Source organism: Eriocheir sinensis, unplaced genomic scaffold (genome assembly GCF_024679095.1).
Source record: "Eriocheir sinensis breed Jianghai 21 unplaced genomic scaffold, ASM2467909v1 Scaffold29, whole genome shotgun sequence".
In the NCBI taxonomy this organism is placed as follows: Eukaryota; Metazoa; Arthropoda; class Malacostraca; order Decapoda; family Varunidae; genus Eriocheir; species Eriocheir sinensis.
The window spans coordinates 1205568-1349746 of NW_026111598.1; the positions used below are offsets into that span (position 1 = coordinate 1205568).

A 144179-nucleotide genomic window follows, 5' to 3' on the forward strand; every position below is an offset into this window, starting at 1 on the left:
TAACGCAGCCTCTTGTGAATCGGCTGCTTTCTTGAAACATGAGTCAGTGATCAACCTCTGCCACACAATAGTCTTGAAAACATTTCCCCCTATGTTTATAAAAGGTCCTGGCTACTGGACCTGTTCACTTGCCTCCCCATCACTCTGACACTCACATGCCCTATACCATCCTGTAAACAGACATACTGTCAGCCTGACGGATAATGGGATATTGATGCTTCGGCAAGGTTCTCTTCGCAGTGCTGAGTCCATCCCCCTACAGGAGCTAACAGCTGGCTTGCAGCCCCTAAATTATGTGGTCGAGCCGGATCAGCCTTTTCAACCCGCAATCCATTGGTGGATTGTCTTCGCCATTGTCGTGATCCTGGTTCTTCTGCTGGTGACGTCTGCCGTGGGGTATTCCTATGTCCTACGCTACGCACGACGCCGCCTAATTCCAGACTCGAACCAACTGCAGACATTGCAAGGCGTATCTTCTCCACCAACACCTGTGAGATCTCAGGGGCGAGATCTTCCGGAAGGGAAGTATGTCAGGACCCAGAAGACGAGGAAACAGGAGTGAGATATACAACTGTGTAAACATCTGACAGGACAAACACTAACAAAAAGGGTGACATATATATAAGTGTAAAACATCTCAAGTACAAAAGAGGGGAAACAACGAGGGTAAAGGAAAACAGATACCCAGAGAGGAAAGGCAGGTATACAACTGTGTAAACATGTGACAGGACAAACACTAACAAAAAGGGTGACATATATATATAAGTGTAAACATCTCAAGTACCAAAGAGGGGAAACAACGAGGGTAAAGGAAAACAGATACCCAGACTCAGATACAGAAAACAGATGCCCAGTGGGCGTGGTCAGAAAGTGTGAACAACCATTGAAAAAGACTCTGACCCGTGACGTCAGTCGTGGCGACATGTTATGAGCCAATAATTTAACAGAAAAATCACTGAGGGAGTGTCTTAAGACTGACTCACGAATAGCAGGAGAAGTAAAACAATACAACATAATGAGCGAGCAGATGGGTGTGACAGGAAGTATTGGCCATTGGTGATGTAGAAAATTAAGGGCGTGTCAAGGATGTAAGTCCGCCTAAAGCAAAGAAAAATGTGGCCTAGAAATCAGTGGTATGAGTAGACCGAGCTTGGTTCTCGCCTCAAGCAGACCTGCTACTCACTCAGCCGAGGATGGCTGTTGTGATCTTAATCGTGAGTAGAAATTCGAGAATCTAAGGGAAACCGACTGTATTGTCCTGGAGATTATAATGTAGGAGATGTGAAGTAGGATTGTGAGTGGGACAGGATTGTGATTATTTGTTTGCGATGTAAAACAAAGTTAAACCACTGGGTGTGGTATTTGGTGCTTCCGTGACTTGTAGTAGATTATACTATAGGAATGTGTAGTAGGATTTTGTGAAGAGAGTACATAATGATTGTGATGTAAGCAGAGAGATACAAACCACTGCTTGTGGAACGACGAATGTTATTATTATTGGCAACAACTGAGCACATATTGTAGTATTATGTTTAAGACATGTCGTTTGTCATATGTTGCATCCATTGCTGAATATGCCAGTGTTATGATCGTCTGAGCAAAGAATATTGCGTAAGGCAATTACTTTCATTTAATTTTAAATAAATGTATATTTTCTTTTTCCCTTGTTTATCCCCGAACACCAGTCTCCAATAACAACTTAAGCCGGATCACGCTACCAGGGATACGAGACGGTGAGATCATTTATGGAGTAATTAATGAGTGATAAAAGAGTTGATTTAATACAAGAAAAGAAGGGTCTAACGGCGGAATTTTCAGTGAAGCTCTTCCCTCTTCGTCGAAGCGTCGCTTAGAGAGTGTGTTTCCGTGAAGAGATATTTTCAAACCCTAGTTTCTCTTCCCCCTTCGAAACAATCTTTCCGTGTAGTGTTGGTACTACTGCAAATCAAACAAACGTTGAAAACCGAAACATTAATGCATTTTAGGTACATTTCTATAATGGAAAATATTGTGTGGCAAGTACTTATGTAAGCAGTGCTTGATACAGTGACATACACTATATATAGCAGAAAATTTACATTGATGGGTTTAATTGGTTGGTATCTGTGGCTATGTTTGCTTCGCTCTGATATCGTCCCGTTACCTGTGGGCGGAGCTTAGGAGACCTCGTTAGAATAAACTGCTTTTATTTTCTTTATTTTCCTCCTGTTCCATGAGATCTCTTTCTCCCTTCGTTATTTCTCCCTTATAAATATTTTTAACTAGCTTTAGAGCTCCTATCAGTGGGTGGAAAATGGTATCATCTATATTGCTGAGCTTTGCTAAGCTCCACTCACAGATGACGTCACGAGTTTGGAGATTGGCTGTGGGAAGCCCAGCACGGAGTACCACATAGCACCACATATTCATACAGACTTGTGAAACATTCGCCCGGAGGCCGAAGCCTACCTGTCAGTCCGTCACTTTTAAATTTGTCCCAGCACTCTTCATGCTTATGGTTTGAAGTGCACGCCCTACAAACGCTTAAAAAGGAGAACTGTTGTGAATAGTTGAGTCTGAAGGGCGGGGCATGCTGGCTTGGAGGTGCGTTCCAGTGTTGGCTTAAATTATCATGGGAACCGTGAAGTCTTGAATAAACAGAAAAAATAATGTTTCTCGCATTGTATGACTTTTTATATAAGGCCTAGAAAATTTTAATTGTTCTTATACCCAATTAATAATACAGCAACATGGAAAAATGTTGTAATAAAACATTAAATGTGCGAAGATATTGGCGAAGAAATGGCCCTCACCTCCTCTTCGTCAAGAGAGGAAATTAGTTCGTTTCCTTCCCTCTCGCCGCTTCGCGCGCTGCATCAAAGACACTCCTCGTCACTGAGCATACCGTTTGGTCCACGAAGCCTGGTTTCCTCGCGGGAAGGGGGAAGAGATTCACTGAGAATACGGCCGTAAAACCTCCCCCTCCTCCTCTTCCTCTTCTTCCTCATTTGAGCGTCTGCAAACTCTTTTTAAATTCCATTTCTCTCTCTCTCTCTCTCTCTCTCTCTCTCTCTCTCTCTCTATCTCTCTCTCTCTCTCTCTCTCTCTCTCTCTCTCTCTCTCTCTCTCTCTCTCTCTCTCTCTCTCTCTCTCTCTCTCTCTCTCTCTCACACCAAAGATGTTCACCAGAGAGAGAGAGAGAGAGAGAGAGAGAGAGAGAGAGAGAGAGAGAGAGAGAGAGAGAGAGAGAGAGAGAGAGCAATAACCTGTCGTAATGAGATAGCGAAGTTAGAATTTGTGCCATTTCTTTAAAATCACTTCCAACAATGTCAAACACCACCATTGATTGTTTTTATTCTTGTCTTCTTTCTTTTCACCATCTCTAATTTTCTCTTCTTCATCTTTTTGTTCTAATTTTTGTTGATATTGTTTTTGTTGTGTTCTCTTACTCGCTCTTTCCTCCTGCTCCTCCTCCTCCTCTTCCTTTCTCAGCTCTACAGCACGACTGTTGTTGGGGTCTAAATCTACGTATGTACTTCTTTCTGCGGGAACTCACCCTGGACGATTCTGGGCATATTCCTCCTACTCATCCCCCCTCTGACTCCTTTATGCCTGTTATTAAGATTCTTCCAAATGATGTTTTCTTTGCCCTTTCTGGCCTCAACTCTCAGAATGCTTGTGGACCTGATGGAGTGCCTCATAATGTCCTTAAAAACTGTGCTTCCGTGCTGACACCCTGCCCGGTCAAACTCTTTCGTCTCTGCCTATCAACATCTGTCTTTCCTTCCTGCTGGAAGTATGCCTTTGTACAGCCTGTGCCTAAGAAGGGTGACCGTTCCAATCCTTCAAACTACCGCCCTATAGCTTTACTTTCCTGTCTATCTAAAACTTTTGAATCAATCCTTAACCGGAAGACTCAAACGCACCTTTCCACTTCTAACCTTCTATCTGATCGCCAGTATGGATTCCGCAAGGGGCGTTCTACTGGCGTTCTTCTTGCTCTCTTAACTGACTCTTGGTCATCCTCTCTTAGCCGTTTCGGTGAAACTTTTTCTGTTGCGCTAGACATATCGAAAGCCTTCGATAGAGTCTGGCACCAGTCTTTGCTTTCTAAACTGCCCTCTTTCGGATTCCATCCCTCTCTCTGTTCCTTTATCTCCAGTTTCCTTTCCGGGCGTTCTATCTCTGCGGTGGTAGACGGTCGCTGCTCTTCCCTTAAACCTATCAACAGTGGTGTTCCACAGGGCTCTGTCCTATCACCCACTCTCTTCCTGTTATTCATCAATGATCTTCTTTCCATAACAAACTGTCCGGTCCACTCGTACGCCGACGACTCCACTCTGCATTATTCAACTTCTTTCAATAGAAGACCCTCTCAACAGGAAGTACACGACTCCAGACTGGAGGCTGCAGAACGCTTAACCTCAGACTTTGCTATCATTTCCGATTGGGGCAGAAGGAACCTTGTGTCCTTCAATGCCTCAAAAACTCAATTTCTCCACCTATCAACTCGACACAATCTTCCAAACACCTATCCCCTATTCTTCGACAACACTCAGCTGTCACCTTCCTCAACACTAAACATCTTCGGTCTATCCTTAACTCAAAATCTCAACTGGAAACTTCATATCTCCCCTCTCGCTAAATCAGCTTCCTCGAGGTTGGGTGTCCTGTATCGTCTCCGCCAGTTCTTTTTCCCTGCGCAGTTGCTATCCATATACAGGGGCCTTTTCCGCCTTCGTATGGAGTATGCATCTCACGTGTGGGGGGCTCCACTCACACAGCTCTTCTGGACAGAGTGCATGGAGTCTAAGGCTCTTCGTCTCTTCAGCTCTCCTCCTCCTACTGATAGTCTTCTACCTCTTAAATTCCGCCGCGATGTTGTCTCTCTTTCTATCTTTTATCGATATTTCCACGCTGACTGCTCTTCTGAACTTGCTAACTGCATGCCTCCTCCCCTCCCGCGGCCCCGCTGCACTCGACTTTCTACTCATGCTCATCCCTATACTGTCCAAACCCCTTATGCAAGAGTTAACCAGCATCTTCACTCTTTCATCCCTCACGCTGGTAAACTCTGGAACAATCTTCCTTCATCTGTATTTCCTGCCTACGACTTGAACTGTTTCAAGAGGAGGTATCAGGACACCTCTCCTCCTGTATTTGATCTTCCTTTCAGCCACCTCTTTTGTTTCTTTTAGGAGCAGCGAGTAGCGGGCTTTTTTTTTTAATTGTTTTATTTTTGTGTGTGCCCTCGAGCTGCCCCCTTTGTTTTAAAAAAAAAATAAATAAATAAAAAAAAAAAAAAAAAATATATATATATATATATATATATATATATATATATATATATATATATATATATATATATATATATATATATATATATTATATATATACACACACACACTCACACACACATATATATATATATATATATATATATATATATATATATATATATATATATATATATATATATATATATATATATATATATATAGATAGATAGATAGATAGATAGATAGATAGATAGATAGATAGATAGATAGATAGATAGATAGATAGATAGATAGATAGATAGATAGATATAGATAGATATAGATATATATATATAGATAGATAGATAGATAGATAGATAGATATAGATATACCTGGGTAGGGGGGTTCAAAATTATATTCCGCCCCGGATACCAAATACTCTAGGAACACCTCTGGGAACACCACTGTTAATAGGTTTAGGGGAAGAACAGTGACCGTCTACCACAGCAGAAATAGAACGGTCAGACAGGAAACTGGAGATAAAGGTACAGAGAGAAGGATAGAAACCGCATGAGGGTAGTTTGGAAAGCAAAGATTTGTGCCAGACCTATCAAAAGCTTTTGATATGTCCAGCGCAATAGCAAAGATTTCACCGAAACGGGTAAGAGAGGATGACCAAGAGTCAGTTAGGAAGGTAAAGAGATCATCAGTAGAACGCCCCTTGCGGAACCCATACTGGCGATCAGATAGAAGGTCAGAAGTTGAAAGGTGCTTTTGAATCTTCCGGTTAAGGATTGATTCAAAAGCTTTAGATAGACAAGAAAGTAAATCTATGGGGCGGTAGTTTGAGTTATTGGAACGGTCACCCTTCTTAGGCACAGGCTGTACCAAGGCATACTCCCAGGAAAGGTAGATATTGACAGGCAGAGGCGAAAGAGTTTGACCAGGCAGGGTGTCAGCACGGAAGCACAGTATCTATCCAATTCTGACCTTCTCTCTGATCGCCAGGATGGGTTCCGCAAGGGGCTGTCTGACTGACTCTTGATCATTCTCTCTAAGCCGTTTCGGTGAAACTTTTGCTGTTGCCTTAGACATCTCTTAGATATCTATCCAAGTCTGACCTTCTCCCTGATCGCCAGTATGGGTTCCGCAAGGGCCTTCCTGACTGACGCTTGGTCATTCTCACTAAGCCGTTTCGGTGAAACTTTTGCTGTTGTCTTAGACATCTCGAAAGTTTTTGACAGAGTATGGCACAAATCTTTGTTTTCTAAACTACCCTCCTACGGATTCCTTCCAGCCGATCTATCGCTGCTGTGGCAGACGGTTACTGTTCTATCCGTAAACCTATCAACAGTTGTGTCCCGCAGGGCTCTGTCCTGTCTCCCTCCCTCTTTCAGTTGTTCATTAACGATCTTCTTTTCAACACAAACTGTCCTATTCATTCGTACGCCAATGAGCCCACTCTGCACTACTCAACACCTTTTGACAAAATACCCTCCCAACGGGAAGTATGGGAGTTTCGGCTGGAGGCTGCAGAACGTTTAATCTCAGACCCTGCTATCCTTTCTGAATGGGGAAGGACGAACCTTGTGTCCTTCAATGCCTGAAAACTCAGTTTCTTCACCTATCAACTCGATACAAGCTTCCAAACACCTATCCCTATTTTTTGACAACACTCAGCTGCCACCGACTTCTATACTTAACATCTTCGGTCTGTCCTTAACTCAAAATCTTAATTGGAAACTTCATAATATTATCTCATCTCTTGCTAAATCAGCTTCCTCGATGTCAGGTCCCTGCACCCTCTCCGCCAGTTCTTTTCCCCCTCACAAATGTTGTCAATATACAAGGGCCTTGTCCGCCCTCGCATGTAGTATGCATTTCATATGTTAGGGGCTCGACACACATCTCTATTTGACAGAGTCAAGTCTAAGGCTGTTTATCTCATCAAATCCCGTCCTCTTGCGAGCAGTCTTTTGCCTCTTAACTTTCGCGACAATGTTGCATCATCTAGGAAATTAGGAGAAAAACATTGCCAAAACAGCTTGGGTGCCGTGGCTTCACGCACGAGGAACTGTTTTGTGGCTAATTCACGCCGAGTTGGTAAAGAGCAAGAGGACCTTGCCAAGGAGAGTCTAGTCCGCTGTGCGTTTAGTATAGCCAGACGACACGTTCAAAGAAATATGGACTTATTGCGTCCACCCCCAAAGACATTAGAGTTTCCTCAGACACAGCCTCCTAGTCTCCGAAAACTCTCCTAATGTACACCTGAAACGTATTAGAGGTAGATGGATAGAGAAAGAGAGATAGCGAAAATGAGAACATAAGAACATAAGGAGTCTGTAAGGCCGATGGCCTTATTAAAGGCAGCTCCTGTTAACCTAACCACACACAACCTCACCATCCATGAACATAATTATCTGGCCTTTGCTTGCAGGTATGCTGCCCACACCCTTCCCTGTGAACCCAGTGCTGGCTTGGTGTTTAATGTGCCATGTAACTGTTATCCTCACACGCTTTTCTCGCCTCCACCACCGTGTTCCCGACGAGCCGCTTAGTGGAACCTTTGTGTGCTGACCACCGCCTGCTGGGGGCCTTGCGTGCTGACTTCCCGCCACTGGGAGCCGGTCTTGAAGGCGAGCGTGTGGCGGGCGTGGTCCAGCACGGCGCCGTACTTGCACAGGAGGGAGACGCCCATGACGAAGTCATAGTCGTTGGAGGCCACCTCCTCCAGCGGCGCGGCGTTCACGCGGCAGCCGTCGCCCAAGTCCAGCACGACGCGCTTGGGCAGCCTGCGGCCTTTCCTGCTGGCGAGGAGTAGCTTGCGGCGCCTTTCAGACACGTGGAAGCCTTGGGCGCCGGTGTCCAGCAGCACCGTCATGGGCCTAGCCCACGCCGCGCCGCCCTCCCGCCGCACCCAGAGGACGTCAGGCTCCACGGAGCGCTCCGTTTTCCTCGGCCTCCGCCGCAGCTGCTGCGGGCGGCAGACGAAGAGGTCGCTGCCGTCAGGCCGAAACACCTGCACCATGCGGCCGCGCCGCAGGTGGTGGGCGTCCAGCACGACCTCGTCTGCGTCGTACATGTCCTCCAGCCACGCCGGGAACACAGTGGCGGGGACGACCATCTCCACGCCACCCCCCAGACTAATGGGGACGGCCTTCAGCTCTATGACGTCCAACACCCGCGAGCCGATCCAGAGAAGGATCTCCTGCTTGGCGGTGGGCTCCGTGCCGGTGATCAGCCCCAGCCTCTTGGCCATGGTGTGGAAGAGGAAGGTGACCTGGGCCCCGGAGTCCAGCTGGACGAGGCACGCGTGGCCGTTCACCGAGCCCAGCACACGGTTGTGGTCATCCACGTGAAGACACGGGTGGCTGCCGAGCCGCCGTCTCTTCCTGGCGGGAACCGACGGCGGCTCCAGCACCAGCCCCACCGCCTCGCCCTTGCCGGGGCTGCGCGGCCGCTTGTTCGAAACCCGATGCACTGGCGGGGGAGTCATCTCAGTGTGTTGTGAAGAAGAGTGAATATGTAAAAAGAAAAGATGATGTTGTTGAAGAAGAACAGGAGGAAAGAGAAGGAGAAGGAGGAGGAGGAGGAAACGATGAAGAAGAGAGGATAAGTAGAAGAAAATGATGATGTTGATGAAAGAGAGCAAGAAGAAAGAGAAAAAGAAGAAGAAAAAGGAGGAGGAGGAGGAGGAAAAGATGAAGAATAAGTAGTTATATACTATGCATACTACAATGATGTATAACAATGAGTTCCTTTAGGGGATATGCATAAACTAGTACGATAATAATTAGAAATCAAGTGATACTTCAACAATATATAGCCAGTGCCGGTACCTCAGGTGATGATGTTATGTGCTGTTCAACCTGTCTGAGTCTACTTGATGATTCATGTATGATGTACCGGGTGTGATAGGAATTGTAACAACTGGTTTTGCTCTACATCAATGTATCTCGGCCTACCAGACCAGCTTGTAGCCAGTATTAAGCAATATGGTGGTGACGCTATTGCTTATATTTGTACTGAATGCCGTTCCTCCAGTCGTAGTAGTGGTACTAGTAGCCGAGATTACTCTGCCTTCAAACAACTGCCACAAACAGTGCAATGTCCTTGGTGGCCGATCGTGTTAAGGCGTCACATTCCCCTACGATGGTGGCGGGCTGTACCCGCCCCCTGCCCGGCCTTGGGATGTAGTTTCTATTGACTTGCTACAGCTTCCCGCCAGCCACCAGGGCTCTAGGTACCTCTTAGTTTGTGTAGATCACTTGTCTCGGTACGTTGTTTTAACCCCAGTGCAAGATAAATCTGCTAAGTCCATTGCTCATGCCCTGATTACTCATCTCATTTGTCCGTATTCCACACCTAGAGTGTTGTTAAATGATAATGGAACCGAGTTTCGAAATCAACTTTTAGCAGAAATATGCAAACAGTTTGCCATTACACAATCTTTTACAGTCAGTTATCACCCAGCCAGCAACGGCCTTGTTGAGCGCGCGAATAGGAAGATTTTAGATGTCTTGCGCCCGGTCGTTAGCGGACTTCAGCATACATAGGAGGACTGGCTAGCATATGTTGCAGCAAGCATAAACAGCAGTGTTTGTGAGTCAACGGGACGATCTCCCCACTACATAATTTTTGGGGTTGAGAAGAGACTCCCGTATGACCTGCTTGGTAGTTCTCATTCACCTGTATATAATGTAGATGATTATTCTAAGGTTCAACTCAAGGTTTTCACAGATATTCATAGAGAAGTCAGAAAGAGACTACAGGCTACATCTGAGGCTATGTGCTTGCAGCAACACAAGCGTGCCGCCCCTGTTTCCTTGAAAGTGGGTGACTTTGTTATGATTCGAGTCCCAGATACATTCAAAGTTGTACAGTAAATTCGTGGGCCCACGCCAGATAGTTAGGCAACTAGGTGGTCACAAATTTGAGCTTTATGATCTCAATTTTAATTCATATGAAATTGTGCATAGTGATCGCCTCAAAAAGACAGACGCCCAGCCTGAGGTCATCGATTCGACTTTAGTTGAACCAGCGAGAACCGCCTGTTTGCCTCAGCCGGACGATGCTTTGTCTATCTTTCCAACACACGACTATAACCTGCGTCCTCGCAATTACTAATTTATTTGGTTCCTGAGCTTTTGCCTGCATCTTTTTCATGCGAGAGGGGAGTGCTTGAGTAATACTTTTCACTCTTACTCACTATTTGCTGAGTTGATGTAGGGCAGTCAGTCTCCTTAGTTGTTGGGACCGTAATAGTCGAGGGTGTAGACTACCATAGGGATAGGTACTTTTAACCTTGAACCTCATGTGCTTCTGCTTGAAACAGACATTTTTCTCTGCAAAGACAGACTTAACCACACTTGGGCAGATGCTGTCCCTAACTTTTATTGTACCCAGCATGTGAATACCTTTCAGCTTTGGAAGTACGCAGACAAGTCTTACTCACTTACCTTTTCCTTGACATACCACTGTTAAAAATTACGGGAATTATTTTTGACATCACTGATGTCAGTCATCCACGTTCGTTCCGGTCGGAGGATAGGAGGAAATTTGTCTTTTGAATTTGATGTTTATTAATGCTGGAATTACTTTAACTATTTATGCTGAATTTATATATTTCAGTGAGATTTGTTACAACGGTGATTTCACCACTTGGTGACAGGATTTTCTTTTATAGTGCTGTAGACCTGAAAAACGGAGTATCAGGAGTTAGTGGTGCTAACCCAGTCAGATGCTTCTAAAGCTCTAGAGAGTTGTCTCTATCATCGCTTCGTCCCTAAATCATTTTTCCACAGGAGGTTCTCCGGATTTCACTACTTCTTTTTCACACTACCAGTGTTTGTGACAGTGGTCTGTCCTGAAGATTCAACTTATAGAGAGGTTGCAGGTCACCTGGCGGTACGGGTGTCTTGCTCCCTACGTTCTGTCAATTTGACGACCTTTCCGGAGAAGCTCCATCATGGATTTGCGGCCACAAATGCCATCCCAATCTATCCTATTAACAGTTTAGTGAATCTCACCTTTTCTAGGATGAAGTATGTGACAAATAGCCTTTCCGAGCTAACCTTTTCAAATTTCTCGGAATTGGAGTCAGCTGTCCATGACTCTCTACCGGTTTACCTTGCCCCATATGTACATTACCCATCACTGATCTTGCCGGTGGTTCTTTTTTATCATCATTTTCATCCCCCTGTTCTGCCTTGTTAAGCGGGCTCTGACTTTGTACAACCATCTTCAGGCAAGAGTTGCCCCACCGCGCTGAGTTCGTACGCATTGTGACTCGAAGATTCAGTTTGTATCAAATCTTCTTCAAGGATTTTTTTTTTCCTTTTCTTATTACTATTCCAAATAGCTCCGTTACCATGTATCCTAATGACAATTTGGTCAATTTATTTTTCTAGGATGTATCTTGTAAATAACTATTCGAGCTATTATTTTGTTTTCTGGGACTAGTGCTGAGCTTCCTATTTACCTCGCCCTGTATGTACTTGCCCATTTATTGTTACTTCCATGAATATTTTTATTGTCATTGGCATTTCCCGATGTTGTATCGTTAGGCGGGCTGTGACTTGTATATATTTTTTTTTTACATGCAACCATAATAGGCCCTCGTTTAACTAGTACACATTGTGCGACTGTAACATGGGTAGGTACACTGATTTTAAGGGTCGGGTGAGCCGCGAGGTCGCGACTTTTTCCGTGACCGAGCGATGTAATGTGTATATTATAACATAATGTGAATGTGTGAATGTATGTCGTATCGCCATGGCCCAGTGGCGCCAGGACGTTACACACAGACGCTACGTTGTGCTTAGGAGGTGCTCCTTGCCGTGGGAACGGTGCTGATTCAGCAAGCATGCTATCCGCTGGCCCCTCCTGTACCAAGAGAAGCCGGCAGGTCAGGGCGGGCGACGGACGAGAGCACAGGACTTCTCGGAATGTGCGTACGACTTACGACTCGTCCACAAAATACTGTAACTATTCTGTGAATATATTTAAAAAGCAATACAACCATTTAATCAACCAGAGAGAGAGAGAGTAAATTAAGTGAACTCAAAGTGAACTTAACGGCTCCGCTCGGCCAACACATAACCCACATCACTTAACTAAAAGGCTATTGTGTTGTCTCACGACTTCTATCAACTGGAGAAAGCAGGCAACGGTACACCGGACCTGACGTGAGATAACAGTTCGCGCCTTAATCAAAAACACACAAAAAAACAGCTAACAAAAAGGCTAACAAGCAGGGCCGGATTTAGGGCAGGGCCCATAGGCCCGCAGCCCAGCTAGGGCCCCGCGCATTTAGGGGCCCCGCGCCAGCTCCAGTACATTAATATAAGCACTTTTCTGTTTAATTCAAGGATACCACTGCCATCCTTTCGTGTCATATCAATATAATCCCTGACTTGAGTCACGTAAAACATTTGAGCTTATTAGCAAGTACGACTCTTTTTCTCGCGGCACATTTACAGGAACATGCCAACCAGGGAAGTGGTAATGTAAACTACCTCTCCTCAACACTATGTAACGAGCTGATCGATGTGTTGGGGGAAAATGTTATGTCTACCATAGCAGCAGAAGTTAAAAAATGCCAAATATTGCCCCATATCTGCGGCTTCCCCTCCAGACGTGTCTCACATGGACCAGCAACGCCTAACCATTCGGTACATGTTGCCAGAGGGGCCAGCAGAGCGTTTTTTGACGTTTGTACCCTTACTGAATTATACAAGAAATGAAATTGCAGAAGTAATAGTGATTTTTTTGCAGAAACCCAATATTCCCATCTGTGAGTGTCGCGGCATGATAACGCGAGCAACATGTTGCAAAATATAATGGCACCCAGGTGCACATAAAACGTCATTGTGGATTTATTTCAAGGAGCGTAAGCAACAGAAGCGCCGAAGTTTCCCTCAAACTATATTTAGCATTAGTTGACCTCATCTTGACTATGCGCTTCAGTTCTGGTCACCTTACTATAGAATGGATGTCAAAATGCTAGAATCGGTGCAGAGGAGGATGACTAAGATGATTCAGGGGTTGAGAAACTTGCCATACGAGGAAAGACTCAAACAGTTAAGCTTGCATTCACTAGAAAGGCGAAGGGTGCGTGGAGACATGATCGAAGTTTATAAACTGATGAAGGGCTTTAATAAAGGAAATATTCATAAGGTTTTGTTGGTAAGAGAACCGGGTAGGACACGAAGTAATGGGTTTAAACTGGATAAATACAGATTTAACAGGGACATAGGCAAAAATTGGTTTACAAACAGGGTGGTGGATGAGTGGAATAGGCTTAGCAGTCATGTGGTGAGTGACAAGGTGATAAATTCATGGACAGCGATACTAGGTGGGGTTAGATACACAGGAGCTTAGGGTCAAAGGAACTGCCTTGTATAGGCCTACCGGCCTCTTGCAGATTCCAACGTTCTTATGTTCTTATGTTCTTATGTCCATTGCTAGATTTTCTAGTACAACTATGTTTTGCTCGTAGCCATTGGCTATGGCCTCTACAACACCTGCACGGGCCGACCATCGTGTGTCTGGCAAGCACTTGATAACTGGTGAGCCTTGCAGCGCATCTCCATGTTTGCGCCAACGATGTGTTGACTTGACCAGATAAACATACAGACGTTGAAACTTAGCATCATACATAGTCACTGCAACATTCAGCAGCACACATCGCAACAAGATTCAGCGAATGAGCCATGCAAGGAACAAACTCTGCAAATTAAGAAGAACATAAGAACATAGGGAAACTGCAAGAGGCCGGGTGGCCTACACAGGGCAGCTCCAGAATCCCCCCCACTTTTTTTTTTTTTTTTTTTTTTTTACAACAAAGGAGGCAGCTCAAGGGCACACAAAAAAAGAAAACAATAATAAAAGAAAAGCCCGCTACTCGCTGCTCCTAAAAAAAAAAAAAAAAGAGGTGTCCAAAAGCAAGGTCAAATACGGGAGGAGAGATGTCCTGATACCCTCCTCTTGAAAGAGTTCAAGTCGTAGGCAGGAGGAAATATAGATGAAGGAAGATTGTTCCAGAGTTTACCAGCGTGAGGGATGAAAGAGTGAAGATGCTGGTTAACTCTTGCATAAGGGGTTTGGACAGTATAGGGATGAGCATGAGTAGAAAGTCGAGTGCAGCGGGGCCGCGGGAAGGGGGGAGGTATGCAGTTAGCAAGTTCAGAAGAGCAGTCAGCGTAGAAATATCGATAGAAGATAGAAAGAGAGGCAACAATGCGGCGGAATTTAAGAGGTAGAAGACTATCAGTATGAGGAGGAGTGCTGATGAGACGAAGAGCCTTAGCCTCCACTCTGTCCAGAAGAGCTGTGTGAGAGGAGCCCCCCCACACATGAGATGCATACTCCATACGAGGGCGGACAAGGCCCCTGTATATGGACAGCAACTGTGCGGGGGAGAAGAACTGGCGGAGACGGTACAGAACCCCCAGCCTCGAGGAAGCTGATTTAGTAAGAGATGAGATATGAAGTTTCCAGTGGAGATTTTGAGTTAAGGATAGACCGAGGATGTTTAGTGTTGAGGAAAGTGATAGCTGGGTGTTGTCAAAGAATAGGAGATAGTTGTTTGGAAGATTGTGTCGAGTGGATAGGTGGAGAAACTGTGTTTTTGAGGCGTTGAAGGCAGTGGCGGCTCGTCAATAGGGACTGTGAGACTGCAGCCACCCCAGTGGATTTCTTGGATTCACGAAAATAATGTTAATTTATTTATGTTTGACTATCATTCACATGAAACACCCAATCTCATATATTTATATGAAAAAAATACTGCAAAACAATGAAGAAGTACGTAAATTATTTACGATTTAATGATAAGCGCGGAGGCAGCAGGAGAGAGATACAGATATAGAGAGAGAAAGGGGGGGAGGCTTCCCGCGCGGTATGGAGAGTCACCCGAGAGTGTGGACTGCCTCCCACGCAGTCTTGTCTCAGCTGTTGTTGTGGGGAGGTATGTGTTCTTGCGTCACTCTTATTTTCGATCGTGTTTTTCAATTTGCCAGGGATGATTTTAAAATATTATTGATAGTGATGGCTTGTGCTCAATTTCAATTATCGTTGATGGTATAAAATCACAGAAACATCGTATAAAATAGTATTTTTCGGTATTTTTTTTTACTCGTACACCAGTCTCGAGATGGCTTTACTTACCCTTCTCATCTGATAGAGCTTTTCATGCCAGGTCTAAATGAAAAAGTTATTGATCTGTTTGCACAAAACAGGAACAGGAGAATGGACTTCCTTTTCAAATAGCCTAAGCCTGCACTGAGGAAGTCAAGCATTTACTGGTAAGATAAGGCCTAAGAAATTAAATAATTATCTATATATCTATATAATCTATGTCAATGGTATGTTAAACAATAACAATAAAAACATTTAAGATTTCATTTATGTCTGAATGTGAGACAGCCCCCCCATCAATAACAGTCACGAGCCGCCACTGGTTGAAGGACACCAGGTTCTTCTTGTCCCAATCGGAAATAATAGTAAGGTCTGAGGCTAAGCGTTCTGCAGCCTCCAGCCTTGAGTCGTTAAGTTCCTGAAGGGTGGGTCGTCTATTAAAAGAAGTTCAGTAATGCAGAGTGGAATCATCGGCGTAGGAATGGATAGGACAGTTCGTTTTGGAAAGAAGATCATCAATGAACAACAGAAAAAGAGTGGGAGATAGGACAGAACCCTGTGGGACACCACTGTCAATAGATTTAGGGGAAGAACAGTGACCGTCTATCACGGCAGAAATAGAACGGTCAGAAAGGAAGCTGGAGATAAAGGTACAGAGAGAAGGATAGAAACCGTAGGAGGGTAGTTTGGAAAGCAAAGATTTGTGCCACACCCTATCAAAAGCTTTTGATATGTCCAGCGCAATAGCAAAAGTTTCACCGAAACGGCTAAGAGAGGATGACCAAGAGTCAGTTAAGAAGGCTAGGAGATCACCAGTAGAACGCCCCTTGCGGAACCCATACTGGCGATCAGATAGAAGGTCAGAAGTGGAAAGGTGCTTTTGAATCTTCCGGTTAAGGATTGATTCAAAAGCTTTAGATAGACAAGAAAGTAAAGCTATAGGACGGTAGTTTGAGGGATTGGAGCGGTCACCCTTCTTAGGTACAGGCTGTATGAAGGCATACTTCCAGCAAGAAGGTCATGTCAAAGTTGTAGCCCCATAGCATTTATTAAGACCCTGACTTTGGTCCTGATCTGAACATGGATGGTGACTCAATGGACAAGACAAACAACACATTCCGACAAAATTTGGCTAATGTTAACGGTTTGTGTGTAAAATGGTCAAAGTTCAGAAATATGGTTCAAATAGCGTCTTTTATGGCAATTAGACAACTATGACCTCATGACCTTGTCCACCACTGCAGGCCTGGCAGACTTCAATTTTCATGCATGGGCAGACACAAGGACCATTGCTATGTGGGTTAGAATTTGTTACCTTTCCAGCTCGGTTGACCCCCCTGGCTCCCGGTCTAAAAAGTAAGATTAGCTGGGTTAGGCTGGGTAGTAAAGATGACAAACCTAGTATCTACGTACCTTAACCCCCACAAGCCCCAAAACCTGATGGCGTTCAGAGAGGGAAGGTGGATGAGATGTGGACATAAGGTATATGTATCTTTACCTAAATGAATAATACAGGACACTGTATGCAACACATGAGACACACAACACAGCCCACGAGACACCATGTTAGGAAGCAGAGACCAGCACATCAAACCTGCTGTGCTGTGCACTTATATATTACAGGCTAAGCTGAATTTGAAGGCACCAGTCTGGCACAGCGCGACACCGTTTATTCGTCTTCTTGGTTGCTTTATGGGGCTAGTTAGGCTGTGGGGCCACAGCCTCTACAGACCCGTCAGTGGTAGTTGGTATCAGGTGTTTTTTTTTTTTGTTTTTTTTTACAACAAAAGAGGTAGCTCAAGGGCACACAAAAAAAGAAAACAATAATGAAAAAAAAGCCCGCTACTCGCTGCTCCTAAAAAAGAAACAAAAGAGGTGGCCGAAAGGAAGATCAAATACGGGAGGAGAGGTGTCCTGATACCCTCCTATTGAAAGAGTTCAAGTCGTAGGCAGGAGGAAATACAGATGAAGGAAGATTGTTCCAGAGTTTACCAGCGTGAGGGATGAAAGAGTGAAGATGCTGGTTAACTCTTGCATAAGGGGTTTGGACAGTATAGGGAAGAGCATGAGTAGAAAGTCGAGTGCAGCGGGGCCGCGGGAGCGGGGGAGGCATGCAGTTAGCAAGTTCAGAAGAGCAGTCAGCGTGGAAATATCGAAAGAAGATAGAAAGAGAGGCAACATTGCGGCGGAATTTAAGAGGTAGAAGACTATCAGTATGAGGAGGAGAGCTGATGAGACGAAGAGCCTTAGCCTCCACTCTGCCCAGAAGAGCTGTGTGAGTGGAGCTCCCCCACACATGAGATGCATACTCCATACGAGGGCGGACAAGGCCCCTGTATATGGACAGCAACTGTGCAGGGGAGAAGAACTGGCGGAGACGGTACAGAACGCCCAGCCTCGAGGAAGCTGATTTAGTAAGAGATGAGATGTGAAGTTTCCAGTGGAGATTTTGAGTTAAGGATAGACCGAGGATGTTTAGTGTTGAGGAAGGTGATAGCTGGGTGTTGTCAAAGAATATAGTTCTTTGGAAGATTGTGTCGAGTGGATAGGTGGAGAAACTGTGTTTTTGAGGCGTTGAAGGACACCAGGTTCTTCTTGCCCCAATCGGAAATAATAGTAAGGTCTGAGGCTAAGCGTTCTGCAGCCTCCAGCCTTGAGTCGGTAAGTTCCTATTAAAAGAAGTTGAGTAATGCAGAGTGGAATCATCGGCGTAGGAATGGATAGGACAGTTCGTTTTGGAAAGAAGATCATCAATGAACAACAGAAAAAGAGTGGGAGATAGGACAGAACCCTGTGGGACACCACTGTTAATAGATTTAGGGGAAGAACAGTGACCGTCTACCACGGCAGAAATAGAAGGGTCAGAAAGGAAACTGGAGATAAAGGTACAGAGAGAAGGATAGAAACCGTAGGAGGGTAGTTTGGAAAGCAAAGATTTGTGCCAGACCCTATCAAAAGCTTTTGATATGTCCAGCGCAAGAGCAAAAGTTTCACCGAAACGGCTAAGAGAGGATGACCAAGAGTCAGTTAAGAAGGCTAGGAGATCACTAGTAGAACGCCCCTTGCGGAACCCATACTGGCGATCAGATAGAAGGTCAGAAGTGGAAAGGTGCTTTTGAATCTTCCGGTTAAGGATTGATTCAAAAGCTTTAGATAGACAAGAAAGTAAAGCTATAGGACGGTAGTTTGAGGGATTGGAACGGTCACCCTTCTTAGGTACAGGCTGTATGAAGGCATACTTCCAGCAAGAAGGAAAGGTAGATGTTGACAGGCAGAGGCGAAAGAGTTTGACCAGGCAGGGTGACAGCACGGAGGCACAGTTTTTAAGGACAATAGGAGGCACTCCATCAGGTCCATAAGCCTTCTGAGGATTGAGGCCAGAGAGGGCATAGAAAACATCATTTTGAAGAATCTTTATAACAGGCATAAAGGAGTCAGAGGGGGGATGAGTAGGAGGAATATGCCCAGAATCGTCCAGAGTGAAGTTTTTAGAAAAAGTTTGAGAGAAGAGATCAGCCTTAGAGATAGATGAGACGGCAGTGTTGCCGTCAGGACTGAAGAGTGGAGGGAAAGATGAAGAAGTGAAGTTGGAGGAGACGTTTTTGGCTAGATGCCAGAAGTCACGGGAAGAGTTAGAGAAAGCAAGGTTTTGGCATTTTCTATTAATGAAAGAATTTTTGGTTAGTCGGAGAATAGATTTGGCACGATTTCGGGCAGAAATGTAAAGTTCATAATTAGCATTAGTTTGAAGGCTCTGGTATCTTTTGTGAGCTGCCTCTCTATCATTGACAGCACGAGAACAAGCATGATTAAACCAAGGCTTTTTAGCATGACGAGTAGAGAAAGAACGAGGAATGTATGCCTCCATTCCAGAGACAATCACCTCTGTGATGCGCTGAGCACACACAGAGGGGTCTCTATCCTGGAAGCAATAATCATTCCACGGGAAATCGGAAAAGTACATCCTCAGGTCGTCCCACCGAGCTGAAGCAAAATGCCAGAAGCATCGCCTCTTCGGTGGGTCCAGAGGGTGTACAGGAGCGATAGGACAGGATGCAGAAATAAGATTGTGATCGGAGGAGCCCAACGGAGAGAACAGTTTGACAGAATAAGCAGAAGGGTTTGAGGTAAGGAAGAGGTCTAGAATGTTGGGCCGGTCTCCAAGACAGTCGGGAATACGTGTAGGGTGCTGGACCAACTGCTCTAGGTCGTTGAGGATAGCAAAGTTGTAGGCTTGTTCACCAGGATGGTCAGTGAAAGAGGATGAAAGCCAAAGCTGGTGGTGAACATTGAAATCTCCTAGGATGGAGATTTCAGCGAAGGGAGAGTGGGTCAAGATGTGCTCCAATTTAGAATTCAAATGGTCAAAGAATTTTACATAGTTGGTAGAGTTAGGTGAGAGATAAACAGCACAGATGTATTTAGTAATAGAATGACAATGAAGTCTTAGCCAGATGGTAGAAAATTCAGAAGAGTCAAGGTTGTGGGCACGAGAGCAAGTGATGTCGTTGCGCACGTAGGCGCAACATCCAGCTTTGGATTGAAATTTAGGATAGAGATAGTAGGAGTGAACAGAGTAGAGATTGCGGTCAGTAGCCTCAGAAACCTGTGTTTCGGTAAGGAAGAGAAGGTGAGGTTTAGAGGAGGAGAGATGATGTTCCACAAAATGAAAATTAGAGCGAAGACCGCGAATGTTGCAGAAATTGAGAAGAAAGAGGTTCGAGGATTTATCAAGACACCTCTCGGGTCGGCAGCCAGAAGGGGAGTCCTCCCTGGGGGAATTTGTGGTCCTCCCCCCAGGCGGGGACTCCGAGGCTTGATGTAGGTGCGCCATTTTAAAATTTGAATTTTGGGAAAAGGTGTATATGTTGTGTGAATGTAGTGTGGTGTGGATAAAGAGAGGATCTGTCTTTAGAGAGCATGCTGAACTACTCTCCGGTGTTGGTGAGACAATAGGGAAACGGTTAGTGAGGACATGGGAAGGGTCTTTGTAGGGCTTCAGCTCCCTTCTCACCTCCCATATATACCTCACCGGGAGTGGCTTGCGCCCGTTCGGTAGCTGTCTTCCTACCTACTCCATGTCTACTCCATGTGTCTATCGTGTTGGTGCTCTCCACATGACTTCTACGTCTGTTCCACTCATCCACCACTGTTGGTAAACCAGTTCTTGCCTATGTCTTTGTTGAACCTGAAGTTATCCAACTTAAACCCATTGCTACGTGTCCTACCCGGTGTGGTGTCATCTGCCATCCACGTATCCTAAGGCATTCCATCCAATCTGCGCATGCGCGGGATTTGTTTACAAACAAAGGGTGGATGAGCTGCGACACGGTACCGTGACTTTATCGATTGCCTATCGCGACATCTCCCACTTGAGTTTTTATTTTTTTAATTTATTAAAAGTAAATGTTGACGTATGTTTTGAATTTGAAAATTGTTTGAAATATAAAGTTTCTTCTGCACCCTTTGTATGTCAGTAAATGAGTTAAATGAGGTATGTCGGTAAATGTGATAAATGAGATGACCTGCTCCCCTTGTATGTCGGTAAATGTGATAAATGAGATAACCTACACCCCTTGTATGTCGGTAAATGTGATAAATGAGATAACCTACACCCCTTGTATGTCGGTAAATGTGATAAATGAGATAACCTACACCCCTTGTATGTCGGTAAATGTGATAAATGAGATAACCTACACGCTACACCCCTTGTATGTCGGTAAATGTGATAAATGAGATAACCTACACCCCTTGTATGTCGGTAAATGTGATAAATGAGATAACCTACACCATTTTATGTCGGTAAATGTGATAAATGAGATAACCTACACGCTACACCCCTTGTATGTCGGTAAATGTGATAAATGAGATAACCTACACCCCTTGTATGTCGGTATATGTGATAAATGAGATAACCTACACCCCTTGTATGTCTGTAAATGTGATAAATGAGATAACCTACACCCCTTGTATGTCGGTAAATGTGATAAATGAGATAACCTACACCCCTTGTATGTCTGTAAATGTGATAAATGAGATAACCTACACCCCTTGTATGTCGGTAAATGTGATAAATGAGATAACCTACACCCCTTGTATGTCGGTAAATGTGATAAATGAGATAACCTGCACCCTTTCTATATGTCGGTATATGTGATAAATGAGATAACCTGCATCCTTTGTATGTCTGTAAATATAATAAATGAGATAACCTACACCCCTTGTATGTCGGTAAATGTGATAAATGAGATAACCTGCTCCCCTTGTATGTCGGTAAATGTGATAAATGAGATAACCTACACCCCTTGTATGTCGGTAAATGTGATAAATGAGATAACCTGCACCCCTTGTATGTCGGTAAATGTGATAAATGAGATAACCTACACCCCTTGTATGTCGGTATATGTGATAAATGAGATAACCTGAACCCCTTGTATGTCGGTAAATGTGATAAATGAGATAACCTGCACCCCTTGTACGTCGGTAAATGTGATAAATGAGATAACCTACACCCCTTGTATGTCGGTAAATGTGATAAATGAGATAACCTACACCCCTTGTACGTCGGTAAATGTGATAAATGAGATAACCTACACCCCTTGTATGTCGGTAAATGTGATAAATGAGATAACCTGCACCCCTTGTACGTTGGTAAATGTGATAAATGAGGTAACCTGAACCCCTTGTATGTCGGTAAATGTGATCAATGAGGTAACCTACACCCCTTGTATGTCGGTAAATGTGATCAATAAGATAACCTACACCCCTTGTATGTCGGTAAATGTGATCAATAAGATAACCTACACCCCTTGTATGTCGGTAAATGTGATCAATAAGATAACCTACACCCCTTATAAGTCGGTAAATGTGATAACTGAGATAACCTGCACCCCTTGTATCTCGGTAAATGTGATTAATGAGATGCCCTCCACCCATTGAATGTCGGTAAATGTGATAAATGAGGTACCCTACACCTCTTGTATGTCGGTAAATGTGATAAATGTGGTAACTTTTTTTTTGTTTACATCTCAGCCTATAGCGCCGGAAGACTTTCTTCAGGGGCCTGGTGGTCGGCTCAAGCCCGTCATGGCGCAGGCAATTTTTATAGTGGTGCTAGTTATGCTTGGCTCATGCTGCCCCCTGGAACTCATTTTTGATTCGCTTGTACGGTTTCTTCTAGAGAGCGGGATGATAGGTGGTCTTCTGGACCAAGGTAAAAGGAATACTATAAGGGAGACGACTGATTGTATTCGATTTTTTTAGTCTGAACGTTTTCGACAGTTTAACATGTTTAAGAATGAATATTTTCGACAATGATTTGGCAACGTAGACTGATTATTTTCGATGGTTCTGCAATATATTTTTCAATCATGATTATTTTCGACACATTAAAAACATTGGTTGGAATGTTTTCGAAACTAAATAAACTTCACTATGAATGTTTCCGACACTAAAAAAATGTTGAACTGAATGTTTTCGACATAAATAAATTTTTGAACTGAATGTTTTCGACACTAAGATATGGTAAATTCTGAATGTTTTCGACACTGGAAAAAATGAACTGTCACATCACGTCACGTTTAGACTTAAACAAAAGACTAGAAAAACTAGAAAAAAGCTATCACACGTCACACTTAAAAAGACTAGAAAAAAATCCTGTGCTTCATGGTAAACTCGGCTCTACAGATTGAGCAAGTGGATCCAATCCTTTCTACACAGTAGTCACAGTAGTAGCTATGACCGCAAGGAATCAGAATGAATCTGACATCTTTCACCTGGAAACACACCTTGCAATTCATCGGATTGTCTGCTACTTCCTCTTCCTCTTCCTCTTCTTCCTGAGGTTCAATGTCAATGTTTTCTTCATCAAGTTCGAGATCAAAATCCACATGTCTCTTCTTGAAACTAGTCACAGTATGTGACATGGCACTCAGGAATTGCATTGGTGTGTAGGTCTCATCTCCAAGCTTTCCAAAGTAGAGACGTCTTTTTTCCATGTTTCTTTTTGACACAATTTTCCTTGGCCTGTTAAGTGTTGTCAGGCCATTGTTCGTGCGAGTGATATCTAATTCTGCCCTCTTGCTGGTCTTATTCATCTGCACACAAAAGTGCCAGAAAGATGGGTGATTCACCTTGCATTCACGATTTAATCTTGAGTGTAATGACTCGCAATCGTTGTTTGTGGAGCGATCAAGGCCAAAAACTGTGAGGTTTGAAGGGCCAACCTGTAGCAGCCAAAAATTCTGCCAGTATTTCAGAAGCTGTTTCACCATAGTCTTCTCCTCTGCAGCCTCAACAAGGCCAAGTGCTTGTTGCTTGAGTTGCTGGAATGCAGGCTCAATCTGATCCTCTGGAAGGAAAGGAATCGACATGAGCATCCGTCCCCAGCGCTTGAAGTCCTTGTTGGATGCATAGACATTTGTCAGTCCCACTTTTTGTATATTTGCATATATACTCTTGGCATAGTGAAACTGACAACCTGACAGCTTCATGTCAGGGAAAGCTTCGAGGAATGCTTTTCGACTTGCTTTCTCGAAATCAGACATGCCGGCAACAGGCTTGAAAGCTGGCGCAATCGTCTTCAGTTTTGCAAGCACACCCTTGTACAGCTCAAAGCTTTTGCTCGTCATAAGGACGTGGAGAATGGGCAGTACATTGCCTTTGAAAACACCATGGACAATAAAGTACTGCTTGTAGGGCCTCGGTGTTGCAAAAAAGGTGGCGTCGAAAGCAATTTCTTTGACTTCAGACAGATGTTCCTTCATTCCGTCAGAAAGAAACATCACTGCCTTGTCTTCACCAACCTCAACACTGGCTGCAAAGTTCTGACCATATGTACTGTTTTGGCGAAGGCTTTCAACCACCTCCTCGTGGCAAGAGGGAATGTTCGGCTGCTGTGCTCGCCTATTTTTATACAAAGATGATTCAATCTGCTTGAATGTTACTCTCCCACCTACAGAGCTGTTGGATGCTGCTGCATCATCAAAGGCACGTCGTAGAGACCGAGTGTCCTGCAGGTTGCACACCTCGTTCCGCAGGTCCCTGAGGAAGCTGAACTTGTCATACTCATAAGCCTCGAGATCATGATTGTGTGCAGCTCCCTTGAGAGCATGATCTTCATCCAACACTATCTTCGCAGTACCTTTGCAGTGGCGAGAATGTTTGAGTGCACAGGTTAGGTAAATGTATTTGCCATTCTGTGACTTCTTGTTTTTGCTGTAGATGAAGGCATCAAACAAGATCATCTTAGTTCTTCCTTTCTTGTACGTCCCCTCTGTGTAGTTGCTCATCGTGGTCGCGGAGGTCGGAAGGTCACTCAACACGTAGTCTGTAGTGTAACAAGAAAGACTACAATATAATATAATATGTAACAATAATATGAAAGATTGATCTAACTATGTGACGTGGTAATGCGTCTGTCCCTCCCCTTTTAACGAAACAAAAATCAAGTCACCTTCTCTCTCTTCTTCCTCTCTAACACTGCCATCCAATCCATACCAAGCTTAACCAATAGACAAATAGAAATAATGAAATGAGTGAACCGTTTCGAAACACTTGAACACCTCCTTACTACTACTACTACTACTACTACTACTACTACTACTACATATTTCTGCTACTACTACTACTACTACTACTACTACTACTACTACTACTACTACTACTACTACTACATACTTCTGCTACTACTACTACTACTACTACTACTACTGAGACGACTGATTGTATTCGATTTTTTTAGTCTGAACGTTTTCGACATGAAATGAGTGAACCGTTTCGAAACACTTGAACACCTCCATACTACTACTACTACTACTACTACTACTACTACTACTACTACTACTACTACTACATATTTCTGCTACTACTACTACTACTACTACTACTACTACTACTACTACTACTACATACTTCTGCTACTACTACTGCTACTACTACTACTGAGACGACTGATTGTATTAGATTTTTTTAGTCTGAACGTTTTCGACATGAAATGAGTGAACCGTTTCGAAACACTTGAACACCTCCATACTACTACTACTACTACTACTACTACTACTACTACTACTACATATTTCTGCTTTAGCTAGGTAATTGTTGTGTCGAAAATAATCCAAAACGAACACTAAATGTGTAAGAGTAGTGTCGAAAATAATCCAAATAAGTTAAATTTATGTGTCGAAAACAGTCCAAAAAAACATAAAATGGGTTGTCGAAAATAATACTTCTTGGCAAGAATCGAAAACATTCAGTGTAAATTACTTTTGTAGAAAATCGAAAACATTCAGACTAAAAAAATCGAAAATAATCAGCGACCCCGTATGGATTGGATGGCAGTGTTAGAGAGGAAGAAGAGAGAGAAGGTGACTTGATTTTTGTTTCGTTAAAAGGGGAGGGACAGACGCATTACCACGTCACATAGTTAGATCAATCTTTCATATTATTGTTACATATTATATTATATTGTAGTCTTTCTTGTTACACTACAGACTACGTGCTGAGTGACCTTCCGACCTCCGCGACCACGATGAGCAACTACACAGAGGGGACGTACAAGAAAGGAAGAACTAAGATGATCTTGTTTGATGCCTTCATCTACAGCAAAAACAAGAAGTCACAGAATGGCAAATACATTTACCTAACCTGTGCACTCAAACATTCTCGCCACTGCAAAGGTACTGCGAAGATAGTGTTGGATGAAGATCATGCTCTCAAGGGAGCTGCACACAATCATGATCTCGAGGCTTATGAGTATGACAAGTTCAGCTTCCTCAGGGACCTGCGGAACGAGGTGTGCAACCTGCAGGACACTCGGTCTCTACGACGTGCCTTTGATGATGCAGCAGCATCCAACAGCTCTGTAGGTGGGAGAGTAACATTCAAGCAGATTGAATCATCTTTGTATAAAAATAGGCGAGCACAGCAGCCGAACATTCCCTCTTGCCACGAGGAGGTGGTTGAAAGCCTTCGCCAAAACAGTACATATGGTCAGAACTTTGCAGCCAGTGTTGAGGTTGGTGAAGACAAGGCAGTGATGTTTCTTTCTGACGGAATGAAGGAACATCTGTCTGAAGTCAAAGAAATTGCTTTCGACGCCAACTTTTTTGCAACACCGAGGCCCTACAAGCAGTATTTTATTTTCCATGGTGTTTTCAAAGGCAATGTACTGCCCATTCTCCACGTCCTTATGACGAGCAAAAGCTTTGAGCTGTACAAGGGTGTGCTTGCAAAACTGAAGACGATTGCGCCAGCTTTCAAGCCTGTTGCCGGCATGTCTGATTTCGAGAAAGCAAGTCGAAAAGCATTCCTCGAAGCTTTCCCTGACATGAAGCTGTCAGGTTGTCAGTTTCATTATGCCAAGAGTATATATGCAAATATACAAAAAGTGGGACTGACAAATGTCTATGCATCCAACAAGGACTTCAAGCGCTGGGGACGGATGCTCATGTCGATTCCTTTCCTTCCAGAGGATCAGATTGAGCCTGCATTCCAGCAACTCAAGCAACAAGCACTTGGCCTTGTTGAGGCTGCAGAGGAGAAGACTATGGTGAAACAGCTTCTGAAATACTGGCAGAATTTTTGGCTGCTACAGGTTGGCCCTTCAAACCTCACAGTTTTTGGCCTTGATCGCTCCACAAACAACGATTGCGAGTCATTACACTCAAGATTAAATCGTGAATGCAAGGTGAATCACCCATCTTTCTGGCACTTTTGTGTGCAGATGAATAAGACCAGCAAGAGGGCAGAATTAGATATCACTCGCACGAACAATGGCCTGACAACACTTAACAGGCCAAGGAAAATTGTGTCAAAAAGAAACATGGAAAAAAGACGTCTCTACTTTGGAAAGCTTGGAGATGAGACCTACACACCAATGCAATTCCTGAGTGCCATGTCACATACTGTGACTAGTTTCAAGAAGAGACATGTGGATTTTGATCTCGAACTTGATGAAGAAAACATTGACATTGAACCTCAGGAAGAAGAGGAAGAGGAAGAGGAAGTAGCAGACAATCCGATGAATTGCAAGGTGTGTTTCCAGGTGAAAGATGTCAGATTCATTCTGATTCCTTGCGGTCATAGCTACTACTGTGACTACTGTGTAGAAAGGATTGGATCCACTTGCTCAATCTGTAGAGCAGAGTTTACCATGAAGCACAGGATTTTTTTCTAGTCTTTTTAAGTGTGACGTGTGATAGCTTTTTTCTAGTTTTTCTAGTCTTTTGTTTAAGTCTAAACGTGACGTGATGTGACAGCTCATTTTTTCCAGTGTCGAAAACATTCAGAATTTACCATTTCTTAGTGTTCAATATTTTTTTAGTGTCGGAAACATTCATAGTGAAGTTTATTTAGTTTCGAAAACATTCCAACCAATGTTTTTAATGTGTCGAAAATAATCATGATTGAAAAATATATTGCAGAACCATCGAAAATAATCAGTCTACGTTGCCAAATCATTGTCGAAAAATATTCATTCTTAAACATGTTAAACTGTCGAAAACGTTCAGACTAAAAAAATCGAATACAATCAGTCGTCTCATCCATACCAAGCTTAACCAATAGACAAATAGAAATAATGAAATGAGTGAACCGTTTCGAAACACTTGAACACCTCCTTACTACTACTACTACTATGTACTACTACTACTACTACTACTACTACATATTTCTGCTACTACTACTACTACTACTACTACTACTACTACTACTACTACTACTACATACTTCTGCTACTACTACTACTACTACTACTACTGAGACGACTGATTGTATTCGATTTTTTTAGTCTGAACGTTTTCGACATGAAATGAGTGAACCGTTTCGAAACACTTGAACACCTCCATACTACTACTACTACTACTACTACTACTACTACTACTACTACTACTACATATTTCTGCTACTACTACTACTACTACTACTACTACTACTACTACTACTACATACTTCTGCTACTACTACTACTACTACTACTACTACTGAGACGACTGATTGTATTAGATTTTTTTAGTCTGAACGTTTTCGACATGAAATGAGTGAACCGTTTCGAAACACTTGAACACCTCCATACTACTACTACTACTACTTCTACTACTACTACTACTACTACTACTACTACTACATATTTCTGCTACTACTACTACTACTACTACTACTACTACTACTACTACATACTTCTGCTACTACTACTGCTACTACTACTACTACTGAGACGACTGATTGTATTAGATTTTTTTAGTCTGAACGTTTTCGACATGAAATGAGTGAACCGTTTCGAAACACTTGAACACCTCCATACTACTACTACTACTACTACTACTACTACTACTACATATTTCTGCTTTAGCTAGGTAATTGTTGTGTCGAAAATAATCCAAAACGAACACTAAATGTGTAAGAGTAGTGTCGAAAATAATCCAAATAAGTTAAATTTATGTGTCGAAAACAGTCCAAAAAAACATAAAATGGGTTGTCGAAAATAATACTTCTTGGCAAGAATCGAAAACATTCAGTGTAAATTACTTTTGTAGAAAATCGAAAACATTCAGACTAAAAAAATCGAAAATAATCAGCGACCCCACTATAAGGTAGTTTAGCGGGGGGGTGAGGGGGAGCCAGAAAACCTCTCCACCGCGCAAGTAGATGATGACGTCACCGAAAATATCGAGAGCAGGGTTCTGCGGGTCGAGAACTGTCAGTCACTCAAACACTAGTGCAGGGGTTCCCAAACTTTTTGTTCCTCAGTACCCTTAGACTCTTTTTATAGGTTCCCATGTACCCCTAACACTAAAAATTAAGCTTGATAGTAAAAAAGGACATTTAAATATTTTGATATTTTAAGTTATTTAGAGTCTTCATGTTTAGATTACATAGGCATCTTAAATGATGAAAACAGAAATAAAGCAATTACTAAGGTAACTGATATTTTGATCCAGCACATCCAATACATACCTTTTTATTATTATTATCCAAAACATTAATGAACAAAACTCGGTCTTACAACAAGGATATGGAGAGTTAGTAACGAGAAACGTTTTCACACTTTCACTAGCTGCGAGTGTAAACAGGACTGAGTCTGAGTCACTCAGTGAGGCGTGAGCCGCCAGGCACTGACTCAGGCCGCGCCGGGTAAATTATGTGGGTCCCGGACCGCAGTCCATTGCTGAGCCGCGTGCACTATGACTCATGAGCGCGGACGAATTAAAAATAACTGCCGCCCTGTGTTTCTTATTTTATAATAATGAAATGTACTGCTCTTTAGCGCTGTCTTATATACTAATCAACACAAAGAAAATGAGAAAAGTGCAATCTGAGTGCAGATTACAACACCATGTATTGTGCAAGTAATTGTTTCCTTCAGACCAAATGTACCCCCTGAAACGTGCAAATGTACCCCTGGGGGTACATGTACCCCAGTATAGGTGAGCGAAGCTCCGTTTTCTGATTAAAGGGGTAGCTAAGGCAGACAAATAACAAAGATGCCAACAGTTTGTATAGTGCAGAAGTGCAATGCCGCAAGACTGAAAGGTGATAAAAATATTCATTTCTTTTCACTACCCAAAGAAAAAGATCTTAGAAAGAAATGGATTGAATTATGTGGCACACACAATAATCGGTCATCTGGATACGTATGCAGCCGTCATTTTGAAAGTAATGCATTTGAAAGAAACTTGAAATATGAGTTGTTTTGTTTGCCAGTGCCCCCAAGTCAAATTAAGTTCAAGAAAGGAGCAGTGCCTACACTTGGACTACCCACATTAACAAGTAAGTTGGTTCCTTTACTGTGTAACAAGTAAACTAGCATGAAGGTGGGGTGCTGTTTTGTAGGGTTCAGGCGTAATTGGTGCTATTTTTTGTTAATGTGTAGAATGCCATCATGAACTGATTTAATTAAAGAGTTAGTTATAAAGGTAACGAGGTAGTCCGTTGTTTATATAATACATATGTTCGGGCTCTATATTTAGATTATTGTATACATGCTTGGTCACCACATTATAGTCAGGATGTAAATATGTTAGAAGCAATTCAGAGGAGAGCAACTAGGATGATCCAAGCATTGAGACATCCAGAGTAGGATAGGTTAAAAGAGTTAAATAGATTTTCATTTGAGAGATGTCAAAGAGGTGATATGATATATATATATATATATATATATATATATATATATATATATATATATATATATATATATATATATATATATAGATAGATAGATATAGATAGATAGATAGATAGATAGATAGATAGATACAAAACGTGTTTAAATAGTGACTATTTACATGTAAGTAGCTTCTTTACACTAGAACAGGAAAACAGGACTTGGAACCATGATAGCAACGTTAGGAAATAAGTAAAGTTAGGTCATGTCAACTTGAATTAGATTAGGTTAGATTAGGTTCCATACATAACACATTAGAAAGAAAAATCCATTTCACAAATTCACTATGCCTTTCATAAAGTTAACAAATACACACACAAATGCACACCCACACAACTGACACATATACACATCCACACACATATATTATTTATTGATTAAATGTATGCAGAAATATTTTCCCATTATTTAATAATATAAATATTTGCAAGCATGTGATATCAAACGCACATGTGTGTTTTTCTATATATATATATATATATATATATATATATATATATATATATATATATATATATATATATATATATATATATATATATATATATATATATATATATATATATATGTGTGTGTGTGTGTGTGTGTGTGTGTGTGTGTGTGTGTGTAGCAAAAATAATATAGTTGTCTCTTTGATAATATATATTACTGCTGTTGAGACACACACTCCACAGGAAGAACCAGAGCATCACATCCAAGATGCTTTGACTGCACACACTGCTGGAGCTTCAAGTCAACTTATGAGTAAGTAGTAAGCCCTCTATAATATGGCCTTGATTTCTGGCTTCCCTTCCTATATGGAGGGAGATAGCCTTGGTGTGTGTGTGTTTGTGTATGTGTGTGTGTGTGTGTGTGTGTGTGTGTGTGTGTGTGTGTGTGTGTGTGTGTGTGTGTGTGTATCTTCATTTATATGTTTCTGTGTTTAATAATATATTTATTTAATTCTGGCTAAATTATTTTTCATAATTCAATAATGTGATATCAAATGTTCATATCTGTCTTTCTAAAAGATAATACACATGGCTAATGTATCCCATATATCACAGCATGTGAGACAGTCATTGAGGTTCACCCTCAGCCACACCCTCCACAGGAAGAACTCCTACTAGAGCATCACATCCAAGATGCTTTGACTGCACACACCGCTGGACCTTCAAGTCAACCTAAGAGTAAGTAGCCCTTACATTGCTTGTGTGAAGAAATCTTCCTCAAGTTAAATAATAATGTAATAATACACTGGAAGACATGAGTGTTTGAGTGGGTGTGAGATGTTATGGTGGAGGACGTGTGGAAACAGAGTAGCATGTGTGAAAAAAGAAATGGTGAGCAATAGTTGATTCTGTGCATGTATTAAAAAAAAGTCAAAACATGTAATAGTAAATACAGAAGTCTACTTTTTTATATAAAATATAAATTAAGTATGAATATAGATTTTAACTATTTGCAATGAATCAATACTTAGATTCAAAACATTTGAAATATTTCTTATTATTCTTATAAAATTAATTTGCATTATTTGGTAATGTGATCAGTATTATTATTATTATTTTCTTTGCAGTTGTACATTTTACTCTATAGTACCGGGAAAATAGACATGCTCTGATTACTCTTATTATACATGAATAATAATTATTTAAATGCAGTTATGACTCATTCCCTATATATATATATATATATATATATATATATATATATATATATATATATATATATATATATATATATATATATATATATATATATATATATATAGATAGATAGATAGATAGATAGATAGATAGATATAGATATAGATATAGATAGATAGATAGATAGATAGATAGATATTGAAATCTTAGTAAAATGTTTTTATATTTCTTAATCAAAATATTTGTGAAACTACTTATGTAGGTATCACATCATATATGCATGCATTTTACCAGTAAATATAATACAATCAACTATTGTATCTTGAACATTACAGCTCCACCTGAAGAAGTTGGTGAAGTGTATCCAAGGCCACTCCTCCCACAGGAAGAACACCACTATCAAGAAACATGTACATCACCTGAACCCAAAAATAAGAAGATGCTGCAGTTCATTAAACGCATGTCATTCTACAACAAAGATCTTCACAAAAGACTGACAAAAGTTACCAAAGAGAGAAATTATTATCGTGAAGAAATCAAGAAGTATCAGGAAATTATTAATAAATTACGGAATGAATTGGATAATGTCAGAGTTGAATGCCAGGAAAATGTTTCAAAAGCATTATCTAAAACATTTACAAAAAATCAAACAAAGTATTTTGTATCACATAAGCACATACTCAAGTGGGAGGAGGAAGACATTAGCAAAGCACTTACTTTACGATCCTTAAGCCCTAAGGCATACCGTTTCCTTAGGAAACACTGGAACTTTCCACTGCCATCTCCTGCCACTATCAGTAAATGGGTATCAAAAGTTGTTGTGGAACCCGGAATTTTGTGTAATGTCATCCAACTTTTAGCTCACTATGCTCCAACAATGTGTGAATATGAGCGAATATGTGTTTTATCTTTTGATGAGTCTGCAGTTGCTCAAGCTTGGTCATATGACTAAAAATGACAATATATATGAACCAAAACGGAGTGTGCAGTGTGCAATGCTTAGAGGGTTATTGAAGCCTTGGAAACAGCTGGTGTTTTACGATTTTGATTGTGATATGACAAAGAACATTTTAGATAACATTATTCATGAAGTTGAAACTGCAGGATTCATCGTTGCAGCAATTGTCAGTGACCTGGGGCCAAAGAATTTAGCTTTGTGGAAGCAGTTGAACATTAATGTAAATAACAGTTCTTTCCCAAACCCATTTGAATGTAAACGCCCAGTGTTCGTATTTGCTGACGTTCCCCACCTTATCAAACTTATCAGAAATAATCTATTAGACCATGGATTCACTCTGGATGGACAGTTAGAGCCAACGGTGACAAATAGCAGTATTAGAGAGTTAATAATAAGAAGTACACATGACCTAAAAACAATTCATCGTTTGTCATACAAACATATTGATGTACAGGGACCTAAAAGAATGAACGTTCGTTTAGCTGCCCAATTACTATCACAAAGTACAGCAAAATCTATTGAGTACTTTGGAAGGAAAGGTCTTCTAAAGAGCAAGGACTGGGAGGATACAAGTAATTTCATAAGTTTAGTTGATGCATGGTTTGATGTGTTTAATGCCAAAACACCTCATGGAGATAAAGGGTCTAGGGCTAGTTTTGGCATGCATTTGGAAAGTCAAACACACGTTCTAAACAAAATGTTACAAACTATCAGGAATATGAAAGTTGGTGGTAAAGACAGCATGTATCCATTTCAGAAAGGAGTAATTGTATCCTCTCAGTCTTTGTTGGGACTATGAATTCCTAAGGAATAAGTTTGGAGTCACCTATATTATAACATACAGATTAAATCAGGACTGCCTAGAACACATGTTTGGTTACTTGAGACAAATGGGAGCTTGTTATCAACACCCCTCTCCACTTCAGTTGGCATACAGAATAAGATCGTTTCTTCTTGGCAGAAACTGTGAACTGGTAGGGAGCAACTACAATATCACAAAAGTAACTCAAGATAATTCTCTATCTGAGGGGCCACTTCCTGTGACAGAACATTGTGACTCTGATAGTGACACACCTGATATTGACACTCTTGAGTCAGAATTGATGCTTTCAGCAATGCTTTTCTCCTCTGACTCACAATATGCTATCGAAAGCAAGGATGAAAGTAATGAGTTACATAATTTAGAAAAAGAGGAATTAGAGGAAAGTATGGAAACAGAGGGTTTAAGGTACGTAGGGGGTTTTATTGCCCAGAAATTTCCTAAATATTCATATCTTGGCACTAATGTAAACCCTGATGATAAGACATGGATTGGGAAAGTCTGTAGAAGAAAAGGAAAGTTGATGACACCATCAAATGATTTGTTTGAACAACTAAGATTAATGGAAAAATTATTTGAAATCTACCATGGCAAGAAATCACTAAAATCAGGGAGGAAAGCCATCAAAAGTTAACTACACTAATATGCAAACGTGTAAATTTGCCTGAAGATGTTGTACACTACTTTGTTAGGTGCAGAGTTTATTTTAGAATAAGAATTCTTAACAGAGAAATTGAAAGATTTAAGAAAATGAAATATAAACTCTCAAAACACATCAGATAATGAAAGAGCGCTTAAATACATACATACATACATACATACATACATACATACATACATACATATATATATATATATATATATATATATATATATATATATATATATATATATATATATATATATATATATATATATATATATATATATATATATTTATTTATTTATTTATTTATTTATTTATTTATTTATTTATTTCATGTGTTTGAGGTGAGGATAGTAATGAAGATATTTCATATGAATAATATTTAGAACGGTTAGGTGCCTCTTATTTTCCCCGTTGTTGATTATATGTCAATAAAATATACAGGTATAATATTTTGTGAGTGTGAGGGTGAAAGATTTTTAGCATACTTCACTATATTTGTATTAAGTGGCTTTAATACAAGTAATCATTTTGCCGTCCTCAATTTCTTATAATCCTCATTCTACATTTAAACCTAACAATGAAAAAATAGCTCTACAAATAATTCTCTCTCTCTTCTCGTTATCTATTTAATAAGACCGGATCACTTAATCTAGGCAGTTATGCATCTTTATCTGTCTATCAGTCCATGGTCATAGTGAGCTGTATAAAGAATAACACTGATATAGGTTATGTAACTAGAACAACACTTAGATAGGACAGTATTCTGCCATAATATTTGGATTCACACATACTGTGATTTCCACCCAACATATATATTCTTACTTAAGTACACATCTCCCAATGAAAAAATAAATATATGATAATATATGGATCCATATAGAAATCTTGATCACCACAAAAATAACTTTATTAGCAACATTTCCTGAAATTTTCATTCAATTGCAAATAAACAAACTAAAGAATCCGGTTAAAACATAACTTAGCTTGGTGGATATAAAGGTCTACATATAAAATCCACTTTTGAGGATATATGGACACCCACGCAAATCCAAAATGTAATATAATAGAAACCATATAATGCTTTTATGTGTCATTACCAATGTGTTTATATTCAGCTAGTTGATGTCTATCAACAGTATAATTTTTCCTCATCTACCTGATCAACATAAAAATTGACATGTCATACCATCTAATAAGTCGTCACAATAATATAATCCACCTAATGTGAAAGCATGGAAAACATTTTTATAACTTTTCTGGCGGTCATGTCTCAGATACTGATAATTTGAGGATAAGACAGTGATACTGAGTAATTTCAGTATTATGTGAACATCATAATGTAATTTTAAAGTTTACCATACATACAGATGGTTTTCTTTAAAGTTTACGTTCTCTTCCACCGCGCACTCTCTCTCTCTCTCTCTCTCTCTCTCTCTGGATTTCCTATGACGTCACGGTGGAGGTGCGCGGAGGGGGTGTGCCTAAACTACCTTATAGTATTCCTTTTACCTTGTTCTGGACAGCCTGTGGATAGTCTTAAGCCACTCGGCGGTGACTAAAAAATCCCAGGTAGTAGCACGGGGATTCGAATCGACAAGATGAAAAATGTTTGTCAAAATTCTAAATCAACTTCAAACAAAAGTTAAAATAGCGAACATAATATCATACTTTCAGAAATTAAATAAAAAGAGTAGACTTAAATAAATGCCTAAAATAAGAAGTTAAGATAACATTTTTTCTTTACCATGTCCTGTATACCAAAAGAAAGAGGAAAAATAAAGATATTTATAAGCAAATAATTAAGTTATTACTTATTTGAAACTATTACTTACAGAACGCCTAAAATAGGTGGTTTTTGTAATTATTATTTAAAAAATAATAGTAATTATTATAAGTTTTAACGATCGGATGAACACCAGCACTTAAGAAATGATCGGATGATCGGAATCGGATCAGCTGCCCCAACTGATCGGATGATCGGAGATCGGAACAGCAAAAAAGTGATCGGTGCCCACCACTGCTATCCAGATACAGGGGCCTTGTCCGCCCTCGTATGGAGTATGCATCTCACGTGTGGGGGCTCCACCACACAGCTCTTCTGGACAGAGTGGAGTCTAAGACTCTTCGTCTCATCAGCTCTCCTCCTACTACTGATAGTCTTCTACCTCTTAAATTCCGTCGCGATGTTGCCTCTTTTTTATCTTCTATTGATATTTCCACGCTGACTGCTCTTTTGAACTTGCTAACTGCATGCCTCCCCCCCTCCCGCGGCCCCGCTGCACACGACTTTCTACTCATGCTCATCCCTATACTGTCCAAACCCCTTATGCAAGAGTTAACCAGCATCTTCACTCTTTCATCCCTCACGCTGGTAAACTCTGGAACAATCTTCCTTCATCTGTATTTCCTCCTGCCTCCGACTTGAACTCTTTCAAGAGAAGGGTATTAGGGCACCTCTCCTGAAATTGACCTCTCTTTCGGCCACCTCTTTTGATTCTTTTTTTAGGAGCAGCAAGTAGCGGGCTTTTTTTAATTATTGTTTCCTTTTTTGTGCCCTTGAGCTGTCTCCTTTGTTGTTAAAAAAAATGATGAATTAAGTGATGAGAATTTGGCAATGTTGACTAGAAAATAGGTGAATATGAATAAAAGAAAAAGAATGTGATGAGTTAATGGAATACAACAGTAGTGAAATAAATTTGAATAGAAATAACATAAAATTAAAGTACTTCATGATAAACACTTAAAACGTCAGGTTATTATCCTTGCTAGTTATTTAAAAAGCTAACTACTGTCGGTATGGTGCTGTTCTTGCCCCGGTCAGTTCAGGCTCTGATGGGGACCAGTTTCTTGGGGCGGCGTACTGCTCGACGGGGCCTCGGGGCTTCGGGAGGGAGCAGGTGTCTGTGGTGTGGGTTGTGAAGCAGCTTGGTGCCGAACCTGTGAAGCTGAAGGGTCAGGAGGTTCAGAATGGAGAGAATGTTCAGTTGGGTGATGGCTTCATTGTAAATTGTGTAGTTCGACCCCATGATGCGTATAATTGCCCTCTTCTGTACTTTTTCCAGTTTCTTTGTGTGTGTGTTGTTGAGGGATGACGACCAGAGTGGAGAGGCGTAGCACAGCCTTGGCAGGATGAATGTGGTGTAGACATGTGTCAGGTCGGAGGTAGGGACGCCAAATTTCTTGAGAGTGCGGAGCATGTGCAGTCTGTATGAGGTGACTGAGATCGTAGTGTTGGTGTGAGGGTCCCAGCTGAGCTTGTCGTCGAGGAGGATGCCAGGTAGTTTAGTGGTGTGCACAGTTTCCAGGATGTGATCACCGAGCTTGAGTGTTGGGGGTGGAGTAGGTGTAATGGCCAGGTCGAAGTGCATGACTATTGTTTTCTTCCTGTTAATGGTGACGGACTAGTCTTGGGCCCAGGCCTGCAGGGTGTTGAGATCATTTTGAAGGGAGGTGTAGTATGGTGAAGTGTTGTTAATTGCTGCAGCTATTGTGGAATCGTGTGTGTGTGTGTGTGTGTGTGTGTGTGTGTGTGTGTGTAGGACAATAATAACAGTAATGTGAAAGGAATAGATAAATATATAAATCGATGCAGAGATAGGAAAAAAGATAGATGCATAGATAGATATAGACATATAGATCGATAGATTGGCTATGAATAAGTGGATAGGTGAGTTGGAATGTTTTTTATATAGATGGATAAATAAACGACTTACAGACACACAAATACAGACAGAAAGACAGATAGATTGACTAACAAAGACACAGACAGACAGACTGACAGACAGACACAGATGCTGAGTCAGAGAAAACAACATTTGAAATAATCTTAATCGAATTCGTAATCGTATAATGGGACGGATGGAGGGAGGAAGGAGAAGCCCGCAGTGGTCCGGTATTGGCGGAGATTTTTAACGAAAGTTTGTGTAAATTTTCTTTTTTATGGAAGCTTGCATTAAGTCGTTCGTGAAGCGAGGTAGATTGAACAAAATAACATGTTTTCTACTCTGACGGAACGAGTAAGACGAGAGTTAGGAAACCAAAGTTGTGTTTTTAGTATCTACTCGGTGCAACAAGTTAAGGCAAACGCTCAAGGTGCAAACTATTATAAAAATATGAAGTACCACGATTTGTGTAATACTTCAACGCAACAAAATTAATGAAAAGTGCAGGAAGTTTTTAGCTCATCCCGCCATAATAAGAAAAAATGAAAATGACAAGGGCTTTTTTATCACCCGCGCAGGAAAATTATTGAATATTTAAAAAAAAAAGTCACGGTTTATTTCTGCCTCGGGGGAACCAATCAAAACAAGAAACAGAAATGTCAGTTTTTGTAGCGCCAGGATGTAAAATGAAACAGTGAGTCGTGAAAACATAAATACAAACCGATTCAAGGCAAAGGAAGAAAAGATGTGGACCTCAGGTGTTGGGAGGCACAAGTAGTAACATCACTCCAGCGGGCGAAGAAAAGATGTGGACCTCAGGTGTTGGGAGGCACAAGTAGTAACATCACTCCAGCGGGCGAAGAAAAGATGTGGACCTCAGGTGTTGGGAGGCACAAGTAGTAACATCACTCCAGCGGGCGAAGAAAAGATGTGGACCTCAGGCGTTGGGAGGCACAAGTAGTAACATCACTCCAGCGGGCGAAGAAAAGATGTGGACCTCAGGTGTTGGGAGGCTCAAGTAGTAACATCACTCCAGCGGGCGAGAGTAACTCAGATCGAGTCTTTACTCCTTATGTCTCCTCATACAAAAGATGGGTGATGGAGACATGGTTCGGTTCAAGGCCTGGGTATCAGGTGATGGAATGCTCAAGTGGCAACATCACCTGACCAGCCTGGAGAAAATATCATTAAACCCTTACTTTCTATCCCTCTTACTCAGAAAAAAAAGGTTATAGAGATTTGGTGCGATTCAAGCCAGATATATAAAAAAAAACGTACATTTCAAGTGATGGAAAACTCAGGAAACATCAGTGAATCAGCCAAGGGTAACTATGATTGAACCTTTACGCTTTCCTTCCTCTTCGTCAAAAAAGTAAGGGAGAGACTTGGTTCGACTCTATCCAGGTATATAAAGGTCATGGTTCTCAGGTGATGGAAGACTCAGGAAACATCACTGAACCGGCTTACTGCGGCTAGGATTGAACCTCTACTTTCAGCTTCCTTCTTAATGGAAAAATATATGAATTGTAGAGTTACGGCTCGATTCAAGCCAAAGATATATAGAGCTTCGTTCTCAGGCGATGGGAGGCTCAAGTTACATCACAACTGGTGAAGAGGATCTAACCTTAAACTCGACATTAATATCATATGAATACAATGCAGCTCACTTCTCTCGATCTTGCTTTCGCCCTCAGGCATTAGGGAAACAAGACCAGAGAACGCCTCCACATTGAACCGAAAGAGAAATTATGAAGATAAGTAGTCGATTGGTTACAAATTATGAAAAAAACGGAAGCAAGGAAACGAAACAAAAAACACAATGAAAAATCGGAAAAGGGTTGGAAAGAATATGACAACAGATGAACGACATACAGGAAAAGGAGAGAAAAGGGGAATTCAAAACAGGAAGATGATGTAAAAATCGTCATTTCCGCGAGGCCTCAATACACGGACGAGCAGCAGGACAGTTCCGCCTCGCGCCGCCCCTCGGAGCAGCGGTGTGGCTAATGCAAGAAGCAGTTTCGCGCGCTGGGCCCCCGAGACCACGCCGGAGGGATGGGACGGAGTACAGAAGCAGGGCGTGGTCAGGGAGGGAGCCCGGGAGGAACGGTTAACAGAGTAAGCTGAAAGGTTACACGCTGAGACCAGCAGAGTGTCTCACAGGTGTCAAGGCTCCGGGGGGATTAAGGTCGATGGCTACTAAAGGCTCGCGGTCACCGTCAGTATTTTATCGATTTGGTGGAAAAAATTGGCGGGGCGCTGGTAATCACTAGGCTCCTAATAGTACTGTTTTGGGGAATTTATAAGGTCTGCTACGCTGTGTTACTCGAATAAATGAAGGTTTGGTTAATACTAGATGTTAAGAGTCCAATCGCTTGTTGTTTTATCGTAGGTGAAAGGAAGTGCTAATCGCTAAAATCTATCAATCCTACTTTTCGGAGTTTAGGTTTGCTACGTTCTGTAAGCGCTTTGGTCGACTAGGCGATAGTTTGATTTATTATGGAAGTTAATTAAGAGTTCAATAGTCTTTTATCGGCGGTAACAAGAGAAGCCGCTAGTAAATCTAGTAATATTGCTACTTATCGGAATCTAGGCTGCTTTTTGCACTTTACAAGCACTTAGTCGAATAGGCGATGATTTAGTTCAGCCCACAAGTTAGGAGTCTCATAGTTTTCAGGCCAATGCGAGTAAGCCGCACAAACATACCTAATCATTGAGGCTGCGAGGCTAGGCGTTGAGGCCACTCTGTCCCCGGAGTGGCTTGGGTCCCGGAGGACTGGTCAGGGGTGCTGACGAGCGATGGCTGGCAGAGGTGGACACAGACTTTAGTTCATCAGGTCAAAGGTCACTTACTCAGTCAAACATAGCGGGTAAGGATTAAGGATGCTAAAACAATTATGGCAGAGTGAGTAGCGAGTCGCCGCGCGGATCGGAGGTGCTGCGCCTTGCTCGCGAAAACGCTGAATCGACATGGCTGGCCGAGCCAAGAACTCGGTGGAGTTCTGTTACGTTTGTGCGGATCCCACAGGCGATAAGTGGATAGGGTGCTGTCTGTGCCCTAAGTGGTGTCATGTGAAGTGTGCTCATCTGTCTGGAATTAAATCGGAAAATATATATAAAGTAAATTGGATTTGCAACCCATGCCTTCATAAAGCATCTCTGGCTACCAAAATTGTGGAAAAAATGGAAAAACTCAAGCTGGAATTATCTAAGGAAATATCAGAAGTGAAACAAGAAGTTGAGTCACGAGCGGTCAGCGTGAAGGAGGAGCTGGGGGAGGTGGCGCAGGATGTGGCGGACGTCTTGCAGCGGGCTGAACATGTGGAGTCAGCAGATGCAACTTGGGCTGAGGTCACCAAACGTAAGAGGAAAGTTAAGAAGAATTTACTTGTTGTCAAGGCCTCGGAACAAGATAAAAAGGCTACAGAGTTGAAAAGTAAAGTTTCTGAAGCATTACTTGGCATTCAGATTACTGATTCAAGATTCACTATTGGAAGTAATATTATAATGAACTTTGATGATGAGGATATGAGGAATGAGGCAGCCCCAAAAATTGCAATCTGTGGAGAAAGTCAGGACTAAAAGTGTGGGAAAACTGAGGCCAAAGATCGTAATGTGCACAAGGAGGAGACTGGGGATAAGATAATTGAGACACTGCTTAAAAGAAATGAGTTCCTACACTCGATTCCACAAGTTGAGGAGAAAATTGAGAAAATTTTTAGTAAGCCTGCTGCCGGTGGCGCAGCACATTATATCCTGAAATGTGACCCAATGGTTAGAGAGCTAATCTACAAGCACCATGATGGAATAAAACTTGAATGGGGGGTGTATACTGTGGGAGACAGATACCATGCAATAATATGTTATCATTGTCAGAGATATGGTCATATTGAGTCCAAATGCACTGCCAAGGCCAATGGTGAGAACCCAGTATGTTATAAATGTGCAGGAGAGCATAAAGCCAAAGACTGCCCCGGGACTGAGAGCATTTGTATAAATTGTGTGAGGTACAAGAAGTCTGAAGTTAATCACTCGGCGAATAACCAGTGTTGTGTAGTTTTTCAGACTGATATTGAGAGAATTCGTAACATAACCGATCATGGCTACTAATTCCTCAGATACAAAGATAAAATGTTGTCTGGTAAACGTTCAGTCTGTGGGAAATAAAACTCTAGATATCCGTGATCTCATCAAAGAAAAGGATCTTGACATTTTAGCGGTAACTGAGACATGGCTAAATGACTACGACGTCGCCAAGATTCGTGAGATGACGCCAGTAACTCGTACCTCTCTACGTGTTCCGAGGGAGACAGAAGGGGTGGTGGTGTTGGGATCTTTCTTTCGAATTCTTTTAAGAAGATTCGGAGAAAAGCATCAGAAAGGTGGGATACCTTTGAATTAGTGCAAGTCATCTGTGAAACTGATAGAAGGAAATGCACCTTTATTGTGGTGTATCGACCTCCGGATACAAGAGCAGAGGTCTTTATTGATGAATTCGTACACTTTGGAGTCTGTGGATATGGTGAGTGCAAATGTGTTCATCTGTGGTGACTTTAACCTATGGATTGATGATCCTGAAAATTCTTCTGCCATGGCCTTCATTGAGATGATGGACAGTTTCAACCTGATTAATAAAGTGAACGAGATGACTTCTTTAGGGGGTCATGTGCTAGACTTGGTTTTCAGCGATATAGACGGTGATCTAGTGCAAGGGGTGTGTGTTGATGAAATATGTTGTATGTCCCCGGTGCATAAATTGGTAACCTTTGAAATTTCATACGTGAGGGAAGCAGTGCAGAGAAAAAAGATTACGTTCAGATTGCGAAAGAATTTTCAACCAGAAATACTGATTAACTCTGTAATACAGGAAATTACTATTAATTGTCGTGAAATCTGTGAACATGGCTCGGTGTTACGTGGAAACTGTGCTACCTGCCTGGTTAAGCTATATAATGGTTTAGCTAAAGATGAGTATAACAGCCTCTGTCCTCTGAGTGAAAAGGAGATAGTGTTGAGAGATCATGCACCTTGGTTTAATGCGGAAATACTGTGGGCAAAAAGAGAGAAGAAGAAAAAGAAAGACTGTGGCGTAGGCAAAAAACAGATGAGGCAAGAAGAGCATACCAGGAGGCGAGAAACCAAGAAAACCGGCTTGTGATAAAACGGAAAAGAGAATACTATCGGAATAAGGTTGTGGAGGCAGGGCCTGACATCAATAACTTATATAAGGTGCTTGACAGTTTAACTGGAAACAGAAAGGTTAACAAGCTTCCGGATGGTTTCTCGGATGAAGTGCTGGCAAATAAGTTTTTTAGTCTTTTTTGACCAGAAAATTGAGAGTTATCATGAACTTTAGAGGCGACCGCGGTTACCATGGATCCGCTGTGGAAACTCCAGTCCCTGAAATAAAGTTAACAAGCTTTCAACAAGTGGATGTGGCTGTGGTGAAAACTATCATACACAGGTGAACCTGACGTACTGTGATGACGATCCCTTGCCGATAAGTGACATCATTAAGAGTGAAAACTTTAGTGATTTCTTAAATATTATGACTGTGATGGTTAACACTAGTATCGAAAGCAAGACTTTCTCTGAGAGTGAGAAAGCGGCGATCGTGAAACCTATCGTTAAAGGTAAACTGGACCCACAGTGTTTAAGTTCCTTTAGACCAGTATCCAACTTGACGTTTCTATCTAAGATACTTGAAAATGTGATCTTAAATCAGCTAATGGAGCATTTGCTAGTGGTGCAGGCTTTACCGGATAATGAATCTGCCTACAAGAGGCTTTACTCAACTGAAACTACTCTCTGTTCGGTGGTAAACAATTTGCTTGTGCTTATGGATGAAGGGAAGTGTGGTGTTCTGATTTTGTTAGACTTGAGTGCTGCGTTTGACACGGTGGAGCACAGTCTATTGCTTCAGGATTGCAAGAATATTGGAATTGAGGGTGGCGCGCTGGATTATCTGAGGAGTTACCTTGAGAACAGAGCTGACTGTGTGCAAATAGGTAAATCGTTCTCCACTCATAAACTTTTGCAAAGAGGAGTCTCCCAGGGAAGTGTACTGGGTCCAATTTTATTCTGTGTTTATACTATCGGTCTTTCACATTTGCTAAGAAGGCATGAAGTTGACTTTAAACTGTATGCTGATGATACACAGTTCTATTTGTCGCTGAGTGATGTGGAAAACACTGAAGATAAGCTGAGCAGAATTATGGATGATGTCGGGAAATGGATGAATTCTAAGCAACTGAAGCTGAATGAGGATAAAACTGAATGTTTGATTGTGGGGAAGAACAAGGATGTCAGGAGGCTAGATGTTTCCACTCTTCGGATAAAAGATGACACTAGGACTGTAAAAAAGTCAGTCAAAGATTTAGGTGTGATACTTGACTGCACTCTATCATTCAAAGAACAGATCAGTCAGGTGGTGAGAACGGCAGGCTACCATCTCAGAAATATTGCATTTGTCAAGAAATACCTGGATGATAAGACCATGAAGATGCTTATATATAATCATGTAAATAGAAAGCTGGATTATTGTAACTCCCTTTATTATGGCCTTCCTAAATATCTGCTGAAGAAACTACAACTGGTTATGAACAGAGCTGCATTTGATTTAATTTCAGGATATAAGCTACGTACGGGGAAATTAACCTTCCTCCTCTTCATCGTGGGGCAAGAACGAGGAGGGATTGGGAGGAAAAGAAAGGGGAGGAGGGAGGGAAAGTTGGGGAGGGAGGGAAAGCTGGAAAGCAAGATTCTTTCATGTTTTTTCATCTTTTCTTCTCTTCGTCGTATTTTTCTGTTCTTTTCCCTGATTTTCTTTCCTCCTGACTTTGGTAGAGTTAGCCACAGCCTGAAACACAAGAAAACACACCAAACAGATATGCCAGGAAAAAAACAATTATACACATGCTCCCTTGCAGAGGTGCCAAGTCTTCATCCTCACCACCATCTATCATCCATTTTCTGGCCCATAACTATTACAACGAACCATTAGTAATTATCAAATTAAACGAGAAATACAAGTGAATTTCATGAATGTGGTTGAGAGGGTAGTTTTTGGGTGTACTCTTGGCATATGACGGTGAAAATGTGGCCGCCTTGCATCGCCTCCTCCTCCTCCTCCTTCCTCCCGGTCAGCTGATCCGAGGTGGACGGCGTTCCGCGTGTCGGCCAATTTCCTTGTAATCCAGGACGACACAGACGGCCATGGATGGAAGCAAGGTAGGTAGTCGTGTTATCAGGCATTAGGCCGGGCGAGGAGAGTTAATCAAGGCGAGACAAGTGATAAATAGCAGAAAACATGGACAGGGTGGCGGCGGGCAGGGCGCGTGATGGTGCCAAGAATAATTATTTTATCATTATTATTATTTCCTAATCTACAGTGCCAGGGAGGGAAGCAAAGGAGGTGACGTCTTGTTCAGGGTTTAGGAATCGTCTGGACGGTGAAATAAGGCGTTAAACATGGAAAAATATGAAAAAATATAATTTGTGATGGATGGAGCTGGCTGTGTCGGCTACTAGTGTCTTGATTGCTCTCTTGAAGGTTACCTATGTTAATGAAGGCGTGGAGGAGGTGATAGTTGTGGAAAATAAGGTTGACAGCCTCGGGTGGCGGTGTCGTGACAAGCCTGCCAGAGAGGCGACCCAAGGGTGTATGTGAGTGTGTGTCCTGAGGTGAGGAGGCAGGCGTTCAGGGGAGGACACTCTGGCAGGGGTCAAGACAGGGGCTGTGGGCAGAGGGATGGCAGCAGTGACGTGTGTGTGTGTGTGTGTGTGTGTGTGTGTCCTGAGGTGAGGAGGCAGGCGTTCAGGGGAGGACACTCTGGCAGGGGCTGTGGGCAGAGGGATGGCAGCGGTGACGTGTGTGTGTGTGTGTGTGTGTTGAGCCAAGCATGCAGGGGCAGGGGCAGAGTCAGGGATGATACCACAGGGGCAGGAGCAGGGACAGGGGTGTGTGTGTGTGGAGAGCGGGACACATACTGGGGTGTTGGCTCTCTGGGTGTTATTCTATACTTTTCCTCCCTGGTGTGCCCCGTGCCAGGGAGGAGTTTTGTGTGTATTCCCCTGTGTTATATTGACCCTAAGGAGAGGCAAGGGTGTAAACCTCCCTGTAGGTGAGGCCCCATTAGATTCAGTTATTTATTTATTTAATTTTTATGTTGTGGTCTCTTGCGGTGGTAGGCTTTCTTGGGGGTGCCTGCATGGTGGTCATCCCAAGCCTGTCAAGATGCAGCAGGCAAGTGTTAGAGGTGACTGTGGCCGTTTCAAGACACACCAAACCCTCAGAAAAAAATGGTCTGGTTCAGCAGCGAGGTGAACCTGTGTTAACTCACGTGGTTTACTGCACCCAACAAGGATATGTTAGAAAAGATAGGGACACTCGGGTTGCAGAGGTTTTGACACTTTCCGGTTCGACACCTGTGGGTGTTCGCACCTCCGTGATTTCGCGTGCTAGTTGTTTCGCCACTTGAAAGGAGAGGTTCTGCTACTCACCAAGAAAACCTATTAAAATTCTAAAAATGTTAACAATATTAACTCAACTTAATGTAACCTAATGCACACTACAGTAACCTTACCTAACATTACTGCCACAAGACACTGAGGCTGAAGGAACAATATTAACTCAACTAACCTAACGCACACCACAGTAACCTTACCTAACATTACTGCCATAAGACACTGAGGCTGAAGGAACAATATTAACTCAACTAACCTAACGCACACCACAGTAACCTTACCTAACATTACTGCCACAAGACACTGAGGCTGAAGGAACAATATTAACTCAACTAACCTAACGCACACCACAGTAACCTTACCTAACATTACTGCCACAAGACACTGAGGCTGAAGGAACAATATTAACTCAACTAACCTAACGCACACCACAGTAACCTTACCTAACATTACTGCCACAAGACACTGAGGCTGAAGGAACAATATTAACTCAACTAACCTAACGCACACTACAGTAACCTTACCTAACATTACTGCCACAAGACACTGAGGCTGAAGGAACAATATTAACTCAACTAACCTAACGCACACTACAGTAACCTTGCCTAACATTACTGCCACAAGACACTGAGGCTGAAGGAACAATATTAACTCAACTAACCTAACACACACTACAGTAACCTTGCCTAACATTACTGCCACAAGACACTAAGGCTGTGTGTGACAGCTAGCTTAATGGTGTGTTGAGATGGTAGCATATAGTAAGGCGTGTTCTTTGGGGCGCCAACAGCGTGTCCGGTTACTGGTTTGGATGTCAGGGCCTCAATGGCTCACGGCTGACACGGCCAGGACTCCTTCAAAGCTCCAGGAAACTAATAGCAAAGAGTGGACTGATCCAAACAACTGAAAAAATAGCCACAAATGTGTGTGTGTGGGAACCTGGGGAGTCGCTGGTCAGAGAGTTGTAATATATGGCTAGGCAAAAGTATATATGGCTGAGTTAGTTAAAATATATGGGTTAGTTTAAATATATATGGCTGGGTTAGTTTAAATAAATATATGGCTGTTAGTTAAAATATATGGCTGTGTTAGTTTAAATATAAATATATGGCTGGGTTTAAAATATATATATGGGTTAGTTTAAAATATATGGCTGGGTTAGTTAAAATATATGGCTGTGTTAGTTTAAATATATGGCTGGGTTAGTTTAAATATATGGCTGGGTTAGTTTAAATATATGGCTGGGTTAGTTAAAATATATGGCTGGGTTAGTTTAAATATATGGCTGGGTTAGTTAAAATATATGGCTGGGTTAGTTTAAATATATGGCTGGGTTAGTTAAAATATATGGCTGGGTTAGTTTAAATATATGGCTGGGTTAGTTAAAATATACGTATATGACTAGGGTTGAAAATATATGGCTGTGTTAGTTTAAATATATGGCTGTGTTAGTTTAAATATATGGCTGGGTTAGTTTAAATATATGGCTGTGTTAGTTTAAATATATGGCTGGGTTAGTTTAAATATATGGCTGGGTTAGTTTAAATATATGGCTGTGTTAGTTTAAATATATGGCTGGGTTAGTTTAAATATATGGCTGTGTTAGTTTAAATATATGGCTGGGTTAGTTTAAATATATGGCTGGGTTAGTTTAAATATATGGCTGTGTTAGTTTAAATATATGGCTTGAGTTAGTTAAGAAACCTTATAATACTTAGCAAACCCAACACTAGGGTAAGGTGATGTACTCTCCGGTGCTAAATCTCCCACAGATATACTAATTGGACTTTGCCACACAGATGCTGGACTTTGTGGACCCTGGCGGCCATGGGGAGGTGTCCATGGGCGCTGGGCAAGGCCGAGGGCGAGGAGTACAGCACACTGGATGAGGGGGACCATGGTAAGGGGTGGAGTGCTTGCTTCAATTATTTTCCTTAGGCCAAAAGTTCAGGGTACCAAAAAGGATAATATTAGTCAAAATTTGTCCTAAAAAAAGAAATAATTGCTGGAGTGCTATGCTTTTTCTGACGAACATGAATTAGCACACACACACACACACACACACACACACACACACACACACACATGCAGACTCACCATTCTGATAGCCCAGTGGGAAAAGCTCTGCTGCGTGGATCTTAACCCGGTGGTAGCAGCGGGGATCATGTTTGTTAATGGTCCCTCCAGGCGAGAAAAATGAGAAAAAAATCATCACTCACACAAACCATTTCATAATATATATCAACGCATTTGTGATCAGTTTATGCATCATCTAATTTTGGGGGTTTATATTATGGCAAAAATTTGGCCCGTTGCTGCTACACACGGTAAAGCCACACATTTGGCCCGTCGCTGCTACCGGGCTAAGAAACTACCCTTGGAAATAATCACAACTCCTATGAAAGCCTTGTCATTGTGTGTGTGTGTGTGTGTGTCTGGACGTCAAAATGTTTAAGAATCTGGCCCTCCTTCACCATTACTTATACCCTAATAATTCTCACCATCAGTCAGTTACCACCCCCTTTACCCCTTCCAGGATGGTGCAGGGCTCTCAGGAGATGGACAAGCAGGAACAGGGGACCAGAACTCACAGGTGTTCTTCATTGAGTGTGTGAGTGCCGCTGTCGTCACCATGAACACCTGCTCGGAGGCACCAAGTGAGTAGATGACGCTACCCAGAGTGACTGAAACAGGGAGGGCTTTGGGGAGTGAAACAGGGCTTGGGGTATCTGAGGTACAGTGAAACAGGGCTTAGAGAGGAGCTGGGGGAGTGAAACAGGGCTTGGGGAAGTTATATCTAGGCTTGGGGGTGTCTGAGGTTGAGTGAAACAGGGCTTACATAAGTTCCTAAGTGTGTGTGTGTACTGCCCCTCACACAAGGCATAAAGGTGTATATATATATCCCTACATTTGATATACTCATTTATTAGTTTGCAAGGGATTTGAATTTTTATGTTAAATTTTACTCCCAACAAATTATTTTTATCACAGGGACAAAGGTCTGTACTAAATGTCTGGGCACCTCAGTTCACCTATTTGAAAAGCCTCTCATAGTACTTGTTGGGGTGTCCATGGGGTGTTTTGGGATGCTGGTAATAGTTTTAACACGCCCTCTGCACCTTGAATGGGAAAATCACCCATGAAAGCCCTGTTAATCTTCACTGTGGCCTTGGGAAACAGTCATAGTAGAAGCTGAAACTCTCTCGTATAAGTTGCTGGCTTTCCACGGAGTGTTTTGTGATGCTGGAGATAGTTTGACCTGACTCCTGCACCTTGAAAGGGAAAATCACCCATGAAATCCTGGATAATTTTCTCTGTGGCCTTGGGAAACAGTTGTAATGGGATATCATTATGTATAACAATATTGACCTAAGAACATTTAATTCTTTATTTTTCCAAGGCATGAGTGACCCCCAAACCCTCCCTTCCACAGGACCCGTCAAGCCAGTCCGCCCTGCAAGACTGCCTGGTCAAGATGGGGTCCAGCCTTGCACAGAACTGCTTGGCTGGCTGGCCAGTGCCACAAGTTGGTGGTGACAAAGTAAAGCCCTCCATGACTGCTACAGCCTGATGGATGGATCTCATGGTAGGGTATGATGGGCTGAGAGAGAAGGATGATGATGTAGCAAGGTAAGGTTCAGTTTATTTTGCCCTGCTGCCAACGGGTGAACTTTTGATATGCAGTTTGGAATGTCTGTCAACTTAAGGTGTCTGGTGCAGTTTAGGGAAGGGTTAACTTTCTTTTTTTCAGCCTATGTTAAGAGCAGGGAAAGTGTAGAGTGACAGGACTTAGAGGAAGAGAAGGAAAAGGAATGTCAGTTAGAGAAGGGAGGGAAGGAGAATATGGATAAGGATGGAGTGAGAGAGAAAGGAAGGAAAGAAATATAAAGAAAAAACTGGAAATGAAAGGAAAATAAAGAGGAAGGAGAATATGCGAATACCAAGATGGAGACAGAGAGAGAAAGGAAAGAAGGAAGGAAAGAGATATATATAAAGAAAAGATTAGGAACAAGAGTAAAATAAATAAAGGATGAGGAGGAGGAGGTAGAATATACAAATAAAGATGGAGACAGAGAGAGAGAAAGGAAGAATATTCAAATAAAGATTGAGAGGAAGAGAATGGTCATCTGTTTTGTCCCCTGCTAGTTGAGCACTCCTGGTCGCATGTTCCTGAAGTCTCTGCGGGCATGTGGTCCCTGAGTGAAGACGCTCGGCTGTAACTTGGCAGCTAACCACGGGCTGTTCTGGAAAATACTCTCATTGTGATTCCCCCCTCCCAAAATTACCTTAAGTAACTCCAACCAAACCTTACCTAACTTTCCCTAACCTAACCTCACCTATCCTGCCCTGCTCAAGAGTACAGACTTGGGGAATATGCCTCCTGGTAACCCCTGTCATGGCCTGCAGGTGTGTGGTGACCCAGGCTGTGGAGGGTGGCTGCCACACTCACTGCTCCAGCCACTCACAGCTGTACCTCAGGAGCCAGACACCATCTGCTTCACTCCTGCCCAGACTTTGCCACTCACACCCAACAGCTGCTTCATCTTAAGGTAGGACTGCTTGATTATTATTATTGTTATTATTATTATTATCATTATTATTATTATTATCATTATTATTGTTAACCAAGAAACAGGCCCTGCTGGAAAGAGCCCTGCTGGAAAGAGTCAAAGGCTATAAACCAGAGGGTGAGTGACATTGTTATGAATTTTATATAGAAAGAAAGGAAGGAAAGAGAGGAGATGGAAAGGAAGAAAGGGAGGAAAGGAAAGTAGAAATTGATGAATGAAAGGAGGGAAAGAGAGAAGGAAGGAAGACAGGAAGGGAAAGAAAGAAGTGAAGGGGAGGAGGAAAGGATAGAAGGAAAGAAAAAAGGAAGAGGAGGGAAGGAAAGAAGGAAGGAAGGGGGTGAGGTAAGGATACTACTACTACCACTACTACTACCATAGCTGGGCATTATCGCGATACTTTATCGCTGATAACAAAATCGGGTTATCGGCCATCCGCTACTTATTTAAATATATATCGGTATCTTTTTTAGTTTTGTAAGCAAACTAGCGATAATCGCTACCATTTTCCGCCTCTCAGAAGAAAAAAACATTGTCTCCTCCCTACACGTGGCCCGGGCGCCCGGTGTTATATGAAAAAACTTCGGGGTGTGAAATATCTTCGGTTAAGAGATTTCATACTTAGATCATCAACACTAAAACACTAGCTTATTTTTTTATTACCCAAAAATCAATATGTTAAGGAGATAAATAATTTAACTTTGCCCAAAAAATTATTATTCACTGCCTCAAATTTGATATTACATATTCGTTTATGAGCATGCCATGGTGTTGAAGGCACCCGGTGTTGTGTTATTTGGTGTCCCATCTTCAACAGCTGGAGCTTTTGTTTACAAACACTGCTCTCTTGTGAACTGCACATGTTCAGACCAGTAAGCGTAGCCCTGTACAGTCTCACAAAGCTTTCTAACACATTAAGAGTTGCTGGAAGGCTGAATCATACAGTAGGGTAAGGTGGGGCAAGTTGCCCCCCTTAAGGGAGATTGACTGTTGTAGCCACATTTTTTGCAATAGAATTTTGAAAAAAAGTTTTGTTGAAAGCTTAGGCTAAGGCCTATCTATGGAATATATTATGTCCATTTATTATGATTTTGACTTTATTATATTGACAAAAAATAATAAAAGGGGCTCCTTACCCCGCATGTGGGGTGGAATGCCCACTGGGTAGGCCTTTTACCCCCATAGCTGGGCACGATAACAGAAAACCTTATTCCCGATAACCGATAACTGATAATGGAAAACCTTATCGGTGATAACTGATATTCGTTAACTGGAAACACAAATATAGGCGATAACTGACAACCGATACCCGATATAAATCCACAATTCCGATACTAGCTAGTGATAAGTACGATAGGCGAAAACGATATTATATTGATATTTCAAATAAAAAAACATAAATGAATTCAAATTTTCATTATCTTTTTTAGAAAACTTACAAAACCTGAAAACCACACGTTGACACGTACATATGGACGGTAACACTAGAAACGCCTGAACCGGTGTTGTGTTATTTGGCGTCCCCACCGTCAACAGCTGGCGCTTTTGTTTACAAACACTGGTCTCTCGTGAACTGCGCATGCTCAGACCAGCAAGCGTAGACCTGTACAGTCTCACAAAGCTTTTTAACCGTAATTAAGAGTTGCTGGAAGGCTGAATCAGACATACAGTACCACTGCCACCATCCTTGCTGTTTCTAGAACGACACTCTGTACGACTTGTATTTATACGTACAGAGTGTCGTTCTAGAAACAGCGAGGATGGTGGTACTGTATGTATGATTCAGTCTTCCAGCAACTCTTAATGTGTTAAAAAGCTTTGTGAGACTGTGCAGGGCTATGCTTACTGGTCTGAACATGTGCAGTTCACGAGAGACCAGTGTTTGTAAACAAAAGTGCCAGCTTTTGACGGTGGGACACCAAATAACACAACACCGGGAGCCTTCAATACCATGGCATGCTCACAAACGAATATGGAGTATCAAATTTAAGGCAGTGAATAATAATTTTGGGGGCAAAGTTAAATGATTTTTCTCTTTGATATATTGATTTATGAGTCTAACATAAAAATAAAAAAACCTGTTTTAATGTTGATGCTGTAAGTATGAAATCTCTTCACTGAAGATATTTCATACCCCGATGTTTTTTCATACAACACCGGGCGCCCGGGCCATGCATGCGCAGTAGGAAGGAGACAATGTTTTTTTTTTTTTTTTCTGAGGCGGAAAAAAGTAGCGATTATTGCAAGTTTGGTTACACAAGTAACGAAGATACCGATATATATTTAAATAAGTAGCAGATGGCCGATAACCCGATTTTGTTATCAGCGATAAAGTATCGCGATAAGTTATCGCAATAACGCCCAGCTATGTTTACCCCACTCTGGCTTACAATAATAAAACTCACAGAAACATAAGGAAAATATTTTTTCACATTATAAAAATATTTTTGAAAACTATAGCCTATAAATCTCTCGATGTGAAATATAGGAACACAGTCATATTTGTGTCTCCTAATGAATAGAATGTAAAACTAAACAATTAATTAACTTTCTGAAAGGTATCCCCTTCTTTTAGACTAGTAATATTAGACTAGCTTCCCTTTCTTCTGAATTTTTGTAACAGAAGGAGCATCTACTTTCATGAAAAATATATGGAACTAAATATTAAATTAATTTGATAAAATATGTCCTCTCTGTTGAATATTGATATCTGAAACAGTTAAAAACACCAACTTCCTTATAGTCTCAAACTCAAAAGTGTTCACTTATGGATGCCTTTCAAAAACTTAAACATGCAGAATGCACAACTGGAGTAGGCCTAGATCTGCATGTATGTCAAAACTGCCAGTCTGATTAGGCATTACAGTATTACTATTTTTTTTATTTATAGCAATACTGTAATGCCTAATCAGACTCGCAGTTTTGACTTACATACAGATCTAGGCCTACTCCAGTTGTGCAATCTGCATGTCACCAATTTCTACAACCCCGACATTGGAGCCATTTTTCTGAAGGTCTTCCCTCCCAAAATTACCTTAAGTAACTCCAACCAAACCTTACCTAACTTTCCCTAACCTAACCTCACCTATCCTGCCCTGCTCAAGAGTACAGACTTGGGGAATATGCCTCCTGGTAACCCCTGTCATGGCCTGCAGGTGTGTGGTGACCCAGGCTGTGGAGGGTGGCTGCCACACTCACTGCTCCAGCCACTCACAGCTGTACCTCAGGAGCCAGACACCATCTGCTTCACTCCTGCCCAGACTTTGCCACTCACACCCAACAGCTGCTTCATCTTAAGGTAGGACTGCTTGATTATTATTGTTATTATTATTATTATTATTATTATTATTATTATTATTATTATTATTATTATTATTATTATTATTAAGCCAAGAAACAGGCCCTGCTGGAAAGAGTCAAAGGCTATAAACCAGAGGGTGAGTGACATTGTTATGAATATTAAGAACATTTTCTTCAGTAATCTTTGACAGAGCTGCAGTGTTATGATAAATGAAATTATGAAACTTAGGTTGCAAAGCAGCCTGAATCTACGACCTGTTGTTCGTTGTTTTGAGGTCTACCAAAACTTGTGTACTCTCAATTTTAGGCACTTGATACACTAAAGCAATTAATAAATCACGAACACAGACTTTACTTGTTCATTATGTATTTATACCTTGGAGGAAGATTTATACCACTTGGCATTCCAAACCAAAACAAACCTTCTTTTGACCTGTATCGCTTTTCATCGGCTCATCAATGCCATCACTTCTTCTGGTACTAACTCTCCTCTCTGCCCCTCGTAGTTGCTACATTCTACAATTAGGTGTTCCACTGTTTCTTTCTCCCCAGTGTCCTAGACAGCTACAGCCCTTTGTGTTGCTAAGTCTCATACCTGTCAAGCTACTGTGGTGTCTTGCCATAAGATTTTGCGTTTGAGACCATAAGTTTGTGTTGAAAAAACATAAGACTTGACAGGTATGGAACTTCTGACGTACTCAAGCAGGGTGCACGAGGTACCTCCTTCCCCCCCCCCCCCCCCCACACACACACACACACACACACACACTAACCATAACAGTAGCTGTTACTCAGCACACTCGCATGAATTTAAATATGGCACGTATGATATATTTAAAATTGTTTAAAACAAACGTGTTAAAAAAAACATCGCCAGCGGAGAAAAAACTTAAGATTTTCAACTTACATTGTAAGACTTGAAAATCACTGAAATTACGTACGACTTATGCAACAAATGTAAGACTTGACAGGTATGAAGTCTTGGTGAGAGTGAGTTCGGCCCCTCAGCGGCTCCTTTCGGTACCGTGCAGGTTTCGGCCTTTTGAATATCTCATTACCACGAGTTCTACTGACTAGATTCTGTTCGGTTCTCTCCAGATTGAACATAAGTAAGTCTTCGTGGAATCCATTGGAAAAATGGTTCAAGCTATACATGCGGCAGGAGATTAGACAAAAATGCGAGAATGGTGTAAGCTTGGGTGCGAGTATTTAGCTTGTGATAACTGAATGGTAGAGTGTTTCTCACCACTTAACCTGAAAAATGTTAGCATAAACACTTGGGATCAATGTCTTGTAGACTATAGGCACAGTGCATCATGACTTATCACGTGAGAGATTTTAAAGTGTGCGAGTCTTCATAGCATCAACAGGCCTTGACTGTTTTAGTTAAAGTAGCGAGCGATCACTGACAATTTTGGGGGGACAGAACTCCTCTAATTGTCGCTGACTGTATGGCTTGTCCCATTGCCTCATGCAGTGTGTGTGTGTGTATTCACCTAGTTGTGACATACAGGAAAAGAGCTACGCTCGCGCTGTCCCGTCTCCATATCCTCTCTTATCCAACTTTTTCTTAAAGTCATGAATGTTTCTTGCACAAACCACCTCCTCCTCCAGTCAATTCCACAACTCAATGCTTCTGTTTGGGAAGCTAAACTTTTTCACATCTCGCCTACATGTGGTCGCCCTCAACTTCTTTCCATGTCCTCTCATTTCCTCTCGCTCCACACACACTCCAGATTCTCCACCCTGCTCGCCACCCTGTACACCGCTACCCCGCTATCAGGTCTTCTCTTTCTCTTCTCTCCAGGGTTGTGAGCCCCATGCTATTGAGTCTCTCCTCGTAAGTCCGATCCCTAAGTTCCGGTACCATCTTAGTTGCCATTCTACAAGAATCTACAAGCCGCTCCCCCGCTTCAAGCCAGCACTGCTACGAACACTGCAAGCCACTCCACGATACGGCGGAAGTATTCACACCAGCAAGGAGGAGGCACGCCCCGCTGACCTTGGGACACCCCGCATGCCCCTCGCTCCGCAGCTGGCGGCACCACCGCCGCTGCCGGGAGCATCGGCCCAAACCTCTTCAGGCAAACAGTCAGCAAGGGTACCCGCGGCCATCTCCCGGTGGCTTCAAGCTGTTCCCACTACCGTTTCTTGCTCGGCGTCTTCTCAAGAGGTTACACACCCTAGTCGTCTGATCTGCCACAGCCGCCCATCTCTTACTATCACAAGGACGACGCGGCCATCATACGTCTGGCGGCAGTGTACCGGCTCCCGCATCCGCGGCCGCTCAAATTGCTGGGTCAGCAGTTTTTCAACCTCCATGGCGAGTCCTCCGATGTCAGCCCATCCCTCACCTCTCACCGCCGCTGTGGCCGCGGCCGAGGTTTCCTGACGCGCCTGCAACGACTGCACGTAACCCAGGGCATCACAAGCCGTCGCCCTCTCCACTACATCAGCTGACTAATCTTGGTATTTGTGGATATTCCCTTCTTGTCCAAATATGCCGACTCGGCTTATTTTCATTATTGTCCGTGCAGGGGCACGATTTTTTTTATTTCTGTGTTCCTAACGCTGTTAATCAGTCATAATTGTGGGAGTAACGTTCATTCGCATACGATATTGATTCTTTCTTATTGTTTGCTAGCGAGTCTATTGAGTATAGTGTGATTTCCCTGATCAAAGTTAATCTTCATCAGTGTGCCCTGCCTCCGTTTTCTTTTCACCGCTCGAGAGAAAACGTGAGCATCAATGGTATACTCACTTAACATACCACTTGTTTATATAGTTATTCTTTCTATATATACCCATATCATTAGGGCATTCCATTATAACCTTAACTTCTATTACGTCTAAACAGGCACCTTGCTAGCCATTCTTTCTTGCCTTTTTGGGTTTTCAACGCAAACTATTCATTCATACACGTTCCGTTTATTGGTTCGTATTTACAGCTATCAACATATGCTCCTCTTTTGTAAATGATTTACACCTTTAACCAGTTGGCTCGTCCTTCAAGTGAAGAGGGACTGGAACACGATACCACAACCGGTGAATTTACTAAGGTAATCTTATGTTCAGGCACTCATTATTTATCAATTACAGGCCGCAGAATTCGTTCACCCCCGGGTTCGTCTGCATACTTACAACCCACTCAAGGTTCAAGGACACCCTCACCAGCATCCCCTCGCACCAGCCGCAGTATTACAGGCTCAAAGTAAGGTCTCTCTCACCTGTAGTTTTTGCAAACAATCAGGACATTCTGAACATTCTTGTTTCATGAAACGTAGGAATCAACACATTCAAGACGGGGCTCAGATAGGAGGTCAGGAGGTTACAGGGGCGGGCATCATTCATCACACAGGAACCCTAGGCCAAACCATCAGCGGAAGGCTGCCTTTTGCCATATCCACGGGAATTGTTTTCATGATTCAGACAGTTGTTCTGCAATACAAAAGGCCAAGGAGGAACAGAAGTACAAGTCCTCAGCGGACAGTAAACCACACTCCTCAGAATAAAAAGACATGACTTCGTGACAGCCCCGAGGCGTACATCCAATTCCTTAAGGAAAATACTAATTGGGAGCAACTTGACTCCGTCATTGCCGCCTTGGGACGGACAAGCATAATTGCCCTCCCTTGCAAGGTGGGCAACACTTCACTCACCTTAGTGGTTGACACAGGTGCCACAGTCAATGTCATATCCGACTCCGCTTACAGGTCACTGACACGACAAGCGAGTGGGGAAAATTGGCCGCTCCAAGAGAACGACCTGAATGTGGTAGGCGTGACGGGCACCACTTTGGGAATCCTTGGGCGAGTACCACTAACAGTCAGCTTACATGAAAAAGTATGTCCCTTTCGAGATTTCTTTTATGTCTCTAGCAGGTTTGCTTTACCTGTAGATGGGATCTTAGGATTGAACGCCATGAAAGACCTGCACATCGCCATAAACCCTGTAAGCAACGCGATCGTGTATCAAGGCCGACGCATACAGGGATGGTCAATCCATCGCCTCTGTCAACTGTAATCTCACCCTCAGAGGTGGAAATTGACCAACCCACCACAGACTCAGGGGCTGCCACCGCCCAAGTGTCCCCTCTTACGGTCAAACCACACGAAACCATTGCAGACTTGTGGCGGACAGTAACGGCAGTCGTAGAAGGTCCTCATATAGTTCCGGATCGTGCTGCAAAACTTGTTAAAATCCGTTTGCCTAACGCCCCTCCGGTGGGCAGTGATGTGTATCGACGGAGTTCTCACGTACACCGCGTGACGGTGGAGGTAACTCTTGCAACAGTCAAGGAGGGAGGTTTTGCAGAGGCATTGGTAATAAACACGTCTGGATCCCCTGTATCCTTAAAACACGGTGTTCGATTATGCCAGTGTCTAGTGTATGGGAGAAATGTCACCCCAGAACCAGCTGAATACCCTTCAGCCCAAGTTTCAGGCATATCCTCGGCGTGTCAGGCTTCTCCCGAACAAGACACAGCTAATTTAGAGGCATTCTTAAAAGTTGCACACTATTCCAAAATTAAGCCAACCTTAGTCCAGCTTCTGGAGCATTATCGGGGGGCGCTTGCTATACCAGGCGAGCCGCTTGGAGTTACGCAGTGTGCTGAACACCACATTAAGTTAAAACCCAATACAAATCCTGTATATATCAATGCGTACAAGCTCCCCCACAGTCAGAGGGAGGTGGTGCAACAACTTATCTCTGAAATGTTAGAACAAGGTGTCATCAAAGAATCGAATTCCCCGTGGAATTCGCCCTTGTTCTTGGTTCCAAAGAAAGACGGCTCTTATCGTCCTGTGATTGATTTCCGGCGTGTGAACACCGCGACCGTGGATGATCATTTTCCGCTTCCCGTTCTTAGAGATCTTCTGATGTGTCTCGGTAGAGGAAATAAAGTCTTTACGAGTCTTGATCTGGTCAGTGGCTACTGGCAACTGCCCATGGCCCCCGAGTCACGTGAAATAACGGCTTTCAGCACGCCTCATGGCCACTATGAGTGGACAAGGATGCCGTTCGGGCTCAAAGGAGCTCCCTTGACCTTCCAAAGGACAATGAACAGTATTTTTGGTGACTTGCTGGGCAACTCTGTCTATGTGTATTTAGACGACATCATCATAGCAAGTAAAGACGTGCATGCACACATGGAAACACTAAAAGCAGTCCTACACAGACTTCAAGAGGTTGGATTAAAGCTCAAAATCACCAAATGTGAATTTTTAAAGCCTCGGATCAAGTTCTTGGGGCATGTCGTGGACGAATTCGGCATCCACACAGTGGACGACAAAATAAAGGCTATTGCCGAGTTCCCTCAACCAACGTCTGCGGACAAGGTACGGTCTTTCTTGGGTGTCGCAGGTTATTACAGGCCTTTCATTAAGGACTTCGCAGCTCGCGCGAGTCCCCTAACCCATCTTTTAAAGAAAGACGTACCATTTCAGTGGCTCCCAGCTCAACAAACGAGTTTTGAGGATTTAAAGAAAGCGCTTACCCAGGCTCCGGTCCTTGTCTTTCCGGATTTCAAGGACCCCTTTCAGCTTTGTACCGACGCTTCGGCTAGTGGACTAGGAGCCGCGCTGATGCAAACAGATAAGTCCGGCAAAAAGCATGTGATAGCGTTCGCCAGTCGAGTACTTACAGCTCCGGAAAAGAACTATTCTGTTACCCACCTAGAGGCTCTTGCCATTGTGTGGGCTCTGAAGCATTCTCGAGACATGGTGATGGGGTACATAACTGTGGTGTATACGGACCACGCGGCCATAACTGATCTTTTCAAGGGAAAAAACCTACACGGTCGTCTGGCAAGATGGTTCTTAACGATCCAAGCATACAATCCGGAGATAAAATACATCACCGGGAAAACAAATGTGGTCGCAGATGCCTTATCTCGGAATGTTCCGATAGGCGCGATTACCACCCCAGAGGTCATCCACAACTTCACTTCACCTGAGCTACACACTGCTCAGCGTGACCACCCTGTGGAAGAGGTTAATTTATGCCCTCGAGTCGGGAGACGAATCAAACCTTCCTGAATTGCCAGTTCCCTTTTCACAATTCTTCCTATCAGAGGACAACCTCCTTTGTAGGTCATGGCCAACCAAACCGGTACCTATAGACCAACTGGTCATCCCAGACATATACGTCCCCGTGACGCTTAAGCTGGTCCATAACACACCCATTGCGGGTCACCCAGGAAGAGACAAGACGCTATCTGTCACCAGACGAAAATTCTACTGGCCCACATTACGGGTTGATGTAGAAAAACATGTCGCACATTGCGTCGTTTGTGCTAAGCACAAGGGGTCCGTCAAAGGGCCAGCACCTATGTTGCAATACCCAGTACCAGAGGCGCCATGGGATGTTGTTAATATAGACTTACTACAGCTCCCCCAGAGCCAACATGGCTCGCGCTACTTATTGGTGTGCGTCGACCAGTTCTCTAGGTTTCTAGTTCTAGCGCCTCTCAAGGACAAGACAGCCACATGCGTGGCCCATGCCCTCGTGACTCACGTGTTGTGTCCACATTCGTCTCCTCGAATTCTTCTGAGTGACAATGGCACCGAGTTTAGGAACTCAGTATTGAGCGAAATATGCGCTCAGTTTAACATCACGCAATCCTTCATCACAGCTTACCACCCAGCTGCTAATGGGTTGGCGGAGAGGGCTAATAGGAAAATCTTACAGGTCCTCAGGCCTATCGTGAACGATCTCCACGATAATTGGGAGGATTGGCTATCGCATATAGCCGCTTCCATAAATACGTCGATAAACGACTCTACGGGTAAGTCTCCTACTACATCTTGTATGGGGTGGAGAAACGTCTTCCGTACGACTTCCTAACAACCCCACAGCAACCTCTCTACAACATTGATAGGTACGCACAACAGCAGATGCATATGTTTTCCAAGATACACTCAGAAGTTAGGTGTACGTTAAAAGCTACGAAGGTTGAAATGATGTCAAAACAACACAAACAGGGCGTCCCGGTGAATTTCAAAGAGGGTGACACAGTCATGATTAAGCAAGCGGAAAGGAGTTCGAAACTGGGGGCTAAATATTATGGTCCTTACCGAGTTGTTCGGAATGTCAGGGGAAATCGGTTCGAGGTTCTCGAGTCGAATAGTGGAGTCAGTCTAGAAGTTCACAGTGATCGTCTGAAAGTAATTCCCTCACCTTTGGACCTTGATATTGGTACTTCCCCCTCAGAGTCAAATGTTCAACAAGATAATCCCAACACCCATAGCTATGACTTGAGCCCACGGGTTTAAATACTTCATTCCCACCACTTTCAGATCATGATGTTGCGTTTTCTGACCATCTTGTTGTCCCTCGGCTCCCTGCTTGCAACAACACCCATCCACCTGAAGCCTGGTGCCCTCACGGCACACATGGGAGAGGTCTTCCTCATAGAAGATGTGCTCCTCGTAAAATATCCATATACTTCCTTGACCACCACCACGGACACAATCAGGATAGTCTCAGAAAAACTACTCGGCATGGCAGACGCTATCCGGGCTACCAAGACTAGGGAATCAAAGGCTCCTTCTAGTACCAACTCTCTGACTCTTTTTCAACTACTGGAGGATCGGATCCTGTTCTTACGGGGAAAAGTTGATGAGGTAAACATGGATTATAGTTTTCACTCAGTTCACTCTCGGGTAAAGAGGGGATTGCTCAACATCGTTGGGTCCGCCTCAAAGTTCCTTTTCGGTACGGCTACCGACGAGGACGTTCGCGATTTGCGGGACCACTACGCTCATGTACTTTCCTTTGCTGCTCGAAATCGCAGGGTGATCAACGCCAATTGTAGAAAACTTGCGCAATTGCATACTAACATTGCGGTACTGCTAGAGCAGACAAATAAGATGGTAGAGGTTATCAACATAGTTGTCAAACAGATCGACCAGGTGAATCAGTTTCTCCTCCTAGATCAGGCCTTGCATGTATTGGAAAACGTCATTAACTCCGTCGCAACGGCAAATCAGCAGGTTATTAGCAACGTGGTTGACGCAGCGCACGGTAGAGTCACACCTGCCTTGTTCCCTCTACACGATTTGAGAACGACTGTCCAGATCGGGTATCAAAATTATAGCCTGACGCCTTTATTCACCCCGGACATGAGTCAATATTTTTACCCCTTGATTGAGTCCAGCCTCACCCCTGATGCCATAATCATTCATGTTCCGTTTCAGACGGCGGACGTGTTTGAGGCACACGAAATTGTCCCGTTCCCTTTTTCGGCAAAGGACAGTGTGTTGGCCCTGGACACGTCCCCGTCTCTTGTTCTAATCGCGAAGGATTTCGCTCTGTATTCAACGGGTAGCTACTCACTCTTGCAGTATTGCAAGGAGACGGTCTTCGGGCGATTCTATTGTTCTGCGTCTCTCTTTGCCTTCCTTCCAGTTCGGGGTGGGGTATGCGAGATCGCCCTCACCCGCGTGAACGCGTCTGACGCTCTTTCCCTGTGCCCTTACAAGCTGCTAACACCAACGCCTGTTTTCCATAAGAACTTTCAGGGTCTGCATTATTTTTATTTCCCTCAGTCATTCTATGTATCGGTCATCTGCCCGGAGGGTACCACTTAACAACGGGTTACTGGTCACTATGCCATAGCGGAAGCATGCTATATCCGCTCCACTAACATAACAACGTACCCGTCCCGGATTCGTCTGGTTTTCACGGCCAATATTTCCCATCGAGTGTTTCCTCTACGGTCTCTCGATGACATTCATTTTTCCAGCATCTCTTATGTGACTAATTCCCTTAATTCATTGTCTTTCGCGAACAAAACAGAGTTTGCGGAAACCCTGGAGGAAACGCTGCCTGAATACTTGCATCTCCCCTACCTGTACCCTGGATTTTTTGTACCAATGTTTCTGATGTTCGTCAGTCTCGTCGTCATGTGCTACCTTATTAGGAGGAACTCTGTCCTGCACGATTATTTGGTTGTGCCGACACGGCGACTGGATGCAGGGAGGCCACTGGCAAGGTAGTTTTCCTTTTCTCAGACAAGTCAGGGGACAGAAACCTGGCTGCTCCTATACTTAACATTGTACTGTGTTTCACTACTGTATTTTTTTTTTAGGAGCTAGATCAACGTTTCATTGTCTGTAACTATGCCAATTGATAGTTTCTTATACATGTGTCCTTATATTTATCTTTTGAGAGGTTTCTTATGTTTCATGTCACACACGTTGTGGTTTCCCTCTCCCTATTTATATTATAATTCCACATCTGTTCTTACATAGCCAGTGTTTTAATATAATTGTATCATAGGCAGTCTGCTTGACAAACTCCCTCTATGTATGTTCATGGTACCTAGACTGCTATTTCGATTTTTATATATCGCGAGGTCGCGATCACTGGTAGGTGACCGAGCAGTGTTATAGTAGGATATCAATGTATTATTATTATTTAATATCACCACGAATTAGGCATACAATTGTCAATGGAAAAACCCCACGACAGATAGATCACGCCACCTTATAGGAATGTCGTCCGTCAGTGTTTACCGTCTCAGTTTTGTATACTTCGCACTCCGATGGTGCGTGGAGGTCACCTTGACATACGTGACCAATTGTAACAATTATTTTCCAACCTGTAACTCGCGTCTCCTTCACGAGAGTCCGACTGACACACAACGACAGTCGCTCTCGCTCCGTCGCTTCTTGTACATAAAGGCTACGAATATAATTCGCCTTAAGGAAGCTGAAGTCTTAATCAACACCCTTTAAACGCCCCCCGACAAGCCCGTTACAGGTTGGTGACACAAGATCTCCCTCTCCTGAATCCAAACTGGCAATCCGAGATAATTCTCTCCCTTTCTAAAAAATCCAACCACCTGTTTTTAAGTAGCCACATATCTTTGCAGCCACACTAGTGAGTGATACCGCTCTGTAACTTAGTGGGTCCTCTCTCTTTCCTCCTTTATAATTTGGTACTATGTTTGCTCTCCTCCAATCTTGTGTGTGTGTGTGTGTGTGTGTGTGTATATATATATATATATATATATATATATATATATATATATATATATATATATATATATATATATATATATATATATATATATATATATATATATATATATATATATATATATATATATATATATATATATATATATATATATATATATATATATATATATATATATATATATATATATATATATATATATATATATATATATATATATATATATATATATATATATATATATATATACATATATATATATATATATATATATATATATATATATTAAAACAAAAAAAGAACATGCTTTTTTTAATTTTTATTTTATTTATTTTTTACCGTGTTTGTTTTACACCCTGTCTCCCCGTGTATATTTATGAACCATGATTTGCAGGATCAGCGATGTGGGCATGCTGTACCACCACCACCACCACCACCACCACCAGGGGAGCCACTCACTGTCACAAGAAGGAGGGAAGCAGGTATGTATGTATGTATTATTATTATTATTATTATTATTATTATTATTATTATTATTATTATTATTATTATTATTATTATTATTATATTATTATTGTTGGGCTGTTAAAGCCCAACCAACAGGTCCTGTTGGCAGTAAGGGCAGGCACCAGTACTGGTATTGGCAGTACTGTGTGACACCATCAGGGCACCAGTCTGCTCATCAGTCTGGTGCTGCCACAGTGTTGTAGAGTCGGTACTTTTAGGACCTGTCCTGTACTGGTACCTGCCCAGCCCAGCCCCACCCCCAGCTGGACCTGTGTGTTCAACCCTTTTGATGCTAAATCCTTGCAGCGAGGACCAGCGTAACTTGCCGGTGGTGCTAAACCCTCGCTGTGATCACCAGTCGCACTCAAATTTCAAGGATATGAGAGTGTTCCAACACTATTTCTCACCCCACAGCACTGCCAATTGAGTGGGTTTTCCACTAAATTTGGTGGAAAATCATATCAGCCTAGAGCGGAAAAGCGCAGAAAATCTACGGACGAGTAACTGGTGGATGTTGTTGTCCAATATTGCAGCATTTTTGCATAGCTTCACCTCACTGATTTTTTGACCATATAGTTGTAAATTTTGCATTTGGCAGTACTGCCCTGCCAGCACCCCATCAAGAGAGCTACTCAGTAATTGCCTTATGGTTGACCGACACGCACGCATAAATGTACGTCTTCACAGGCAACACCCCCTGAACGTGCCTGTACGTTCGCAGGAGAGGCTTACATAACCGAATGTTATAGATCTTGGCCTCTTCTTTCCAAAGGTGTTTTTGTTTTTTAGCTGTGGTGAATTGTTTTTGAGATACAGCGGTTGAAAGAGCGAGCACTAGCGTCACTTGCTGAACGTGCCTGTACATTTGCAGGAGAGGCTTACATAACTGAATCTTATAGATCTTGGCCTCCTCTTTCCAATGTTTTTTTTTGTTTTTTAGCTGTGATGAATAGTTTTTGAGATGCTGAGGTCAAAAGAGACCCCCCTCCCTCAGTTGGGCTGCCCGAGTGCGCCTGGGGGATAGTCTCGCTGCGAGGGATTAGCAATGAAAGGGTTAACAGCTGCTGGCAGGTATGATTCAGTGTTCAGAACACTGATCTCTGAATCTAAGGATTGGTTAAGTCTGTGCAAAGCCAGCTTTGGTTCCCTGGGCCCATGTAAGGTTTGGGACATCAGTGAGTGGCAGGCAGTGATGAAACTGCTGCCTTACAAATTTATTGAATATTTTAATGCCCTCACTACCATGTGTTTATGCCAAAACAACACTGGCTGCCTGTTTTGCCTGCCCAAAACAAAGGAAATGTCAGCACCTGCCTGTAACATGCTCTAAGTACTGATGGCTGTAATATTTTGAAAGTGTTACTTGATTGTGTTGGAAATGCTGCAAACCACAGTAATAATGATGTCTGCAACATTTATTTCAGTCATCCCTTAATGGCTGACACAACAAAATCAGACATAGCATTGTTGTCTTGCAAGTTTAGAAACAAAACAATTGCTCTATTGGATGGTGACCAAAGAAAACTGTCACACCTGGTGACTTGTAAACTGTAACATTTGTTCTTCCTCAAGTCAGCCCAGTAATACTTAACACATGCCAGTGTGTACAGCATGATACTACAGCCAAGGAATTATTGTTTTGTGCCAAGTATGGAAACAGATAGTGTTTACTTTCACTTAATGGGATAACAAACCATTAGTTAGGGCACTCAGTACACTTGTAATGGAGTGTGTTAGCACCGACACACTCGGCCAGTGATGAGTCGTGAATGTTTCCCTCAACAGCTGAGGCCCCGGCCTTCAGGACTCCTGCCCGGCCCACTACAGAGAAAGACACCAACAGGTCACTGCTTTGTACACTCTCCACAGTTTTATCTCCTCATCTATATAGAAAGAAGCATTCACTAGTAAATGATGCCCATGGAAGGGAAACTTAAGGACCTGAACTTGAAGATGAAGGAAATGTCTGAGGCTTCATGGTGAGGACTGTTTCAGGGACGAGCTGTTTGTAAGGAATTTTTGTAACTTACAGTACAGTATGTGTGGCCAGTGAGTCATGCTGCCCATCATTCTTCCTGGCATTTCTTGCATGCACACACATCATCCTTTCCTTGGAAATGGCCAAACTGTTCCCATGAAGCTTTGGTGTTGATGAAAAAATTCTCAGGGTCAGCCTTTGTGCATCTTTGGGGAAATGCACCAATATGCCAATCCACAGCTATAAACATTAGCAGGCCTGTGACCATGCCTCCATGCTCCTGTGGTCAGCGGGCCTGGCTTTTACTCCTTGCGCTCAGATTTGAATCCCGGCCCGGGCAGTCAGCGTGAATGTCACCCAGGTGTTCATCTTCCCTTTGGGGCTGGTGGATAACTGTGTGCCTGGTTAACCCTTAAAGCGGTGGCTTGTTTTGCCCTGCAGGCTGTCCTCCCACTCGGGAATATTCGGCAAAACATGCCTCTTCAACCTTTCATATCTTCACTTCTACTTACCTCACGTGACTGAATGAAGTACCATTGTAAAGTACTTACCCTTAACTGTCCTTCGACGTTAAGTTGAAGACTATATAACCATTGCTGGAGCGAGTACGGAATATTGAAGTAGGATCACTGAAAGAACGTTACGTATTATAGACAGTTTTCCATCCCTAGTGGACTTCCCTTCTATGATTTAGTAATAAAGAGCATAACTTTTCTACAGTTTATGTAAAACACACCCAAACAAGCTTAACTTCCAGGCCTTCCCTTGGTGGGTGCTGTGGCCCCCATCTTGTGGATGAAATTCCCTGTAAGGTGAGAAGAGGTGGGTGTACATCTTGTCAAAGCTAACACAAGGCAGCATGGCTGGGTAGTGTTGGAAAGAAAACACATGCTTACTTCACCACAAACAAAGGAAATCTGACGGCGCACCAAGTCAAAAAATGCTTGTTGAATGTTGTCCACACCGCGCCTTGAGCCCAGGCACCAGCTGTGACCCACTGTTGTCCACACCCGCGCTGTTAGGGTTAAACTCAATGTCAGCAGGACTTTGCATTTCAACATCATTATTGAATATTAACCCATAAAGGCCGACGATAACTCACGCGTCTACCCCCCAAGCCGCAGCAATCGTCTTAAAATCAACTCCTGCAGAATGACCTGGAAGCAATTTTAGCTGTAGTATTCATTTAAATACATCAGCATGTGAAATATTTTTTGTTTGCTGCAGCCTGGACCACGGAAGGGAATCGCTTGTTTTGAAATGTATTGTTTGCGTGCAGCACTGGACCACGGAAGGGAAGCTTGTTTTGAAATGTATTGTTTGCTGCAGCACTGGACCACGGAAGGGAAGCTTGTTTTGAAATGTATTGTTTGCTGCAGCACTGGACCACGGAAGGAAGCTTGTTTTGAAATGTATTGTTTGCTGCAGCACTGGACCACGGAAGGGAAGCTTGTTTTGAAATGTATTGTTTGCTGCAGCACTGGACCACGGAAGGGAAGCTTGTTTTGAAATGTATTGTTTGCTGCAGCACTGGACCACGGAAGGGGAAGCTTGTTTTGAAATGTATTGTTTGCTGCAGCACTGGACCACGGAAGGGAAGCTTGTTTTGAAATGTATTGTTTGCTGCAGCACTGGACCACGGAAGGGAAGCTTGTTTTGAAATGTATTGTTTGCTGCAGCACTGGACCACGGAAGGGAAGCTTGTTTTGAAATGTATTGTTTGCTGCAGCACTGGACCACGGAAGGGGAAGCTTGTTTTGAAATGTATTGTTTGCTGCAGCACTGGACCACGGAAGGGAAGCTTGTTTTGAAATGTATTGTTTGCTGCAGCACTGGACCACGGAAGGGAAGCTTGTTTTGAAATGTATTGTTTGCTGCAGCACTGGACCACGGAAGGGAAGCTTGTTTTGAAATGTATTGTTTGCTGCAGCACTGGACCACGGAAGGGAAGCTTGTTTTGAAATGTATTGTTTGCTGCAGCACTGGACCACGGAAGGGAAGCTTGTTTTGAAATGTATTGTTTGCTGCAGCACTGGACCACGGAAGGGAAGCTTGTTTTGAAATGTATTGTTTGCTGCAGCACTGGACCACGGAAGGGAAGCTTGTTTTGAAATGTATTGTTTGCTGCAGCACTGGACCACGGAAGGGAAGCTTGTTTTGAAATGTATTGTTTGCTGCAGCACTGGACCACGGAAGGGAAGCTTGTTTTGAAATGTATTGTTTGCTGCAGCACTGGACCACGGAAGGGAAGCTTGTTTTGAAATGTATTGTTTGCTGCAGCACTGGACCACGGAAGGGAAGCTTGTTTTGAAATGTATTGTTTGCTGCAGCACTGGACCACGGAAGGGAAGCTTGTTTTGAAATGTATTGTTTGCTGCAGCACTGGACCACGGAAGGGAAGGTTGTTTTGAAATGTATTGTTTGCTGCAGCACTGGACCACGGAAGGGAAGCTTGTTTTGAAATGTATTGTTTGCTGCAGCACTGGACCACGGAAGGGAAGCTTGTTTTGAAATGTATTGTTTGCTGCAGCACTGGACCACGGAAGGGAAGCTTGTTTTGAAATGTATTGTTTGCTGCAGCACTGGACCACGGAAGGGAAGCTTGTTTTGAAATGTATTGTTTGCTGCAGCACTGGACCACGGAAGGGAAGCTTGTTTTGAAATGTATTGTTTGCTGCAGCACTGGACCACGGAAGGGAAGCTTGTTTTGAAATGTATTGTTTGCTGCAGCACTGGACCACGGAAGGGAAGCTTGTTTTGAAATGTATTGTTTGCTGCAGCACTGGACCACGGAAGGGAAGCTTGTTTTGAAATGTATTGTTTGCTGCAGCACTGGACCACGGAAGGGGAAGCTTGTTTTGAAATGTATTGTTTGCTGCAGCACTGGACCACGGAAGGGGAAGCTTGTTTTGAAATGTATTGTTTGCTGCAGCACTGGACCACGGAAGGGGAAGCTTGTTTTGAAATGTATTGTTTGCTGCAGCACTGGACCACGGAAGGGAAGCTTGTTTTGAAATGTATTGTTTGCTGCAGCACTGGACCACGGAAGGGGAAGCTTGTTTTGAAATGTATTGTTTGCTGCAGCACTGGACCACGGAAGGGAAGCTTTGTTTGACATGTATTGTTTGCTGCAGCACTGGACCACGGAAGGGAAGCTTGTTTTGAAATGTATTGTTTGCTGCAGCACTGGACCACGGAAGGGAAGCTTGTTTTGAAATGTATTGTTTGCTGCAGCACTGGACCACGGAAGGGAAGGTTGTTTTGAAATGTATTGTTTGCTGCAGCACTGGACCACGGAAGGGAAGCTTGTTTTGAAATGTATTGTTTGCTGCAGCACTGGACCACGGAAGGGAAGCTTGTTTTGAAATGTATTGTTTGCTGCAGCACTGGACCACGGAAGGGAAGCTTGTTTTGAAATGTATTGTTTGCTGCAGCACTGGACCACGGAAGGGGAAGCTTGTTTTGAAATGTATTGTTTGCTGCAGCACTGGACCACGGAAGGGAAGCTTGTTTTGAAATGTATTGTTTGCTGCAGCACTGGACCACGGAAGGGAAGCTTGTTTTGAAATGTATTGTTTGCTGCAGCACTGGACCACGGAAGGGGAAGCTTGTTTTGAAATGTATTGTTTGCTGCAGCACTGGACCACGGAAGGGAGCTTGTTTTGAAATGTATTGTTTGCTGCAGCACTGGACCACGGAAGGGAAGGTTGTTTTGAAATGTATTGTTTGCTGCAGCACTGGACCACGGAATGGAATGTTGTTTTGAAATGTATTGTTTGCTGCAGCACTGGACCACGGAAGGGAAGGTTGTTTTGAAATGTATTGTTTGCTGCAGCACTGGACCACGGAAGGGAAGCTTGTTTTGAAATGTATTGTTTGCTGCAGCACTGGACCACGGAAGGGAAGCTTGTTTTGAAATGTATTGTTTGCTGCAGCACTGGACCACGGAAGGGAAGGTTGTTTTGAAATGTATTGTTTGCTGCAGCACTGGACCACGGAAGGGAAGCTTGTTTTGAAATGTATTGTTTGCTGCAGCACTGGACCACGGAAGGGAAGCTTGTTTTGAAATGTATTGTTTGCTGCAGCACTGGACCACGGAAGGGAAGCTTGTTTTGAAATGTATTGTTTGCTGCAGCACTGGACCACGGAAGGGAAGCTTGTTTTGAAATGTATTGTTTGCTGCAGCACTTGACCACGGAAGGGAATGTTGTTTTGAAATGTATTGTTTGCTGCAGCACTGGACCACGGAAGGGGAAGCTTGTTTTGAAATGTATTGTTTGCTGCAGCACTGGACCACGGAAGGGAAGCTTGTTTTGAAATGTATTGTTTGCTGCAGCACTGGACCACGGAAGGGAAGCTTGTTTTGAAATGTATTGTTTGCTGCAGCACTGGACCACGGAAGGGAAGGTTGTTTTGAAATGTATTGTTTGCTGCAGCACTGGACCACGGAAGGGGAAGCTTGTTTTGAAATGTATTGTTTGCTGCAGCACTGGACCACGGAAGGGGAAGGTTGTTTTGAAATGTATTGTTTGCTGCAGCACTGGACCACGGAAGGGAAGGTTGTTTTGAAATGTATTGTTTGCTGCAGCACTGGACCACGGAAGGGAAGCTTGTTTTGAAATGTATTGTTTGCTGCAGCACTGGACCACGGAAGGGAAGCTTGTTTTGAAATGTATTGTTTGCTGCAGCACTGGACCACGGAAGGGAAGCTTGTTTTGAAATGTATTGTTTGCTGCAGCACTGGACCACGGAAGGGAAGGTTGTTTTGAAATGTATTGTTTGCTGCAGCACTGGACCACGGAAGGGAAGGTTGTTTTGAAATGTATTGTTTGCTGCAGCACTGGACCACGGAAGGGGAAGCTTGTTCAGCGCTGGGAATGTGTCTTCAATGAATCAATTTGTTTACGCTTAAGTTTGGTGCCATTCTCTCTCTCTCTCTCTCTCTCTCTCTCTCTCTCTCTCTCTCTCTCTCTCTCTCTCTCTCTCTCTCTCTCTCTCTCTCTCTCTCAAGCTTGACTCTGAATAAGAAAAAAAGTAAACAAATTGAATTAAATAAAAAAAAATCCCTCTTGTGTTGCTTGTGCTTCCCAACAAACAAACAAACAAACAAACACAAAAATACATAAATAAAATAAACAAAATAAATCCATAAAGGTGTTCATCTTATTTTTGTTCTTTTAATATAATTTTTTCTCCTTTTTTATTTGCTATTTTTTTTCTTTTCATGAATTTATTGCTATCTCAATTGTTTACACAGGCAGAAGAAGAAGAAGAAGAAGAAGAAAACACACAGAGAGAGAAGAGGAGGAAGAAGAAGAGGAAGGACTTGTAATATGGCAGACATCAAACCAATGGTGAGTGTTAAATATTTTGTCTTTTCTTCCTTCCTTCCTTCCTTCCTTCCTTCCTTCCTTCCTTCCTTCCTTCCTTCCTTCCTTCCTTCCTTCCTGGCTCTTGTATGGATGGGTAGATGCTTACAGGTATGGGTGAGAGGGGCCTGGGGGTTAATAAGGATAAATCTGGGTGTAATTAAAGAGAGGAAGAGGAGGGGGGCTGTCTGTCTTCCCTGTCCTTTGATAGCATAGATGGATGAGCAAGTTCTGAGGTTAACCATTCCACAGCCTTCAGTCCAGGGTCTTGTAGTGCCTATAGGGAGGGTCTGGGGTCTGCTAAAACATGCTGAGTAATGCACAGTGGAGGCATTAGCAGAGGGGTGGTTAGGACAGTTTTTTTGGGAAGAAAGATCATTAACGAACAACAGAGAGAGTGGGGGATAGAACAGAGGGACACCACTGTGGACAGGTTTAGGGGCAGAGCAGTGACCGTCTTCCACAGCGGAGATAGAACAACTGGAAAGGAAACTGGAGATAAAATGAGAGAGAGAGAGAGAGAGAGAGAGAGAGAGAGAGAGAGAGAGAGAGAGAGAGAGAGAGAGAGAAAGAACTCAAATGAAATATATGTGGAGTGAAAAAAAAAATACACCATGAAATATGAATACCCTGGTGTGCCCAGTAATACAATATTACCTGAAGGATGATGCCTCAGTGGACCCAAATATTACCCCAGTGTGCCCCAGTAATACCCCAATATTACCTGAAGGATGATGCCTCAGTGGACCCAAATATTACCCCAGTGTGCCCCAGTAATACCCCAATATTACCTGAAGGATGATGCCTCAGTGGACCCAAATATTACCCCAGTGTGCCCCAGTAATACCCCAATATTACCTGAAGGATGATGCCTCAGTGGACCCAAATATTACCCCAGTGTGCCCCAGTAATACCCCAATATTACCTGAAGGATGATGCCTCAGTGGACCCAAATATTACCCCAGTGTGCCCCAGTAATACCCCAATATTACCTGAAGGATGATGCCTCAGTGGACCCAAATATTACCCCAGTGTGCCCCAGTAATACCCCAATATTACCTGAAGGATGATGCCTCAGTGGACCCAAATATTACCCCAGTGTGCCCCAGTAATACCCCAATATTACCTGAAGGATGATGCCTCAGTGGACCCAAATATTACCCCAGTGTGCCCCAGTAATACCACAATATTACCTGAAGGATGATGCCTCAGTGGACCCAAATATTACCCCAGTGTGCCCCAGTAATACCCCAATATTACCTCTAGGATGCCTGTTACCCCATTTTCATCCCAATATTACCTCTGATACCAAAGTGCACCCAGTATTGACCTCAAAATTTCCTCAATCTGTCGCAGTATTACCTCAGTGATGCTCTAGTGAATGCAATATTACAGCAGTGTAGCTCAGTAGTACTCCCAAGGTGACCAAATATTACTTCAATATTGCTCCAAAATTACCCTGAAATACTGCAATATTACCTCACCAATATCCTAGTGGAGCAAGTATTACACCAGAGTATTCCAGTATTGCTCTGATATTACCCTAGTAATATTACCTCAGAGTATTCCAGTATTGCTCTGATATTACCCTAGTGTGCCCCAATATTACCTCTTATTCCCAAATTTATCCCAATATTACCCAAATACACTTCAGTATTACCTCAACAACATCTCAATGAACCCAGCATAACACCAGAGTATTCCAGTATTACTCTGATATTACCCTAGTGTGCCCCAATATTACCTCTTATTCCCAAATTTATCCCAATATTACCCAAATACACCCCAGTATAACCTCAACAACATCTCAATGAACCACCAGAGTATTCCAGTATTGCTCTGATACCACTACCACTACTAACTTCCTCTGACTTGCAGGATGTGTGAAGAAGAAGAAGAAGAAGAAGAAGAAGAAGAAGAAGAAGACTCTGCTCACAAGTAAGAAATTCTGTGTCCCCGCTGTACCTCATTGGAGAAGGTAAGCCTGATTCATTTTTCTTTGAATTATATATTTCCTGATTCCTTCCACAGCTTTAAGGAAAGGCACGCGGGGGGCAGACACTTGTACTCACCTCACGTGACTGAAGGAAGTACATCTCTGGAGAACTGGAGAACCATCCTTGAAAACCCGATACATTTAATAATATTGGCCTCTACCGTACATACTAATTAAATGTCATCCATTCCGTACCAACTGTCATGTCAATCTCAATGCAGCCTGAACCAGTCAGGGCAGTTGTATAGATGTATAGCATAGTCTCAGTTCACCTTCCCAGTGGTGCCTCCTTGCTCCTTGGCGCCTTTCTGAGCATACTTTGGTTACATGTGCCTTTGTTCCCTCTAAATCTAGTCTCCTTACATAGCCCTGCCTTCCTAACACTGCTGTCAACACGTTGCTGCTCTATGATAAAACAACTGCCTGGCTTGATTTTCTGGTTAAGGTCTATATTCTTATACATGTCTGGCTCCCATTACAACTATTTTTCAAGGCCTTTTTTACCTCTGGATGTAGTCTCCTTACATGAACTTGCCTTGCTAAAACTGATGTTAAGACTTTAGCATTACTGCTATAAAAAAAAAAAAAAAACTGCTGCGTGCGTATTTATTTTTGGATCAAGGTCCAGATTTTTATGTATCAGGCTCCCATTACGACCATTTCCCAAGGCCACAGAGAAGGTTAGCTGGGTTCCCGTGGGTGGTTTTCCAGCTCAATCACCAGGGTTACAATACCGTCGGGGGCTTCGTGGTGCAGTGGTTAGCACACTCGGCTCACAACCAAGAGAGCCCGGGCTCAATTCCCAGGCAACTCCTACTACAAGAGGCTTTTTAAATAGGTGTACTTTGGTTCTAATTTGTTTAAAAATACTGGCCTAACCCCTAAAGGGCGGGGATGTACCATGAAATCACCACTTTCAAGGCTTAAAAAAATCACTTTCAGCCCTCTCTCAATTGTGCCCACACTGAAAGCTGTTTTGGGAGGAGGATGAGGCTTATGAGGAGTCGAGGTCACTGGCCGTGGACACTCGGGTGCAGAATCAGATGAGGAAGGTACAAAAACCTCTCCTCCTGCCATTGTTACAGTCACAGCATCACTGAGAGTCACGAAGGAGTTGTGTGGCAGCCCGGGAGTCACGCTGACCCTTAAATTCCCACGCAGACTGCAGAATTACGTAGGATTAGGCAGACTGCAACAACACATCACTCGCCCTTCACCTGGCAGCCAGAAAATACCATTCATCCACCCTTTAGGGAGTCCCCTGGCACACACCTTTAACAGGGCTTTTGTAGGAGTTTTTGGACATTTCCAGGGGTAGTTTAATGACTGGTGGTAGTTTAACCCTTCCCATGTATCCTGAATCTAAAAGAAACAGTCATTAGAACCTGATTAAACTTCTTTTTGGTCTTTGAAAGTAGTTGTAATGAGAGGCCGAACTGTTTGAGGGCCATAGGGTAGGCGGTGGCTGAGTGATTAGTGTGCTGGGCCAGCATTCACCACGCCATGGAAAACGTTGATTTGAATCCCCACGCTACTACCTGGGATTTTTCAGTCACCGCTGAGTGGCCTAAGACTACCCACGTGCTGTCCTGAAGACAACCCATCAACCCTGACTCTAGAAGAAACCGTCCAAGTGAATCAAGAATGAGTTCCGGGGGGCAGCATGAGCCAAGCATAACTGCCGGCACTGTAAAAAAAAAGTTGCCTGCGCCATGACAGGCTTGGGCCAACCACCAGCTAGGCGCCTACCCTGAAGAAAGCCTACTGGCGCTAGGCTGAGATGTCAAAAAAAATAAAAAAATAAAGAGAGAAAACCTTTAAAAAGCCGTCCCAAAGACATTCATTTAACAGGGCCCTGGTGGTAGTTTAACTCTTGCACTGTACCATGAACAGAAAAAACACTCATTAGAACCTGACTGATCTTCGTTTCGGCCTTTGCAAGTAATTGACGTGAGGGACCAAAGTGTCCGAGGGCCATATTTTTAAACATTTTGTCGCCAAAGCACACATATTTAGCAAGGCTCTCTTAGTTGTGGGCATTCCAGGGGTAGTTTTATGACTGGTGGTAGTGTGACCCTTCTAATGTACCACAAACCCTAGGAAAACGCTCATTAGAATAGATTAATCTCCTCTACGGCCTTTGAAAGTAGTTAACGTGAGGCGGAACCGTCCGAGAACACTGACCAAATATCAGTTGTACCATGCCTTTCTATCTGTTCTTATCCATTCATTTAAGTCTTCTCTCTTAGGAAGGAAAGCTCAAATACGTACCATGAACCAGCACTTGACACTGGTAGACTCCTCTATGACGTTCCTTTTTCCTCCTCCTCTCGTCTTCCTCCAGGTCTCTCCTCTCTTGATGATTGTAGATTCTTCTCCTTCCTCCTCCTCCCTCCTCGTCTTCCTCTTCTATCTCAGTGTCCGCATTTATCTCTCATTTTAATTTTTCCTCCTCCCAGATGTCCATCTCTCCACCTCATCGTCTCCTCCATTTTACCTCTCTCTACCTACTTTTGTTCCTTTTGTATGTAAATCCTTAATTTTTCCTTCTCTCATAGCCTTCCTCCCTCCACACATTCTCTCTCCACCTCTCGTCTCCTCCATTTTACCTCCCTCTACCTGTCTTTCTTCCTCTCGTACGTAAATCCCTCTCGTGTAAATCCTTTTTCTCTGTATATATATTATCCCAGTTAATTCTCTGATTTCATTTCTCCACAGCTTTTAATATATATATACGAGGCTTCCGGAAGAGAAATTGTAAGGCACAGTGACCTATTGTTACATAAATTAGTTTGTTAACATTCCCAGGACAGTTTACGGGACTTCCAGCCCTCCGTACATCCCATATAAGGGTGCTTTTCCCTTGCATTCATTCCTTGTTCTTTTTGTGGGAGGTTTTGTCTGCCTTTCCCAATGCAAACTAGAACATAATAGCTCTGTTAAGATGTAAAGTGCAAGGGAAAAGAGACTCCGTACACTATACACAAGGGTCTATGTTTCTTACGACACTTCTCTGCCGGATGCCTCAAATATTAATCTCTGTATACATATTCTTTTATTTTATCTTCCTATTATGTCTGCAAGCGCTCTCGTTTTTCCTGCTTGTAATGTTGTCTGTTCATCTTACTGTCTAAGGTGTATATATCTCATAGTAATCTTAAATATTCTTCAACATAATTGTTTTTATTTTCTCATATGTCTGCAAGCTCTCGTCTTTCCGCCCTCTCGTGTTGACCTTATTTCTCTCTCTTGTCTAAGGTGTATATATATCTCACAGTAATCTCTCATATATTCATCTCTGTACCATGTTCCTTTATGACTCCCTTGTTGCTATCATTGTGTCGCTCCCTCCCTGCTGAAGTGAGGTAAGCGCCATGAGGGTTCATCTTGAGGTATCACTTGCCTGGCATAGACCAACTATTCAGGCCTCATCAGACTAAAATTCAAAGATGTTGAGTCGTTATGGTGGATTTAAGTTCATTCTAATGCCTGGGAAAAGCGCAGAAACAGGGGAATCAGTTTCTTGTGCATATGGCTTGTCTCACATGAGCAGGGAGCAACACAGTTGTAGGGGTCTGTTGTTCCTCTCTCTCTCTCTCTTGTAACCTTTCTTCTCGTTTCTGTGATTTTCTCTGATTTTGAGTTGTCTTTTTCTAGATGTCTGTCTGTTGTGTTATGGCTTTGTCTTGTAAGGTAATGATTTCCCTTCATTTCTACGGCTTTTTCTTGAACTTTTTTGACCTCGTTATGTATATGCAATCTTTAATGTCTTTCTCTGCTCTCGAGTACTCTTATTTTTATAGATGTCTGATTTACGTCTTGTTTAATGTTCTTGTGTTCCCTTCATTTCCGTTGCTTAACTATTTTGACCTGTGTATGCAATCTCTCCTCTTAATAAGTTCCCTTCATCTTCCTCTCTCATAAGCTTATATTTCTAATGTTTCTTTCCTTGTATTAGTTAGTTATACTTATTTTATATAATAAGTTGATTTTTGTGGTTTAAATTAGTTTCTCCTTGCTTAAATTTTAAAATTATCAAAACAAAAAAAAATTCAGTTTATAGCCAAAAAATACATGAAAAATGGCTTTAAAATGAACAAAATTTGCCATAACTAGCAGTAAAAATAGCTTGAAAATCTGTACTAAGTCCATTATACTTCTTCGGGCGTCCGGAGATTTAGCACAATGGTTATTTGTAAAATAAAACACAAGATTCGTCCCTGAACTTTATTTTCACGAGATAGAAAGTTCACATCTCGCTAGCTAATACATAAGAATCCGTGGCAGTCTTCAGAGTTGAACGATTCTTTTCTCTCGGCAGAATCGAGCGGTTGAGTGGACTCCATCTCTCGAGGGGCGGCTTCGTATCCCAGCGTGATCTCCTGCAAGGCATCCCAGCACACACCACATGCTCTGGAGGGGGAGAGAACGTCAAGATGAATCGGCCTTGTCTTGGAGGAAATGTACTCTGTTTTGATTTTGCTCTCAATAAACATAGACCCTAAGATTTTTTTAATTATAAAACACCAGAACAGTTTGCAGTCTTTCTCCGGAGAGGCTTTGAAGTATAATTGACATAGGGACAAATTTAAGGTTAAAATTTCTCATTTTTTGCTTATTTCTGGCCAAAAGAGGCATATTTTAGATGAATTTCTGGATTATTCAAGCTATGTAACAGAAAATATATTAAGCATATAAAACAATCAATATAAATAAATTAAGACAGGGCAAGGTTAGCAGAGAATTCAAAAGCCAAGATGAAGGGATGGTCTAAGTGAGCACAAAAGCTGAGAGGAACAGGAGTCAAACCGAGGCTAAAAGTAGAGATAATGAGGACAATAATTAATGAAACTGAACTGAAAACATCCATGTATACAAAAACGAAGGAGAAATCTAACAAAAGACTTCAAAATCTGAGACCAAAGCCAATATTACAAAACTACCCAGCGTCCAGCCGAGAGGGGCATAAGGGACCTTGTATATATTATAAGCAAGGTTCGGAAGTCTTGAAATGTGTTCTGGGAGGGAAACTTAACCCCTAGTTTACTGAATAACTGGTCATTTAATCCCTCTTATCAGGACACACTGAGGAGGAATGGATTGATGGTTATAACATGGAACGATTATATGTATAGAGAGGAGAGAAAGTGAGGAGGAGGAGGAGAATATGAAATGAAGAGAAGTAAAAGGGAAGAGACAAAGATATAGAGGAAGACGAGAGAAGGAATATCTATCAGGGAGGAGGAAAAAATAAGATACAAGGGAGAGGAAGGGGCAGAAACGGCAGTAGAAGGGAGGAAGGATGAACAGCAGGAGGGAAGTCACCACAGCCCGGCCGACCCCATAAGGTACAGTATAAAGACCCTTGTTAACGAGAGGAAAAAAATCAATGAAATTACAAGGAAATTAGTGATGAGAACATAATACAGAAAGATTATTGTTATGTGGATTATTATGACCTCTGCTGGGACGTGCAGGCCTATGTAATTATTAATCACAGCACTGCCTCCACACACACTCGCACCTATATATAACTAACTAATGAATGAACTAATTGATTAACTACGTGTGATGACTGCTTACTAACTAATGACTCAATAAACTAATTAACTAATGAATGAACTAATAAATTAACTTATTGATTAACTACATGCTATGACTGCTTACTAACTAATGACTCGATAAACTAATTAACTAATGGATGAACTAATTAACTAGCTAACTGACTAACAGGGGGCTACCGTAACTCAATATAAGCTTAGGTCAGTATTTATAGATGTTTCCGCCCCTCTCATCAACTGTTTCCAAAGGCCGAGAAGATGAGTGAAGTTCTACTGAGTGTTATTGTAAGTTCATGGTACAGAAAAATGGTCACATTACCACCAGGGTCATTAAATTAGCCCTGGAAATGCCCTAAAATCCTACAAAAACCATGTCAAATGTGTGTTACTTAGGTTCATGGTACAGAAGAAGGGTCAAACTACCACCAAGATCATAAAACTACCCCTGAAAGTAACCAGAAATCTTATGAAAGCCGTGTCAAATGCTTGTTTTTTGAGTAAACTGCCCGTGGCCAAAAAATTTCCACTTATCCCCAGACTGAAATGAACGTGGAGCCTCCGAGCCTTTGACCTAAACCTTTTTGGTGTGACCAGCGATAGTCTCAGTATCCTCGGTGTTGTTCGTTTAGGCAAAACACTTACATCATACGTTTGGAGTTCTATGTGTTCACTGCCGTCTGAGTCCTTTACGATTGGTCCAACCTGCTATACAATAAGGTGGTTACAAGGGAGATCTTTTAAGGCCATGGATAAACCTGTGCGCCTTGATTCTCCCCAGGCAAGAGCTCTTTCCATGATGTCTGTGTCTGCCAGCGACACCACACCATTCCAAGATAACACAACGAAGCAAACTCAGGTTTACGGGGGAGGGAAAAGTGTCAGTGTGATAGTAGGGAGTCGAAAACCCTCAGTGAGCCACAATGCACAGTCCCATACATATCAGTCCCTAATGCCACCGTGGGTTGCGACGTCTGCTGGAAGGGCCTACAGTCAAACAATTTCAAATAGTACATTTTGCATTGACTTCCTTGGGTCCTATCCTCCCTCTGCTCTGCCACACAGTCCCAACACCTATTTTTCCCTCTCATATGTTACCTATAGATAAGATAGGAGAGGAAGGGAATCTGAATCAAACGCCCAAAAGGACTATTTGAAATGGTTATTCTATAGTTGTTTGATCCTTATTCTGTACCGTGAACTAAAAACACACATTTGGCAAGGCTTTCATGGGGATTTTGTTTATTTCCAGGGGTAGTTGTGTGACCCTGGTGGTAGTCTGATCCTTCCTCTGTATCATGAACCTAAAAACACAAATTTGCTAAGGCTTTCGTGGGAGTTTTGAACATTTCCAGGGGTAGTTTTGTGACCCTGGTGCTAGTTTGACCCTTCTTCAGTAGCATGAACCTAAAGAACACTCACTGGAACCTGACTGACTCCCTCTTTGACCTTTAGAAATAGCTGATGTGAGAAGCGAAAGAGTATACCAGCCTAATTCATGATGAAATTAGTGTCAATGCAGACCCCACAAGACCGGTGCAAAGTCATCATTATCTTTAATGGTGAAGGCCTCAGTTATCGCCAAATAGCACAGCCAATTGGTGTGTCCATCTCTAACATAGCACGATGAATGGGTCTGCAGATATGTGGCCACAGGCTCCACTAGTGACAGGCCTCAAAGCAGACTTAACAGTGTAATTACCATAGGGGTGCATGCACTCATTACCAAACAAATACTTCCTATCCTCATATATTGTATATATGTAACCATAATGACGCAGTATGTGGTTTACGTATTAATTTTGGCATATAATTCTGTATACTTTTACTGGCAATTATGCTTCTAAACTACCACCTGGCACTATCATTCCCTCAACTGAATAAGAATGAGGTCAGCCACAGCATTTAAACTGCCTGACAATGGTCCCCAAGCACACACACATTCATCATGGCTTTAGTAGGAGTTGTGGGCTTTTCCATGGGTGGTATCTTGACCCTGGTGGGAGTCTGACAAGACTCTGTACCATTAACTCAAGAAATACTCCTGAGAACACATTTTGCCTTTCTTTTGGCATTTAAGAATAACTAATGTGAGAGTCGGAAGAGTCCAAGAATAGCGATCAATGTCCTGAGTGGAGTGGCTTACATAATTGTATCCACACCACAGTCTCATAATGATTGTCAATAATTTATGTAATGCATTGATGACCTAATGTCAGTGACTCAGAGCTGAGTTAGTTAGCACCAGAATGGCATCTTGCATATGAACAACCACCCTTGTGGTGAAGAATTATCACCCCAACCAATTATTATAGTACGCTTACGTCAACGATATATTTCCAGCACAGAATATGAGCAATGCATTATCTAGATCAAGCGTCAAGGCTCATCAGTGCACATGTGATCCTGAGTCACTGGCACCTCACTCCTTCATTGAGTATGAGTACACAGGGCTAACACGTTCTACACAGGGAGAAGTGTCTCACAATTGTTGGTCTGTGTATCTCAGAATGGCTGGGATGCTTACAGTGTTGGAGAAGGTTTTGGTGAGTGTATCTAAGGGAGCTTCACCCTGCCTGCCTGTTTGAGGTGGCCATGTCTACCTGGTGGTCCCAGTGTGGCGTTGAGTCTCGCCCCTGATTTGGTTTGTCCCATCCTGATCTGCACATGGCAGAAGCCAAATTTTAACTATGACTGAGTAACTAAGTGTGAAGAAGTACCAAGGAGGACCTAAAAAGCGATGCAAAGTGGAACAGGTCAAAAGAATAAGCGGAGGGATTGTTGACATTCTAGTTATATACATACATACATACATACGTCATCACTTACTTTAATAAAAATATAAATAACATTGTAAACAAAGCCCGGACAAACCAAATCAGGTGGATGAGGCTTAACGCCATACCAGGGCACAGCTACATGGCCAGCAGCTGTGCCTTTGCTATCTATTAACCCGGTAGCAGCAACGGGCCAAATTTGTGGCTTTACCACGTACCAGCGATGGGCCAAATTCTTGCCATGATATAAATCCCCCTAAATAGATGATGCGTAAACACAAATGCATTGATACATATTATGAAATGGTTTGTGTGAGTGATGATTTTTTTCTCATTATTCTCGCTTAGAGGGAGCGGCCTTTAGGAACCATGATCCCCACATCTACCACCAGGTTAATGCCCTAGCCACACCACACCCCACATCAGACCTGCCACACCCAGCCACACCACACCCCATATCTACACCACCCCGCCAAGCCACACCACACCCCATATCAGACCGTGATAAAACACACCACACTGCATATCACACCCAGCCACACCACACCCCAAATCTACACCACCCAGTCAAGCCACACCACACCCCATATCAGATCATGATGAGCCACACCACACCAGCAACATCACACCACACCTCATAATAGATCCTAGCACACCACACATCCCCCATCACAGCCAAGAACATCAAACCACATAGCGCACCCAGCCACACCAGAGCCCACACACCATCCGGCCACACCCTTCACACCATGTTACACTAAACGTCACAGCTATATTAATACCCTATATCACTTGGCACTTACATATAGCAGTCAGTGACACTCTATTGCATTAGTCTTCCATTATGAACCATCTTGGTTGAGTAGATTATCTCACTATATACAAAAACTATGGTTAGTATACTCCTGAAAACCTTCTCTCTCTCTCTCTCACACACACACACACACACACACACACAATCCTCTAGGGCAGGGGTCGGCAAGCTTCACAGTGCCAGGCAGGGCCAGAGACAGCTTCTAGGTGCACTGGAGTGCCAAGGTGAACCCAAAAGTGACTGTACAAAAACTTTATAGATAATTATCAGGCACACAGTGACTAGATTACAAGAAATTTATTGAAAACCATGCACATCAGAGTGCAGACAACAGTTTTATCATATTAGTGGGATGGTTGGTGCCACGGAGAAGTGACTCAATGTCTGGATTGACTGATGAGGTGGTCACTCAGCTGGGAGTGTATGTGAGACTTTGTATATTCCATTTTTGAAAAGAGTTGTTCACAACATTACCAAACATGGCAACGATGCGTTTTACATGCTTAATGTATTTGAGAGAAGGGAGTATAAGTTCACGGAAGAAGAGGTGCGGTACCTTGCCTTCTGCTCCTCATCACACAAAGTTGCGGGCCAGATTGTGATAGACATATCAAGCAGGGTGACGGACCATGAGTTCCGTCTCTGGCCCGTGGGTTGGAGGTTGCCGACCCCTGCTCTAGGGCACAAGCTTTCCATAGTTTTGATCACCCCACAACACTTACATATCTTTTTCTCTTTAAAATATTTCAACATGGGAAATGGTGTGTACGGAAAGCAGAAGACAGTAAAAGTAATGAACAGTGTGTGTGTGTGTGTGTGTGTGTGTGTGTGTGTGTGTGTGTGTGTGTGTGTGTGTGTGTGTGTGTGTGTGTGTGTGTGTGTGTGTGTGTGTGTGTGTGTGTGTGAGCTCAAGGGCAAAAAAAAAGGAAACAATAGTGAAAGAAAGCCTGCAACTCACTGCTCCTATAGAAAAGCATTCAGAGGAGTGGCCAAGATAGGTCAATTTTGGGAGGAGAGGTGTCCTGATACCCTCCTCTTGAAAGAGTTCAAGTCATAGGCAGGAGGAAATACAGATGAAGGAAGATTGTTCCAGAGTTTACCAGTGTGAGGGATGAAAGAATGAAGATGCTGGTTTGGACAGTAAACGGATGAGCTAGAATAGAAAGTCGAGTGGAGTGGGGCCATAGGATGGGGGGAGGCATGCAGTTAGCAAGTTCAGAAGAGCAGTCAGCATGAAAATATTGATAGAAGATAGAAAAGCAACATGACGGCAGAATTTAAGAGGTAGAAGACTATCAGTGAGAGGGGAGTAGATGAGACGAAGAGCCTTAGACTCCACTCTGTCCAAGAGAGCTGTGTGAGTGGAGCCTCCCCACACGAGATGCATACTCCATATGAGGGCGGACAAGGCCCCTGTATATGGATAGCAACTGTGCAAGGGAGAAGAACTGGCGGAGACGATACAGAACGCCCAACCTCAAGGAAGCTGATTTAGTGAGAGATGTGAAGTTTCCAGTTAAGGATGTTTAGTGTTGAAGAAGGTGACAGCTGAGTGTTGTCAAAGATTAGGGGATGTCATTTCAGGATAATTTTAGCCGAGGCTCAACTTTTGGTCTCACCTGTAGTTTGTTCTTCACATCCTGGGTGACTGAAGATGATGGAGCAGTCAGGCTCCCCAGGGATGATCAGGCTGACTGGAGGTGGACTGCAGAGGAGAGGAGGGAGGGATGGGTTGTTGGGATGGGACGGGAGGCTTTGGGAAGGGAGAATGTGGCTGGCACTGAGGGGAGGGAGGGAGGGATTGGTTGTTGGGATGGGACGGGAGACTCTGGGAGGGGAGAATGTGGCTGGCACTGAGGGGAGGAGGGAGGGATGGGTTGTTGGGATGGGACGGGAGACTCTGGGAGGGGAGAATGTGGCTGGCACTGAGGGGAGGAGGGAGGGATGGGTTGTTGGGATGGGACGGGAGACTCTGGGAGGGGAGAATGTGCCTGGCACTAAGGGGAGGAGGGAGGGATGGGTTGTTGGGATGGGACGGGAGACTCTGGGGGGGGAATATGTGGCTGACTGCTCTTCTGAACTTGCTAACTGCATGCCTCCCCCTCCCGCGCCCTCACCACACTCGACTTTCTACTCAAGCTCATCCTTTTACTGTCCAAACCCCTTACGCACGAGTTAACCAGCATCGTCACTCTTTCATCCCTCACACTGGTAATCTCTGGAACAATCTTCCTTCATCTGTATTTCCTCCTGCCTATGACTTGAACTCTTTCAAGAGGAGGTTATCGGGACACCTCTCCTCCCGAAATTGACCTCTCTTTTGGCCACCCCTCTGAACGCTTTTCTATTGGGGCAGTGAGTTGTGGACTTTCTTTCATTACTATCTCCTTTTTTTGCCCTTGAGCCGTTTCCTTTGCTGTAGAAAAAAAAATCCCAATATGGATTTCTTCCCCTTCAGGACTCATTTGAAGGGAGGAGAACATACAGCAACAAGACACAAGGAGCAGGTTCACAGGAAACAAAGAAGTTCAGCCGCAGCTCTCACACTTGGAGCTGAAGAAGAGAAAGATCTTGCCGATTGGTATAAGGAGAATGAATTCTTATACAACAGTGAGAAGGCTGACTTCAAAAACCAAAATAAAAAGCAAGAGCCTTTCAAGTAAAGGCTGAACAGCTGTGCATCTGCAAACCAAGATCAACTCTGAGAGATAGAGTCGGGAGGAAAAAAAAACAAGCCCTCTGGTGGTCTCACACACAGGGAGATGTGTATCATAAAGAACTATGGCTTCATTGCCAAGTACATTCACGAGGAAGGTCGCAGAAGGCAAGTGGCCAAGCACTGCCCACCAAGTGAAGAATATGGCTGCTGAAACATGGCTCATGAAACAGCAGCCATCAAGAGTGACTCTGAACTCGTGTTTCATGAGTGGAAACAAATGGACCCAGCCACTTGGAAGAGATTCGAGCTAATTGATAAATATATATATATATATATATATATATATATATATATATATATATATATATATATATATATATATATATATATATATATATATATATATATATATATATATAATAATGTATGGATTTGAAGAGCCTCAGCAGGAGGGCCAGCTGCACGTCATCTCATCCTTCCTCCGCACCAAGCTAAGTATACCGTGTATCGTTAGTGTAGCCAGGTCAGAGTAGGTTCTGTAGGCGCACGGAGACGCGCTAGGTCAGTTTGTGTGTGTGTGGTGGAGTTTTCTGTTCTTTTGTTGTAATAAAGTTGTGCATAGTTGTACACACCTTATCAGTTAACCTTTGGGGACACTGAGGGTCCTTGCCAGACCCATAAGGAGATATAATTAAGAACCCTACAGATGATTTGAGGTCCTTTGTGTGTGTCGTGGTCACCACGAGGCTTCCTACAGAGATCAAGCTCCGTGTTGGGAGGCCTGTACGAACACAGAGGAAGCCAGGTAAGTCGTGCTTACTACACTTTTGCCAGTAGTACACCTCTTCGTGTCTCTTGACGCACCACAGGGATCATCCCTTGCTGGCTAGTTTCACCTTTTGAGCTCACGCACTGTTTAATCAAAATTTTCTCCTTAACACTACGGCTATATTGCCAAGTACATGAGGAAGGTCTCAGAAGGCAAGCAGCCAAGCATTGCCCACCAAGTGAAGAATATGGATGGGTTGTTGGGATGGGACGGGAGACTTTGGGAGGGGAGAATGTGCCTGGCACTGAGGGGAGGAGGGAGGGATGGGTTGTTGGGTGGGGAGGGAGTCTCTTGGAGGGAGGTTAGGGTGCCATGAGGAAAGGTCCCCGAGGAAGAGGGTGTCTCCAGGCTCTGTTTCTCAGCTGGCCTGTCGTGGTGTTTGGGGAACCTGTGGAGATAAATAAACTATGATGGTCTCCATGGTCACATTAGTTTTGCAAGAGCCCATCAACCCTTTGACTGTGGATTTCCTCCAAGAAGACCTCACCAAGCTACAGGAATGGAGCAAAAAGTGTCTGCTACAATTCAATGAAGAAAAATGTAGAGTTCTGCACCTTGGGAGTGGATGTCCAGCACACCAATACCACATGGGAAACACTCCACTATCCACCACAGAGCCAGAGAAAAACGTGGGAGTATAGGTTATCAGGCTATCAGTGAAGGCAAAATCCCTGACAATCGCAGTGGAGGGGTTAAAACATCAAGTGTATGACAAGAGCACTGGTTTCAATAGATATTTCCTCCTACAACTAAGACCCTTAGGAATAATGATAAGCCAGAACAAATACCTTTGGGAAGCACTGTGGAGGCGGAGGCAGAAAAATGTGAAGACAACCACCCGGGAGCAAGGAGACCACCACCGTCAGGGGAAAGCAGGGACCTGAAAAATAAAAAATATTAGGGAAAGAAAGAAAACCAAAGGAAAGGACAGTAGAAAAAGAGAAAGGAAGGAAACTGGTTGGCATTATAAGACACTTCGGCTAATCACATCAGCTATTTCTAAAGGTCAAAGAGTGGGTCAGTCGGGTTCCAATGAGTGTTTCTTTAGATTCATGGAAGGGTCAAACTACCACCAGGATTATAACACTACCCCTGGAAATGCCCACAACTCCTAGGAAAGCCTTTTCAAATCTGTGTTTCTTCAGGTTCATGGTACAAAAGAAGGGTCAAACTACCACCAGGGTCATAAAACTACCCCTGGAAATGCCCACAACTCCTAGGAAAGCCTTTTCAAATCTGTGTTTCTTCAGGTTCATGGTACAGAAGAAGGGTCACACTCCCACCAGGGTAACAAAACTACCCCTGGAAATGCCCACAACTCCTAGGAAAGCCTTGTCAAGTATGTGTTCTTGGGCGGGGAAATGTCTTATACTACGAGCCTTTATCCCGAACAAGTTGTTGAGACTCAGGGCAATATCCAGACATTTATATTACTGATTTAATGTTTAATTAGACACTGGAAACAAGTTGCAGTAATAACCAAAAGCTTGTAATTAGTTCCTCCCCATTAAAAAGACTCATTTAGCAGCAAGTTTTCCCCCACTACTAGTTCTGAATTTATTGTGTCGGTAGAATAGGTATTATGGTGACATCTTTTAGCTGGCGGCTTTGGTGGAGTGAACACTGCTGCCACGTTTCCTAAGCCTGCAATACTGCCTCTCTGTGTGTGTGTGTGTGTGTGTGTGTGTGTGTGTGTGTGTGTGTGTGTGTGTGTGTGTGTGTGTGTGTGTGTTGCTTTGTTTCACCGGATGTATCCTACTATAATACAGAGGCTGAGCTGCCGTGGTGTCTGGGCCAGGGATGCAAAGTGGCACGCTGCACATGTGACGGGTTCAGGCCGGGTAGACACTCACGATCAAGTGATTTAATGTATTATATTTTCTTATTAAAAACTGGCTTATTTTTACTGTTATTCCTTCACATTATATTATATTTATAGTTGTGAAAGTACTTGTCCCCCTCAAAACTAAAGTAAATGTCAAAGGTATGTGGCAGCTTTTTTGAGAACTGGCATCCGAAGCTCTGCCGGGTCAGGCTGGGTCACTGTCAAGTGCTGCCGCTCACCACTGGCTTAGTTTTTATTCTTTTTAAGAAATTTGTTTATTTTTACTTGTATTCCTTCACAGAACATTCTAAAAAAAAAATGTGAAAATACCTTCCACCCAAGAACTACAGTGAAAGCCAATAACACCTGGCAACATCTTTTTAGGAACACTGTAAATTATGTGTGCCATGTTTTCTTTATTGGTGCATAAATATCTTATGCATATCAAGTTTACTGTTCTTTGTAATGCTTAAGAGGCCATGGCCTGGGAGGCGTGGCACCAGTGTTCATGAGGGAAGTACTGTTCTTTGTAATGCTTAAGAGGCCATGGCCTGGGAGGCGTGGCACCAGTGTTCATGAGGGAAGTACCCGCGCCACTACACCAAAGCCTCCATAGAAGAGATGGCGCACCAGAACTAAATGACGTCACCACCACCACCTCCATCTCAACCACCACTCACCACAAACAAACAAACAAACATTCCTAATACACACGCACCACCCCCTAAAAAATCCTGGGTCACCCGCAGCCAGCCATCACTAAATGGTTGACATTTCAATGCCTGTTGTGCACCTGCCGCCGCCGCCGCCGCAAAATATCGTGCAGAGGCTCAACTTGCTTACTGTTTCTACATTTCACTCAGTGGTCACCAACATCACAAGTGGACAAACTACTACAAAACCAGGCAAATGAATGTTTTCCCTGCTGTGTATTCCCCAGCATGCATGCTTATTGAACGTCAGAGCAACTTATTTCTGCCAGGAGGTATTTCTCTCAGCACTGAAACACGCATAGTGGACTGCCACTGCCACGTCCCGTCCTGCGTTAGGTATTTCCGGTGCCCACACTGCGTGCCCAATAAATTCAAACTAACTAAACCTAACTCTAGGTATGCCATTTGTTATGTGTTTGTCTGTCTGTATGGTCAAGCAGATAAAGTTCAGTATTTTAAAACTGTAGTGAGTGCATTTTTTCAGCAAACCACAAAACCAGTACATAAAATTATGTTTGTCAAGGGTTGCCCTGAAATATGTGCAAAATACGCATCATAACGTCCCTCCCCCTTCCTCCTGCCTTCACCAGCATCTGTCAGTCATGGCAGGCCAGAGAAATTTTAGGGTTGCCACCTGTTCCTTAAAATATGGATTCATTCTGTATTGGACAATGGGATGTTGCATTCCTTATATTTTTAAGCTCAAGGTGGCAGCCATTACTGAGACTCTATTCCCATTGTTTTCCACTTTGAGCACTCTTGTCTTGCAGCGAACAAAGGGAACCCACGCTCACGTCTTTGACCTGTACAAAGAGATTCGCCAGTCCTCGTCGAGACTAACTTGGTCGGCTAGGCTGACGTCAGGGGACAGAGTAGTCTATCGGCATCCATCCCTCCCCTCCATGAGCCATCACCCGGCAAGGGTCTGTGGTCCCTTCTTGGAGGGAAGTACACGCTTGACGGCCTCCATATAGTCTGTGTCCCCACTGTGAGGTGGCTAAAAAAATATGTATATAAAGAAAATAAAAAATAAATAAATAAAAAATAACGCATCATATCAGCATTCAAAAAACTTTTGGATTTCTGAATTCTGGATGAAGGATTCTCCAGCTGTATTGTTGCAATGTTTGGAGAGCCCCTGTTGGTGCTGGGACAAGAGTTATGAACAGTTTTGTGTGTACCATACCAAGGACAGACAACATCCCCACAACTTATTATTATCATTAATACAGCCCCTAGTGTGAGGACGCGTAGTGCACATGGCTGTTGTACATTCACCCACAGATACTTATCTACTTACACTCCTATATTCATGTCTATTCCTGTACAGCTTGCACGGATGACTTCTGCGCCAGAGCCCGCACATGGAGATATGCCGTGCAACTTCATATCTAACTCCCATACCATCATTACAAGGCAGGAGTGTGTGTCTGGCAGTGACTTACATCTGCACTGGTGTGAGGGAAAGAGGTTCCCCCTCCCTCCCTCCTGTGGGGATTGACAGTGTGTATTGCCTTGAACAATTCATCCTGAAATTTCCCCCATATCCTCCTTGTGTTTCCCTCCACTGTTGCTGGATTACATAAGGGATGGAAAACATAGAGGAGGCAAAACAATCTGATCTTTACATGGCTGGGCATAATGAAGCCTCCTCTTCCTTTGGAGGTCACTTATCAGTGGCTTCTTCTGCGCGCCATAACACCTGCAGCCAAGGTCACGTTGCAGTTTCTTGCCCTGTACGGAGCGACACATCACCAGGGAGAGTGTGGGTTTGTTCTCTCAGTTTCCTGGTTCTAAGGTGAGGAGTGACATCAAGCCATCTATCGTCCTAACACGTTCCTGCTTCTGTAGTTTTTTTTCCCCTGGTTGTTGAGTGTCCACTTTCAGCCGGCCTTAAATCAGTGGGTCAAGTTTCTCACTGTTCAGTCCTTTTAGCTTGAAAGTTTCCTTATTTTTGTGTCCAGCAATGTAAAGATCAGAGACTGCTGCCTCCTGGATGTCTTCCAGCTGTTACGTAATCCAGAAAAAATGGGCGAAAACACCAGGATGTGGCTAAAGTTCAGGCTGAATTGTTCAAGACCATGCAAACTCAAGCCCCTGGAGGGAGGGAGACCTTCCTTCCCTCACACCAGTGAGTGGAGAAAAAGATGTAGCAAGTCACTGCCTCTAAGTTAATGCCTCTTGCATCCTAATGATGGCATGGTGCGCGGCATATCTCTGAGCATGGACTCCGGTCCAAAAGTCAAGTCATCTGTGCGTGCAAGCTGTAAAGACACTTTCATTCGAGCAAAAAAACTGCAAGTTTACTTACAAAATTGTATCATGGCATCATTTGATGTAAAATCCCTATTTACAAATATTCCTCTCAATGAAGCTGTTGTTATCTGTTGTGAAAATATTTTTAGGAAATGTGCAAACCACCAAACTGCTACGAGGTGTGTGCTGGGAACTAACATCAAGGAGACTCAGCTGGGAATGGAAAAAAAGAAGACCAAGAATTTAACACAAAAGAAACAACTGTAGGATGAAAATTACTGCCAGAGGAAGATGAACAAGGAATTACTGATGAAGTTAACAACACTCACCAATTGTTTCCTGTGTTCCCCCTTCATCCTTCTCCTCCTCTTGTTCTTCTTCCTCCTCTTCCTCTTCTTCTTCTTATCTCTGCAAATTCATTTAGGAATTAGAACTGTATAAACACAGATTCTTTTGGAGAATAATAAATTCCTGCAAGAATTTTAATGTTCTTATTTTATGAGAGAGAGAGGGAGTGTGTGTGTGTGTGTGTGTGTGTGTGTGTGTGTGTGTGTGTGTGTGTGTGTGTGTGTGTGTGTGCAGTATCTATAGGAACAGATGAGTGTAGTAAAGGTTTAGCATGAGGGCAAGGAGGAGGAGGGGGAGGCCAGTGCTCCACCCAGCCACCCTGACCCTCAAAACTAACAGGGAAACAGGACAAAGGAAATATTAGCTTAGAACATAACCTCCCTTGTCTGTCCTAACCTTCAAAGATTTATTCTATCACAGGGTTTAGACAAGAATTGCTCTGCTCTTTATAATACATGAAGGAGAGAAGGACTGGAGGTGAGGGAGGACAACCTCTTCAAGCCAGTTCCCAGACAGCTCTCTTCCGCAGCATTTAAATCATTCCCTCGTCCTCTGCCTCCTCCTCTCTCATTGCCGTCACCTTCATGTTCTCTTCCTTGGCATCTAGGTGTTTGGGGCCCACACTGAACAGGCAGCGTTATTGTCCGCACTCCTCCCTCTCCACCTGTTGAGTGAGAAGTAACGGATGAAAAAAATAACCTGGATCTAAAGTGACTACCTAAGGGTAAAGGTTATAGGGAAGGCTAAGAGTATGTGGTGAGGAAGGAGTTGGCCTTGATGCTGTAAAAACTTGGAAACTAACACAACTACAATTATAAAAAAAGGTGGAAAAACTAAATATCCTAGAGGTTTGAACAGCTACTTCCAAGAATTCCCAATGCTTAACAATGATGATAATGGAAAGTTGGAAAGTTTGGTTTAGTGGGCGCAACATCTGTGGTCATATGCCGGAGAGACAGGAGGGGAAGGAATTATAGGAGACGGGACACAACCCACGATTAATACCTGGTACCCATTCACTGTTGGGTTGACAGGGACGTAGGGTATCAGAAAAGGCGCCCAAATTTTTCCGCTCCGCCCAGGAATCGAACCCGGTTGTGAGCCGAGTGTGCTAACCACTGCACCACGAAGCCCCCGTGATGATGATAGACCAGAACACACATACCTTCCAGAGGAGTTGTGGAGGTACACGGGAGGAGACCAGCTGGAAGACCTGAAGGAGGAGGAAGGCCAGGGAGGAGAGTCTTCCATCGGCAAGGCTGGGAGACTCACAGCCCGACCACCAAAAAGACCTGAAATGAAAGGAAATCAATCAAGGAGAGAAAACACAAACAAAGGAAAAGACAGTAAAAAAAAGAGGTAAGAAATACCTGAGAGATCAACTAATGAGCCTTGCCCCCCCTGGCGTAAGGCCCCACTGATTGGTGATTGGTTGATATCTTCATGCCAATGCACAGTGGGCCAGAATGGGTGATTATGGGACAAAAATATTTCCACTGCAGAAAATGTTTATTTTGTCCAAATATGCTTTTTCACTGATAATAAATGAAAAAATTATCATAAAGTAAGTATCAGTAATTGATTCCGAACATATAAATCTAGTAAGCTTTTCAATCCATTAAACGTAATTAACGTGAATTAATGGGAACTCAAGGTATATAATCGTTTCACCACATTTTGCATATTATACAATAAGAGATGTAAGACTTATAATATAAATGCTTCCTCTAAATAGGTTTCTAAATCAAATAAAGTAACTTTTCATGTAGCTGTAGATAAAATTAACTACGGGTATATTAAATACAGGAAGGCTGCTAATCAGTCATAGTGCATGTCTAGAATTATGGTTTATGCTCTCCAGATGATGTCTCAGGATCTGTAACAAGGAGCTTGATTTGGTGTTTCAGCTGGTAGACCTTTCTTGTGTATGCTCCACATTTTATTTCTCATTGAGGTTATTAGGGGATCTGATGAGCAAAATAGCCTTCGCATTAAGTCCTCATTTGTTTTTTTACGAGATACCTTACGGCAAAATGACTCTCTGAACTTTTTGAAGTCTTTATTCTTGGCTTCTTGTGCTTCTTCGGAATAAAGTCCAATTGGTAGGTTAAACTGTTCTATTACTGAAGCTCCATGAATAAGGATCCTATGCAAGCTTTGAGGCATGTAATACCAGTTGTACTCTTCCATATATTTCAGCAGTATTGACGCAGAAGGATTTGAATGCTGCAATGTTGACTGATTGGTGGCCTCTAATACTTTTATCGAGTTTTTAGAGGCAGGAGCGATGGCTAGAGGGCGGCAGAAGAGAAAGGAATGTATGAGACAGGTGTCTATAAATGTGAATGGTTTAGGTGGTGAGGAAAAGAGGAGAGTGATGATTGAAAATTTTGTAAATGGTAGAGTGGATGTGTTGGGAGTGAGTGAAACACATATTCGAGGAACTGGTGTGAGTGACGGTAGAGAGGGTACGTGGGAGGGTGTGCCTGGGGGGGTTGTATGGACGGGGATAGATGAGAAGTATAGAGGCAGGAGTAAGGAAGGATGTGCTATTGTGATGTCTGAAAGAGTGTGGAATGGTGTGACTGATTATGGTTGGAAGGGATCAGGAATTGTGTGGCTGAAAGGAAAAGTAGGTTTAGAAAAGTATACATGGGTGTGTATTTATGCACCAGTAAATGTGAAAAGTAAAAAAGGACTGAGAGAAAGGGAAGCTTTTGGGGAGGAAGTGAATGCATGTTTGAAGAGTTTTGAGAAAGAAAGGAAACTTATTATGATGGGAGATATGAATGCTAAAGTGGGTGATGAATGTGTGATGGATGTGGTGCAAAGACTTACAGAAGAGAAAATCAGTGAAGAACAAGGAGGCTTCAGGAAGGGGATGTGTGGATCAGATATTTGCCTTCAGGATGGTAGTAGAAAAAATAATAGCAAAAGGAAAGAAACTATACGCTGCCTTCATGGATTTGGAAAAGCTTATGACAGAGTCGATTGGATTGCATTGTGGGATGTTTTAAAGATTTATGGTGTGGGAGGAAAACTGCTTAGTGCAATAAAGTCTTTCTATGAGGATGCATCTGCATGTGTCAAAATTACTGGAGAAACAAGTGAACATTTTGAGATAAAAGTGGGCTTAAGACAAGGGTGCGTCATGTCACCATGGTTATTCAATATTTATATGGATGGTGTCATTAGAGAAATTAAGGCCAAAGTTGGAGAAGTTGGAGTAAGACTGTTCGATGAGGGAAGGAAGTGGGTACTGAATTCGATACTGTTTGCTGATGACACGGTGCTCATTGCAGAAAATGAAAGTGACCTACAAAATTTGGTCAGTGTTTTTGATAGTGTCTGTAACAGGAGAAAGCTGAAAGTAAATGTCAACAAAAGTAAAGTGATGGTTTGTGAGCGAAGTAGAAGTGAGGTTGTAGATTTTGTATGCCCATATAGAGTGGGAATTGAATGTGAAAAAGAATGCAAAATAATTTTGAATGGTGAAGAAATGGAGGAGGTCAATGAGTTTAAGTACCTTGGATCAGTTATGTGTAAGCATGGAGGGAGAGATAAGAGAAAGGGCATTGCAAGGAAGAAGGGTGGTAGGGTCTTTGGGACGAATCATGAATGGCAGAAGTGTGAGCATGGAGGTAAAGAGGGATTTGAGAAATACAATAATAGTACCAACCCTCACATATGCAAGTGAAATGTGGGCCTGGAATGAAAGTCAGAGGTCTAGAGTGCAGGCAGTGGAAATGAGTTATTTGAGGAGTGCATATGGTGTGAGTAGAATGGATGGAATGAGTAATGAAAGTGTGTATGAACATTTTGGAATGTGTCACAGGGGTGAAGGGAAGAAGTGTGGAGTGGTGGAAGAAGTGAAGCGACAGACCTTAAAGTGGTTTGGCCACATGGAGCGAATGGAGGAGAGTAAGATGACCAGAAGGGTGTATGTGAGTGAGATAGAGGGTGTTAATGCTAGAGGACGACCTCCAGTGAAATGGAGGGATAGGGTGCAAGAGTACGTTAGGGAGAGGGGGGAAAGATCTTTGAGAAACTTTGAGCAGGCAAGGAGGGAGTGTCTGGATAGAGAAAGATGGAAGCTCTTCTGGCGTGTACATCCCCTGGTGGGAGCTCCTAGGAGCAGGCGTCCATGAAATGAATGAATGAATGAATGTTGATATCGAGTCCAGATGATAGAGTACACAAGATAATGTGCAAGTTCTTCAGTAATTCGACTTTGAGTCCGAGGATTCCACTTGATATTTCAACAAGTTGGAAAAATCTTCTTGCAGTATTTCCATCATTTGATGTACCAGAGCCAGATTGTTTTGGCATGTCGACAACTAATCCTGTTTGACAACGAAAGGCTTTCTGTATTTTAGATTTCTGCTTTTGAACTGCTTCCTTTTCTTCTTGTGTTCTTCCTTGCCATTTCTTTACAGGTAACTTGTAGGATAGATGTAAGCAGCATTCCATAGTTCTTATCCAGGCATGTAAAGTTGATAATCCATGTCATTCCATCCTTGGACATAGACCGCTCTGAGACATTTTCTATGCCATTCATTTGCTTTGGAGATGCCCCGCACAGAGGACAACATTGCACTGAGTTGGCGAGTGATAAAGAGGATGCCACTTTTCCATCAATCATTGTCAAGTTCACCTCATGAATGACACTTGCGCCATTATTTATTTGTGTTGGTCTAAGTTGACATATTGCTTCTTTTAGGAATTTCTCTTCCTCAACTAAAACTTCTGAGGTTTCCTTGACAAACTTGAATCGTGTAGGTCTACAATAAAATGGTGATGAAGGTTTATTATTCTTCCATACAAGGACTTTCTCATTAGCTTCTGTTTCTCCACTAAGTTGTAGAGGCACCAAACAAGTGACAAAGAAACAGGATTCAGACACAACATTTTGTTCTTGGTTATCACTCCGTATCTGCTTGTAAATGCTCAGGCCAGTTGTGCCATCAAGTCCCATCTTGCAAATTAACCTATATTCATTAATCTCGTGATTGACCCCAACTCGCTCAAATATTCTCCTTGTTGTATGGTCCAAAAGGTCTTGCAAGGTAACTTCAGCAGAACCGTCAGTAACTAGCCATTCTTTGGGAGGAGAAGGTAAGCAGTCTTCTTTGGCCAATCGAACATTGTTGTAGGAGGGAAAGATTTTTGATTTCTTTTCCAGTGCACTGTTTCTCAGATTTTGGTAGCTTCTCTTTGAAAGACCACGGTCTAAGATCAATGACAGTGCTTCACTTGGAGAAAAGGAGCATTCAGTGTTATATGATGAAGTTGATGGGCTTTCAAAGTTAACTTGGGCTAACGACTTCGCTAACTGTGGCTGTCCATTCATTCTGAGAACTCTGGATGTTGAAAATACAAGCCTCTGGGGAGTTGTGTTTGTGAGCTCTTCAGTTTTTCTTCTCTTTGTTTTTTCTGACGAGTCTTGAAAACTTTCAGGCCTGGGTCTTCCTCGGCATTTTGCACGTGTTTCATCAGGTGTGCTTTGATACACTTTGGTGGCCAGCCAGTCTTTGTTCCTACTCAACATATAATTTAGGTTTCTGCTAGCTCGTTTACACCTGATTTTCAAATCCTTAAGAAAGTTAGTCACAACATTTTCTGCTATAGTGTTATCACTTACAATGTCTTTGATCTTTCCAAGTAAGAAACCATGTAATTTTCCATCACTGAAACTATGTATATACCCAGTCTTTATTTATTCATTAAATAGATATTCATTATCAATACTCATTTCTGTTCTAGAAAATATTGGATATCTGAAAAAGAAAATATATCATATTAATGCTTTTAAACGTAACATTTAGTTTTTTTTAGCGTGTAACAGAAAAATAAAGGTAAAGGGTGACTTTTTTTTTACTTGGCGCAGCGCCCGCGTGGCACGGCATGAAACACAGACGTCACCAACTGTTCTCTGTGTACTATGTAAAAGTCACAGCCAGTAGCAAAAAATATCTTGTGATATTATTTACGACAGAACTGCCTAACATTTGACACCAGTGCCAATCTTTGCAAAGCTTTGCAATTTTTTGTCCCCTCTAAAGAACCTTTACATACATGACAATATTTTAACTTCTCAATATTTTTTTCTCAGAATATTTATAACCCACTTATAGAGCACAATTATATTAAACAAGCACCTCAGCATATGTAAATGTGCACCTAAAAGAAGTGTTAAAGAATGGATAATGCCAACAACACCCTGTCACGAACAGTAGCTAAAGAAACAATGACTAGTCTTTGCTGGCGAAAGCCGTCCCCTTTCCACAGCACACGTTGGATCATGTTTCAACCTGTATATGAGTTGAATGGCATGCTACCTGTAACATAGCATTCCTTTGTCTCGGACATGTGTATTTTTTATTTTTATGACTTTTAGAGTGATTGGGAAAAGTCAAAATTTGAATTTTGTCCACATGCTGGCACACTGTGCAATGGCATCATTTTTTGGTTGAGTGTAAGTTTCCTCACTCTCCCAAATTAGGTAATTAGCAGCCCTCTCCACCAGCGCGGCGAGGCATAAAGAAAGGCAGTTTTTGTCTCCCTCACTCATGAGTCAGATGGAGCGTCTGGCTGCTGTGGGCTGTAAACCTTTGTGGTGCTGGTCGCGGCCATACGGCCGACCACACAATAGTGATAACAGTGTTATACAGTGCAATACACTGACTGGATGGAGAGTAATTCTTATTTTATTCTCTTTACTGTCAGTATCATATATTTTTTTAAGTACATAATGGCACGGAGGCCTTTCAATATCGCACAAATGATTCATGGTGCTAATTGTGGTACTGGAAATGTGAAGGAAGCATAAGGATCCTGATAAGATTCTGCTGTTATCAATGCTTCTACTGCCTTGAAAAGTTGGCTTACAAAATGTTTATTTATGGAGGCAGGAACATAAGTTGAGTAAAAAATTGTTTATGCACACTTTATTCCATGTCCATAAATGCTCCGAGGCATTATTATTATTTTTTAATGATTCATAAAAACTACAACAAATAACAAAGTCATTGCTATACTATGCATAATGATAAATGCAAGGTTTAGGGAGGAAAATACCTAAGAAACAAAATATTTTGGCGTGATAAAAATCTGACTCAAGCCAGCGAGACACGATTTTACAAATGAGCACAGAAACGAAAACTTATTAGGGCTAAGTTAGGTGTCTAGTTTGGCTCCACAATTTCATCTCTGAGGCCGCATTAGTTAGTTACAAGTGTCAGATTCTCACAGCCAACATGTCAAAAACCCAGTCATGAGAAATGATTTAAGAAGATCAACAAAACCAAGTCAGCGCACCTTCAAAAAACAGCCCACAATAGACACATCACCCACGGCAGTGTTGATCAAGACTAAATGTGTTGAAAGCATTTAGTGTATTATGACAGCAAGGGTTTCAACAGCTGTTTCCTCCTACAATTAACCTGGTAGCAGCGACGGGCCAAATAGGTGGCTTTACCGCGTACCAGCGACGGGCAAAATTCTTCCCATGACATAAACCCCCATAATATATACGTATGCGTTTGATCACCAATGCATTGATACATATAATATAATGGTTTGTGTGCGTGATGATTTTTTGTCATTAATTCACTGAGAGGGGTCTTTAAGAAACATGATCGCCACAGCTGCTGGGTTAACACTGCTTAAAAATAATGGTAAGCCAGAACAAATACCGGGGAATATTCACGAGAGGGAAGCCTATCTATTAGTTTTGAGATGCTGACTGTTTATTTCTGGACAAAATATGCTGCTGTTTATCATGGAGACTATTTTTCTCTGGAAATGACTAAATGACTGACTTTTCAATGCCTTTTGTGCACCTGCTGCCGCAGCCACATACTTGCTTGCAGAGAGGTTCAACTTGGGGGACGAGTGGGATATCAGGGGTTTTGGGTGGGGGAGCAGATTTAAACTATTACAACACAACTTTACATAACCTAACCTCTAACAGGGGCCTTTGCCCCCCTCCTAACCAGAGGGGGCTGCGCCACAGAGTTATATACTAGAGGGTTCAACTCCATTCTCTTGCCACGGTGAGAGGTGAGGCCACTGTTCCTGCCTGTTACTCTGTGGTCGGCCGCCATAGGGTGACGGATTGGCGACCTTTCCATGGTTCCACATGTTCACACTTAACCACTATTAGCGAGCCACCATTATGATATTTTGGAAAACTGAGCCAATCATTGTGTTGATGAGACATTGCTGCATATCATCATCACAAATATATTGCATCAGGTAAACACCCACAATAAAATAATGAGAAAAATAGTGTATAAACATTTTTGTTCACCTTTTTTGCTTCAACTCCTTGTCATCATTATACTTTTTATTGCATTAGAGTTTCATTTACAGTTTCAAATTCAGCACATTGATTCAGATGGTATATGACATGTACCAATGTAACAATAATCAGGGGTAAAAAATGGACAAGAAAATAACAAGTCTATCTGACAGAGGATCGCCGAGGCGCTGCTAACCTGATAATAGCAGACATAACTATGTCATGTTAAATTTCTCTGTCTCGCCATCCGTCACCTTAAGATGGCCGCCAATTGCTTCAAAGTCCAGGCTCTGGGAACCCTCTATGTATATAACTCTGTGGGCTGCGCTTCCCCTGGACCCCCAAAAGTATATGCGACATTTCTGCAAGGAGGTATTTCTTGCAGCAGCGGCTGGACTGCCAGGCAGGAGGCTACGCTTTGTGAGTATTATCCCAAGAATTAGTACCTTTGAGAAGACATGTGGAGGCAGGAGGTGTGAGGAGGACAGCCACCAGCCAGGAGTCTGCCCCCAGGCATCAGGGACCTGAAATACAGTAAACAAATATTAAGGAAAGGAAGACAAAACAAAGGAAAACAGTAACACAAAGGAAAGATATCTTATTTTGTCCTGGTAACCTTCAGCCCTCACAGATACCAACGGCAGAGTGTGGCAGCGGCCACTACAACTGTGTGAAAATACTACCCGTGTGTGTGTGGGGGCATACATCAGGGGACGCATCACCTCACCCACCCCACACAATAATAACACTTGCCAACACACACACAGCCTTGATCACCTTCCCCGTATGTCCAGCAGGGTTCCCGGCGGCTGCTTGTGGTGTCGAAAGGCTGAGAGAACGATTGTCACTTCCTAACAGACCTCACACCCTCCACAAGGCTTGGAATGGCGAAAAAGTGTGGACTGGCTCGGCTGGGGCAGAGGTCGGCGGCCATCTTGTCTTCCTCTTCTTCTTCTTTGACCTGCATAGTGTTATTTCCTTATTTATTTTTTTAATTGTGTTTTAATGGCGGAGAATACTTGATGAAAATGTGGTTACTGTTTTTACGGGTTTAAATTGTCTTACAAAAGTGTTTTCATGTGTTTTAAGGGGATATTGGATTTCCCGGCATTCGCTCTAATGGCGCAAAATTATGAATAAAACGTCATTAGTGTTTTTTGGGGGCTAATTTGTGTTTCATTTTATTTATTTTGATAAGTATTGCTCGTCTCTTGACTTTTATCAACTTGTAAACATCAACTTGAGGGAAACACTTTGTCCCAGCGTCCTCTATACTCTCTCCTTCCCGAAACATAAACAAGAGTCGTCTTCAATATATTATTATAGCCAATTGATATGACCTTGTCTAACCTTGACTAATACAACTACAAACTTATTTTGAGAGAGAGAGAGAGAGAGAGAGAGAGAGAGAGAGAGAGGGTTGGTGGGTAGGGATGGGCAAGTACCGTTAATTTGAGTACCAGTAGTACCGGTATCGAAAACTCAAGTACCGTTAGTACGGGTACCAGTATCGGTACCCAAAGTTTTTCTTAATGACTTCTGATGAAATTCCCAAACAAATTTCCTGTAAAAAAACTCTCTCTTCCTTCAACAATATCAACTAGAGTAGAAATGCAACGTTTAGGAGCCTTCTGATTAATGTAAAATCACTTAGGTTTAAGGACAGACCACCTAGTCTGTACTGTTGTAAAAGATGAAAAAACCTGACATAGGTTTTATTGCACACAAAACAACTGGAGTCACCTCCTGAAACAATAGAAACAGCCACTATTACAACACGCACTACTTTACATGCACAATAACAAACAAATACATCAAAGTAAGTGCCAGACAACACAGGGACATCCACAAGCAATAATATGCGCGAAGACACACAAATAGCAACATAATAAGCTGGTAAATGCAAACAGAGAAACACAACGTACATGAGAGCATAAATATAAAACTACATTGAACATATATTACCACATTCTCCCCACCTATGAAATTCAAGCAGCATAATCATCAAAATGCTTAGGTGCCGCCGGGTCCTTTCGGACCTCCGGTGGTACAGGTGTAGTGCCTTGACCAGATGCAGCAGGATGCTCTTGAACAGCACTTTCCCCAGGTGTAACGTCATGAGTGACTTCTTGAAGAGCAGGTTCAGTTTGCTCTAGCATCTGGACAGCGCACCTCAGACTCTGATATACCTAGAGACTCTAGAGCAGGCATCACCAAATATGAACGGTCCAGGTCCGGACCGAGCGATAGTTCTCCGGGCCACGTGACCAATCTGCGGCGGTGACATCAGCAGGAGAGAGTCATGGCAGGTGGCGCGGGGCGCCGTGCGCTGGCAGGTGTCCAACAGGCCAGGGTGAGGTGACCATTACTCTCAATTTCCACACTGCAGTAAGATGGTCAAGCTAATATGCAGGGTGGCGGGAAATCCATGACCAAAGAGAGAATCGTGGTGTTAGGTATCTGGGTGCTGTATTTATTTCACCATGACCTTGAGGTCTTCAATTTGTTGCCTGGGACTACTTATTTAAGGCAAAGAGCCTGGCTGTGCACTCCATTACTTGTTTCACTGCGGTAATAGACAATAAATACTGTTGAATCCATGAAGAATGTCGACATGAGAACGACTATAGGAACACCAGCTGGACCCGTTCGGACCTTTTACTTGGGAAATTTTAAAGAACTTGGACCTCAGTGACACTGTTGAATACCCCTGCAATTGCAAATGGCCGGACCCCGGTCCCGGATCAGTTGATGGATTATCCGGACCCAGCCTGACCAATCTGCGGCCAAGGTGACAGCAGGGGAGGAGGTGTGGCGGGTGGCAGGGGGCGCCGTGCAACAGGCCAGTGAGACGTGAACACTCTCAATTTCCTGCAGTAGGAAGAGTCAGAAAGCTAATATGCAGGAGTGGCAGGTAGCATGACCAAAGGGCGTGGTAGGTATCGTTGTGCCTTTCTGCATGGTGACGAAGGTCTTAAATTGTTGCCTGGGTTTACTTTTATTTGGGCAAAAAGAGCTGGCTGTACTCTGTTAAACATTTTCCTGCATTGAAAATAGACAATAATACTGTGAATCCATATGAAAATGTCGACAAGGGAACAGCTACTCAAGACACAAGCACAGAACTTCCGTTCGGACCTTTACTTGAGGAAATTTTAAGAGGCTGGACCTCAGTGACAATTGAATACCCACTGCAATTTAAAGCAGTGAAAGGTCTGGTGGCCTCCACGCTGCTACTATCATCACCATTTAAAGGTGCAAGATGCCTCAAAGACACAGTGGACTCTCTACCATCAGGAAACTTGACATGGGCATATTCAGGATTAGCTTCTACTATTTCTACTTCATCTACTAGAGGTCATTCTTGCTGTGCCGTACTTGTCGTCTTAATAGAGCAGGACCTTTGGTGACAAGCCAGGTAGGCAACGTACGACTGACGTGGACTTCCGAGGATGCTTTAGGAAACGCTCGTGTGGTGTACAATTAGTTGACGTACATAGCAGGGAACGGATAGAGTGAAGTGCATCTGGGAGGACAACTTCCATTGCGAGACATCAAGATTCCTTGTTCTGAGAGCTAACCGAATGGTTTTCCATATGATTCCATTGTACCTCTCCACCTGACCATTGCCCCTTAGGTTGTAGGGCGTAGTGCGACTGGTAGCTACTCCTTTCTCTAGTAAGAATTTCTTCAGTTCTTCTGACATGAAACCCTGTCTGAGTGTACGTATGCTGGCATTCCGAATAGTGCAAACAGTTTGCAAACACCCGATGATAGCACCAGCAGTCATGTCTGAACAAGGGAACGCAAAAGGGAACCGTGAGAATTCGTCAATGACTGTGAGCAAGTATCTGTTTTTCGAACTTTCCTGTGACGGAAGGGCCCCTTAAAATCCAAGTTCAATCTCTCGTATGGCTGAGTAGCTTTCACCAGATGGCCATCATCAGGCTTATAGAACTGAGGTTTTGACAGTAGAGCAGATTGGACAAGAAGCAATAACCTTCTTTACATCCTCAACAGAATAAGCCAGGTTCCGAACTCGGATGAAATGCACCATTCTTGACACTCCAGGATGACATAGACTTTCATGCAGTTGTTTGGGTTGTCTGTAGCTTCTGCAACACAGACGCGAGAGAGCATCTGCAGGAATATTTTCCGTACCTGGACGATACACTATATCGTAGTGGTAGCATGACAGTTCAATGCGCCACCTGGCTATCTTGTCGTTCTTGATTTTGCTTGAAGATCTTGTGTCGAACATAGATGTTACACTTCGCTGGTCAGTAATCAGCTTAAAGTGATGACCAATTAGGTAATGCTTCCACTTTCTGAGGGCCTCAACTATGGCATAAGCTTCTTTCTCTACTGAAGAATGCCTTTGTTCACTGTCAGAGAGAGTGCGAGAAGAACGCGGACGTCCATTCTGACACCAGTGAGAGTAGCGGCAATGGCATGGTCTGAGGCATCTGTTTCGACTGTGAAAGGGGATGTAGGATCAATGGCTTGCACCACGGACCTCGCAACTTCATTCTTCAATTTCTCAAAGTCAGAGAAGCTTCAAAAAGACAGCAGGAATCTCGTGGGTGTGAAAGAGGCCGGACTTTCTCCAGAAGTTGGGTATCCATCGTGAGTAATGAGCAAGCAACCCAACATTCTCCGAAGAGGCAGTATCCTTGGGAAGGGGTAGACTCAGAGAGGCTGCAGTCGTTCTGGATCAGGTCTGATCTCTCGTCCTTTATAGAGTATCCCAGAAGGTTTATAGACTGTGTCCTGAAATCACACTTGTCATGATTAAAGGTGAGTTGTAATCCTTCGCCACTTTCAAGAAATGATTTAGGTTTTTGTCATGCTCCTCTTCCGTCTCTCCACATACAGTCACATTGTCCACATAAGCAAATGCCCCTTCACACCTTTTCTTTTTGAGATCTGATCCACAACTCGTTGGAAAGCGGCCACTCCGTTCTTCACACCAAATGGGATTCAATTGAACTCATACAGCTTTCACTCGCCTCAAAGCAGTGTACAACTTTTCGTCTTCTCTTATTGGCACTTGGTGGTAGGCGCTCTTCAGGTCCAGGTGCTAAACACTTTAAATCTTGAGACATTGTTCACTGTTTCATCGATCCGAGGCAAAGGTAAGCATCCAGCTCAGTAAACCTGTTTATAGTTTGTGAATAATCAATCACCATTCTCTTCCTGTGATTGTGCCCTGCAGTGATTAGCACCTGGGCCCTCCATGGAGACTGGCTGGGTCTTATTATTCCTTCTTGTAGCATTCTACCAATTTCAGTTTTGACAAATTCCTTATCAGCCTGGGAGTAATGTCTCGACTTTGCAGCAATGGGTCTGCAGTCTGCTGTCAGATTGCTGAAGAGTGTGAGCACAACCAACTTCACTGCAGCCAGCCCACATATCTTGAGTGGTGGGCGTGCTCCTCAAAAGCCATTTCTAGAGCAGCATGATTCTTCAAGAAGTCATGCCCCAACAGTACCTCACTACACAGGGCTGGCAGCACTTTGAGTTTTACACTAGGATAAATTTGTCCTTGCAGCTCCACATCCACACAACAATGACCTAAGATTTTGGACGAGAGAGACGCATCAGCCATGGAGACGTGCCCGTCGTCAGGAAGTATGATTACTTTGTTTTCTTGCAATCTTCTGACTCACAAAATTTTCCGAGCTTCCTGTATCAATAAGTGCATTAACAGGAGACCATTAACTTTCAAACAACTCAAAGATTTACTAAGACTACTAGGCGCAGCCCCAGACACAATAGCCAGTGTTGCTGCCGAATATTTAGTTTACCAGCAGAGGTATCCCCTACCGGTTTCCCTGACCTACACACTTTTGCATAATGTCCTTGTTTCTTACACTTTGACATAAGCTTCCTAGCAGGACATTTGAACCGAGGGTGCCGTTTCAAACCACAGAAAAACACTGATTGGCGCCAGTAGTGGCGGCAAGATGAAACAGTTTCATCACTACTTTCTAAAGCACTCTGAATCACCTGACTGACTTTGTGGCTGAGGTACAGCGAAAAAGCAGTAATTGGCTCAACAGTAGTATAAGAAGCAGAATGTTTCAGAGCCATCTCTAAAGTGCGTGCCTGTTCATAAGCAGTTTGCAAGTTAAGAGTTATATTTTCGAGTAGTCTTTGACGAATGGCACCAGAAGAAAATCCATTGATGAATGCATCTCTAACATAGTTATCACCGCCTGCTCTGCCGACACTGCTTTGAACTGACGGTCTTTGCTAGGAGCTTCAGGCTTGGAGAAACTGGTCTAGAGACTCACCCGACCCCTGCCTACGTGTGGCCAGGACATGCCTGTAAACACCTCATTCTAGGTTTTACATACAGGGATGTCAGTGCTTTCTCAGCCTTATCATAAGTGTCACAGTCTGCTATGTAGTCGTACACTCGAGGAGCAAGGTACACCCGAAGACAACGTAGTTGGTGAGTAGGATGGTTTGTCTGCACTGGGAGATGTCGCCTGTGCTGCTTGGTAGAAGTTGTTGAATGTCCTCAGCCAGTGCGTCCACTCCTTAGCAGCAGTGGCAGAATCCGGGTCAGCCTCAGAAGCGCTCTGGACATGAAACAGTTCATGGCCTCTCAAATTTTTGTGTGCAATAAATTGTTGTAAAGATGAAAAAACCTGACATAGGTTTTATTGCACACAAACAACTGGAGTCACCTCCTGAAACAATAGAAACAGCCACTATTACAACACGCACTACTTTACATACAATAATAACAAACAAATACATCAAAAGTAAGTGCCGAACAACAGGGACATCCACAAGCAGTAATATGCGCGAAGACACACAAATAGCAACACAATAAGCTGGTAAATGCAAGCAGAGAAACACAACGTACATGAGAGCATAAATGTAAAACTACATTGAACATATATTACCACATGTACCATGGGGTCTGTGTGGTCTAATTTTCTATGTAAATCTATGTAAATCTCTCCCTCTCTCTCTCTCTCTCTCTCTCTCTCTCTCTCTCTCTCTCTCTCTCTCTCTCTCTCTCTCTCTCTCTCTCTCTCTCTCTCTCTCTCTCTCTCTCTCTCTCTCTCTCTCTCTCTCTCTCTCTCTCTCTCTCTCTCTCTCTCTCTCTCTCTCTCTCTCTCTCTCTCTCTCTCTCTCTGAATAAGTGAATATTTATTTTTTCTAAAAAAAAATAGCATGTATAGTTATTATGGATGTACTCGATCATAGTCTAATAACAATAAAAATATTTATTAGCAACCTAAAAAAGAAAAAGAATCGGACATGAAGAATTATCCAGTAACTCCAATAAATAAATAAAATAATAGTTATCGGTACCAGGTACCAGTACTGGTACCGATACCTGGTATCGGTACTAATACCGCGAAGCCTCATGATCACTTGGGTTCCAGGAAGCTTAATGATCACTCGGCACTGCGCATTGCCGCTAGTACCGGTACCGTTTGGATCTTAGTGACGCTCGGCGCTCGCCCGCCTCCATGTGGTATGGGCCCTGTGTGTGTAGACGCTGAGTCACTGCTTGCTTGACCGTCTCCCCAAGTTCCCACCATTTGTCCACTGCTTTCCGTTTTCCATCACAGCTCCCACGTTTCCATTATTTTGTTTATTTATTGGAGTTACTGAATAATTTTTCATGTCAATTCTTTTCTTTTTAGGTTGCTAACTATAATATCATGTGTATTGTTATTAAACTATGATCAGTACCACTACCCATATCCTTCTACCAGATATCCACTCACTAGTGGTGATCTCTCTCTCTCTCTCTCTCTCTCTCTCTCTCTCTCTCTCTCTCTCTCTCTCTCTCTCTCTCTCTCTCTCTCTCTCTCTCTCTCTCTCTCTCTCTCTCTCTCTCTCTCTCCCCCTTTGTCTCTCTTCTCTCTATCTCTCTCTCTCTCTCTCTCTCTCTCTCTCTCTCTCTCTCTCTCTCTCTCTCTCTCTCTCTCTCTCTCTCTCTCTCTCTCTCTCTCTCTCTCTCTCTCTCTCTCTCTCTCTCTCTCTCTCTCTCTCTCCTACTACACCTCCAATATTTAATCATCTTATATAATCCATCATACAAATCTTTATAGCCAGAAACTCTGTCAAAAGGGATTCAAACTTTCTTTTTTTTTCGTTAATGCTTTATTGGATAAATATGATCTCTCTCTCTCTCTCTCTCTCTCTCTCTCTCTCTCTCTCTCTCTCTCTCTCTCTCTCTCTCTCTCTCTCTCTCTCTCTCTCTCTCTCTCTCTCTCTCTCTCTCTCTCTCTCTCTCTCTCTCTCTCTCTCTCTCTCTCTCTCTCTCTCGCCTATTCACCTCCAATATTTAATCATCTTATATAATCCATCGTGCAATTCTTTACTCCTTTGGTCAGCCTTCTCGGTCCCTCTCAGACCAACGTGGCTTGGCACCCAGTCCAGGATGATGTTCTTGCCCAGTGAGACAAGGGTGTTGGCTTCATGGAGGATGGTGGTTATGAGCCGAGTGTTGTCTCTGACGCTCTTCGCCTGCAGGACCTTGAGGGCTGACAGCGAGTCGGAGTGGATGATGATGGCGGTGTTCATATCGGCCGTGGCGTGACGCAGGGCACAGAGGATGGCTGCCTGTTCTGCCTGCAGGATGGAGACTTGAGGTGGCAGGCGCCACAGTCCTGTCTGGGTTCCACACGAAGGCAGCCCCACAGACCCATCGGCGCCCAGCGAGCCATCGGTGTAGTAGTGGCTGGCAGTCCTGTCGTCCATGGAAGCCACGCGCTGCAAAGCCTCTTGGCGGAGGTGATGGGGTGAGAGGCCCTAGGAGCTGAGGTGGTAGGGAGGCTCATCTGGAATGGACCAGGAACCCATGGTGGAGGTGAGTGGTAGCCAGGGTGTGGCTGGTATGAGCCACTGCAGACAAGCCTCTCCACTTCCTAGTGACGGACTGCGTCGTGGGAATCTTGTATCCAGTCCCCGTCTGGAGTGGCTTGTGGGGGTCTCTGGAAGGCATGAAGCAGCTGTGTGGAGACTGTGCCGTGTGGTTGCTGCTTCATGAACTTCTCAACTACAGTGGATGTTCGGGCCAGGATGCGGTGGTGGAGTGATGGGAAGCCACTTTCCAGGCGAAGGTTGGTCAGGCGGGTCCATGGCGGGGCTCCTAGGATGACCCGGAGAGCGTCATTTTGTGCCACCTCTAACTTCTTTGTGAGTGCAGGGGAGAGCGAGCACAGGCAAGGGCGCAGTAGTCTATGATAGACCGTATGGCGTGTGTGGAAGGCGCGTAAGACACGATAGGATGCCCCCGTGTTTTGTTTGGACAGAGCTCGCAGGATGTTGGTGCGAGTTGCTACGCGCTCTCTTAGATAGCGTACCTGAGTGCCGAACCGAAGGTGACTGTCCAGCCAGACACCCAGGTACTGGTGGATGGTAGTGTAGGCGAGGTCCTGGTTTGCTATTTGGAAGGGCCGTTCAGGGAAGAGAGAGAGAGAGAGAGAGAGAGAGAGAGAGATTTACATATAAAATAAGACCACACAGACCCCATGGTCCAGACTTGGTGGTCTGTCCTTAAACCTAAGTGATTTTACATTAATCAGAAGACTCCAAAACGTTGCATTTCTACTCTAGTTGATATTAAGTTGAAGGAAGTGACGGTCGAGCTTATTTTTGAAGGAGTCAATCGTGTTACACTGGACCACTGATGGTGGAAGCTTATTCCATTCTCGCACTACAACGTTGGTGAAGAAAAATTTGGTGCAGTCTAAATTTACTTCTCTACATCTGAGTTTTACTCCATTGTTCCTCGTGCGCAGAGTGTCATCGATCATAAACAATGTTGATCTGTCTACATTCGTGAAACCATTAAGTATTTAAAAACATTCCATCAGTTTTCCTCGGAGGCGACGTTTCTCAAGAGAGAACATGTTAAGGGTAGAAAGCCTTTCTTCGTAGGATTTGTTGCGCAAGGAAGGGATCATTTTCGTTGCCCGACGCTGAACACCTTCTAATTTTGCAATATCCTTTGCATGGTGGGGGGACCAAAACTGTACCGCATATTCTAAGTGGGGTCTGACTAAACTGTTGTAGAGCGGGAGTATTACATCTTTATTCTTGAATACAAAGTTTCTTTTAATGAAGCCCAACATTCTGTTCGCTTTATTTGCTGCATCGATGCATTGCTGTGAGAATTTGAGGTTTGACGCGATTTTGACCCCCAAGTCTTTGACGCATTGAACGCTTTTGAGTTTAACGCCGCGCATTTCGTATTCGAACTTCTTATTCCTCGTTCCAACTTGAAGGACCTGGCACTTGTCTACGTTAAAGGGCATCTCCATCTATCCGACCAAGCTGAAATTTTGCAAATCCTCTTGGGCTTTGCCTGTCTTCTTCAGTCATAACCGAGTTACCAATCTTTGAGTCGACTGCAAATATACTAATGAGGATATTGAGTCCAACAACCACGTAGTTGATGTAAATAATGAAGAGCACTGGGCAAAGGACCGAGCCCTGAGGGACGCCACTAGTGACAGGCGCCCACTCTGAGTTAAATCCGTCAATCACTACTCTTTGTTGTCTGTTGCTCAACCAATTCGCGATCCATTGGTTTACTTGACCGTCAATACCTATTTGCTTTAATTTGTAAAGTAATTTATGATGCGGGACTTTATCAAACGCTTTCTGGAAATCAAGATAGACTACGTCCAGTGATTTGGTTACGTCATAAACAGTGAAGAGGTCGTTATAAAAGGTTAATAGGTTTGATAGGCAGGATCTTTTGTTTCGGAAGCCATGTTGTGAGTCCCCAATCATTGAGTGGCTTTCAAGGTAACTCACAATTTTGTCTCTAATTATGCCCTCAAGTAGCTTACCTACAACCGAAGTTAGACTAATGGGCCTGTAATTACCTGGTACTTTTTTGTCTCCTTTCTTGAAAATCGGTGTCACGTTAGCCTTTTTCCAATCTGAAGGGACGATGCCTTGTCGCTTGCTTGCAGCTGATTGGCTGCTCCGCTCTCCCGCTAACACTCATGTCGGACCACATCTTGCATGCTCGAGGGAGACATGTTTCTTTATTATATGCCATAGCTCACCTCGTATACGAGCTAGCCAGTTTTAATTGACACCATCAGACTCAGCAGTGACTGTAGAATCAAGATGTATTTCAAAAACTCGACAAAACAAATAAGAAAATGGTATTACGATGAGTTGAACTGTGAAGATGTTAAAAAAAATGTTTATAACATGTTTTACTTATGCTCACTGTTTTCAAGAGTTGTTCATTGACCGCAGAAATATATTATTACATGACGTAGGAAAATTTCTCGTGAACACGATAGAGTGATCAGAATGCAGTTAAAGCTCGCCATGATGGTTGGGGCGAGTGACATATTGTTATAAACAACCTGTGTTTTCAATATGTGGGCTTTATCTGCATTCTGATCACTACTAAGCCTAGGCGCCTAGCTTAAGTGAACAGACTATAATGCTGTATATTCCAGTCTTGGACGTATCATCGATGTTATTAGTTTCTTCACCATTTCTTCATTTAACTTTGTAAATGGTGCTTTTATGTTTCTAAGAAGATTGTATGTTTCCCCAGTTATCCGGTCTATGTTTTCCAAAGGATAACTTGTCTGTTATGATCACTCCCAGATCTTTTTCTTTAGTGTTTTTCATGATTCTTTCATTACTCAGAGAGTAGTTTCCCGATATTCGTCTACTGCTCTTACCAAACTCCATCACACTACACTTCTCTGTATTGAATGTCATTTCCCATTTGCGTGACCATTCGCTTATTCTGTCGAGATCTTGGCTCAGGGCTACACAGTCTTCTTCATTAGCCACCCTTCTCATTATTTTAGCATCATCAGCAAACATATTCATATAGCTAGTCACCCCTTCTGTCATGTCATTAATATAAGTTACAAACATAATCGGAGCCAACACTGATCCTTGGGGGACTCCACTCGTCACTTCCATCCAGCTTGATTTATTGTTCCTGATTACTGTTCTCATTTCTCTCTTCGTCAAAAAGTCCATAATCCAATCCAATATTGAACCACCCAGACCTCCAATATGATTAAGTTTCCATATTAATCGCTTGTGTGGTACTTTATCAAACGCCTTCTTTAAGTCCAGATACACACAATCTGCCCAACCGTCTCTTTTCTGTATTATATCAATTACTCTTGAATAGAAGCTGATCAGATTAGTTACACAAGACCGTCCTCCTCTGAATCCGAATTGGTTATTTGTTAATGTACCGTTTTCTTCTAAATACTCCACCCATCTGTTTTTTTTATAATTTTCTCACACATCTTTGCTACTACACTTGTTAACGACACTGGCCTATAGTTGAACGGGTCTTCCTTACTTCCTCCTTTATGTATTGGGACGATGTTAGCCCTCTTCCAGTCTAGTGAGACATTAATCAAGTTGCTCAACTTTTCAGCTATTAGCTGGTTACACTCTTTTAGCACCCAGTTTGATATACCATCCGGTCCTGCTGATTTCCTCGCATCCAATTCTTCCAATAATTTTCTAACTTCATCTGCTGATGTTTGTATTCTCTCCAGACCCACTCCATTCCCCGGCACTGCATCTACACCTTCAAACTCACTCTCCCTTGTGAACACTGTTTGGAAACAGTTATTCATCACTTCTACTATTTCACTTATACTATCAAAAGTTTCACCATTAACTTTAACTTTCTGAATCTCATCTCTATTTTTCAACTTTCCATTTATGAACTTATAAAACAGTTTTGGCTGGTCTTTGCACTTATCTACAATATTTTTCTCAAAACTCCTCTTTTCTTCTCTTCTTACTTTGACATAAACATTCCTCTTCCTTTTGTACTCATTCCATAGATCCATCCTCCTATTTTTTCTCCATTTGATCAATGCCTTAATTCTCCTTTTCCAGCTTGGCGTCTACACACTTTCTGTTGTACCACTCTTCTCTTGATGTCTGGCCTTCTTTCATCCTTGGTACCCACTTTTCCACTCCTTCGTTGTAAATCCGTAGAAAGATAGTCCATTTTTCCTCCACATTTTCAGCCTCAAAAAGGTATCCCATTGTGCTTCCTCAAAATGTTTCCCAAGTTGTTCAAACTTTGCCTTATTAAAGTTAAACTGTTCTTTCCTGTAGTCCTCATTCTTGATTATTTTACCTCCTTCTCGTAATATGTACTCGATAAGTACGTGATCTCTCTTCCCTATATGGCTCCTATAGTTCATCTCCTCTATGGTATCCGGCTCCCTGGTGATTATCAAGTCCGATCTAGATGGCTCGTCTTCTCCTCTGAATCTTGTATATTCCTCCACCCACTGTGTGAGGACGTTATCTATAACCAATTCCAAAACCTTGTTCCCCCATGAAGCCTCACTTCCTTCCGTTGACCAGTTTTCCCATGATACTTCTTTACAGTTAAAATCCCCCATTATCAGAATCTTATCCTTCTCCTCCAGCAATCTCCTTAGGCAATCCAATGTGTCTTCCAGCTTCTTCTTGTACAATTCTTCTGTCCATGAATTGTTTTTTGGGGGACATACACCACTACGATATTTCTGCATCCTCCCCTTTGCAGTCTTATTCCCACACTCAAGACCTCCGCTTCCCCTTCGCCATAGGTGACACCCTCCACTGTCCATTCCTTTTTCAACAATAGCATCACTCCTCCTCCTTGTTTATTTTCTCTATTTCTCATCCATACATTATATTTATCATCCCCTATGTTAAATGCATCTATACTACCAGTCAATTTGGTTTCCGTAATCCCCATAACATCTGTTTTTTCCTCACTCAGGTAATTTCCTATTTCTAACAGTGACGATATTAACCCGGCAGCGTCGGCGGACCCATTTTTGGGCTCCCGCGAGTCGGTCCGCTGAAACGGTGGACCCCGTATGGGGCTCTGCTCAAAACGCCTAATTCGAGCTAATTGTATGCGGTGGCGGCATAGAGCAACCCACCATGCATGCCCTGGGTCATTGTGGTGGGTGATTGATCTTGAGGTGGGCTTATTTGTCATAGGTAGGTCATGGCAGACTGAATTAGCTATCCATATAGTAATCATTTGTCAAATTATCTAAAGTAGACAACAAGCGACTCTCGGCTAGATGCCACGTGTCACGAGACTGTTTATTTTGTAACAAACACCACCCAAAAAGAATGGAGTTTGAGTATAAATAAATATTTTTAACGGCTTTATGGTTATGAGAGGAGTACTCTGATATACGTTCCATGCTCTTTTCTTAGTCTCAAAATGCAGTGTAATGGTGCCGTTTCTTGGCCACTTCTCGGCTTTCCCATAGCCGAGGCCCACGGGTTAACCCGTTCACATTAGTGTATGCCACCTTCAAGCTGTCTCCTCTTCCCTGCTGTACCCCTTCCTTAGGTCCATGTCTATCACTCTCCAGAAAAACTTCCTTTTATCCTCTTCTGATCTTCCTTCATTCTTTTCATTGGCTTGATTCTTCAAGTCTCTTATCGTGTTCCTTTCCTCCACACTTCTGTCCTTTCTTGCCCAGACTTTTTTGTAGGCCTCTGTTCTTGCTAACTTCCATGACTTTCCCACCACTTCTTCTGCAGCCACTTGAGACCTAAATCTAAGTTTAACTGGTCGCTGGGCTCCTTCTTCATACTTTCCAAACCTGAATACTTCTTCAATCTCTTCTACCAGCTCATGACCTTCTTCCTGAAATGCTTCAATTCCTTGCTCCACTGCCTTCCTTTCCTTCTTTTCCCTTGTGTGTCTGACTGGCATGTGCTCTTCATTAATGCCCACCACTACTACAGACTTCTTTTTTTCAGCGGAGTCCCTCACTATTTCTGGTTTTTCTTTTATCACCTTGATCACCTTTTCAGTTATAGCTTCATCCTTAGCCTTGACTTGTTCCTCCACAATTTTCTTAAAGCCAACATTATTCTTTTCTTGCTCCTCCTTCCAGTCTTTATGCGTTTCCTTTAATTCCTTGACTTTAGCCTCCGCGTCCTCTGCCTATTATCGTTCAATGTTACCTGCTTGTGCAGGTCATTATACGCATTCTTCCAAACATCCTTCTCTGTCTTCAGAACGTTCACCTCTTTCTTCAGCGTCCCCATTCTATCTCTCATATCCTTCATCTGCCTTTCCAAGTCTGTGAACCTCCTTCTCAACATGCCGTCTCTGTCTCTGGGTCTCTCCATGTCATCCGTGAAGCCCTCAAACTCAAAATCTTGCCTTTTTGCTGCCAGTCTTGTCCTGACCCCTGTGCCCGGCGGTGTACACAATGCCAGCGGGGTCGGCAAGGCCGCCGCCCACGCCTCCTCCTCGCTCATTTCTCGATGTTGTACACTGTCAACAGCCTTTGTTTCTTCGGGACAGCACGATTGTACCTTAGCACGGCTCCCACCTTAGTAATTCACGTCCAGGATTTAATCCCACGCAGCTGTGATGTGAATTTGGAGCACGTCAGATCAGCTGTGTCAGTCCGCCATCTTGTGTGTGTGTGTGTGTGTTTGTGTGTAGGAAAATGAACTGTTCTATTACCATTATTATTACTATTATTATTATTATTATTATTATTATTATTATTATTATTATTATTATTATTATTATTATTATTATTATTATTATTATTATTATCATCATTAGTAAGTATATGACATAAAATCGAAGGCGACTGAGACGAATATGAGTGAAAATGACCTAGAAATGAGTGAGTGGGTTGAAAGTAAGGTGAAAATTAGACTGAAAGTGAGGAAGAGTGATGATGAGTGAGACCAAAAGGTGAGACAGTAAGTGAAGATGAGATGAAAATGACATGAAAGTGAGTGAAAATTACAAAAACTGAGTAAGAGTGACTTGAACATGAAATAAGTCATCGTGATGAGTTCGGTGAAAAGGACTAAGGGAAAGTGAGTCAGCGAGGGCGAGACCAAAAAAGTGACGGGCAGTGAGTGAATATATGAGTTAAAAATGGTGAAATGACATGGTGAGTGAAAATGACATGAAAGGGAATGTTAGTGACCTGAATATCACATGAAAGTGAAATGAAAGTGACCTAAAAATGACAAGAAACTGAAAGTGACCTGAAAATAGCATGGAAGTGAATGAAAATGACGTGAATATGAGAAACATGAGAAGGTGACTCAAAAGAAGAATCTTAAGTGAGTGAAAATGAGATTAAAGAAAATGAGGAAAAATGTTGTCAAGTGAAAATAAGAGAGAGAGAGAGAGAGAGAGAGAGAGAGAGAGAGATAGAGATAGAGAGAGAGAGAGAGAGAGAGAGAGAGAGAGAGAGAGAGAGAGAGAGAGAGAGAGAGAGAAGCATGAGAGAAAAAACGCAGGTGTTGGCAACGGGTCCCAGGTGTGTGTGTGTGTGTGTGTGTGTGTGTGTGTGTGTGTGTGTGTGTGTGTGTGTGTAACTGATTTGAAAGTATCTAAACCTCCTAGCTCTTCTTCTTCTTCTTCTTCTTCTTCTTCTTCTTTTTCGTTTTTATCTTTTTATTTTCTTTCTTTGTCTTTCTCTCCTCCATTTTCTCATTTCCTCCTCTCACTTTTTACTCTTCCTCCTCCTCCTATACTCCTCTTCCCCCTCCTCCTCCTCCTCCCTCTCTTCCTCCCTTCCCCTGCTGCTCTTCCTCCTCCATTTATTATTTGATATCTTCCTCTTCCCCCTTCTTTCTCTCTTCCATCTCTCACTTTTTATACTTTTCTCCCCTTCTCCTTCCTTCTCCTCCCCGTTCCTTCTTTAATTCCTTCTTCCTTTTATCTTTCATATCTCTTCTTCTCCTTCCTGTGCCTCATGGTGATGATTATCATCATCACCATCGTTCTCTCTCTCTCTCTCTCTAGTCAGTAATGTCACGGTAGGAGAACGCCTCGGTTCTGCGATCATAAACTAGTGCGCGTCGACATTAGAGCTCAAACATTGGTGACCGAAAATATATTAAAGGTGCCCAGTTTCAAACGAGTCAACTTCGTAGAAATCCGACGAAAACTAATAGATATGCAACTATCAGATGATGGCAATGTAGAGGACGCCTGGCTAAGCTTTAAAAATCACTTACTCACTCAGCAGGCCACATTTGTCCCCTTGTGCGAGAAGCGAATTAACACTAATAAAAGTCCACCTTGGTTTAATAGCGAAATTAAACACTCAGTCAAGGAGAGAAAATTGTTTTATAGGTTAAAGAAAGAACAAAGCACGCCCGAAAACATTAGACTCTACAATGATGACAGGCGACGAATAAACAGATTAGTGCGTCAGGCAAAGCGTAGATATGAAGAAAATATTGCAGCCAACTGTAAAAATAATCCGAAATCCTTCTTCAGTCACATAAACAACAGAAAGGCGATCAGAAGTGGAATTGGACCCTTAACAAACAGCGACGGTGCACTAGTGACTGACAGCCAACACGTTGCAAACCTATTAAACAATTACTTTTCCTCGATGTTTAATACTAACAGTCCTCCCACCACTACCACCAACACCAGTATTATTATAAATCCCGAGCATGCATTGCCTAACTTTGAAATAACAACCGATGAAGTCCTTAAAGCCCTCAAATCACTTAAAACAAATAAAAGTCCTGGACCTGACAAAGTATATCCAACTCTGCTGAAAGAAACAAAGAGCGAAATACTCTCCTCCCTCACAACCGTATTCATTATGTCCTTGTGACAAGGCATCGTCCCTTCAGATTGGAAAAAGGCTAACGCGACACCAGGTAATTACAGGCCCATTAGTCTAACTTCGGTTGTAGGTAAGCTACTTGAGGGCATAATTAGAGACAAAATTGTGAGTTACCTTGAAAGCGACTCATTAATTGGGGACTCACAACATGGCTTCCGAGACAAAAGATCCTGCCTATCAAACCTATTAACCTTTTATAACGACCTCTTCACTGTTTATGACGTAACCAAATCACTGGACGTAGTCTATCTTGATTTCCAGAAAGCGTTTGATAAAGTCCCGCATCATAAATTACTTTACAAATTAAAGCAAATAGGTATTGACGGTCAAGTAAACCAATGGATCGCGAATTGGTTGAGCAACAGACAACAAAGAGTAGTGATTGACGGATTTAACTCAGAGTGGGCGCCGGTCACTAGTGGCGTCCCTCAGGGCTCGATTCTTGGCCCAGTGCTCTTCATTATCTACATCAACGACGTGGATGTTGGACTCAATAACCGCATTAGTAAATTTGCAGACGACACAAAGATTGGTAACTCGGTTCTCACTGACGAAGACAGGCAAAGCCTCCAAGAGGATTTGCACAAAATTTCAGCTTGGTCGGATAGATGGGAGATGCCCTTTAACGTAGACAAGTGCCAGGTCCTTCAAATTGGAACGAGGAATAAGAAGTTCGATTACGAAATGCGCGGCGTTAAACTCAAAAGCGTTCAATGCGTCAAGGACTTGGGGGTCAAAATCGCGTCAAACCTCAAATTCTCACAGCAATGCATCGATGCAGCAAATAAAGCGAACAGAATGTTGGGCTTCATTAAAAGAAACTTTTTATTCAAGAATAAAGATGTAATACTCCCGTTCTACAATAGTTTAGTCAGACCCCACTTAGAATATGCGGTACAGTTTTGGTCTCCCCACCATGCAAAGGATATTGCTAAATTAGAAGGTGTTCAGCGTCGGGCAACAAAAATTATACCTTCCTTGCGCAACAAATCCTACGAAGAAAGGCTTTCTACCCTTAACATGTTCTCTCTTGAGAAACGTCGCCTCCGAGGAAAACTGATCGAATGTTTTAAAATACTTAATGGTTTCACGAATGTAGACAGATCAACATTGTTTATGATCGATGACACTTTGCGCACGAGGAACAATGGCGTAAAACTCAGATGTAGACAAGTAAATTCAGACTGCACCAAATTTTTCTTCACCAACGTTGTAGTGCGAGAATGGAATAAGCTTCCACCATCAGTGGTCCAGTGTAACACGATTGACTCCTTCAAAAATAAGCTCGACAGTCACTTCCTTGAACTTAATATCAACTAGAGTAGAAATGCAACGTTTTGGAGCCTTCTGATTAATGTAAAATCACTTAGGTTTAAGGACAGACCGCCAAGTCCGGACCATGGGGTCTGTGTAGTCTGATTTTCTATGTAATTCACTCACTCACTCACTCACTCACTCACTCACTCACTCACTCACTCACTCTCTCTCTCTCTCTCTCTCTCTCTCTCTCTCTCTCATAGAAGCAAGTCTCAAATAGCTTAACCATATATATGTGCACGTTTACGAAATAATAGCATTTTCAAAAGATACTTTTTATGTATCGAATAGTATTCCCTACATGCTAGGAAAAAAGCCAACGAAAATGGTACTCTCACGGCAAACTAAATTAAACTTAATATATAATTATGTTTAATGCTTTATTAAATGCTCAACGAGATGAAAAAAACAAAACAAAACTGTTCAATAAGGTATAAAAGTGGGCTTAAGACAAGGGTGCGTCATGTCACCATGGTTATTCAATATTTATATGGATGGTGTTATTAGAGAAATGAAGGGGAAAGTTGGGGAAGTTGGAGTAAGACTGTTCGATGAGGGAAGGAAGTGGGTACTGAATTCAATACTGTTTGCTGATGACACGGTGCTCATTGCAGAAAATGAAAGTGACCTACAAAATTTGGTCAGTGTTTTTGATAGTGTCTGTAACAGGAGAAAGCTGAAAGTAAATGTCAACAAAAGTAAAGTGATGGTTTGTGAGCGAAGTAGAAGTGAGGTTGTAGATTTTGTATGCCCATATAGAATGGGAATTGAATGTGAAAAAGATTATTTTTTTTTACAGCTAAGGAGACAGCTCAAGGGCGTAAAGAAAAAAAACACACAAAAAAAAAGGCCCCCTACTCACTGCTCCAAAACAGAGGTTAAAGGAGTGTCCAAAATCAGAGGTCAATTTCGGGATGAGAGGTGTCCTGATACCCTCCTCTTGAAAGACTTCAAGTCGTAGGCAGGAGGAAATACAGATGAAGGAAGATTGTTCCAGAGTTTACCAGCGTGAGGGATGAAAGAGTGAAGATGCTGGTTAACTCTTGCATAAGGAGTTTGGACAGTATAGGGATGAGCATGAGTAGAAAGTCGTGTGCAGCGGGGCTGCGGGAGGAGGGGAGGCATGCAGTTAGCAAGTTCAGACGAGCAGTCAGCATGAAAATATCGATAGAAGATAGAAAGAGAGGCAACATGGCGGCGGAATTTGAGAGGTAGAAGACTATCAGTATGAGGAGGAGATCTGATGAGACGAAGAGCCTTTGATTCCACTCTGTCAAGGAGAGCTGTGTGAGTGGACCCCCCCCACACACATGAGATGCATACTCCATACGAGGGCGGACAAAGCCCCTGTAAATGGACAGCAACTGTGCGGGGGAGAAGAACTGGCGGATATGGTACAGAACGCCCAGCCTCGAGGAAGCTGATTTAGTAAGAGATGAGATATGAAGTTTCCAGTTGAGATTTTGAGTTAAGGATAGACCGAGGATGTTTAGTGTTGAGGAAGGTGATAGCTGAGTGTTGTTAAAGAATAGGGGATAGTTGTATGGAAGATTGTGTCGAGTGGATAGGTGGAGAAACTGTGTTTTTGAGGCGTTGAAGGACACCAGGTTCCTCTTGCCCCGATCGGAAATAATAGTAAGGTCTGCGGCTAAGCGCTCTGTTGCCTCCAGCCTTGAATTGTTAAGTTTCTGTAGGGTGGATCTTCTATTAAAAGAAGTTGAGTAATGCAGAGTGGAACCATTGGCGTAGGAATGGATAGGACAGTTCGTTTTGGAAAGAAGATCATCAATGAACAACAGAAAGAGAGTGGGAGATAGGACAGAACCCTGTGGGACACCACTGTTAATAGGTTTAGTGGAAGAACAGTGACCGTGTACCACGGCAGAAATAGAACGGTCAGAAAGGAAACTGGAGATAAAGGTACAGAGAGAAGGACAGAAACCGTGGGAGGGTAGTTTGGAAAGCAAAGATTTGTACCAGACCCTATCAAAAGCTTTTGATATGTCCAGCGCAATAGCAAAGGTTTCACCGAAACGGCTAGGAGAGGATGACCAAGAGTCAGTTAAGAAGGCTAGGAGATCACCAGTAGAACGCCCCTTGCGGATCCCATACTAGCGATCAGATAGAAGGTTTGAAGTGGAAAGGTGCTTTTGAATCTTCCGGCTAAGGATTGATTCAAAAGCTTTAGATAGACAAGAAAGTAAAGCTATAGGACAGTAGTTTGAGGGATTGGAACGGTCACCCTTCTTAGGCACAGGCTGCATGAAGGCATACTTCCAGCAGGAAGGAAAGGTAGATGTTGATAGGCAGAGGCGAAAGAGTTTGACCAGGCAGGGTGACAGCACGGAGGCACAGTTTTTAAGGACAATAGGAGGCACTCCATCAGGTCCATAAGCCTTCTGAGGGTTGAGGCCAGAGAGGGCATAGAAAACATCATTTTGAAGAATCTTTATAACAGGCATAAAGGAGTAAGAGGGGGGATGGGTAGGAGGAATATGCCCAGAATCGTCCAGAGTGGAGTTTTTAGAAAAAGTTTGAGAGAAGAGTTCAGCCTTAGAGATAGATGAGACGGCAGTGTTGCCGTCAGGACTGAGGAGTGGAGGGAATGATGAGGAAGTGAAGTTGGAGGAGATGTTTTTGGCTAGATGCCAGAAGTCACGGGAAGAGTTAGAGAAAGCAAGGTTTTGGCATTTTCTATTAATGAAAGAGTTTTTGGTTAGTCGGAGAATAGATTTGGCACTATTCCGGGCAGAAATGTAAAGTTCATAATTAGCATTAGTTTGAAGGCTCTGGTACCTTTTGTGAGCTGCCTCTCTATCATTGACAGCACGAGAACAAGCGTGATTAACCAAGGCTTTTTAGCGTGAGGAATAGAGAAAGAACGTGGAATGTATGCCTCCATTCCAGAGACAATCACCTCTGTGATGCGCTGAGCACACAGAGGGGTCTCTATCCTGACATCTATGCCAAAAGAAGTAATTGAAAATGTATAGTGCAAGTGTAAAACTGGCTGCTCTGTGCAAAGATGTAATTGTAAAAAGAACTCTCTCCATTGTACTAGTCTCTGTGGTTGCTATAACTGCTTGAACATGTTCAAGGAAATAACATCAGAGAGCGTGGAGGAAGAAATTAACAGCTGGATGATTGGGGTGGAAAATAGGGCACAGAAGATTGGTTAAATATATAGAAGACCAATATGATGCTAATAGAAACGGCCCCTAGAGTGAGGTGAGAAACTGGAATATATCTACAATAGCTATATAGTTGCTGCAGTGGAGGTTTGGGTGCTGATTATCCTGTGCATGGGATGTTGGAAGTGGTGCCACTGCAGTAGCTTAACCGAATTTGTGGCTTTACCGTGTAGCAGCGACGGCCCAAATTTGTGCCATGATACAACCCCCCAAAAATAGATGATGCATAAACCGATCACAAATGCATTGATATACATAATGAAATGGAGTGCGTGAGTAATGATTTTCTCTCACTATCCGCAGATACCAGGTTAAGTTTGAGAAACATATGTGAAGTATTAGAGGAATGCAGATGTCCATTTTTCCAATATGTGCAAGATAATGCCTCGAACCGATGGAAGAAGAAATGACAATGACATTACTGTACCATCCAGAAAGAGGACCGACTATGCTATTTAATATAGGTATTTACATGGAGGAGGGGCATGCACTTACAAGGGCATGGAAACTGGAGGCTGTTGTAAGGAGACCAGTTGGAAGACCAACGAAGAGTGTGGGATAATTTGGAATGTTAGGTTGCCAAAGGGGCATGTCTATCCAAGGTAGGTTTGACTTTATTATTATTATGTGCAATACATTGACAGTGATTGTTTCTGTACTGTCAAATGCAATGTCAAAAGGAAATTTTACAAGATATTTTGTAGTAAATCTTTTATTGGGATCACACAGACCTCATGGTACTTACTTTCTGTGGAACCGTTTTTTTTTGTTTTGTTTTCATGATTGTAAAATATCAACAGGTAATAGAGAAAGTGAGGCGAGATACTGCCCTCCTCCCCCCCTTCCTCCCCTCCCCTCCCCACCCCACCCCACAGAAATTAAGGAAGAGTAAGTGATAAAGAGGGAGGAGGAATTAGGAGAAGGAAAGAGGACGAAAGGCAGGAAGAGAGAATGATAAGAGGAGAAGGAAGGATGAGAGAAGAAAACTGATGATGATAATAAAAAGGAAGGAGGAATTAGGAGGAGGAAAAGGATGTAGGGAAGAGGAGGAGGAAGAATAAGTGGTGAAATGAGGGAATAGGATAAAGGAAGATGACGAGGAATGGGAAGAGAGGGTGAAGGAGAAACAGTAAGCAATAAAGAGGGGGCAGGAGGCATTAGAAGAAAGGAAGGAAGAGAGAAACAGTAAGCAATAAAGAGGGGGCAGGAGGCATTAGAAGAAAGGAAGGAAGAGAGAAACAGTAAGAAGAAAAAACGAAAGGAGGAAAGTAAAAGGAAGAAGGAATTAGAATATGGGGAAAAGACGAACAGCAGGAAGAGAGAAAGGAAGGAAAGATGGAGAGGTAAGAGGAAGGAGGAATTAGAATATAGGAAGAGAGAAGGGAAGAAGAAAGTAACAAAGGAAGGAATAAGAGGAGGAGGTAAGAAGGGAGTGTTTCCAGGTAAGAGCAACGAAGAGATGGAGGAAGAGGAGAAGGAGGAGGAGGAAGGGAAGAGGGGAGGAAGATACATTTATAGCAGTGGTTCTTAACCTGGGTTTGGCGAGCCAGTCTCGGGGGTTCGGCGAAGACACTCCCAAAAGACATTGCAATTTTTCAATTGAATTCTAAGCAAATTTTCTTTCATATTTTTATGAATTAAAATGGAATCCATTCCTTATAATACCCAAAATTAATATACTCTTGAACTTTAAAGCAATTTTTCTTCCACTTTTATGTTTTTTTTCTTCATACTTGAGGGTTTCGGCCACTGTGTAGAGGTTTTCGTTAGGGTTCGGCGCCTCCGGAAAGATTAAGAACCACTGATTTACAGTGACAGTCTGCTACCAATGTGCTGGAAGAGGAAGGGGAAGAGAGAAGTGGAGGAGAAGGCTAAACAGAAGATGAGAAATAGGGAAAGGGAAAGACGGTGAAGGAAGAGAAGGAATAAACGTAGGAAACAAGGAAAGGAAAGGAAAGGAAAGGACAGAAGGAGTAGATATAGGAAAATAAGGAAAATAAAGAGAAAAGGAAAAGAAAAAGGGAAGGAGAGAGAAATGCTGAGGAGGAGGAGGAGGAGGAGGAAAAAAGGAAAAATAATAAATAAAACGAAGAGAAAGATAGAGGAGGAGAGGATAAAAAAAAAAAAAAGGGGGAAGAGAAAGGAAGTGTAAGAGGAAATAATAGGAAAAGATAACAAGCGTTAATAGCACAAAAAACTGTGATAGATGATCGGCGTCGCATGACCCTCCAACACCCCCGCGCCTTTTTACCAGAGACACACCCTTTTCCCCGGGGAATTGACCTGACTGCGACCTCACAGCAGCTGTTGGTTTGTTTTCCTAGATACACATTTTTGACCTGACGACCTCACCGCAGCTGCGTACTTTGTTATCGTCTTAACGCGCCTAATTGTTTCCGTCTTGCCTCGCCCATATCTTCACCATGACGTCCCTCAAGCGTTGTTCTGGGTGTGGCCTTCGCATGGCCAAGCAGTACTTTCTTTCCAAGGACGTTTGTAGGTTCTGCGTTAAGACTCAGAAGGATGATCAGAGGATCATAGAGTTAGAGAATAGGGTTACGACTCTCGCCGCCCAGGTACACTTACTGGTTAGTGCAGCAGCAACAAGCCCCGCCTCCTCCTCCTCCCCTTCCTCTTCCTCTTCTTCCTCGTCCTCCTCCCCTTCCTCTTCCTCTTCTTCCTCGTCCTCCTCCCCTCTAGTATTGTCTTCACCCACACAGCAGCCCCTCCCATCCTCCTCCTCCTCCTCCTCGACCATCTCTGATCTCCCCGCTTCCCACCCCTCCTCCTCTTCTTCCTCCTCTTCCTCCTCCTCCTCCTCCTCCTCCTCGCCTTCCTCTTCCGTCCCCCCTCTCCCCTCTCCCCGCCCACCCTCCTCCTCCTCCTCCTCTCCCTCTTTCTCCTCCTTGTCCTCCGCCTCTTCGCTCGTCCCTCCCTCCCACACCTGTCCTTCACCTTCCCCTTCCCCCTCTTCCTCCTCCCTCTCCTCGTCCGTCCCTCCCTCCCGCACCTCACTCTCCCTTTCACCTACTCCTCCTTCCTCCTCCTCCTCCTCCTCCTCCTCCTCCCCCTCCCCCTCCTCCTCCTCCGCCTCAAATTCCTCGCCTTCCTCTTCCGTCCCCCCTCTCCCCTCTTCCCGCCCCCTCTCCTCCTCCTCCTCCTCCTCTCCCTCTTTCTCCTCCTTGTCCTCCGCCTCCTCGCTCGTCCCTCCCTCCAACACCTGTCCCTTACCTTCCCTTTCCCCCTCTTCCTCCTCCCTCTCCTCGTCCGTTCCTCCCTCCACCACCTCACCCTCCCTTTCTCCTTCTTCCTCTTCCTCCTCCTCCTCCCCCTTTCCACCTTCCACCTCTTCCACAATTTCTCCTCGTTCTTCACAGCAGGTCCCTCCCCTCCCTTCCCGCTCTTCCCTCCCCCCTTCACCCACCCCTCCTGGCCCCCCTTCCGACCTTCGGGTTCTTGTTGTTGGTGATAGTCAGGTTCGTTATGTTGACAGGTATTTTTGCTCCAAGGATAAGAACAGGACGAGGGTGTGTTTCCCAGGGGCAGGGGTGGGCCATATATCAGACAGGATTGAGGCGTGTATGGCAAGCGAGGGATCGAACCCCATTGTCTTTCTCAGCTGTGGCGGAAACGACGTTTCTCGTGTGCCAAGCGAGGACCTTCTCAGGCGTTTTAGAGAATTGTTAGGCAGGATACGTGACGCTGGTGGGTCACCAGTAGTGTGTGGCGTCCTGCCAAGGAGGGGCGTTGGCGATGGATGGCTGTCCAGGGCGATAACAGTGAACAGCAGACTTGCTGAGCACTGCGAGCGCAATGGGTGGCTGTTCGTCGACAATTGGGACCTCTTCTTTGGCAACGACGCCCTCTACGCCCGTGACGGGATACACTTGACGTTCAAGGGTGTTGAGGCTCTCTCAGACTCCCTTGAGCGAGCACTTGGTACCCTGAGGGATTTTTTAGTATAGGCGAGGGGGGGAGGAGTAATGGGAGCAATGGGAGGAGTAATGGGAGGGGACATCTAGCTCATAATATAACCAGGCAGCTTAGAAGTATTTCTAGAGGAGTAACAGAGGACGGGCTAAGAATCTTCTATACTAACAGCAGGAGCCTCAGAAACAAGATAGACTTACTAAGGGGTGAAGCTTGTTCAGAAAATTTTGACATAATAGCGATCACTGAGACATGGATAGACACTGCTAATATAAATTTTAGATCAGAATTTGAAATAACGGGTTATCAGATGTTTCACAAAGACAGAAGGGGCAGAAAGGGAGGTGGAGTTGCGCTATATGTTAAAGACTCACTTAAATGTTTAGTTAACAACTCAGTCAAAACTAACATGGATTCAGAATCAGTTTGGGTGGACGTTTACAAAGGGAAAGAAAAACTAACTCTAGGAGTTATATACAGGCCACCCAACCTTAACAGGCAGGACACGAGTATATTACTACAGGAGATTGGCAGGGATAGTATGAGTAGAAATGTATGCGTAATGGGGACTTTAATTATAGGAATATAGACTGGGAAGATCTAGTGGGTGACCTGGAAGCCGAGGACTTTCTTGAAGTTATACAAGATAATTTCCTTAAGCAGGTAGTTACTGAGCCTACCAGAGGAGATAACATATTAGACTTAGTCCTAACCAATAATGGGAACTTGCTACGTGAGTTGGAGGTGGGCGGAGAGTTAGGAAATAGTGATCACAGAACGGTTCGTTTTAGCTTAGACTGGGCGGTAACCCGCGAACAAAACCCAGTGTTAGTGCCAGATTTTAGAAGAGCAAATTACGAGAGGCTTCAAAGACATCTTGAAGGGGTAAACTAGGATAATTTAGGGATTCATGAGGGCCAGAACTGTGGGTTGGAGAGCCAGGAGAACCAGGTAGATATGTCTTACAATAATTTAGTTAGAGTAATAGTAGAGGGGCAAGGACAGAATATACCACAGGGAAAACTTAGAAAAGAAATCAATTATACTAAGTGGATGACTCGTGGACTAAAACACGAGATTGGGTTAAAGAAGCGAATTTATCAGACAATAAAGAATCGGGAAACACATCTCAGGGGCCGGTACGTCGAACTATCTAGATTAGTTAAGAAAAACACCAGGATAGCAAAAAGAACTATGAGATCAAAGTAGCAAATGAGGCGAAAAGTAATCCTAAGGGCTTCTTTCAGATGTATAGAACAAAAACACGGGAGAAAATTGGACCGCTGAAAACAAACACAGGGAGCTAGTAGAAAATTACGATAATATGAGCACATTGTTGAACGACTACTTCCTTTGAGTATTCACACAGGAGGTTCGAACGACTATACCGGAAAGAGTTCTGGTGTACGAGGGCGGGGATGGCGATAAATTGAGGGATATAATCATTACCAGGCAAGTAGTTCAGGATGAGATAGATAAGCTGAAGAAGAACAAGTCGCCAGGTCCTGACGGGATATTTCCGAGGGTATTAAAGGAGTTAGGTGATATAATCAGTGACCCACTAACCGACATCTTTATGAGGGCGGTAAATACTAACTATGTGCCGAGCCAATGGAAAGTAGCTAATGTGACGCCGATTTTTAAAAAGGAGACAGGTCAGTTGCTTCAAACTATCGCCCAATTAGCTTAACATCGGTTATAGGGAAGATGCTGGAGTCCATAATAGCCAGGAACATTCAGGAGCATTTAGAGAAACATAGCTTAATTCACGACTCGCAGCATGGGTTCACAAAAGGTAGGTCATGCCTCACCAATCTCTTGTCCTTCTACAATAAAGTATTTGAGGCGGTTGACAGAGATGAAAATTATGATGTAATATATCTTGATTTTAGTAAAGCGTTTGACAAAGTTCCTCACCAACGACTGTTGCTTAAATTACAGGCTCACGGAGTAGAGGGTAAAGTTTTGAACTGGGTCAAGGCGTGGCTTAGCAATAGGAAGCAAAGAGTGCAAATCAATGGTAAAAGATCTGACTGGGGATGTGTTACGAGTGGGGTCCCACAAGGCTCGGTATTAGGTCCACTTTTGTTTATTATTTATATCAATGACTTAGACACAGGAATTAGTAGTGATGTTAGTAAATTTGCAGATGATACCAAGATCGGTAGAGTAATTGAGTCGGATCAGGACGCTAGTATTCTCCAAGGTGAACTCAACAGATTATATGACTGGGCGGATAAATGGCAGATGGAGTTCAATGTAGGCAAGTGCAGTATTCTGAGTGTAGGTAGGAACCCCTCACATAACTATTGCTTAAATGACACTCTCATAAGTAGGTCTGGGTGCGAGAGGGATTTAGGGGTCTTAGTGAGCTCTGATCTCCGTCCAAGGGCACAATGCATTCAAGCTAGAAATCGAGCTAATAGGGTACTGGGATTTATTTCAAGGAGCGTAAGCAACAGAAGCCCCGAAGTCTTCCTCAAACTATATTTAGCATTAGTTAGACCTCATCTTGACTATGCGGTTCAGTTCTGGTCACCCTACTATAGAATGGATATCAAAATGTTAGAATCGGTGCAGAGGAGGATGACTAAGATGATTCAGGGGTTGAGAAACTTGCCATACGAGGAAAGACTCAAACGGTTAAACTTGCATTCTCTAGAAAGGCGAAGGGTGCGTGGAGACATGATCGAGGTTTATAAATGGATGAAGGGCTTTAATAAGGGAGACATTCATAAGGTTTTGTTGGTAAGAGAACCGGGTAGGACACGAAGTAATGGGTTTAAACTGGATAAATTCAGATTCAACAGGGACATAGGCAAAAATTGGTTTACTAACAGGGTGGTGGATGAGTGGAATAGGCTTAGCAGTCATGTGGTGAGTGCCAATACAATTGTCACATTCAAAAATAGACTAGATAAATTCATGGACAGCGATATTAGGTGGGATTAGATACACGGGAGCTTAGGGTCAAAGGAGCTGCCTCGTACAGGCCTACCGACCTCTTGCAGACTCCTGCGTTCTTATGTTCTTATGTTAACTAGGGGTCTAAAATGGAAAATGCTGAAAAGTAAAGATTGTGTCACTATAAACACTTGCCTGCGCCAAAACGGGCTGGGGCCGACCATCAGGCCCTACTATGAAGGCCTACCGGCGCCACAGGCCAAGACGTAAAAAAAAAAAAAAAAAATATATATATATATATATATATATATATATATATATATATATATATATATATATATATATATATATATATATATATATATATATAATGCCTTGTTGTAGGGTTCATCAGGGCTAACAAATGTTATTATACATGCCATGTCTACAATACATGGGTAAGCCAGGAAAACAACTTGAAGAGAACAACAACAACAAAATGGACAATCCGTTGATCGGCGTCTGAGACGCCGGTAAAAATAGAATAGAGAAAATAAAATGATGAAGCGAAGGAAAGGAGAAAAAAAGAAATATGGGAAGAACAATATTGAAAAGGAAGAAAAAGGAGAAAAAAGGAGTAGGAGGAGGAGGAGGAGGAGGAGGAGGAGGAGGAAGAATACATAGGAATACATAGGAAGAACAGACACCAGAAGACCTATCGGTCTATGGCGAGGGTGTCTGTTTACTACCGCTACTACTAGTAATCTACGTGTGGTAGGATAGGACAGAAAAGATGAAGGCTTCTCCCCACCCACTTCTCCCTCCGGCAACGTGTCGGCAGGATATAGTTAGAAGAGAACACCATATACCTTTAAGGAAGAAAGGGCCATGGAAATTTTACAGTAAAGAGAGAAATAAGAGGAAATTACTACCCTTAACTTACACTACTGGTAACCTAAGCTGTGGGGGAAAATGACTTCATTACATAAGAACATAAGAACATAGAAATACAGGGAGACTGGAAGAGGACGAGTGGCCTACACAGGGCAGCCTCAGAATCCCCCCTAATACCCACGATGGGTGAGGTGTAGTTTCAGGGCCACAGGTGGAGGCTTAATCCTCGTTTTACCGGCGGTACTAGGCACGCACCAGTAACCTGTCACCTTACTGCACCCACACCTCACTCCACCTGTCATGCGGACATTAACTGTTGCTTTACTCTATTGTTGACTTTCGCTACTTGCAATCTAGGTTGTGGGGGAGAATTATATGAATATAGGTTGAGGTCTTGCTGCAATCTGTCTGAAAACATGCGAAAAAGGGTCAGTATAATCTTATATCCCTGAAGTACTTATCCAAAGAAGACTTAAAGCTATTGATACTCTGTGCGCTAACTACTGACGGTGGGAGTCTATTCCAGTGATCGACGACTCTGTTATTGAAAAAACTTCTGCGCACCAATGTGTTACATCGATTTCCCTTTAACTTCATACCGTTGCTGCGTGTTCTTGTGTTGGTGTCTCTCTGAAATAAACTATCTGGGTTAATGCTGTCGAGTCCATTAAGGATTTTGAACACTTCAATTAAGTCCCCTCTTATCCTTCGTTTTTTTAGGGAAAACATATCTAAACGCTTTAAACGCTCGTCATATGGCAAGTTTCGGAGCGCTGAAATTTGTTTGGTTGCTCGTCGCTGTATCTTTTCTAGCAAAACTGATCTTTGATATAGTTCGGTGACCAGAACTGAACGGCGTATTCTAGGTGTGGTCTTACAAATGCTAAATATAATCTCTTCATAAGTTCGGGTGATTTATAATCAAAGTTTCTTGAGATTAATCCTAACATCATATTGGCTTTTTTACTCGCTGCAGAACATTGATCACTGATTTTAAGAGTGTTACTGATAATGACACCAAGATCTTTTTCTTGTTTTACTTCGCTGAGCTCATTTCCTTGAATCTGATATTTAAAGTTAGGATTTTTTTCACCTATGTGCATTACTTTTACATTTATCTACGTTAAAACTCATTTGCCATTTTTCGCTCCAGTCGGCAAGTCTTATTAAGTCTGATTGAATCTTCTCGCAACTTTGACTGTTCATTACCGTACCTCCTAATTTGGTGTCGTCGGCGAATTTGGCTACTTTTGATAGGATATCAGTTTCTAAGTCGTTCACGTAAATTATGAATAGTGTTGGCCCCAGGACCGATCCTTGAGGAACGCCACTGGTGACGGGTTGCCAATCCGATGCTTCACCATTAAGAAATACACGTTGTTCTCTGTTGGTGAGCCAGTCATGAATCCACGCACATAGACGGTCGTTAATACCGTGGGAACGCAGTTTTGAAATAAGCCTAACGTGAGGAACTTTATCAAACGCCTTCTGAAAATCTAGGTAAATTACGTCATATGGGCTTCGGGCGTCCCAACATGTATAAACATCGTTGAAAAAGGTTAATAGGTTGATAAGGCAAGACCGATTACTTCGAAATCCATGCTGACTATCAGTTATCAATTCATTTGTTTCAAGGAAAGTGGTCATTTTATCCCTGATTATTTTTTCGAATAGTTTAATTAGGACAGACGTGAGGGTGATAGGGCGATAATTACTGGCTTTTTTTTTTTGTCTCCTTTTTCAAAGATCGGGGTAATGTTGGCCTTTTTCCACTCGAGAGGCACACTGGCCTGTGGTAATGACTTGTTGAATATTAATGTTATGGGTAATTCTAGCTGTTGACTAAATTCTCTTAACACGCGAGGAGATAAATTATCGGGGCCCGGAGATTTATTTGGATCTATTATCTGCAGGTACGCACGCACTTCGCTGATATCAATTTCGGTCAATGCAAGCTTATGTTCTTCAGGGCATTGAAAATTTTTCTTCGGGGCTGGAATTAATGTCATGTTCTCTTTTGTAAATACGCTACTAAAGGTTGAATTTAGGACCGATGCCATGCCTTTATCATCACTAATCGTATTGCCACTTAATAGTAGTGGGCCAATATTATTTTTAACAGTTTTTTTGCTTCTTATGTAACCGAAAAATAGCCTTGGATTTTCTTGGCATCAAGTGATATTTTCATCTCATATTCGCGTTTCTGTTTTCTGATTTTCCTTTCGCACTCTCTCTTGACATTGATGTAATTAGTATGATCCTGTGAATTATGTGTCAGAATATATTTCTTATGAAGTTTTCTTTTTTCGACGATGATTTCTTGTAGGTAATTGTTCATCCACAACGGTTTTTGATTATCAGTCCTTCGTGGCTTGAGTGGAAAGAATTTATTTACGCTCGCTGTGATTTGTGCAGTAAAACGATTATACATTTCTTGAACGCTGACGTTGTTGAGCAAATGATTCCAATTTACTGAAGCCAGTTCTCTTTTTAGGTCCGTAAAATTTGCTTTACTATAATTAGGTATTAGGAGTGAGTTTGCTCGTGCTTTTGTTTCAATATTCAAAGCACATCTTATTATGTTGTGGTCGCTGCCTGCAAATGGCTCGCCTACCTCACAGGCAGTTATGAGATGACTATCAGTCGCGAAGATTAAATCAAGAATATTATTTCCGCGTGTCGGCATGGTAACAGTTTGATTAAGACCTCACTGCTACATCAGTACCCCTCACCTGTGGGTCTGGTGACCTGACATCCTGCGCAGTACTGTACACCTGCGGCCTGACCTCACTATCAGGGTGTGGTTTCCTCCCGGCTAAGCCGGAAGCTACCTCACCTCGTTGTTGCACCTGTCTTAGCTCTTTCGATATTTCCTCATCTAAAACTCTGCTTAGCCTCGCCTTGCCCACACAATTTAGATGAAGGCCACCGTTAGCAAACAGGCTTCTGTCATGAATAAAATGATCCCATACGTCCACAAACATGACTCCCTTACTACTACACAAATCCCTGACACGTTCGTTTATCCCCAGCATTCTACTGAGAATAAAGGAGTTAACATCGTAGCGAGGGATCAAACCACACACTACAGAACGTCTCCTGCTTTCTTTTAGATTTCCGACAAATTTTCTGTATTTGTCCACAATTTCCTCTGATCTACCTTTCGCTACATTGTTTGTTCCTACCACGTAGACAAACATTGTCTCCTCTGAGGTAGTAGCGACTAAGTCGTCAACCTTCTCAGCTACGTTCTCAATTTTGGTTCCTGGGAAAACAACATGGCGACGCCTCGCTCCCTTCCTACAAAACTCACGGTCCTGTTGTCTTAACTAAGCTGTCCCCGACACGAACGATGCTAGGATCATTCTCAACTTGGTCTCCTAACACCTGGAACCTGTTTCTCGTCACGACCTCACTGTAACTAACATCTGCTGCCACAGCCTTTCCCCCTTTTCTAACAGGCTGGAAGGAATCTAATGTATGATGAGGGGAAAATTATGAGGGAAAGTATGATGAATTCCATGAATGCCTTTTGGTCGGTAAGGAGAGGGGAGGAAGAGGAGGAGAATGTGGATGAGGAGGAGCAGGAGGAGATGTACGTATACATGTATGTATGTATATATGTATACGTGTGTTTATGTTTAAAATAAATAAGGGGAGGAGGAGGAGAAACTGATATAATTAAAGAAAATGATAATGCTTAGAGAGAGAGAGAGAGAGAGAGAGAGAGAGAGAGAGAGAGAGAAAGTATCCACCTTAGTCTCTCTCTCTCTCTCTCTCTCTCTCTCTCTCTCTCTCTCTCTCTCTCTCTCTCTCTCTCTCTATCTATATATATATCTATATATATATATATATATATATATATATATATATATATATATATATATATATATATATATATATACATATATACATATATACATATATACATATATATATATATATATATATATATATATATATATATATATATGTATATATGTATATATATATATATAGATAGATTTATATATATATATATATATATATATATATATATATATATATATATATATATATATATATATATATATATATATATATATATATATATATATATATATATATATATATATATATATATATATATATATATATATATATATATATATATATATATATATATATATATATATATATAAAACTAGACGGATATATATATATATATATATATATATATATATAGATATATAAATATATATATATATATTTTTTTTCTTTTACAACAAAGGAGGCAGCTCAAGGGAACACACAAAAAATACAATAATAAAAAAAGCCCGGTACTCGCTGCTCCCCCCAAAATAATCAAATTTTTAATTTTTTTATTTTTTTACATTGCGGCCTATTGCGCCAGTAGGCTTCTTCCCGGTGGATCCTGATGGTCGGTCCAAGGCTTCTTTCCGGTGTGTCCTGATGGTCGGTCCAGCCCGTTCTGGCGCAGGCGAGTGTCTATAGTGGCACCATCTTGCATTGGCTCATGCTGCCCTCCCAGAGCTCATCTTTGATCCTAGAATCTAGAGTCCGGGTTGATAGGTGGTCTTCTGGACAGCATGTGGGTTGTTTTAAGCCACTCGGCGGCGGCTGAAAAATCCCAGCTTGGTGGCGCCGGGCGGGGATTGAACTCGCGTCCTCCTGAACACGGGGCCGTTACTTTGACGACTCAGCCACCGCCGAAAGAAAGGTCAATTTCGGGAGGAGAGGTGTCCTGATTCCCTCCTCTTGTAAAAGTTCAAGTCGTAGGCAGGAGGATATACAGATGAAGGAAGGTTGTTCCAGAGTGTACCAGCGTGAGGGATGAAAGAGTGAAGATGCTGGTTAACCCTTGCATATGGGGTTTGGACAGTAAACGGTTGAGCATGAGTAGAAAGTCGTTTGCAGAGGGGCCGCGGGAGGGGGGGAGGCATGCAGTTAGCAAGTTCAGAAGAGCAGTCAGCGTGGAAATATCGATAGAAGATAGAAAGAGAGGCAACATCGCGGCGAAATTTAAGAGGAAGAAGGAGGAGAGCTGATGAGACGAAGAGCCTTAGACTCCACTCTGTCCAGAAGAGCTGTGTGAGTGGATCCCCCCCACACGTGAGATGCATACTCCATACGAGGGCGGACAAGGCCCCTGTATATGGATAGCAACTGCGCGGGGGAGAAGAACTGGCGGAGACGATACAGAACGCCCAACCTCGAGGAAGCTGATTTAGCAAGACAGGAGATATGAAATTTCCAGTTGAGCTTTTGAATTAAGGATAGACCGAGGATGTTTATTGTTGAAGAAGGTGACAGCTGCAGGAGTGTTGTCGAAGAATAGGGGATAGGTGTTTGGAAGATTGTGTCGAGTTGATAGATGGAGAAATTGAGTTTTTGAGGCATTGAGGGACACAAGGTTCCTTCTACCCCAATCGGAAATGATAGCAAGGTCTGAGGTTAAGCGCTCTGCAGCCACCAGTCTGGAGTCGTGTACTTCCTGTGTTGATGGTCTTCTACTGAAAGAGGTTGCATAATGCAGAGTGGAGTCGTCGGCGTATGAGTGGTGTCCACAGGACTCCACTTTGTTATGGAAAGAAGATCATTGATGAATAACAGGAAGAGAGTGGGTGATAGGACAGAGCCCTGTGGAACGCCACTGTTGATAGGTTTAGGGGAAGAGCAGTGACCGTCTACCACCGCAGAGATAGAACGGCCGGAAAGGAAACTGGAGATAAAGGAACAGAGAGAGGGATAGAATCCGAAAGAGGGCAGTTTAGAAAGCAAAGACTTGTGCCAGACTCTATCGAAGGCATTCGATATGTCTAGCTCAACAGAGAAAGTTTCACCGAAACGGCTAAGAGAGGATGACCAAGTGTCAGTTAATTAAGAGAGCAAAAAGATCGCCAGTAGAACGCCCCTTCCGGAATCCATACTGGCGATCAGATAGAAGGTTAGAAGTGTAAAGGTGCTTTTGAATCTTCCGGTTAAGGATTGATTCAAAAGCTTTAGATAGACAGGAAAGTAAAGCTATAAGACGGTAGTTTGAGGGATTGGAACGGTCACCCTTCTTAGGTACAGGCCGTACAAAGGCATACTTCCAGTAGGAAGGAAAAAATAGATGTTGATAGGCAGAGACGAAAGAGTTTGACCAGGCAGGGTGTTAGCACAGAAGCACAGTTTTTAAGGACAACAGGAGGAACTCCATCAGGTCCATAAGCCTTCTGAGAGTTGAGGCCAGAGAGGGCATAGAAAACATCATTTGGAAGAATCTTAATAACAGGCATAAAGGAGTAAGAGGGGCGATAAGTAGGAGGAATATGCCCAGAGTCTTCCAAGGTGGAGTTCTTACAGAAAGTTTGAGCGAAGAGTTCAGCCTTAGAGACAGATGAGACGGCAGTGATGCCGTCAGGGTTAAGGAGAGGAGGGAAAGAGGGAGAAGTGAAATTGGAGGAGATATTTTAGGCTAGATGCCAGAAGTCACGGGAAGAATTAGAAGAAGAAGGTGTTGACATTTTCTATTAATAAAAGAAGTTTTGGTAAATCGGAGAATAGATCTGGCACGATTCCGGGCTGAAACGTAAAGGTCAAAGTTAGTGAGAGTTCTAAGGCTCTGGAACCCTTTGTGAGCTGCCTCTCTATCTTTAATAGCACGAGAACAAGCGTGATTAAACCAAGGCTTTTTAGCGTGAGGAGTAGAGAAAGTACATGGAATGTATGCCTCCATTCCAGAGACAATCACCTCTGTGATGCGCTGAGCACACGCAGAGGGGTCTCTCTCCTGGAAGCAGTAATCATTCCACGGGAAATCGGAAAAGTACATCCTCAGGCCGTCCCACCGAGCTGAAGCAAAATCCCAGAAGCATCGCCTCTTCGGCGGGTCCAGAGGATGTACAGGAGAGATAGGATAGGATACAGAAATAAGGTTGTGATCGGAGGAGCCCAACGGAGAAAACAGTTTGACAGAGTAAGCAGAAGGATTAGAGGTAAGGAAGAGGTCTAGAATGATGGGCCTGTCTCCAAGACGGTCGGGAATACGAGTAGGTGTTGAACCATATATATATATATATATATATATATATATATATATATATATATATATATATATATATATATATATATATATAAATATATATATAGATATAATCTGTATCTTTTTCTCCTCTCTTTCTGTCATCCGTGTCCTTTTCTCTGTATGTTTCTATTTAAATATCACTATCTATCTATTTTTTCTCTCGTAACGATAACGACAACAGAACCATTACTTATAGTTGATCTCTTTTTCGTCTTGTATTGGTCTTGTCTTCGTTATATCATTATTGTTTTACCTTTAATCTAGCAATGCGTTCACCTGTTCCACCTGAGATTGGCAGTGCAGGTGTTTGGTCATTTCCATTCCGATTCAATTTGGTTTCAGTATTACAGTGACGAGAGTTGGGATTCAGCTAGAACAACAACAACAACAGCAACAAAAACCGACACACACACACACACACACATACACATGCACACACGCACACGCACACGCACGCATACACACACAGTTACACAGCGTCCTCGGAACACTATAGGTCGGTCATGCAGTACCGCCTCTCCTTATGTCCCCTTCCCTCCCTTCCTTCTCCTTCTCCTTCCTCATTACATTCTCCCTCCCAAAGGTTTTTGGTCCAAGATTTATGCTTTCTTGTTACCTATGTGTGACCTCTGTGACCGTGACGACTCTCTCTCTCTCTCTCTCTGTCTCGGTATAGAACATCGTATTACATCGAAACATAATAAAGAATAAAAGATAAATATGGAATAAAGCGAAATGGAAACGGAAGCGTGAGGAAAGTAGAAAAAAAAGAGAGGAAGGAAAGGAAAAATAATAACGTGCTGATAAATGAAAAAAAGAGGAATACAGGGAACGATAAAAAGGGAGGAAAGAGGAAATGGAGTGAAAGGAGAAAGGATACGAAGAGCGTGGAGGAAAAGAGGGGGAAAGAGAAGGGAGCAGATGTAGTAGCAGGACAGAACAGAAAAATCAGAATAGACAGAGACAGACAGCGGACAGACACATAGAGAAACACATATATAGACAGAAAGGCCGAGGTAAATAAACATCTAGAGAGAGGCGGTGGCTGAGCGGATAGCGGGACGGCCCCCCGTTTTCAGGAGGATGCGAGTTCAATCCCCGACCGGTGCCACCAAGCTGGGATTTTTCAGCCGCCGCCGAGTGGTTTAAAACTACCCACATGCTGTCCAGAAGACCACCTATCAACCCGGACTCTAGATTCTAGGATTAAAGATGAGCTCCGGGAGGGCATCATGAGCCAATGCAAGATGGAGCCACTATAAACACTCGCCTGCGCCAGAACGGGCTGGGCCGACCATCAGGCCCCACCGGGAAGAAGCCTTGGACCGACCATCAGGATCCACCGGGAAGAAGCCTACCGGAGCAATAGGGCGCGACGTAAAAAAAAAAAAAAAAAAAAAATACATACATACACAGACAGACACATACAGAGAAACACATATACAGACATAAAGGCCAAGGTAAATAAACATCTAGAGAGACACTCATACATACACAGACAGAATCACTATTGAATGAGAGAAAAACATACATCAATCAGCGCTTACGCCGGCTTCAACAGCAAAGCGAGCAACATCAATACCAGTCTGAAGGAAATTTGTGACGAAGAAGGCGTGGCGTTTACAAATGCCTGGCACCACTTCCTTGAGCGCCCAGACTTGTTTTGGAACGATGGACTACACCTGAATGGGGTTTGTTCGGCGCGTTTCGGGAGGCTTCTGGACGAGGCAGTGAAAAGCTTTTCGAAAAGCCTTTCAAAAGACGGCGGGCGAGGATGGGGCAAAGGCAGCCCTTGATCAACCAACTCGTAGCATCGGTGCGACTCACAAGAAACTGTGTAACTAACGACGCCTCCGACAAGCGAACTGGTACAACTCGTCACGGCAAAAACAGGGGTCACATTTCTATCATGTACACAAATGCACGTAGTTTAATACCCCAAAAGGACGATGCTAGGGCGTATATTGCAACAGAGAAACCAGATGTGGTAGCCATCACAGAGACTTGGGCCAACTCCACACATCTAGAATCCGAACTGTCATTCCCTGGGTACGAAAGCTTCCACAAAAGTTGAAAACACAAGAAAGGAGGAGGGGTAGTTTCCTACGTAAAAAGTACACTCCCTGCCATAAAAATAGACAAACAGGACGCAGAGAAATACGATTCTGTCTATGTTGACATAATCACAAATAACAAGAAACTAACACTGACAACAGTATACAGGCCTCCAAAACAACAGGCAGCCGATGACACTGCTCTCTAAGAAGAGATTCACTCTCTAACACGGAGCAAGGAAGCAATTATAATTAGGGACTTGCCCTAACATTGACTGGGGACTGATGACTGGAGATCAAGAAGGTAACAGGCTTATAGAAATGGTGGAGGATTTGTTCCTCACTCAAGTTGTAACTCAACCAACAAGAGAAAACAATCTGCTGGATCTGGTATTAGTAAGCGACCCCGACCTCATTCGCGACTGTATACAGTTAGTGAGAAACTTAATGGTTGCGATCACCACTTAATCCGTTTTAATGTCAACATATGTCACAAACTCGTGGATAATTCGTCAGTGATACCAGATTACAAAAAAAGCAAATTTCAACTTAGCCCGTGCGCTGCTTCCCCCTACGACCTGAGACCAACTTGACATCACCCACAATACAATCAACAACGCATGGAACGTCTTCAAAGATAAGCTGCTGCAGGTAGAGAAGGCTACAGTGCCTACGAAATCCAGGCGAGTAAATGGGGCCGTAGATCCACCGTGGATGACCAGAGAAATAAAAAGGGCAGTAAACCTAAAAAAAAAGGAATTATAATTTGATGAAAGAGGCCGAAGCCCGCACACAGTACCACAACAGCCTCAGAGCTTGTCGCACCCTTATTCGGAGTAGCAAACGCAACTATAAAAAGTAAATAGCGCGCGAAATCAAAACTGACTCCAAGAAATTCTTCACGTACACAAGATCGAAAAAGAAAGTAAAATCCAATATTGGTCCCCTGACAGACGAGACTGGATCTGTAACTCGGGACAGTAAACAGATGGCGAGAATCCTCAACAGTAACTTCGCATCCGTATTCACTGTCAAGGACATCGAGACCATTCCCGAGGGCCCTGACCCGCCGAGTGAGATCACGCCCCTGGAAATTGACTCAATATGCGACCAAGAAGTGAAAAAGTATTTGGACAAACTCGACACGAACAAGTCAACGGGACCCGACAGTTTGTCCCCGCGGTTACAGAAGAAGGGTCAAACTACCACCTGGGCCATAAAACTACCCCTAGAAATTTCCAAAGTCTTTTCAAATGTGTTTCTTAGAATAAAGGTCAAACTACCACCAGGATCAAAAAACTATCCCTGGATATGGCCAAGACTCTTACGAAAGTCTTATCAAATATGTGCTTTTGGGTGCCGAAATGTCTAAGAATATGACAGTAATATTTGGCACACATATTTGACAAGGCTTTCGTAGGTGTTCTGGGCATTTCCAGTAATAGTTTTATGACCCTCGTGTTAGTCTGACCCTTCTTCTGTACCGTAAACCTAAGGAAAACACTCAGTAAAACCCGACTCATATCCTTTTTGGCCTTTGAAAATAGTTGACGTGACGGCTGGAAGAGTCTGACACTACCAAGCTAAGACATTCCGTACCTCTCGTGCCGGCGTGCAATATTTACACGGAGCCCGTGCCGCATCGGCGAGACGAGTCGGCTCAGGCACTCTCAGTATACTTTGACTAGATAAACACTTCTTCCTCTTCCTCGTCGTCGTCCTGGGGTGGCGGTGAATTCTGGGAGGCACACGAACTCTTGCCGTGGCGATGTTCAGTTTCGGCGACACTGGTGGTGGTGGTGGTGGTGGAGGGTTCAGTGGTGTGTGTGTGTGTGTGTGTGTGTGTGTGTGTGTGTGTGTGTGTGTGTGTGTGTGTGTGTGTGTGTGATAAAGTACAGGTTATGTGATTGGTGGATGGCAGTGGCTGTGATATGTGTGTGTGTGTGTGTGTGTGTGTGTGTGTGTGTGTGTGTGTTTCTATCTATCTAGTCATATATATTGTAATACCTCTTTCTCTTTAATATTTTTTTCTATCTATCCATCTAGCTATCAATCTTTTTTCTTTATTTATTTCTGTGTGTGTGTGTGTGTGTGTGTGTGTGTGTGTGTGTGTGTGTGTGTGTGTGTGTGTGTGTGTGTGTGTGTGTAAAAACGAGAGCGTGTGAAGGAGGGCTTGTCGGTCTTATATCAGGGGGCACCTTAAATTATGGCATTTCAGAGAGCCTCATCCGTCACTCCGGGAAGGCATTTTTCTGATAGCAATGGCCAGACGATGCGAGAGGCGAGAGGCGCGAACTATTATGCTGTACAAATACGGGCAGGAATAACACACACACCGGCTGTCATGCATGCAAAGAGCGCGGGGCTTGCCAAGGGATGAGGCGGATCATTGCCAATTTCCCGACACGTGCAGCCGAGGAGCGGTGATTTAAAGTGCCTTACTGACAACCATATTCTTGAACCTTTCGGCGCCCATGCCCATTTAATAGGGCTTTCGTAGGGTTTGGGGCATTTCCAGGAGTAGTTTAATAACCCTGGTGGTAGTCTGACCCTTCTTCTGTACCATGAACGTGAAAAAATACTCATGAAAACCCGATTAATCTACTTTTCGACCTTTGGAAATAGTTAATGTGATAGCTCGAAGGGTCTATACGAACACCAACCTTTTAAAGTACCTTATAGCGACCAGAGTCTTGAACCATCCGGCGTCCATGCACACACATTTGACAAGGCTTTCGTAGGGATTTGTGGACATTTCCAGGGCAGTTTTATGACCCTGGTGGTAGTTTGAGAAAGTTTTTGTACAGTGAACGTAAGGAAACACTTAAGGGGACGCGTTTTGCCTATTTTTTTTGGCTTTAGAAGTGATTGCTGAAAGGGATGGGAGGGTCTAAGAATAACAACCTTAGCCCCAGTGCACTTGCCAGCCCTTCACGTGTTCTATTTTCCTTCTCTCATTAATACTAACACTAAAAGTAATTATTTCAAGGAGCCAGAACAACAAGAATTTTTTTTTGTAACTCGGAAATAGAAGTAAATATCTGAGTTTCAATTTCCTTCTCTCGTGAACGCTAACACTAAAAGTAGCTAGTTTGACAATCCAGAACAACTCATTTTTTGCTTCGAATTAAACCTTAAATATTTGAGTCTTTCTTTCTCATCACCGTCAACACCAGAAGTAACTATTTTGAGAAACCAGAACAATAAACTTTACGATACCGCTTCGAATTAAACATTAAACATCTGAGTCTTAACTTTCTGTCATTAACGTTAACGCTAAAACTAACTATTTCGAGAAGCCAGAACAAGACATTTTTGACGCCGCTTGGAATTATACATCAAACATCTGATTCTAAACTTTCTCTCAATAACGTTGATGTTAAAACTAACCATTTTGAGGAGCCAGAACAACACATTTTTGTGCAGCGTGGAATTAAACATTACAGATCCGAGTCTAAACTTTCTCTTTCACATTCTTTCTGCATATCATAATACGAACTTCCGCTCCTCTAGTCAGGCAGAGGAGGAAATATGCATACTTCATCAAACCAGAGGCGGGGCAAAATGAAGTTCAGGAAAAGTCTCTGCTCGTGAATGTTAATCCTATGGATGCTGTTGTCTGGGCGCCCGAAGGAACACACACGGAAGCGGCGCATTGTACGAATATTACCATTATTATTATTATCGAGATCCATGAAAGGGTACCAAGGGAAAATCAAGAGCTGATTTAGACCCAACCAAGTCCCCTCGATGAGTATACCTGGATATGAAAAGTGACAGTAAAACACAGGGAACCACAGAAATGACGATTATAATTATGACAAGTACCTGTAACAAATTTCGACAAAAACAGTCCCATAGACGACCAGACATAAATATAACAATAAAGAGTGATCGTGACAGTCAAATACTAGAAAACACAGAACTGACGGTAATGTAACGAGGATTCTTAATCTTCGTCATGCAGAAAACTCATACACACGAGCTCTGTCTAATTACGGGGTGGCGGTGGCGGAGTGGTCAGCGTGCAGGCTTGGTAAGCCCGTGGACCTAGGTTCGAGAACCACCGAAACACGTTGATTTTTTAACCATCGCCGAGTGGCGAAAGATTGCCCACATGCTGCCCAGATCTTCATATCAACCCTAACTTCTGCGACTTCGTGGATGGGTAGGCGGTGGCTGAACTGGTAGCGTACTGGGCCCACATTCACCGCGTGATGGACGACGCGGGTTCGAATCCCCACGCTACCACCTCTGATTTTTCAGTCACCGCCGAGTGGCTTAAAACTACCCACATGCTGTCCTGAAGACCACCCATCAACCCGGACTCTAGAGGAGGCCGTCCAAGCGAATCAAGAACGAGTGCCTGGGGGCAGCATGAGCCAATGCAAGATGGCGCCACAATAAACACTCGCCTGTGCCAGAATGGGCTGGGCCGACCATCAGGCCCCACCTGGAAGAAGCCTTGGGCCGACCATCAGGCCCCACCTGGAAGAAGCCTTGGGCCGACCATCAGGCCCCACCGGGAAGATGCCTACCGGCGCAATAGGCAGCAACGTAAAAAAAAAAAAAGTGGAGCACCGGGGGGCAGTATGGGCCAGGCAAGGTCATACATCACGGCAGCCACTGAAAATGAAATTCACCTGCGTCACTAACGGGCTGGGGTCGCCCAAGATGCCCCTCAAGACAGCC

The 144179-nt window shown here is 43.0% G+C and overlaps 1 protein-coding gene and 2 long non-coding RNA genes across 19 annotated transcripts; 2 read left to right on the plus strand and 1 right to left on the minus strand.

Annotated features, from left to right (window-relative positions):
* The first annotated feature begins 31211 nt into the window (after nucleotides 1–31211).
* On the plus strand, nucleotides 31212–33076 carry LOC126991480 (uncharacterized). Its single transcript, XR_007745544.1, has 3 exons — nucleotides 31212–31282; nucleotides 31585–31707; nucleotides 32502–33076. It is a non-coding gene; the product is annotated as an uncharacterized LOC126991480 (long non-coding RNA).
* Nucleotides 33077–45330: 12254 nt separating this feature from the next.
* Nucleotides 45331–67506, plus strand: LOC126991487 (uncharacterized). 14 transcript variants are annotated; one of them, XM_050850236.1, is made up of 9 exons: nucleotides 45332–45485; nucleotides 48521–48621; nucleotides 49258–49378; nucleotides 50155–50351; nucleotides 51129–51271; nucleotides 54445–54587; nucleotides 56397–57058; nucleotides 57586–57800; nucleotides 61888–64302. In XM_050850236.1, exons 8-9 carry the CDS (start codon nucleotides 57657–57659, stop codon nucleotides 63178–63180), a joined length of 1437 nt encoding a protein of 478 aa, XP_050706193.1. In that variant the 5' UTR covers nucleotides 45332–45485; nucleotides 48521–48621; nucleotides 49258–49378; nucleotides 50155–50351; nucleotides 51129–51271; nucleotides 54445–54587; nucleotides 56397–57058; nucleotides 57586–57656; the 3' UTR covers nucleotides 63181–64302. The 14 variants fall into 14 exon arrangements, 13 of the variants coding, with proteins under 13 accessions (XP_050706196.1, XP_050706191.1, XP_050706194.1 ...); XM_050850246.1 differs by having other exon boundaries at nucleotides 57586–57648; XM_050850245.1 differs by having other exon boundaries at nucleotides 57689–57800.
* Nucleotides 67507–78013: 10507 nt separating this feature from the next.
* On the minus strand, nucleotides 78014–101782 carry LOC126991489 (uncharacterized). Of its 4 annotated transcripts, XR_007745584.1 has the most exons (8): nucleotides 101282–101782; nucleotides 100951–101028; nucleotides 93368–93494; nucleotides 92695–92866; nucleotides 92184–92262; nucleotides 87849–87940; nucleotides 85192–85277; nucleotides 78014–78836 (listed from the first exon to the last, which is right to left on the minus strand). It is a non-coding gene; the product is annotated as an uncharacterized LOC126991489 (long non-coding RNA). The 4 variants fall into 4 exon arrangements; XR_007745583.1 differs by lacking the exons at nucleotides 78014–78836; nucleotides 85192–85277 and adding an exon at nucleotides 87166–87448 and having other exon boundaries at nucleotides 92658–92866; nucleotides 101282–101779; XR_007745581.1 differs by lacking the exons at nucleotides 78014–78836; nucleotides 85192–85277 and adding an exon at nucleotides 87166–87448 and having other exon boundaries at nucleotides 101282–101776.
* Nucleotides 101783–144179: the final 42397 nt, after the last annotated feature.

Bases quoted from the DNA above. Each gene is read 5' to 3' on its own strand.
- LOC126991487 (XM_050850239.1), top strand. From the start codon at position 57,657: ATGTTCAGGCACTCATTATTTATCAATTACAGGCCGCAGAATTCGTTC. The intron at 57,801-61,887 runs GTAAGGTCTCTC...CACCACTTTCAG, and splicing joins CGCAGTATTACAGGCTCAAA to ATCATGATGTTGCGTTTTCT.